Source organism: Eulemur rufifrons, chromosome 19 (genome assembly GCF_041146395.1).
Source record: "Eulemur rufifrons isolate Redbay chromosome 19, OSU_ERuf_1, whole genome shotgun sequence".
Taxonomy (NCBI): Eukaryota; Metazoa; Chordata; class Mammalia; order Primates; family Lemuridae; genus Eulemur; species Eulemur rufifrons.
This window is the reverse complement of record NC_091001.1, coordinates 47,282,777-47,426,955: the sequence shown is the minus strand read 5'-3', so window position 1 is coordinate 47,426,955 and position 144,179 is coordinate 47,282,777. Positions and strand designations below refer to the sequence as shown.

The 144,179-nt window shown below is 40.5% G+C and overlaps 2 protein-coding genes, 2 non-coding genes and 1 pseudogene across 5 annotated transcripts; 1 reads left to right on the top strand and 4 right to left on the bottom strand.

Annotated features, from left to right (window-relative positions):
• Window positions 1-28,791: 28,791 nt before the first annotated feature.
• LOC138400489 (U1 spliceosomal RNA) lies at window positions 28,792-28,955 on the bottom strand. Its single transcript, XR_011236364.1, has one exon. It is a non-coding gene; the product is annotated as a U1 spliceosomal RNA (small nuclear RNA).
• A 3,790-nt stretch (window positions 28,956-32,745) lies between these two features.
• Window positions 32,746-97,449, top strand: RMND5A (required for meiotic nuclear division 5 homolog A). Its single transcript, XM_069494039.1, has 9 exons — window positions 32,746-33,330; window positions 56,297-56,439; window positions 68,131-68,265; window positions 69,685-69,785; window positions 85,672-85,838; window positions 86,524-86,689; window positions 89,500-89,602; window positions 91,510-91,664; window positions 92,926-97,449. The coding sequence occupies exons 1-9, from the start codon at window positions 33,189-33,191 to the stop codon at window positions 92,987-92,989; spliced, it is 1,176 nt and encodes a 391-aa protein (XP_069350140.1). The 5' UTR covers window positions 32,746-33,188; the 3' UTR covers window positions 92,990-97,449.
• On the bottom strand, window positions 54,611-55,513 carry LOC138400059 (methylosome protein WDR77 pseudogene; annotated as a pseudogene).
• LOC138400358 (U6 spliceosomal RNA) lies at window positions 76,088-76,194 on the bottom strand. The gene has a single exon (XR_011236255.1). It is a non-coding gene; the product is annotated as a U6 spliceosomal RNA (small nuclear RNA).
• A 5,471-nt stretch (window positions 97,450-102,920) lies between the features above and the next one.
• On the bottom strand, window positions 102,921-107,468 carry CD8A (CD8 subunit alpha). Of its 2 annotated transcripts, XM_069494696.1 has the most exons (6): window positions 107,417-107,468; window positions 106,954-107,319; window positions 106,333-106,440; window positions 106,013-106,123; window positions 105,420-105,450; window positions 102,921-103,061 (listed from the first exon to the last, which is right to left on the bottom strand). In XM_069494696.1, the coding sequence occupies exons 1-6, from the start codon at window positions 107,463-107,465 to the stop codon at window positions 103,010-103,012; spliced, it is 717 nt and encodes a 238-aa protein (XP_069350797.1). In that variant the 5' UTR covers window positions 107,466-107,468; the 3' UTR covers window positions 102,921-103,009. The 2 variants fall into 2 exon arrangements, with proteins under 2 accessions (XP_069350797.1, XP_069350796.1); XM_069494695.1 differs by lacking the exon at window positions 106,013-106,123 and having other exon boundaries at window positions 103,010-103,061; window positions 107,417-107,465.
• Between the last annotated feature and the right edge of the window lie 36,711 nt (window positions 107,469-144,179).

Here is a 144,179-nt window from a genome sequence, read left to right as displayed (position 1 = left end):
GGATTTTAAAGATATGAAATCTTTTGAAAAATTATGTTGCAAAAGGAAATCTTGACATGTTTCCACTGTTGATTGGATTTGAAGGTGACGAAGGGGCTCTATAAGTCTCGTATGTTATTGAAAACCACCTGGGAGACTCACAGAACAAAACTGATGGTACAGTCCCTCCTTGTTAACACAAGTGAACAATTTGGTGAAGACCCTTTCAACGAATCTTCTGCTGAGCTTGAGAACATGACTTTGAAAGAACTTTGTGAGCTGTAGTCTGATCATGTACTGAAGATAAGATTTACTGATCTGTCTTGACAAGTTCTGGATTTCTGTGAAAAAATAGGCTCCTGCTATTCATAAGAAAATAATGAACATTTGGTTGAAGTTTTAAACTTCTAAAATGTGTAAATAAACTTTTTATTGTTTAAGAAACATCAGAAATTATCTTATTTCAGTTGTTGGACCAGTAAATACAAAGCAAAGGTTTCAGTTAAGTGGTAAATTCCATTCTTTAGTTTTAGTTTCAAAAAAGTATTTAAAACACTTTTAATCCTTTTATACAGACCTAGAAAAGAGATCAAGGAAATCATACATGTATATAATAATTTTGTAATTGCTAGGCCCGTATGATCATTCCAGTCAGTAAGGAAATACTTCTATCTTGTCTTAAATAAAACTATCTCAGGCCATATTTTTATTCATATTGCTTTGTTTATAGTTTTAGTAGCTTTTCGTCAACATTTTCAAAAATTTTTCATGTTGCAAATAAAATTATTAAAATAAATTTACAAGCTTTATGTAAATTCAATCTACTCCTCCTACCTTTAGAAAAATTAAATCTCATTTTGTCTTAAGCCTGTTTAACAAAAATGTATTTTTAAAAAATGTTAATTGACATATAATAATTATACATATTTATGGGGTATAATAGTGATATTGCAATACATACAACGTGCAGTGATCAGATCAGGATAATTAGCATAGCCATTACTTCATACATTTAATCATTTCTTTGTGTTGGGGACATTCAATATTCTTCTACCTATTTGAAACTATGTAATATACTATTGTTATCTATAGTTATCCTGCAGTGGTATAGAACACTAGAACTTATTCCTCCTATCTACCTGTAATTTTGTATCCTTTAACAAATCTCTCCCTATGTCCCCCTTCCTTATACTCTTCTCAGTCTCTAATATTCTCTGTTCTACTTTTTACTTCTGTGAGATCAACTTTTTTTGAGCTTCCACATATGAGCGAGAACACGCAGTGTTTAACTTTCTGTTCCTGGCTTATTTCACTTAACATAATGTCTTCCAGTTCCATCCAAGTTGCCATGAATGACAGGATTTCATTCATTTTTATGGCTGAATAGTAGTCCATTGTGTACATATACCATATTTTCTATATCCATTCATCTGCTGTTGGACATCTATCTAGCTTGAATCCATATCTTGGCTACTGTGAATAGTTTTGTAATAAACACAGGAGTGCAGATATTTCTTCCATATACTGGTTTCCTTTCCTTTGGATAAATGCCCAGTAGTGGGATTGCTGGATCAGATGGTATTATAATTTGTTTATAATTTTTTGAGGAACCTCCATACTGTTCTCCATAGTGGCTGTATTAGTTTACATTGTGTAACTATGTGTAAGAGTTTTCTTTTCTCTGCATCTTCACTAGCATTTGTTATTTTTTGTCTTTTTGATAATAGCCATCCTAGCTGGGGTGAGATATAACTTTGTAGTTTTGATTTGCATTCCCCTGATGATTAGTAATGTTGAGTCTTTTTTTTCATAAATTTGTTGGCCACTTGTATGTCTTCTTTTGAGAAATGTCTGTTCAGATTATTTGCTCATTTTTTAATTGTTTTTTTTTTCCCTGTTGAGATGTTTGAGTTCCCTGTATACTCTGGATATTAATACCCTGTTGGAAGAATAGTTTGCATATATTTCCCCCTATTCTATAGGTTATCTATTCATTCTGTTGATTGTTTCTTTTGCTCTACAGAAGCTTTGTAGTTTGACATAATCCCATTTGTTTAATTTTGATTTTGTTGCTTGTGCTTTTGAGGTCTTATTCATAAAATTTTTTTCCCCAGACCAATGTCCTGAAGTGTTTTCCCTGTTTTCTTCTAGTAGTTTTATAGTTGCAGGTCTGACATTTGGGTCTTTGATCCACTTTGAGTTGATTTTTGTCTAGGATCAGAGGTGAGAGTCTAGTTTGATTCTTCTGCATATGGATATCCAGTTTTCCCAGCACAATTTATTGAAGAGACTGTTTCTTCCCCAATGTATCTTCTTGGTGCCTTTGTTAAAAATCAGGTGACTGTAAATATGTGGACTTATTTCTGGGTTCTCTATTCTGTTTCATTGTTCTATGTGCCTATCTTTATGCCAGTACCATGCTGTTTTGGTTACTATAGCTTTGTAGTATATTTTAAAGTCTAGTAGTATGATGTCTCCAACTTCGTTCTTTTTGTTTAGGATTGCTCTGGCTATTTGGGGTCTTTAGTGGTTCCATAAAATTTTAAGATTGTTTTTCTATTTCTGTGAAGAATGTTGTTAGTATAATATTTTGATAGGTATTGCATTAAATCTGTAGGTTGCTTTGGGTAGTATAGTAATTTTAGCAATATTAATTCTTCCAATCCATTAGCATATATTTTTCCATTTGTTTGTATCTTCTTCAATCTTTTTCATCAGTATTTTGTAGCTTTCCTTGTAGAGGTCTTTCACTTTCTTGGTTAAATTTATTCCTAGGTATTTTATTTGATTTTATTTTTTGTTGCTATTGTAAATGGGATTGCCTTCTTGATTGCTTTTCCAGCTAGTTCACTGTTTGTGCAGAGAAATACTACCATTTTTTCTTTTATTTCTGAATGAGCTACTGATTTTTGTATGTTGATTTTGTACCCTGCAACTTTACTGAATTCATTTACCAGTTCTAAAAGCTTTTGGTAGAGTCTTTAGGTTTTTCCATATATAAGATCATATGATCTGCAAACAGGGAAAATTTGACTTCCTCTTTTCCAATTTGGATGCCCTTTCTTTCTTTCTTTCTTTTGCCTTATTGGTCTGGCTAGGACTTCCAGTACTATGTGGAATAAGAGTGGTGAGACTGGGCGTCCTTATCTTAAAAGTGCATATGAGTTTTAAAAATTTATGAAAATGCAGTAAGAAAATTAATTTCAAGAAAGGTAAACTAATCTTAACTATCTGATTCTTTTTAAAGAACATATGGTTAAAAATACATTTTAATTTTAAATAAGGAAAATAAGTACTTTGCACACAGCATATACTCTGTAACAACCTCATTAGACTGTCATTGAGCAGGATTTTTTTTTTTTTTTGAGACAGAGTCTCACTCTGTTGCCCAGGCTAGAGTGAGTGCCATGGCGTCAGCCTAGCTGACAGCAATCTCAAACTCCTGAGCTCAAGGGATCCTCCTGTCTCAGCCTCCCGAGTAGCTGGGACTACAGGCATGCGCCACCATGCCCGGCTAATTTTTTCATATATATTTTTAGCTGTCCATATAATTTCTTTCTATTTTTAGTAGAGATGGGGTCTCGCTCTTGCTCAGGCTGGTCTCGAACTCCTGAGCTCAAACGATCCGCCCACCTCGGCCTCCCAGAGTGCTAGGATTACAGGCGTGAGCCACCACGCCCGGCCAAGCAGGATTTTGTGATAAGAGTTTTGGATCTACTTGAATAAGTTAAAAAATTAAGTAGGGATAATGAATTGATATCTTTTGTTGAGAAGAAGAACCATACAAAAACAACAGACAACAAAGTTAGCCAAAATAAACAGATCTACAGGAAAATATATCATTTTCCACTCAAAATCTGTAAAGAAAATATTCATCAGCTTAATCTCTTTCTTAAGAATGATATATATAACTTTAGTAAATTATACATATTATATATTGAATAAATTATATATATAATTTTAATAATTTCTGTATTCCAATAGATCATGTTGCATACCCTCAGGGGTGTATATACAATTTAATGATTAACACTTTACACTACCAACCAACCTCAATTCATTGACATTTATTGACCATTCCACCCAACAATAGAATATACATACTTTTCAAGTGTCCATGGGAATATTTATCAAAATATAGCACATTTTGGTCCATAAGGCAAGTATCAATAAATTAAAAAGGGCCGGGCGCGGTGGCTCACGCCTGTAATCCTAGCACTCTGGGAGGCCGAGGCGGGTGGATCGCTGGAGGTCAGGAGTTCGAGACCAGCCTGAGCAAAAGCGAGACCCCGTCTCTACTAAAAATAGAAAGAAATTATATGGACAACTAAAAATATATATAGAAAAAATGAGCCGGGCATGGTGGCGCATGCCTGTAGTCCCAGCTACTTGGGAGACTGAGGCAGTAGGATCGCTTAAGCCCAGGAGATTGAGGTTGCTGTGAGCTAGGCTGACGCCACGGCACTCACTCTAGCCCGGGCAACAGAGCGAGACTCTGTCTCAAAAAAAAAAAATAAATAAATAAATAAATTAAAAAGAATTCAGGTCATACAAAGTATGTTCTCTGACCACAGCTGAATTAAATTAGAAATCAATGACTGCTGAAAAATTGCTGGATAGACCCCAAATATTTGGGAACTAACTAATAGACCTAAATAACCAATGGGTCAAAGAAGAAATCACAAGGGAAATTTGAAAGTATTTTTGAACTGAATGAAATTGAAAACACAATATATCAAAATATTTGGGATACCCTTGAAGTACTTAAGGAAAATTTTAAACACAAAACACATATATTAGAACAGGAAAAAAAGGTCTCAAATAAATGACTTCAGCTTCCATCTTAAGACACCATAAGGCCAGGAATAGTGGTTAATGCCTGTAATCTCACCACTTTGGAAGGCTGAGGCTGGAGGATTGCTTGAGGCCAGGAGTTCAAGACCAGCCTGGGCTACATAGTGAGACCCCATTTTTATAAAAAAAATTTTTTAAAATTAGCAGAGTATGGTGCCCTGTGCCCATACTCCCGGCTGCTTGGGAGGCTAAGGAAGAAGGATTGCTTAAACCCAGAAGTTTGAGGCTGCAGTAAACTGTGATCAGCCACTGTACCCCTGGAGGACAGAGCAAGAACCTGCCCCCCCCCCAAAAAAAAAAGAAAGAGACACTAGGAAAAGAAGATTAAATACAAAGTACACAGAAACAAGGAAATAATAAAGATCAGCGCAAAAAAAAATCAATGAAATAAAAATAAAAAAATAGAGAAAATATTTTTTTTTTTTTCTTTGATCTTTTATTTTTATTTTATTTTTATTTTTTTTTTTTATTTTACAGAATCAAAGAGTCTAACAGTATATCTTGTTAGATACAGTATGTCCTCATAATGTATACATTATTTCTTGTACAATGATATGAAATAATATGGGAAATATTCATGATAAATTATTAAGTGAACAGTGCAAGTTAAAAACAATAGTTTCATATTTTTTTCCCCCACCCCCCTTTCCCGAGTCAGCACCTTCAAGTGTTACCACTCCCCAAACGGTGCGCAATGCACTCATTGTGTAGGCATACCCCCATCCCCTCCCCCACCCCCCACCTCAGTCTGATGTCCAATTGGTGTCGTTCCCAGGTTTGTATTTAGGTGATGATCAAGGAAACCAATTTTCTGGTGAGTACATGTGATGCTTGTTTTTCCATTCTTGGGATACTTCACTTAATATAATGGGTTCCAACTCCCTCCAGGAGAACCATAGAGATGTTGTATCTTCATCATTCCTTATAGCTGAGTAGTATTCCATGGTATACATATACCACAGTTTACTAATCCAATCATGTATTGATGGGCATTTGGGTTGTTTCCACATCTTTGCTATTGTGAATTGTGCTGCTATAAACATTTGGGTACACGTGCCTTTGTTACAGAATGACCTTTTTTCCTTTGGGTATATGCCCAGTAATGGGATTGCTGGGTCAAATGGCAGGTCTACTTGAATCTGTTTAAGATACCTCCATAATGCTTTCCACAGAGGTTGCACTAGTTTGCAGTCCCACCAGCAGTGTATTAGTGTTCCTGTCTCTCCACACCCACGCCAACATGTGTTGTTTTGGGTTTTTTTGATAAAGGCCATTCTCACTGGGGTTAAGTGATATCTCATTGTGGTTTTGATTTGCATTTCCCTGATGATTAGAGATGTTGAACACTTTTTCATATGTTTGTTAGCCATTTTTATATCTTCTTTTGAAAAATTTCTATTCATGTCCTTTGCCCACTTTTTGATAGGGTTGCTTGATTTTTTCTTGCTGATTTTCCTGAGTTCTAAATAGATTCTTGTTATCAGTCCTTTATCTGATGTGTAGTATGCAAAAATTTTTTCCCATTCTGTAGGTGGTCTGTTTATTCTCTGGACTGTTTCTTTGGCTGTGCAGAAGCTTTTTAATTTAATCATGTCCCATTCATTTATTTTTGTTGCTGCTGTGATTGCCTTGGGGGTCTTCTTCATAAATTCTTTGCCTAGGCCAATGTCTGTAAGAGTCTTTCCTACATTTTCTTCTAGAATTCTGATTGTATCACGCCTAAGGTTTAAGTCTGTTATCCACCGTGATTTGATTTTTGTGAGAGGTGAAAGCTGTGGGTCCTGTTTCAGTCTTCTACAAGTGGCTAACCAATTCTCCCAGCACCATTTGTTGAATAGGGATTCTTGTCCCCAGAGTATATTCTTTCCCGCTTTGTCGAAAATTAGGTGACTATATGAGGATGGTTCTATATTTGGATTTTCTGTTGTGTTCCACTGGTCTGTGTCCCTGCACTTGTGCCAATACCAGGCTGTTTTAAGAACCACGGCCTTGTAGTATAGTTTGAGGTCTGGCAGATTAATACCTCCCATTTTGTTTTTGTTGCTTAAAATTGCTTTTGCTATACGGGGTCTTCTTTGGTTCCATACAAAGTGTATAATTATTTTCTCTATGTCTGTAAAGAATGATGTTGGTAATTTAATAGGGATTGCATTGAATCTGTAGATCACTTTGGGTAGTATAGACATTTTAACAATGTTGATTCTTCCGATCCACGAGCATGGTATATTTTTCCATCTATTTGCAAGTTCTGCTATTTCTTTTCTCAGTGTTTCATAGTTTTCCTTATAGAGGTCCTTTACCTCTTTAGTTAGATATATACCTAGATATTTTATTTTCTTTGTTGCTATTTTGAAGGGTATTGAGTCTTTAATTTGGTTTTCCGATTGACTGTTATTGGCATATATAAATGCCTCTGATTTGTGTATATTAATTTTGTAGCCTGAGACTTTGCTGTATTCGTTAATCAATTCCAGGAGTCTCTTGGTTGAATCCTGGGGGTTTTCCAGATATAACATCATATCATCAGCAAAAAGTGAGAGTTTGATCTCTTCCTTCCCTATTTGGACTCCCTTGATTCTGCTCTCTTGCCTGATAGCTCTCGCAAGGACTTCCAATACTATGTTGAAAAGTAATGGAGACAATGGGCAGCCCTGTCTGGTTCCAGTTCTAAGTGGGAGTGCTTTCAGTTTTTCCCCATTCAGTATGATGTTGGCTGTGGGTTTGTCATATATGGCTTGTATCATTTTTAGGTAGGTTCCATCAATGCCTATTTTGTTAAGCGTTTTTATCATAAAAGGGTGTTGAATTTTGTCAAATGCTTTTTCTGCATCTAATGAGAGTATCATATGGTTTTTGTTTTTGCTTCTATTTATGTGGTGAATTACATTTATAGATTTACGTATGTTGAACCACCCCTGCATCTCGGGGATGAAGCCCACTTGGTCGTGGTGGATTACTTTTTTGATAAGTACTTGGATTCGATTTGCTAGTATTTTATTGAAAATTTTTGCATCTATATTCATGAGGGAAATTGGTCTGTAGTTCTCTATTTTTGTTGTGTCCTTTCCAGGTTTTGGTATTAATGTTATATTGGCTTGGTAGAACGTGTTAGGGAGAACTCCATCCTTCTCAATATTCGAGAATAGTTTATGTAGGATGGGCACCAGTTCTTCTTTGTATGTATGGTAAAATTCAGGTGTGAACCCATCTGGACCAGGGCTTTTCTTTTTGGGAAGGTTTTTTATTGCTGTTTCGATTTCAGTTCTTGATATTGGTCTGTTCAGGTACTCTATTTCTTCCTGGTTGAGCCTGGGAAGACTATGTGTTTCTAAAAATCTGTCCATTTCCTCCACATTCTCCAGTTTGTGTGCATAAAGATTTTTGTAGAATTCATAGGTGATATCTTGTATCTCTGTAGCATCGGTTGTGATTTCTCCTTTCATGTTCCTAATGGAGGTTATTAGAGATTTTACTTTTGTGCTCTTGGTTAGTCTAGCCAGAGGTGTGTCTATTTTGTTTATCTTTTCAAAGAACCAACTTTTTGTTTTATTAATTTCCCTTATAGTTTCTTTGTTGTCCTTTTCATTTAGTTCTGATTTGATCTTAGTAATTTCTCGCCTTCTGCTGGGTTTGGGATCGTTCTGTTCTTCTTTCTCCAGCTCTTTGAGTCTATTCGTTAGGTTGTCTATTTGCATGTTTTCTGTCTTTTTGATATAGGCATTTATGGATATGAATTTTCCTCTCAGGACTGCTTTAGCTGCATCCCATAGATTTTGATAAGTTGTATCTCCATTGTCATTTAATTCAAAGAAATTTTTGATTTCCATCTTGATTTCTTCTTTTATAGAATAATTATTCAGGAGAAGGTTATTTAGCTTCCATGACTTTGAGTAAGGGTGAGGGTTTCTGTTTGTGATCATTGTTACTTTTATTCCGCTGTGATCTGAGAAGATGCATGGTATAATTTCTATTTTTTTGAATTTTTGAAGACATGATTTATGTCCTAGGACATGGTCAATCTTAGAGAATGTCCCGTGAGCTGATGAGAAGAATGTATATTCTGTGGACTTTGGGTAGAATGTCCTATAGATGTCAGCCATGCCCATTTGTTCTAGCATTCTATTGAGGTCCATTATGTCTTTGTTTATTTTCTGTTTAGAGGATCTGTCCTGTACTGTCAGTGGGGTGTTAAAGTCTCCAGCTATTACAGTATTGTTATCTATCATTTGGTTGAGATCTAGTAGGGTTTGCTTTATGAATCTAGGTGCACCTAGGTTGGGTGCATATATATTGAGTATAGTCATGGCTTCTTGATGAATTGTGCCTTTAATCAGTATGTAGTAGCCATCTTTGTCTTTTATTATTTTTGTTGGTTTGAAGGCTAAGTTATTGGAAATTAAGATTGCCACACCAGCTTTCTTTTGGTTACCATTTGCTTGAAATATCGATTTCCATCCTTTTATTTTCAGTCTAAATGCATCTTTGCAGGTTAGGTGAGTTTCTTGAAGACAGCAGATACTTGGATTGTATTTTTTTATCCATTGGGCCAGTCTATGTCTCTTGAGCGGGGAGTTCAAGCCATTCACATTTATTGAGAAAACTGATAAGTGAGACAGTTTTTTGTTCAGCTTGTTGGGTAGAACTTCATTGTGATGTTTTCTCTCCTGGGCCAGTGTGGTATCTGGAATTTGATCTTTAACTCTTGAGTAGTTTTACATTCGTGGATCTTTCTTGTGCTGATCCGTGTATAATTCTCTTTTGAGTACTTCTTGGAGGGCTGGTCTTGTCTTGGTGAATTCCCTCAACCTTTGTTTATCTGAGAATGTCTTGATTTCTCCTTCGTATAGAAAACTTAGCTTAGCTGGGTACAAGATTCTAGGCTGGGCATTATTCTGTTTCAGAAGCGTGAAAATGGGGCCCCAACCTCTTCTTGCTTGTAAGGTTTCAGCTGAGAAATCTGGCGTAATTCTGATGGGTTTTCCTTTGTAAGTTACTTGTTTCTTTCTCCTTACAGCTCGGAGAAGTGACTCTTTAGTGGATATTTTGGTCAGCCTGATGACTACATGGCGTGGTGTTTTCCTATTTGCTATGAATCTCCCAGGGGTCCTTTGAGCTTCTTGAATCTGTATGTCTAGAGTATTGGCAAGGCCTGGAAAATTTTCCTCGATTATGTCTTCAAATAGCTTGTCCAACCCTTGCTTGTTATCTTCTTCACCCTCAGGAATGCCAATAACTCTCAAGTTAGGTTTCTTCACATAATCCCACATTTCTTGAAGACTCAGATCATTTCTCTTACTTTTTCGATCTATCTCTGTGACTGACTTATTTAGTTGGAAGGAGTTATCTTCAATTTCTGAGATTCTTTCCTCTGTTTGATCTACCCTGCTCTTGAGACTTTCCACAGTGTTTTGTAGCTCTCTGAGTGAATTCTTCACTTCTAGGAGTTCAGTTTGGTTTTTCTTCAATATTTCAATTTCTTTAGTGAATTTTTCCTCCAAATCCTGTATTTTTTTTGTGTTTTCCTTGTGTTGTTTATCCATTGATTCTTGTATATTATTCAGCTTGTTTATAATCCATAATTGGAATTCTTCCTGTGACATGTTGGTGTTTTGAGTCTGGTTTGTGTCAAATGGTTGGGAGCTGGTATTTCTCTTTGGGGATGAGCTTTCCATTTGATTCTTTTTGCTCTCCGTGTTTTTTCGCTGGGCCCTTCCCATCTAGATTTGTCGTTGGATCTTTACTTATAGGTTTAGTCTGGTTAACAGGACTCTTTGTGCTCTATTCTTAGGCTGTGAAACAGTCTAGGTATGTTGCTTCTTTTGGCAAGAGGGGGAGTTGCTGTAGCTCCCACGGGCAAAAGTCTGTCTTGGCCCAATGTCCCCAGGGATCAGGTTCCACACTCTCGCTTCTGGAGAAGTATTCAGTGTTTACACTTGGGCAGGGATCCTATATAAGGTCCGTGGACCAGGGGAGAGGGCCGTCCAGGGAGCCTCTTGGTACCCTATTGCTCCGCAGTGACTTGGCTGTGGGCTCTATAGTGGCAATTGCGTGCCCGCAGATCTCCGGCCCTGGGGGTGACTACTCAGGATCCGGTATGTACCAGAGCCAGGGACCTGGCCCGTTCCGAAGCTCACCGTGGGTCCCCAGTTTGAAGGCGAGAAGAGAGGAGAAAGAGAAGAGAAAAGAAAAAAGAAAAAAAAAGAAAGAAAAAAGAAAAGGAAAGAAAGCAAAGAAAGAGGAGAAAACGAAAGAGAAAAGAAAAAAAAGAAGAAAAAGAAAGGAAAAAAAAAAAAAAAAAAAAAAAAAAAAAACGCAAAAAGCCAAACCAAAAAACACCAAAAACGCCAACAAAAATGAACAAAAACAAACTACATAGCACTTCACCACACCGCAAGGCAGAAAGGAGAAAATATTTGAAACCAAAGCTGCTTCTTTGAGAAATTAAATAAAATAGTTAGACCTCTAGCTAGAATGATTAGGAAAAAAAAGAGAGAAGATGAAAATTAACAGTATTAGTAATGTGAGATGTGACATCACTGTAAGTTGTACAGATATTAAAAGATAATAATGGAATATTGTGAATGATGTTATGCCAATAAATTCAACAACTTAGAACAAATTCCTTGAAAGGTACAAAATACCAAAGTTCACTCAAGAATAAATAAATAACCTGAATAGTCCTATACTTATATTAAAAATTCAATTTTTAGACAAAAATTTTCCAACAAAAAATTTCAGAACCAAATGGCTCGCTGCAGTGATGAAGTCTACAAAAATCACAAAAATGAAATAATACCAATTCTAGAAAACTTTCAGAAAATTGAAAAGTAGGGATTAATTCCCAACTAATTCTGTGAATCTAACATTACCTTGATACCAAAAATCAGACAAAGATATTGCAACAAAAGCAAACTACAGACCAACATCCCGCATGAACATAGATGCAAAAATTCTAAACAAAATGTTAGCAAATTTAATACAACAATATATAAAAAGGGTAATACATCATGATCAAAGTAGAGTTTATTTCAAGAATGCAAGGCTGCCTTGACACTCAAAAGTTTATCAATGCACTTTACTATATTAACAAACCAAAAAAGAAAAATCACACGATCACCTTAACAGATGAAGAAAATGCATTTAGCAAAACTCAACATCCATTTCTGATAAAAAGTCTTAGCAAATTACTATTGGAACTTTTTCAATCTGATAAAGGGGACCTAAAAAAACTACAGTTATCATCATACTTAATAGTGAAAGCCTGAATATTTTCTTCCTTACATCAGGAAGAGACAAGGAAGTGCACTTTACTGCTACTCAGCATGATGCTAGAGATTAAAGCCAGTGCAATCAGGCAAGAAAAAGAAATAAAAGGTATCTAGACTGAAAAGGAAGGAGTAAAACTGTTGTTATTTGAAGACAACATGATCATTACAGAAAATCCAAAAGAATTTGCAAAAAAGATATCAGAAGTAATAAATTATTAGAAGTGAGTTTAGTAAGGTTATAAGATATAAGGTCAAAATACAAAATTAAATTGTATTTCCATACACTGTTGAAGAACAATTGGAAACTGAAAAAAATTTAAAAACCATACACATATGATTGCATCAAAAATATGAAATACTTGCTGATAAGACTGAAAAAAACCATGTGCAAAAGCTATACTCCAAAAACTATAAAATGTGCCAGGCATGGTGGCTCACACCTGTCATCCCAGAACTTTTGAAGACTAAGACGGAAGGAATGCTTGAGTCCAGGAGTCTGAGGCTAAAGTGAGCTATGATAATGCCACTGCCATTTAGCTGGACAACATAGCTAAAGACCCTTTTCCTAAAATAAATAAATAAATAAAACTACAAAATATTGCTGAGAGAAATTAAAGAATAAATAAAGGGAGAAATATACCTTGTTGATGAGTTGGAAGACAATATTAAGATGTCAATTATCCCCAAATTGATTTTATATTCAATGTGATTCCAACAAAAATCCCAGTAGGTTTTTTGCAAAAAATGACAAATTGATTATTAAATTCATATGGAAATACAAAGTACCTAGAATAGCCAAAACAACTTTGAGAAAGAATAATAAAGTTGAAGAACTTTCACTACTTGGTTTCAAGACATGATAAAACTACAGTAACCAAGACAGTATGGGATTGGCATTGAGACAGACGAATAGATAAATGAAAAGAATAATGAGACTAGAAATAAACCCACATATATATAAATGATTAATGTTTATTTTTATAAACTTTAAGGGTAATTCCATTTTTCCAACAAATTCTGCCAGAACAATTAGATATCCACGTGCAAATAAAAAAAGAAAAGAAAAGAAAAGAAAGAAAGGAAATGAACTTTGATCCATACCTCACACTACATAGAAAAATTAATTCAAACTGGATCACAGACCTAAATATAAAACCTAAAACTATAAATATTACAGAAGAAAACACAGAAGAAAATCTTTGTGACTTGGGGTTGTTAGTCAATAATTCCTTAGAAATAATACCAAAAGCATAATCTATGTAAGAGAATACTTTGGGAAAAAAAGAATATTGTTTATCAAAATCAGGAACTTCTGCTCTTTGAAAAACACCATAAAGAGAATGAAAAGACGAGACCCAGTAGTTAGAAAATATTTGTAAATCACATACCTGATAAAGAACTTATGTACTTTAACATATAAAGGATATACAAATATTCTCAAAACTTACTAATAAAAAATTCAAAAACTAACAACCCAATATAAAAATGGGCAAAAGAAGACGCTTCTACAAACCATCATGTGTAGTAAATCATCAGGAAAAATTGGGATGGCAATTCTAGTTTTGACTCTTTTTCTTGTGAGCCATCTCTCTGAGCATCACATGTTTCCCTGATGAGCCCTGTGCTGCCAGGCACAGTAAACAGAATTGGTGTGAGATCAAATGAGAAAATGCATGTGAAAATAATTTGTTAACTAAAAAAATGCTGATTATCAATTAACTAGTATTATTGATTAATTCATTAATGTTAAACTTTAAAATAAACATAAAGGATAGTTTTATGTATATTACTGTTAAATTAAATGCTGCTTTTGTGGGGGCATATAGTGGCCCTCTATACTAGAATTCCTCTCCCAGAAATATGCAGGCCAGAACCACATTCCAGAAACAACTTTTTAAAAAAAAGATCAGAAATCAGTTGAAACTATAATAAAACATATGACACATTCTGATGAAAAATAATGTGCATATAAAATAAAATATACATACTTGTTTATAATTATATATGTATATTTATATATGCAATAAAAAGAATTATCTATTTTACAGACCCTGAGCCAGAACCACCCAGCTAAGCCAATGCTGGATTCCTGAACATCAGAAACTGTGTGAGATAAATCTTTGTTGTTCCAAGCTGCTAAATTTTGGGATAATTTGTTGTCCAGCAATAGATAACGAATACAGCAACTCTACCATGACATTTCCTCTCAACTCTTTCTGGGTCCAGGGGACTGGATAACGGGAGGGGAAGACCAGCCCAGGAAAGTGCTAGCAGAGCTTTCATCCTGGGGAGTTACTGGATCAATGCTTTATCACTTCTTTTCCAATATTATGTTGAGTCATGGATTTTAGTCACTGCTTTAATTCTAGAGAGAGAACCAAGACTTGGGTCACAGCAGGAACATGGAGTCTCTTACAGACAACATTTTTCTCTTTCTGTGTGTGTATAAGGATAATGTGTTGAGAAATTAGGCAGTATTACCATCCTGAACCCTTATCAACAGGTAATTTATTAGGTGTGATTATCAGGTGTAATTTATTAGATTGCTAATTATTCATTGGCCTTAAAATTAAAAATTTTGTTTCCAACAAGTGAAATTTATATAATTATGGTTAATATTAATGGTAAGTAATAGAAGGGGAGGAGACCTAGAACTTGTCATAATAGCCAGTGCACTGACATGTCCTAATTTTTGAATTACAGGACAGAATTTTAATTCAGTACTACTGTACTACTCAAACACTAGTGCTAAGTTGGGAGAGGTACAGGGAAGAGCAAATTGAAGAGAAACCTACAATTTAGTTATCAAATATGATGAAACCAGTTGTTTTTCTGTTCCCCTGAAAGGGCTGTCACTTTAAACTTAATATGAAGCAAACCACTGAAATAACTAAGACACACACACACACACACACACACACACTGATTTGCCAAAGGAAAATTTGCAAAAGAGTTGTTAATTGGTAACTTAAGTCAGTAAATAAAAATTGCTAAACTGGTTTTCTGCCTAAGATGGCCAAGGGAGAGGGTAAAATTAAGTTGAATTTTCCTAAATGACTGCTACCTATTTTCTATTTGGTGGAAAATATACAAGGAGTTTTGGCTTCTGACACAGTGTCTTGTATATTTTATATGGGGAAATGACTGGAGAAAAGTGAGAAAAAGTGTGGAAAATTATGTGATAAGCTGCCCAAGGAAGAGTGAAAAAAATCTGACACTGTTTTTGTCATTTCTTTCAGAAGCATCTGAAGTCTCAGCAGCAGTCAAATAAAGCTCTTGCCAGAAAAGGTAGTAAACTTGACAAACTGCCCACAAAAGGACTCAGTCTAAGTAAAAATTCATGAAATTTGTAAACTGTAGAGTTTAGGTATAATTAACAAACCATGAGGAAAGAAATTCACATGTCATCGGATATACACATACATGCATATGCACACTCATGAAGATACATATATAATATTTTTAGTAAGATGCTCTAAAGAACATAGGTTTTGGGTGACTGTTTAATTGCAAGTTGTTTTAGCTTATTTCTGTCCAGTGTTTTGGAACTCTAATTTTGATATAGGGTCAGGCAGAATCCTACCATTTAATTCAGGAAAGACATCTGCTCCTGGATCTTTTAATATCAAAAGTATGCAGCACTGTTTACTAGCCCCTGGTAACGTTGTACTGCATCTGCATGACTAGATCCCACTTCATTAAGTATTTAATCTTTAAAGGTCTGAAATTGCAAAACAATTATCATGATATGACAGCTTTGTTGTAGACATACATTCAGGAAAAGGTTATAACTAAACAGAGTATTTGGTAAAGAACCAAAATAAGCAGCGATGATTTTACCTACAAGAGAACTCTGTGGGAGGGAGAGAGCCAGGAGGCTCCCATGACATGGGAAGGTTCCAAGGAAAAAGTGTGATCGAAGCAGCGCTCTGAGGGGTAGGATCAGACTTCAGAGGATTCAGGAAGGCATTAGATTGGCAGAGGGGTGGGGGCAGAAGCAAGAACAGTGTGAACAGACAAAATCAGGAGACTGATTTGGATCAGAAGTAAATGCTGGGAAGTAGTTTCCAGAACAAATGGGTCAGTGGTGAGAGGGACAAGGAAAGTTACTGGACTTAATAAGTGGGCAGTTCATGGAGACTCCTGGAAGTTCTATTTCAGGAGATGGGCTGTCCCTGGACAGAACTATTTGTTATTTATAACATACCATTTGATTTTTTGTGAATACCTTCCTTCATAGTTTCTCATGAAACATAACACTAGTATCCTAAAGATTCCTACCTGAAGGACTTTATTACTTTTTTTGGCAGGATAGAGTGCCAGGATCTTTCTTTATCCCTGATAGATGAAGTAGCTCAAGAATGTCCTCTTATTTTGATAATTTAAATCTAAAAACTTACGTTTGTCTTAAAATCCCAAAGTTTTAAAAGAGGGAAAAATAAGAAAAATAGATTTCAATCATTGTGCCATCAAATATATACCTTGAGCAGACCTGTTGATTTCAGGTTCAATTCCTCTGGTTTGCTTCAAGGCACTGAACTCAGCTGTTCATTAAAAAGGCTGTTGCAGACTCAAACCAGAGGCTCCATGGCAAAGTGGTTGGTTCTGTGGCTTTTGTTTATGCTTCCACATGTGTCACGGAGAGGAGGGTTAGAGAACAAGGGGGCACCTGATATGACATATACCCTCTCTTCCTTTCATATCACAGGGTATAGACACTAAAGCAGAATACACCCATATCTAGAGATTGGAGAAATGCCCTGGAGATGGCTGGATGAGAAGAGTTCTATTTCAGTGTAATAATGTATTTTAGTTAATTATACCTTATTAGATAACCACGAGCAGGAGTTGATTTGGAAAGAGGAGTATAAATTATCCATATTCCTTGACATCGTGAACCCAACTGTAAACAGAATATTCGGAATTTAAGATGTAAAATTAGGTTTTACTTACCTTGACTGTGAAGATCTCTTGGGACATCTTCACACTCAAATCAAACATGGAAGTGAAATAAAATGATGAATGTTTAAAATGTAGTTATTAAATTCTCCAGAAATATCCCAGCATTCAAAATAACAGCTAAGAAAAATCTTATTCTTTGCCATATTATTTATAGAATTTTATTCTTATGGCTTAAGTTTTAGCAACATGAGATTCTGTACTTTTTTTCTTTCAAGACAACATTACCCTTTTCCTTTTGTTCAAATTAATAAGAAAGGGCAGCTGCACTTACAAATATGAATAAGATACAGTTACCTACCTATAATGAGATGAGACTCTGGGAGACTGGAGGGAGTTAAGTGTGTTTTGCATGTGGGTGGAATGTGAATCATCTGGGTCCGAAGGTGGCAGGCAGCCTCTAGATGGCTCCCAGTGATCCCTGCCTCCTCCTATTCTTGCACTTGTGTAATTCCTCACCTTGATTGGGGCCTGTAACTGGTGACTTGCTTCTGACAAATAGTATGCCAGAAAGGTGACTCATTTCTGAGATTGGGTTATAAAAATAGGGTGACTTCTGTCTTGCTCTCTTGCTTGCTTATTCTGGGGGAAGCCAGCTGCTTTGTTGTGAGCACCCTATGGAGAGGCCTATGTGGCAAAGAACTGAGGGTGGCCTCTGGCCAATAGCTAGTGAAGAACTGAGGCCAAGTCCAATAACCTATGTGGACTTGAATCCTGCCAACAATCACATGGGTAAGCTTTGAAACAGATGTAGCCTTCCGATGACTGCAGGCTCAGCCAACACCTTGATTGCAGCCTGTGAGTGACCCAGCTAAGTGTTCCCAGATTCCTGAACCACAGAAACTGTGAGATAATATTTGATAAGTCATTAAGTTTGGGAGTAATCTGAGTAATTTGGAGCAATAAATAATTTACATCACACTCAAGTAGCCTATGGTCTAATTAAGTGAAATAAGCATATAAATAAAAATAGTAGCTCATGCATAAAGTTTACTATATGCCAGGTAATTTTCTAAGCATCTTACATTTAATCAATCATTTAATCTTTACAACTCTATGAGATAAATATTATTACTATTACCATTTTATAAACAAGGAAATTAAGGCAACAAGAGGTTAAATAACCTGCTCACGATAGTGGAGCTGAGATTCACACTCAGTTTGGTGCCAGAGTTCAAGTTCTTAATTGCTATATTGTATCATCTCTTTCCATTTTATATACCACAATAGAAGTATGTATCCTTTATAGAAGTAGTACAGCATCAAGAATGATTATAACTGTAAGATAAAGGAGTCAGAAGGATTCACAGACACCTAAGCAGGATGTGAAAGATGAAATAGCATTCTGGGCAGATGCAACAGCATATGCTAAGGTATGCGGCATAGGTCAACACGGTACTTGCCAAGGACATATGCTACTATTCCTTTTAAATGTTTATAATCGGTTACTCTAGTCTTCTTCATATTTTGACCTTCATTTCTATTGCTAAACACTACCCTCTCTGAATCCTAGTAAGCCATTACTCTTTTAAAGAAAAATGCAGTACTTGATTCTGAACCAGGGCAATGACAGAGGCTCAGAACAAGCTGAGCAGAAAAATCATCTTATATGTTGTTAACACACGAGGTGCCTTAGAAGATTAGTAATGGAAGCATCTGTCTCTTGTAGCAACAGAAGTACACTGTTTACACACTGCCCACGTGCTATCCACTCGGAGTGCCCAACAACCATAGTGCTGTCCACTGCCATGGGGACTACGGGGAGGATCAGTCATAATTTTGAGAACCACAATCAAGTTTCTATATTTAAATGTAACTTTAAATAATCTTGCATCAGTTCCAAATATTCCATAGATTATGTAATAGGAAAGTTTTAGTTAAATAAAATTAAATTAAAATTAAAACAGGCAACACTAAAAACAGAGAGAAGAGGCTAGAGATACAATATTAATAATTAGAGACATAAAAGAGTGGTTGGCTTTTCCTCTCATTATCATAATTATCCTCAAAAGTCCATTAAAAATGTTTTGAGATAATTGTAGATTCACATGCAGTTGTAGGAAATAATGCAAAGAGATCCTGCATACCCTTCCTCCAGCTTCCCCCAATGATAACCTCTTGCATAACTATAGCACAATACCACACCCCAGAAATTAACATTGATATAATCCATCAAAATCAGTTTTCTTCAGTTTTATATGCACTAGTTTGTGTGTTTATTTCTATGCAATTTTATTCAGGTGGGTAGAATCATGTGACCATCACAATCAAGATACAGAATGGTTCCATCATAAGGGTGTCTCATGCCATGATTTTGTAGCCACAACCACCTCCACTCTTCCTATTGTCCCTAATCCCTGGCAACCACTAATCTGTTCTCCATCTCTATGGTTTTGTCATTTCAAGAATGCTATATAAAAAGAATCTTTAAGACTAACTTTTTTCACTTAGCATAATTCCTCTGTGATTCATTCATATTGTTGCATGTAGTAATATAATAGTTCATTCCATTTTTTTTTTTTTTTTTTTTTGAGACAGAGTCTCACTCTGTTGCCCTGGCTAGAGTGTAGTGGCACCATCACAGCACACTGCAACCTCAAACTCCTGGGTTCAAGCAATCCTCCTGCCTCAGCCTCCCGAGTAGCTGGGACTACAGATGCATGCCATCATGCCCAGCTAATTTTTTTCTATTTTTGGTAGAGACAGAGTCTTGCTCTTGCTCAGGCTGGTCTCAAACTTCTGACTTCAAGCGATCCACCTACCTTGGCCTCCCAGAGTGATAGGATTACAGGTATAAGCCACCCCACCTGGCCTGTTCATTCCTTTTTATTGCTAAGTAGTATTCCATGGTTTGGATGTACCACAGTTTGTTTAACCATTCACGTACTGAAGGACATTTGGGTTGTTTCTTGTTTGGGGCTATTATAAATAGCTTTTATAAGCATTTGTGTACAGGTTTTTGTGGGAACATAAGTTTTCATTTTTCTGGAATAAATGCCCAAGAGTGCAATTACTGGGTGCATGTTTAGAATTATAAAAAACTAACATACTTTGTTCCAGAGTGGCTGTATCATTTTATACTTCCACCAGCAATGTATGAGTGATGCCAATTTCTCTGCATCCTCAGCAACATTTGGTATATCATTATGTCTTATTTTAGCCATCTTGATAGGTGTGCAGCAATAACTAATAGGGTTTAAATTTGTATTTGGCTAATAACTAATAATTGTTGGCCATCTTTTCATGTGCTCATTTACCATCTGTATAGCCTCTTTAGTGAAATGTGTGTTCATGCCCTTTGTCTTTTTCTGACGGGATTTTTTTGTTTTACTGTTGAGTTTTGAGAGTTCTTTATTTATTGTCACATATGTTGTTGGCAAAGATATTCTCTCAGTCTGTAGCTTGTTTTTTTCCATCCTCTTCACAGAATTTTTTGCAAAGCAAAATATTTTAATTTTGATGAGGTTCAGTTAATCAATTTTTCATCTCATGGGTTGTACTTTTATGTTAAATTTAAAAATTCTTTGCCTAGCCCTAGGTCTCAAAGATTTCCAGCTATTTTTTAAATTTTTACACTTTACATTCATGTTTTACATTTAATTCATACATTTTGAGTTATAATTTTTATAAAAAGTGTGAGACTTAGGTTGAGGTTCTTTCTTTATTTTTGGTCTACGAATGTTCAATTATTCTAGCATCATTTGTTGAAAAGGCTATTCCTCCTCTAGTGAATTACTTTTGCATTTTTTTAAAAAACCACTTGGGCATATTTGTATGGGTCTATCTCTGGGTTCTCTATCTTCTGTTCCATTGATCTCTGTCTATGCTTGCGCCAAGACCACACAGTCTTGGTTATTGTAGCTATATTATATTAAATATATGAAGACTAGAGTGATTCTTCCTACTTGATTGTTCTTTTTAAAAGTTTTTTTAGCTATTCTAGGGCCTGTACCTTTCCATATAAATTTTACAAAAAGCCTATGTTATAAAACACCTTGTTACAAAACATTTTGTTGAAATTTTGATTAGAATTGAATTAAATCTAAAGTAATCACTTTGGAGAGAAGTCAAATCTTTACTCTACTGAGTCTTCCAATTCATGAACATGGTATGTTTCTCCATTTATTTAGAATGAAGTCCATTAGGTCACAGTATATAATTCTTTCGAGTATTTCTAGAATCCATTTACTATTTCATGAGTATTTTTGCAACTAAGTTCATGAGACGTACTGGTCTATAGTTTTCTTTTGGTGTACAGTCTTTGTCTGGTTTTGGTATGAGGGTAATATTAGCTTCCTAAAATGAATTGGGAAGTATTCTCTCCTCTCATATTTTCTGAAAGAGATAGTACAGAATTGGTGTTAATCCTTCTTTAAAGTTTTGGCAGAATTCTCCAGTGAAACTGTCTGAGACTGGAGGTTTTTTCTTTGAGAGTTTTAAAATTATGAATTCAATTGCCTTAATAGCTATAGGGCTATTCAAATTATCTATTTCATATTGAATGAGTTGTGGTAATTTGTGTTTTTGACTAAATGGTTCATATAACCTAAGTTGTTGAATTTATATGTGTATAGTTGTACTAGTATTCCCTTATCATTCTTTGATGTCTGCAGGGTCTATAGTCATGTCCTTTGTTTCATTTCTGATATTGGTAATTAGCGTCTTCTCTGTTGTATTTTTTGTAAGTCTTGCTAATTTTGTTTTACTGATTTTCTTATATTGTTTTTCTTTTTTCAATTTCATCAATTTCTTTATTATTTCCTTTCCTCTGCTTGCTTTGGTTTATTTTGCTCTTCTTTTTCTTGTATCTTGCAGTGAGACTTCCTCTTTGACCCATGGATTATTTAGAAATGTGTTCTTTAGTTCTCAAGTGTTTAGAGATTTTCCTCTTATCTTTCTGCTGTTTGTTTCTCATTTGATTCCATTGTGCTCAGAGAAGATACTTGGTATGATTACAAGTCTTTTAAATTTGTTGAGGTCTATGTTATGACATAGGATGTGATTTATCTTGGTATATGTTCCATGGGTACTTAAAAAGAATGTGTATTCTGCTATTATTGGGTGGAGTATTCTGTAAATGTTGATTAGATCTTGTTGGTTGGTGGTGATGTTAAGTTCTTTTACATCCCTGCTGATTTTCTGTCTACTTGTTCTATCAATTGTTGACAGACAGGTGTTGAAGTCTCCAACTATAATCTTGGATTGATCTATTTCTCCCTCCAGTTCTATCAGTTTTTTGTTTCACGTGTTTTGCAGCTTTATTGTCTAGTGCATAAATATTTTGAATTGCTATGTCTTCTTGGTGGACTGATCCTCTAATCATTATATAAATGTCCATCTCTGTCTCTGGTAATTTTCTTTGCTTTGAAGTCTTCTTTATGTGATATATTGCCACTTCTGCTAGCTATTTATTTATTTATTAATTATTTTTGAGACAGTGTCTTGCTCTGTTGCCCAGGCTAGAGTGCAGTGGCATCATAATAGTTTACTGCAGCCTCCAACTGCTGGGCTCAAGGGATCCTCCTGCCTCAGCCTCCTGAGTAGCTGGGACTACAGGCATGCACCACCATGGCCAGCCAATTTTTATATCTTTTTACATTCAACCTTGCTTGTATCATTGTATTTGAAATGAGCTTATTGTAAACATCACAGAGTTGCATCATTTCTTTTTGAGATGGGGTCTCACTATGCTGCCCAAGCTGGTTTTGAACTCCTGAGCCCAAGTGATCCTCCTGCCTTAGGCTTCTGAATAGCTAGGATTACAGGTACATGTCATGGCACCTGGCTTTTAATCCACTCTGCCAATCTTATCTTTTAATTGGTATACTTGTAAATGTACATTTACATTTAATGTAATTATATATCAGAGCTTAAGTGTGACATTTTATTTTTGTTTTTGTGTGTTCTCTTTGTTTTCACTTATTTTGTTTCTTTTTTCTTGCCATCTGGTGGGTTACTTGTGCAATCATCACCACTATCCATTTCCAAAAGCTTTTCATCATCCCAAATAGAAACACTGTACCCATTAAGCAATAACTCCCCATTTCCCTTTATCTACAGTGTTGTTTTTATTATACCTCTTTCTATAGACGTAGATATACTACAGTCTATTGGTGTCATTATTTTATCAGTTCAAGATAAGTATAGGAACCTTACCTCCCTTTACATCATCATCTTCCCTGTTTATAATTGTTTTAAATGTTTTCTCTACATACTTTTAAAACCATATCAGTGTTATAATTTTTGCTTCTCCTATCAATTTAGAAAATTTTAAAACGCAAGAGGAGAAAGGTCTGTTGTGTAAAACCATATTCTGGCTCTGTTCTTCCTTCCTGATGTTCTAAGTTTCCTTCTTTTATCATTTCCTTTTTGTTTGGAAACTTTCTTTAGATATCATTTTTGGTATGTCTGCTGGTGACAAATTCTCTTTCCTTTCCTTCATCTGAGATGGCTTGATTTCCCTTTACTTAAGGAAATTTTCCCTGGACATAGGATTCTGGCTTGATAACTATTTTCATAGATACTTGAAGATTGTCATGCCACTTCTTTCTGGTCTCCATGGTTTCTAGTGAAAAATTTCCTGTCATTCAAATTGGTTTTCCCTTATAACTAATGCATCATTTCTCTCTGGCTGTTTTCTATATATTTTTTATCTTCAGTTTTCAAAAGTTTCATTAGCATGTGTATTGGCATGGATTTCTTTGGGTTTATCCTATTTAGCTTCTTGAATCTGTCGGTTCATATATTTTGCCAAGTTAGGGAAATTTTCAGTTACTCTTTCCTTGAATACTTTTTTAAAAATCCCACAGATCCTTGAGACTCTGCTCATTTTTTCCCTTATTTTCTCTCCATTGTTTAGGTTGAGTAAGTTCTATTGGTCTGTCCCCAGATCCACTGATTCTATCCTATGTCCTCTTCACTGTACTGTTGAATCCATATAGCAAGTTTTTTATTTTCCTTATTGTACTTTTCGGTTTTTCAGTTCTATAATTTTCCTTTAGTTCTTTTGATCATTTACATTTCTTTGCTGAATTTTTTATTTTTAATTTATTTTAAGAGAATGTATAAATGTTGAAACATTTTTATGATGCTATTTTAATATCATTGTTAGATAATTCCAACATTTGCCTTATCTCATCATTTGACAGCTGTTGATTGCTGTTCTCATTTATGTTGTGATTTTCCTGGTTCTTGAATGAATGATATTTTATTGTATTCTGAACATTCTGGATAGCATATTATGAGACTCTTGATCCTATTTAATCTTCTTTTTTTAGCAGGCAGTGCCCTTGTTGAGATTTAGCACATGGGCTGTGGGGTGTGTATGCCCCACTGACACCACCTTGGCAAAATTGAAGTACTGACTCACATGGCCTTGTTGCAAATGGTGGGGTGGAAGTTCAGCTGTCCTCTTGCCCCACTGACAACTTCCCAGTGGAAGTGGGGGACCAACTCCTATCACCTCATTGCCTCTGATTAGGGGTATAGGTCCTGCTCAATCTGTTGACATTATCATCTAGGGGAACTGGAGCAGAGCACTGCTTGCTTCTACCAGGCAGGGGATGAAAGGTCAGCTCCCCAGTCAAGCCTGCCAAAACCATCCACAGGGATTTGGACAGTTGCCTCCCACTTCCATGGGTTAGGGGGTGGGGTGGAAGATCAACTTCCAAGTTGGCTCTGCTGAAACTGTGCTGGGTAGTGGGGTGGAGATTGCAGTTTTGCCATCAGTGTTCAAGCTGGACTAGGGCAGGTATTGCCAACAAAGTTTTTTGTTGTTAGGCTCCTCTTTTTTCCATTCCTTGGCTATGGAAAATAGGCTTTTTATGGATCTTTGTTTTATCTAGGCCTGTTTGTGGTGCTGGGTTGGAGACTTCTGCAGTGCTGTCTAGAATTTGGGAGAATATAAGAAAACCAGGGAATTTACCACGTCATTCCTCAAGTCCTCAGCTCCGCAGGCAGTCCAACTTCTTTTCACCTTTTCAAGTCTTTCTGTGCTTGTTTTTTGTGTTATGTCTAGGCTTATGGGGAGAAGCTGGCAGGAATAGAACTACTCCATCTTGGTGGAACCAGAAGTCTCAAAAGGCCATTTTTAAACACTTGCTTTAGTTTACTACCTGGAGTCTTCCCCAGGTTGTCAAAAGCCATGAATCCTGTATTCCAGCAATTTGCAACCTAAACCCTACCCTGCACAGATACAGAGTAAGATATACAAACAGACTGAATAAAATGCATACATGATATAAGAAGACTTCTGGTTTCCAGCCCACAAAAGGAGCTTGGAAGTCATCACTCCATCCTAATGACAAGTAAAAAAACTGAACAAACTAAAAAATCAACAACTCTTCTTAGATTTGTTAGAGAAGTGAGGTCATAGGGAAAACTACTGCCTCCAGAACTGGAAAGACAGATAGGCAGATACAGAGAGAATCACAACATACAGGAGCAGAAACCTTTGAGAGAACCAGTGCTCCATAGGAAAATCTAAACTGTAATTGCAGAATTACTGAGATTCAGTGTGGACAAGTCTAGGGGGTTAAAATTCTGGGTTGGAGGGGGCATCATAGAGGGCTCCCACACTTTTATGAGTTTTACCTCTAGGAGCTTTACCAGGTTCTCACACTCACAGAAAATAAATCCTTTTATGCTTCTGGAAGAAGGGGAAAAGTTGCCATTTTGAAATATACCAGAGCATCCAAAGATAAAAGAAAAAAATCTTGAACGAAGCCAGACAAGAAAAGCACCTTACCTAAAAGAGGAGCAAAGACTTACATTTGACTTCTCAGAAGTCATACAAGTAAGAAGAGAGTGGAGTGAAATATTTAAAGTGTTGAGAGAAAAACCCACCAACCTAGAATTCTGTATCCTGTGAAATTATCCTTTAAAAGCGAAGGAGAAATAAAGACTTTTTCAGACAAACAAAAATTGAGGGAAGGCCAGGCGCGGTGGCTCATGCCTGTAATCCTAGCACTCTGGGAGGCCGAGGCGGGTGGATCGCTCAAGGTCAGGAGTTCGAGACCAGCCTGAGCTAAGAGCGAGACCCCGTCTCTACTAAAAATAGAAAGAAATTATATGGACAACTAAAAATATATATATAAGAAATTAGCCGGGCATGGTGGCGCATGCCTGTAGTCCCAGCTACTCGGGAGGCTGAGGCAGTAGGATCGCTTAAGCCCAGGAGTTTGAGGTTGCTGTGAGCTAGGCTGATGCCATGGCACTCACTCTAGCCAGGGCAACAAAGTGACACTCTGTCTCAAAAAAAAAAAAAAAAAAATTGAGGGAATTTGCCAGTAGACTTGCCTTGTAAAGAACGTTAAAAGAAATTCCTCAGCTAGAAGGAAAATGATATAGCTCAGAAAGGAAGGAAGAGTAATAGAGAAGGAATAAGTGAAGGTAAAATGAAAACTTTTATTTTTCTTATTCTTAATTGATTTAACAGATAAGAGTTTGTTCAAAATAATAATAGCAACAATTTATTAAATGATTATAGTTTACATATAAATGAAATGAATGACAGCAATGATACAAGGGACTGGAGGGAAGAATTAGAAATATTTTGTTATAAATTACTTGCCCTACCCTTGAAGTGGTATAGTGCTATTTGAAAGTGGACTTGGTGTAGTTGTAAATGTATATTGCAAATTCTAGGACAACTACTAAAAAAAGTAAAAAGAGAAGTACAATTGATATGCTAAGAAAGGAAGAGAAAGTGGAATCACAAGAACAAGTAACATCACCCTGCATTTCTATAGGGTTTCATGGTTTACAGAGCACTTATGTGTGTGTGTGTGTGTGCGTGTGTGTGTGTGTGTGTGTATGTATATACTCTCAAAAATGTTGCAAAGTGTATATACTCTCAAAAATGTTGCAAGGTAGGTGGAGTAGGTATTATTTTTTAAAAAAATAAAGGTTCTTGCCTAAGGTTGAAAAGCTGGTAAGTGAAAGTGTTATAATTTTCGTGAATTTTAGGCCTATGCTCTTATTACCAAACCATATTATCTAGGATACATTATCCTTTATTCTACTGGAAATCTCATGTTTAACAAGAAATCATGGAGCACAATTTTGCTTTTTTTGAGGTACAGTGACTTACGAGTTTTAGAGTAGGAAAGATTTGAATTCAAATTCTAGCTCAGTCACTTATCAGCTGTATAATGTTGGATAAATTACTTATCCCCTCTGTGCCTCAGTTTCATTTGTAAAATGGGGATAATAACAAAATTACTATTGACTTTAAAAGATTGCTTTGAAGATTGAGATAATTATAGCAGAGTGCCTATCATATCGTAGGCACTCAATAAATGGTAGCTATTTATTATTATTATTATTACTTATTTTTTTTTTTTTTTTGAGACAGAGTCTCACTCTGTTGCCCAGGCTAGAGTGAGTGCCGTGGCGTCAGCCTAGCTCACAGCAACCTCAAACTCCTGAGCTCAAGGGATCCTCCTGTCTCAGCCTCCCATGTAGCTGGGACTACAGGCATGCACCATCATGCCTGGCTAATTTTTTCTATATATATTTCTAGCTGTCCATATAATTTCTATTTTTAGTAGAGATGGGGTCTCGCTCTTGCTCAGGCTGGTCTCGAACTCCTGAGCTCAAACGATCCGCCCATCTCGGCCTCCCAGAGTGCTAGGATTACAGGCGTGAGCCATCGCGCCTGGCCGGTAGCTATTTATTATTAGGGATAAATAAATAAAGCCCAAATAAAAACAAATAAAAAATACCTCACTGCATTTCCATAATGAGGAAGTAATGATTCAGACTCCAAGCTTTCAAAAACAGGAAGGATGCCTCTGTTCATTCCTGTTTGGTTGTGTAGCACCTCACATGTTACTTAATAAGCACTGGCATCTCTGTAATTTTAGAACTGAAAGGAACTTAAAGGTCATCTATTCCAAGTGTCTCATTTTGTAGATAAGGAAACTGAGGCTGGGAGGGGTTGAATGAATTACTTCATGGTTACAGCCCTAGCACCTTCCTGCTGCAGCTAGAAAGGCACACAGTGAGCAGGAAACAAAGTATAGAAAAATATCCAGGTTCCAGAAAGGAAAAGATTCAGACTAATAACACCCGAGGGAGCAGATCCAAAAGACATAAATACCCCTCCTCCCAGACAGGCTCAGCACAAAGGACTAGGGCAATGCCTGAGTACCATCCTCACAGAAGTCTATAAGGGGACAACCAGATTAGAACTGCCCTGGCCTCCAGGAGTGGTGAGGGCTACCCTGGGGAGGACTCTGCTGCTGGGAAGAGGCTATCTGCTACAAACATTAGTGGAGCTGAAAGAAGAGGGGTGATACAGACGAAAGGCATTATTGGAAGACCGCCTATCCAGTCTCTAAGATTGGGTCACAAATATCATTCATCCAGCCAGCAAACAGGCATTTAAATGGCAATGTGCCCCCAAACGACACAGGAGATACAAAAGATGTAGAAAACATTCAGATCAATAATTTTTGCTAGTAGTTGTGCTTTCACCCATTTCTTAAACTTGTCTTAGAAGCAATTCCCAGAAAGGTCTCAGATATTTTTTTTTTTACTTGAAAATGATGAAAATTGATTTTTTTTAAATAAGAAGAAATGCTATTTTTCTTAAGTCAGTATTTCTTAATAACATTTTGTCAGTTTATGCTTACTTTTATAGTGGCTGTGAGCTAGAACAAAGTCAGGAAATTAGTAAAGTCTTCTCCATGAGAACTTTGCAAACCTTGCCAATTCATTTTTCCCCCCTCAGGAGAGAGAGTGAACACAGTCCTACACTACCACAAATTATGCAGTTGAGTTTCCCACATTTGGGGAAGTCACAGGGGTCAGCACATCTGGAGTGCAATGGATAAGTCTTACCCTGAGAAAACCACTTTTTTGATCATGTTATGCCCACTGCCAGGTAGATATTGCTTATTCATTTTTATAATCATTAATTGTAAACACAGTTTTTCTTGTCCTTATTTGAAAGTGTATTTTGTATAAAAGTACATTTTTAAAGCAGTTTTTTTTTTAAAAGTAATTTTTCAAATCTGAGAGATGAAGGTTTTACTTTTTCTAACTTGCCTCTCTCTGGTTTCAGTCTGCTAAGAATAAACCAGAGTGAAAAGAATATGTATGAGATATGTTGAATAAGCTAAGCTAGAGCTATTAAACATTTCAAAAAGATGTCAAAAGCAGTTCTAAAAACATTTTTTTTTTTTTGTTGTTAGAGAAATGTTAAGTGGACAAGAAAAGCTATTTTCAAAATAGTAAATATAACCAGAACTATCTTTTGTAAAAAATGCACAGAGGCGAATATGTGTATGCCCAATGTGTATGCCCTGGAAATTCACCCCAAATGCTAAAACTGATTTTTTTTCTGGGTCTTGGGATTTCATGGGATTTTCATTTCTGTTTACTTATTTGTATTTTCTAATTTTCCCACAACGAATATGTATTTTGGTCAAAGGACAGGTTTTATTTTTTTGATTAATATTTATTTGAATTTTACAGAGTCAAATTTGGAGTGGAGGGGAAGACCAAAGTCCAGAATGATTGCAAATTAACGCTTCTCTAGATTGAACAGCACATTGGGGGAAGGCAGGAGTCCATTTGATACTGGAGTAGGTTTTTGTTTGTGTGTACGTATGTCAGTTCTTTTTTTGTTGCATGGTGAAAATGCAATTATAGAAAAATAATTTGCAGTTGCTCTGAAAACTGAATTTTTTTGCCTCTTATTTCTAGAGATCCTTCTCTGAGAATTCAAGGTTTAGTCTTAGAGCAATTATGCACTGGGTAGAAAGGGCCAATACAGAGTGAGGGGGGAACATAAAAGTCTCTGCCCTTACAAGTACTATTTTTCTCTCTCTTCTCAGCTAACTTTGAAGTCTCTTCAATTTGTTTATTCTCGAGATTTCCTTTAACAAATACATAGGGCACTTTTTTTATGCTAATAAAATTGTGGGAGAGAAAAAGCAGTCAGTCCTGATCTGGAAGCTAACAATCTAATTGAATAAATAAGGTACAAGTTGGAAAAGTTAACTAACAATTTGGGGGTGATATGCACTTGGGCATTAGATGACTTGCACAGAGAAGTCCTACAGTAGTTAAAGGTGGGGCTGGTAACTTTACTGTGATCATGGTCTAGATCAGCACTGTTTCAAACTCTCCACAGTGATGAATATGTTTATTCTGTGGTGCTTAATGAGTAGCCACCAGCCACATTTGAAATGAGGTTAGTACAACTGAGGAACAAAATTTTTAATTTATTGAGCTTACATTTTAATTTAAATAGTTACACGTGGCTGGTGGTTACTGTATTGAAGAGTGCAGGCCTAGGTTCTAGGTGTCAATAAAGACTTGTCCTGTTACTTGAAGAAAGAGAAGGTTTGAAAAACTGAGAATAAAGAAACGCATCAATGAACTATACTCAGTTCACATTGAGAGTGTAGAAGTCGTTGGCACTTGGATAGGGAATTGCAATAGGTTGCAACACTGGGCAGACTATGTAGCTGAGAGTTAGGATTTGAAGCTGTAGGTAATGAAGATTCATTGATTATTTCTCATCAGTGGTAATAATAGCTCTTACCTTGCATGGGGGATTATGTTGAGTGCCTTACATGGATTATTTCATATTATAACAAGCCTTTGAGGAAAAAAAGACTGAAAAAAGGATGACTGAGCTTATCAAGGAGATACTTGGAGTAAAGGGAGGAGCCAGCATAGATCTATCTAGGCAGTTTGGCAGTGAAAGGACTGAGGAAAAGGGAAACAGCTTGAGGAGGGTTCAATGAAGATTCCCCCACACCCTCAAGTAGTTCAGAGCCATTCCACCTGAAACAGAAAGGAAGAACTTACCGCAGAGGGACAGGAGGAAGATCTGGACAAGGGCGAGATGAAGCCTGAAGGTCCCAGAGTTGTTCTGGGAAGGGAGAAGGGACCCCTCTTCCTTTGAGTACATGAAACATTCACAAAATGGATGGTAGACAGCAATACTTTGAGCAGAGTGGCAGAGGGTTGCTGGAGCGGGATTTTTTTTTTTTATCTCAGTGAAACAGGAATCAGGGCCACCTGCCAAGAGGGAGAAAGCAAAATGGGGTAAGTAGGGAGATGAAAGGAGATCTGTAATAGCATCAATTGGGGCTACTCTTATAATAACCATCTTCTTTCGTCATGCGGCTATCATGTGCCTATTATGGGCATTTACATGTATTATTAATATCTCATTTAGTCTAACAATCTAGTGAAGTATTATTAATTCCAATTATTTCCAAATTATAAAAAAGGAAATTGAGGCTCAAAAAGGTTATCACCTTAATTAAAAAAAAAAAAGAGAAAATAAAAGATTGCCTACCACGTTTCCAGGCACTGTTCTAGGCAAAAAAACAAAAAAAAAAAAACAAAAAAACACACACAACAAAAAAACACAAAAAAACAAAACACACCAGGCAAGGGGCCTGCCTTCATGGTTTTATTGAAGTGGTGCAGACAAAACAGTAAAATAAATCAGATCATTTCGGATTTTAAATGGTGTGAAAATAATAAAACTTATATTATAATAGCTATTATGATAAATATGATACAGTGATAGAGGAGGAAGTGCGGGAAGATAGAAGCTACATTAGTGTAGTCACGGGAGGACCCTCAAAGAAGACAAGTGAACTTAAACTTTAGGATGAGGAAGGTAGGAGGAAGAGTTTTCCAGGTCAAGGAAAGGGCAAGTGGAGAGGCCCTGAAGCAAGAACTACCTGGGTTCCTTCGAGAAACGCAAAGGTTGCTACAGCGAAAGAGCAAGGGGGTATAGGCCAAGGTTGGAGGCGCCATGGCGACCCGAGGAAGAGAAACCCAATCCGATTCAATGGAATAAAGCTCCTAAGGGTCAAGGGCCGGGCTGTCCAGCTCTCCGGCGCGTGTTCTTTCCACTCCGCGAAGCTCCCCGGCACATGGCGCGGGGGGGAGGCAGCCAGGCAAGAGAGGGTACAGGCCGAAAGGCCGCGGCCGAACGGGCGCTGGGGAGTGTGACCTGGGTGTCGCAGCCGCCAGGGCAGCACTGACGCCCAGCGCCGGCCCCTCGCGACCAGCAAGCAGTTCCCCTCACCGTCCCACAGAAATGCCCCCACCTTTAATTCCCGTTAGCGCCCCCCGCCCACAGCACCACCGCCCTTGGGCGGCCTGGCTTGGTTCTTTCATCTGTGGAGGCGGATCCGTTTACAAAAGTTCGGAATGAGAGCGGTGAAGAGACAAAATAAATTATAGCTACGACAAAGTCCTATGGGAAACAGCCCTTTTTACTTTTGCCTTGTTTTCCCCACAGCTTTCCACAAACGACTGTTTTCTCGGTACGATTTCCAAGTACCCCCTCCAACAGTGATGTCCATTGGTTTGGCCCCTCAACCCGGATTGGCTGAAGGTTTACGCCTCGGCTAGGGATTGGAGGACGTTGGTTCCTTACGTACTCCCCGCGCCCATTGGTTCGTTTTCTCCGTTTCTGGGCGGAGTGGCTAGAGATGGTTTCCACCCTCTTGTTTACGGAGCGCGTAGTTGTAGCGCTCTCCGAGCGTTGTGGCTGTCTCCAAAGTTCCCTGTTTAGCTTCTCGGGCCAATTGGGTCCTCGCTCCACCCTAGCCCTTTCCCTTACACGCCTTCCGCTCGGTACGGCCCACACCTTTAGAGCTGCGGCGCGTGCCTGCGACCCTAGTGTTCCTCCGCCCGCGCTCTCCGGGCTGCTCCCCCTCGAGGGTGTGCTTGGTACGGCCCGCGCCGCCTCCTTCCCTCGCTGGGTTGGCTGTTTCCCCTCCCCCCCGCCGGCGGCGCTTGGTGCCGCCCGGGAGAACCAGGTCATCGGTCGGTTCCCGTGAAAACAAAAACAATCAGCGGCGCCGCCGCGGACACCCGAACGCTGCGAGCGGGGGCCGAGGACGTAGGGCCGGGTGGGGCGAGCGAGAGAGAGCGGCGGCGACGCGCTGGGGGGCCGGGGCGCCATGGGGCAGGCGGGCACTGGCTGCGCGGGGCTCCCCCGGCGCCGTGGCTAGCTCGCCCGCCGCCTTAGCCGCCCGCGCCGCCCGCCTGGGGGACGAGGAGCAAGACGCGGCCTCGGCGGGGCCCGGGCCGAACGGCTGCGGACACCCGGGCGCCGGGGAGCCGAGCGCCGCCGCCTCCGGCATGGATCAGTGCGTGACGGTGGAGCGAGAGCTGGAGAAGGTGCTGCACAAGTTCTCGGGCTACGGGCAGCTGTGCGAGCGCGGCCTGGAGGAGCTGATCGACTACACGGGCGGCCTCAAGCACGAGATCCTGCAGAGCCACGGTAAGGCGGCCCGGGTGGGCGCGCGGGGCTGGGCCCACCGCCCCAGCCCTAGCCCCGCGGCCGGAACCCACCCTGGCGGCTGAGGTCTGGCCCGCGTCTCCCCTGAGGCGCAGAGGCCCTCAGACCCCTGTGACTTTTCCTTCTCATCCTGCCTGGTTTACCTCGAACCTGGCGCAACCTCGCGGCTAATTCAGAATGAGCGCGAACTACCCGGAAACCCGGCCGGGAGCCGGGTTAAACGTGGGCGAGGGGCAGTCTCCCGCACCTGCAAACTGGCGCCCTCTCTGGGCGGGCGTCGCTCGCCCTGACCCGGCCCCGGGGGTCTCACGTGGTCCTCGCGGCGCGGTCCTGGGGCGGGAGGTGCGCGAATTGCGTCCAACTCAAGGCTAACAGATGAGGCTAAGTGCTGGAAGCCCCTTCCTTCTGCCTCGTCCTGCATCCTTGCCCCGGGGACTTTTTCTCCTCGTGTTTTTTATTTTGGAAAGTCGAGTGTTATTCTTAGCTGTGGGTTAACAGGACAGCCGCTCCTGCAACTTCAAATTTTGACTGCTCTGTGGAAGGAGCTCCTCTGAACTCCGCAGCAGCTCTGACGTGGTTCCTAGTGTAGCCTCTGCAGAGACTGAGAACGGGCGACTTTTGCTGAAGCAAATTGTGGCTTGTTAGTTGCTTGCCTTACCTCGTTAAGTTTTTCCTTTCAGAAAACAGATTTTTCTGTAGGTTTCGGCTAGATTATTTTATTATTGCCCCAGGCCCTGGTGACAAGTAATTTGCCAAAGTTAATTTAACTTGTGGAGGCCGACTGAGAAGGGGTTTTGGGGGTTTTCTGGTTTTTAAAATAACGTCAGATATTTGGTATCTTCACATTCATACAGTCACTATGATGATTTGTTCTGATCAGGAAGTAAAGGACTTCTTATTTCATGGGTTTATTCAAGAGGTTTCGGGGGCCCTTTCAACTTGGGGGCTGTACAGAAATTTATGTAAAAGATGGTTTGGTAGCTGGGGAAAAATGCAGATGTTTGTGGCAGATGAGATGACGGCAGTGGCATCAACCAAGCTTCTCTGTTCTCCATTTTTCCACACCTTGCCCCCCAGACTGCTTTTCAGTTGAGGGTGAGTGCTAGTCGAGGGTGAGGGAGTGTTACAGCAACTTCTCATTCTGGACACTGCTCTCACTTTTGAACTCCGGGGAAAAAAGCAAACGTGCAACCGTAGCGGACAAAATATTAATGTGGAAAAACCATGTTAGCCATTAGGAGTTACAATATTAGTATGGAAAAAATGGGCAGACCTTGGTGGCTACCTGTGAAAGGAAGTTTTACTGACTTGGTGGTGATAATACAGTGGTAGAAATGAAGTGGAGGTGGAATAGAGGGGGAATCCTGGGAAGGCTTTGATTTTGGACAGGTGAGGTAGAGTCAAGGGCTTAATATTTGCTGGTGGCTGGAGATACATAGGTCTATGAGTGTTTTCTGATGTCCTTTCTAAGAAGATGACAGTGGAGGGGATCACTTAGGATGCAAGGAGGAAACACGGTAGTATCTAACCACAACCTTGAATTTTTCTTGGAGAATAGAGAGCCAAGGCAGGGCCAGCAGAAAGGGAAAAGGGTAGGGGCTTAGAAAAAGAGAGGTTGGTCGGCTGTTGATTGGCTATTGGGAGTCTGTAACCTTCTGTGTAACTGAGGTGTAAGGAAACCCAAGGCTGCTCCTTTGGGGTGATGGAGGTGATGGAAAGTATTCTCTCCCCACCCACAAGGAAATCTTTGTCTTGTAAAAGACTAAAAGGAAGGAACCAGTGGGAAAAAAGAATGAATGAAGGGCCTGGACTTGGAGAGATGGAAGGAAGATTTCCTTTTTAGGGACCAGGTCAGAGATTGAGGGGTTGGATATGCAGGGTTTGAGAGGAAAAAGATGGAAAGTAAAGTACATTTCTTCCATAAGAGAGAGGATATTAGTTGAAGGAGGATGTGATTGTAAGCTTTGTTTTAGGGAATTTAGGGCCAATCTCAGATGAATAAAATGATTGTGAGGAGTTAGCAAAGCCGGCATTAGACCTCTTTGCTTGGTATCAGGAAACTTCTCTAGAAATTTGTTGTTTGAAGGGAATTAGCCACCAGTATGCTATGCTGTTAAAACAGTCTGACTTGGTTAGTTATGCATAGTGTTCCTTTTTCAGCTTCCTAATTTTTACCCTTTTGTCTTCCAAATTGCTGGTCTTATATTGGTATCTCTTTGATTTCCTTTAATTCTTTAATAATAGGATTAAATGACTGAAGGTAGTTATAAAATGTGAAAGAAAATAAATACTAGTGCCAGATCTAGTTTCCAAAATCAAATCTATCTTCTTTCTTTTGGTGTTCTTTTACGGGAAGTTAAACATGCTTTGGTACCTGGGTTATGATATTTTTCAAAGTAGATAATTTCTAAATTAGACTTTCTCTGTAGATGATGTGGTGGATATTACATTGAATCTTAAATATATCATTCTTAAGGTATATCTACTGAAAACCGAATTTGGAATTTCATTTTCAAGTTTAAAGGGAAATTTTCAGGGCTTCTGAATGTACTGTCTGGGCAAGTGATTTAGTGGGCTCCTGTGACCTGAGAGAGGGGCTCCAATTGGGATCCCTCTGTCAGGGCTTTGGATCTCATTCCCTAAGTTTATGTGTGGTAATATTCTTGCAAGAATGTGGTATGAATAAAGAAGAATCTTGGGGACTATACAGATCTCCCAAGGTCCTATGTAGGACACATCATTGCATCATACAGTGACTGCCTGTTTCAGAAGTGTCCTTTAGTTAGGCTCAGGTGATCAGTTTCTGAGGATGAATTACAATTTATGTTTAAATTTTTTTTTCCCTCTAAAGTTGTGAATTATACTAGATGAGCACAGTTAGGTTAGTTTGTGGTGGAAACTGATCGTATGTATATGGAATTTAAGCCCATTGTTCTCACCACACTTATTCCAGGTTGTAAACACTGCCCTAAGGGGGTTAACCTGGCAGCAGGCCTGGAAATGGTCCTATAGTGACCCCTGAAATTTCTCAGCTACTCTAAATCGTCTCTGTATAGCCTGGAATTCTTTCATATAAAATTTCTCTTACCAATCATCTCTTTAAAAATGCCAGTTTCTTAATGTACATACTTTTGGGGGAATGAAGATAGTATACGATGGATAATCCACTCAGACCTGCTGGATTACTTTGTGTTCTGCCATTTAATCCATCTCTAACCAAGTCCATCAGCCTGAGAGAAGGAACACCTTTTTCTTTTCTTTCTTTCTTTTTTGAGACAGAGTGATGTGGTGTCAGCATTTTTTCTTTTTTTTAATGGGGGTGTCAGGCCTACGGCAGAGGAATAAAGGTGGCATATGAGGAAGGCTATGAGAGGGAAGTGCAGGTGTTGACTCGGTGCCATAGCCAGTAGGGGAATTTTGGTGGTTCAGGGATAATTAATGTAAGTGTAATAGAAGTATACAGGGGCAGTAAAGAATTAGGGAGAATACTAAAGAGGAGTTCTGCTGAGGCCTGATCCATTGTTTTTCCTGGAGACTGACTCTAAGGACTTCTCTTGGGGCCCTTGAGAGTGCCTTAGAAACCTTAGGGTGATAGATAGGAGGATGGAGAACGATCCAGAGGCTGCAGTGGGGTGCTCAAGGTAAAAGGAATAGTGATAACTGTTCGTGGTAAATGGGAAGTCTGTGGTGAGGTGTTGGTGTGGGAAGGTAATACCTTTTTTTTTTTTTTGAGCCAGGGTCTCACTTTACCATCCAGGCTGGAATGCAGTGGCATTATCATAGCTCACTCAGCTTCAGACTCCTGGGCTCAAGGGATCTTCCTGCCTCAGCCTTCTGAGTAGCTAGGACTGCAGGTGTGCACCACCATGCCCAGCTAATTTTTTTTTTAATGTAAATTTTTATAGTGATGGGTTCTCACCGTGTTGCCCATGCTGGTTTCAAACTGCTGGCCTCAAGCAATAACGCCTCTGCCTTCAAAGTGCTGAGATTATAGATGTGAGTCCCGGCATCCAGCCCAGTTTTTAACCTAATTTGCCAGAAGTTCAAGAATTGTTTTGGGCGCTGATTCTCATCCTTAATTGTTTTGATTGAACTTTTGGTTCTCTTAAATTCCCCAACTCTGAGGGGAGAGGAGAGCACTCCTGTCATTTAGTTGTGCCAGCCTGTCAGTGAGAGTTTCCCTGTCAGCATGAATTTTGGTCTAATTTAGGATTCAGTATGGTTTGTGCAGACTGGTGATCATTCCCAGTGTGCCCTTGATCTAATTTGGATGATGCACTGGTACTTCTCAAACTTCACTCACATATGTGTGCTCTTAGTTTGCAGGTGAATTCATGCTTTTACTTAAAGTAGATTAATCCTCATTCTAAGCAGTAATATTTATGAAGTCATAGATTTGGTGTGTTAGGTATAAACTACATATTAAAATACATTCATAGCTTATAAAATATTAATTCATGTACCAACTAAAATTATTCATATCAGTGGTATGGGAACCACACGTTGGACAACCCTTGGTTAACAGATAAGTAGTGTGGTTAAATTTTGGTGATTTGACTTGTGATAATATGTTTTTTAGCATTTATTTTTTTATGGGCAAATATATTTTGTTTCCCATTAGCACTTCTGTGGTGGGAGAGCAGAAAAGAACTATATATCATTTATTGCTGATAGTCTAAATTCACATTTGGTGAAAGAAGATTAGGCTGAAACTATTGGAATGATTTCAGTACCTGTTAAAATATATTTGAGAAAATTATAGTATTTGTAATAGTAAAAGATGTGCGGTATTTTTTTAAATTATTTTTAGACTGTTAAATGGAATTCTGATGTAGTTTCTGAAAATGACTCTCAAGGAATTCTCTGAATTTAACTTTTTTTTTTTCTTTGAAACAGGGTCTTGCTTGCTGTCCAGGCTAGAGTGCAGTGGTGTGATCATAGCTCACTCTCACTGTAACCTTGAACTCCTGGCCTCAGGCAGTCCTCCTGCCTCAGGCCTCTTGAGTAGCTAGGACTATGGGCATGTGCCACCACTCCTAGCTAATTGTTTTTTTTTATTATTATTATTTTTATTTTTTGTAGAGAAAGGATCTCATTATGTTGCCCAGGCTGTTCTCCAACTCCTAGCCTGAAGGGATCCTCCTTCCTGGCCTCCCAGAGTGCTGGGATTGCAGATGGGAGCCACAACACCCACCCTGGATTTAAGTTTTATTTATTTATTTTGAGTAGATAGTACTTTTAAATGGTTTAAATCCAAACAATAAAAAAGAATATACAGTAAAACGTCTCTCTCCCATTCTTGTTCCTGACCACCTAATTGCCCACTTCACAAAGATGCCAGCTTATGGAAAGTTGTTTTTTAAAGAATCCAGGAAAATGATAATTTGTCATTGTTCTTTTTTTCTTTAAGACATTGGCCACTTACTGTGACTTAGGCTTAGTATCATTTCATTTTGCATGTTGGTAAAGACACTTTCATCTGTTGGCATGATCAACATGTACTATATTAGCCTAAAAGAACTTTATATGCGGGTGTGGTATGACTCCCAGTAGTAAAACTCATTTAAACCATAACTCCTACCTTTATTTATCTCTTTGTTGAATCAAAGAAACCGTTGAAAATTTGGTTACTAGTTTCAGAACTGCTCCCTTTTTTAAAATTTGAGGGTAACACACAGGAAGGTAAGTAGGCAAGTAAGCATGAAAGAAAAACAAATTATGCAGGTAACATTTTTAACTCATTTCTGTGGCATGACATTGCATCAGTAGACACAAACCAGAGGTTGAGGGCTGCATGTTAGTTATGGCCTTCCACTCTAGAATTTGGGTCGTGTGTATTATACATATATGTTGAAAAGTATGCTTATTTGTTTGTATATATAAATGCTCTGTGCTTTTCAGAGCCCACCAGCATTGAATGTATTGTGTTGAATGAAAGTAAAATGATCAGGGTAGAGTAATGGTTTGTTTACTTTTTCAGCCTTATTTGGTATACTTGGAGTAGACCACATAGCCAGGGTATTCATTTGTTACCCAAACTTTTGCTAAATACTAGCAAGACACTCTTGAGAGAATAATGACTTCAGTTTTGAATTGAATACAATTTGATATCTGCATTTACCATCTAGTCTGCAAAGTAGATGATAAATAAAAGTTTGGGTGGATGGCTACTGGGTTACCTCAGCTATTTTAGGTGGTAAGAAGAATAGGTCAGTATTGGTGTTTCCTATTGAGTTTAGAAATAGATTTAACTTTGTTAGCCATTCTTTTCCAGGCTTACTTAGGAGATAATTTTTTGTTATTTGGCACCTTATTCATTTAGACTGATATATTATTGAGTATTTTGGTTGCAGGTGACATAGTAGTTTTAATTAAAATGGAATGTGTTGACACATAATGAAATAGACAAAGTTTAGGCCTGGCTGGCTCCAGGGCTACAAAGGATGTCATCAGGACTGAGATTGTGTTCCCTTCCTCTGTCAACTGTGCTTTCTGTGGTTGGCTTCATTCTCGGGGGAGTTTTCTCTACATGGGGGTGAAGATGGCCGATGGAGCTCAAAAGACAGGAACATGGCCTTTTTTCTATTTTTCTAACAAGGTTTCCAGAGAGTATCTTTATTATCTTGTTTTGGGGCTTCTCCCTGAATCCCGTAATTGGGGCCCGGTCATGAAATCCTCTGGCCACCTTTAGTTCTGCTCACCCTGTGTCAGGAGTTGTATGGCTATGTGATCCACTATTCATCAGGTAGAGGAGAGACAGTTCTGGGAAGGAACAGTTGTACCCAGATGGTAGTAATATGTTTGTTATAGCTGAACAGCTGCATGTTACATCAATAAAATGTTCTCTATTTTCCTGACTGGCCCAACCTTTACTTCTCAGCTTTCGCTTTGCTTCCTAACTATTTAAATATAATGTTCTTATAATTCAAATACTGAATTATTAATATAACTTGATTCATAGACTAGAGAATACAACTTGGTTCATATTACTCTTGAAGACTCATTTGAAATTACTTAAATGCTTGGCACAATAAAATCATTTTCCTAAGGTTATTTTATCTCTTAAGTAGTTTCTAACTCTGGATAGTAACACTGGTGAGGATAAACTTGCCAACACTTCTGTGATACTATTAATATCTTACTAGAACTAATGGAGAAATTTCCATTGTCTTCACGTCTTAGGTCTCTTAGACGTTAGAATGGTGAAAATGGTGTTTTAGCAAACTGTGCACTTGAAATACTAAAACTGACTTATTTTTATTTGGGGCCCTGCTGCTTCATCTGTAAGTCTTTTGGGATATTTGAAAATGACCCCAAAATGCATTTTAGGGAGAATTGTGGAGGGCCCTGGCCCTGAGTCCCATGGTACTTCCAGAAGTTGATAGAGACCAGGGAGATGATGCTCTCTAACTGGACATTTCTTTGAAAGCTCCAAGAGTTTGTAGAAGAGTGGCAGAAACTTCTGGAACTTCTTAGAGTAGATGTTAGCCGAGCACTTCAAAGAGCAGAGACTGGAATATCTGGCAGAACTCTAGAGTTTCAGAAAAATATAGGAGGCTTTCACCTTGTTTGGGCTTGGTGATTGTATGGCTGAGCTCAAAACGGTTGTTTGAAAAGATTGTTTGGGGAGGTCAAAAGGCTTATATCACTAAATCTTTCTCTACTTAAGATTGAGGCCTGGGTGGTGATTTCTCCTCTTACAGGCTATGTGTTATCTCTGATGAGTTTCTATACCTGCGGAATCCATATAGATTTAATTCATCTTACGGATACATGAAGATGTTTGGGAGGAGATGAGGAGAGACTTCTTTTAAAAGAAACATTATACATGGCCCTAGTCCTCTAGGAACTTGGAGGCTAGTTGAGAAGATGAGTCTGCACTTGTTTATAACAGTGCTTCTGGTTAGTATAAACACTAGTAATTCAGAGAAATGGGCTGAGAGGGAGCCCTTAGAAAGAACTGCGTGGGAGCGGGTTTTATTTCACTGAACTTCAGATCACCTAATCAATAGTTATTAATCACCAATTATATGTGGAACTAGGCTAAATCTTGCGGGAGTTACAAAGGACAAGCATTCTCAACCTCTAAGAACTTTGTATTAAATATCTAGTTTTTAGCAAGCAAACAAAAACAATACCCAGTAATGCAAGGTTATATAAAAAGGCCAAATGCTGAATGAGTGGTACAAAAAAGAAGGGGTAGGATTTAAGACAGGGAGAGAGACTCTTCTCTCACCTTGTGGGAAGTTTTAGTACCAGATATTGAATGTGGATAGTAGACAGGATGGAGCACCTGGAGGGGAGGATGACAAAAACAAAAGTGTAGAGGAGTGAGAGGTGAAGGACCAGGTTGAGGGGAAATGGGATAAATGCGTTGAAATTAAATCGAAATCAGGTTTTATAAAGCCATGGAGATGGGGGCAGTGAGTAGTAGACTGGGAAGATACTGAATGACTTTGAGGTGGGGTAGGGATGTTTTAAATAGGAATGGGACAGGCATGATTGGTGATCAGTTGTCAGCAGTATTTAGGTTGGATTGGAGTTGGGAGTGAGGGGAATGGGGAAATCTGTGGCCTCAAGGCCACATGTGGCCCTAGCTCTCCAGATCTTCGACTGAATCCAAACTTTGTAGAACAAATCCCTCTATTAAAATGATTTGTTCTGTATAATTTGGATTCAGTCAAAAGGTCACACTCAAGCATCCAGAAGGCCACATGTGGCCTCAGGGCCACAGATTTCCCACTCTTGGAAGGGATCATCTAAGGGAAGGACTTGGTGCATAGATGGAGTCTGCCAGTGTAGGAGAGAATGGCTGGAAAAATCAAGGGTTAATCTAAGGTTTTGAGCATGAGTGACGGGCAGATAATTATGGAATCAGAAAGAAAATAGAAAGTTTAGGAGAGGGGAAGTTAGAAATCTGAGTTTGATTTTTAAATATGAAGTCAACATTAAAATGCTACAAGGAACTTTATGTGGTTCAACTACCCATTTTAAGAGATAAATATGCCTAGAGATTAAGTCTCTATATTTTGAATTTGAAGGCAGTGAGTGGGCTCTCTAAAATGGGACTGTCTAGCAGATATTTAAAAATTTTTTGTCTGTATTCCCTTTTTCTTCTCTCTCTGCAGTTCTTCCCTCATATACTTTGAGGCCTTTCCTTTCTTCCCTATGACAATCATTGATCTTGTTCTCTGCTCCAGGAGCCCTGTTAGTCTGGACCATGTAATTTAGCTCTTAAATATAAACTTTCTTGTTTTAATTTTTTCTCACGTTTGGTTTTACAGCACACTATGCCTGTGGTTTTGATGCATTGGTCTTTAATAACCTCTCTGGATCAGAACGCCTGTCTGTGAATCCACTGTTCTGTTCTGAAAGGTCAGGGGTTGAACACCAAATACCATACTTTCTTTTGCTTTGCAGATTTACCAGCTGTTAATACACTGAAAAAAGTTTTTGTTTTCTGTGTGTACCGCCTCCAGATAAAAATGAGTGTGTTCTATTTGTGCCTTTTCCTTCCTCTGAGTAAATCTCTGTTGAGCAGCTCTTGTGCCCTAGGTGCTGAGGCAGCTCACAAGAAATCCAAAGCTTCAATAGGCCACAGTTTAGTTTACTACTCAGTATGAGACAGTCATTTATTATTTTTTTAATACCAACATTTTCAAGTTTCAGGTTTTTCTTTTCTAATACTTCGCAATGATATCCATGTTCACTTTGTCAATGACTTTTCTAGAATCAGTCTTAGACCCTATTTATTATCTCTTTTTATTCCCATCCTAAATTTCTTAATCTGTCTAGAAACTGGTAATGTGGGAAAGTACCTTCAACACTACTGACTCAGCCTTTAGCACTCAAAAATGTTAATTGAATCTAAATGTAATAATTCTCCATTCCTTTTGACTTGTTTTTCCTGCTTTGTCTTGGTTTCGTTTTGTTTATTTTAAGGTACTAAGGCTTTCATAAGACTGAGATACGGAGTTTTTCCCCTCTCCAGCCACCTTAGTGATGCCTCATTTTTTTTTTTCTGGCTTTTTCGATTTTAATGTTTATTTTAAATTCTTTTAATTTCAAAATATTAAGGGGATACAAGTGTTTTTATTACATAGATGTCTTCTGTAATGTTTAAGTCAGGACTATTGAGTATTCCCATCACCAGAGTAGTGTTACTTGTACCTAATAGGTACATTTTTATACCACACCCTCCAGTCCTGCCCGCTTCCATGGTTTCTCATGTCCTTTATATTGCTTTGCACCCATGTGTACCTATCTGTTAGCTCCCACTTACTAGTGAAAACATATGGTGTTTGGTTTTCCATTCCTGAGATACTTCACTTAGGATAATGGTCTCCAGTTCCTTCTACGTTACTGCAAATGACATTTCATTCCTTTTTATGGCTGAGTAGTACTCCATGGTATACATATACACCACATTTTCTCTATCCATTCTTGAATTGAAGAGCACTTAGGTCGATTCCACATCTTTGCAATTGTGAATTGTGGTGCGATAAACATTCAAGTGCAGGTGTCTTTTTGATGAGATGGCTTTATTTCCTTTGGGTAGATACCCAGCAGTGGGATTGCTGGATCTACCACTGTTTTCTGTAGAGGTTATACTAATTTGCAGTTCTGCATCCACACCAGCATCTATTGTTTTTTGACTTTTTAGTAATAGCCATTCAGATAGGGTAAGGTGGTATCTCATTCTAGTTTTAATTTGCATTTCCCTGATGTTTAGTGATGTTGAGCATTTTTTCGTATGGTTTTTGGCCATTTGTCTATCTTTTGAGAAAGGTCTGTTCATGTCATTTGCCCAGTTTTGGATGGGATTGGTTTTTTTCTTGCTGATTTGTTTGAATTTTTTGTAGATTCTGGGCATCAGTTCTTTGTTGGATATACAGTTTGTGAATATTTTCTCCCATTCTATAGTTTGTCTGTTCACTCTGTTGATTATTTCCTTCGCTGTGCAGAAGCTTTTTAATTTAATTAAGTCCCATTTATTTATTTTTGTTGTTGCTTCATGTTTTCTTAAAGGAACTAATCTAGAATGAATTCTGGAATACGGCTCTATGAGGTCTGAGTTTTCATTTAGATACAGTTAGGATTGTTTCCTAAATGAATTTCTTTGTATTTATCTACATCAAAACTTGTGGTCCATTTTGCTTTCCACTTAATTCTGAATTTAAGTTCTCTGTTCATTTTATGAAAGTGAAGTTAACTTTTAATAATGCAGAAATGCTCAAATGCAATATATGTAATATTTATAAACTTGGATATTTAAAATTTTGTCTGCCTTCAAGATAGTTACATAAATTTTAAGTCAGGCCTTAGTGATTTCTGGGGAATCCTACTGTTTATTTCCACCAAAATAGTCTTAAGTGGTGAAGTTTACTTGTCTTTTCTTCTTTTTTTGAGACAGAATCTTACTATGTTGCCCCAGCTAGAGTGCAGTGGCATCATCAGTAGCTAGCTCACTGCAACCTTACTCCTGGGCTCAATTGATCGATCCTCCTACTTCATCCTCCCAAGTAGCTGAAACTACAGGCGCATGCGCCACCATGCCTGGCTAAGTTGTCTAGTTTTTGTAGAGATGGAGTCTCACTATGTTGTTCAGGCTTTCTCCTGGCCTCAAACAGTCCTCCCACCTTGGCTTCCTGGAGTGCTAGGATTACAGGTGTGCACCTCAGTGCCCAGCCATTTTCAGCCTTTTTAAAATAAATCTAAATAAGTATCCTCATAGCAATACCTTTTTGTGTTGTGTGTCACCATTTTTTATAGAGTACTCTGGATTATGGTGGGTCTCATCTCTCGTGTGTTTGTCTTGTGGGTAGCATGTATTTCATGGTGTAATTGACACCTTTAAACTGCCTTTTATAGGCCAAATTATAACTTTTGTCTGCTGATGAGCAGACATTTTAAGCTACAGCGTAGTGGTGCTGCCTACCAGCCAGCTGTTTAGTTTTAGCAATGCTATCTTTAACAGTGTGTGTTTGTGCAATTATTTGAGCCTTCCTCCCTCCATCATAAAAATCAGTGGCAGACAGAAAATTGAAAGTGCACATACTGAGTAGGGATGAGAAACATAGTTGTCAGTCTTAATGATAACTTTGTCTTGATTGTATTAGCTGGGCCAAAATAGTGAATCTTGTCATGTATTTGGACATATGGTTGTCTTAAGCCTTGTGATCAGTAAGGAAGAAAATAGAACAAATGTAGGTACAAAATGCTAAAACTATATTCAAGGTATAACTAGGGATTTTATTACATAATTTTTAGTTTTGTGGGAAACCAGCCACCCTTTTAATATGTAAATTTGTTCTACTTTCCTATATTCTGACTTAGGGTACATTTTTATAGGAACATATAATATAATAAACTTGAGATGTATTTCATTGCATCTTTGACAAACCTTGGGATAGTTTTCTTGTACAAAGAAACTGTCTTTAAAGTGACTTGAGTTAAAGCACAAGCCTGTGAATTCTTGGGTGGAGGGTTATTTGGAAGAGAGAAAGAATTTACAACTGAGAGGGGAAGGGTGAGGGAGACTATTATGTGAGCATGTCTTATTTGAAAATTGGCATGCACATGTGTGTATGTTTATGTTTGTGTTGGTCTTGTATCCCAGGACCTTGTTGAACTCCACTTATTAGTTCTAGGAGCGTGTGTGTGTGTGTGTGTGTCTGTGTCTGTAAATTCCTTGGGATTTTCTACTTAGACAATAATGTCATTGGCGAATAGACACACACAGAGACACACACACGTGCATGCCAATTTTCAAATAAAATATGCTCACATAATAAAGTCTCCCTCCCCTCCCAGTTGTAAGTTCTTTCTTCCAAATAACCCTCCACCCAGGTATTCACAGGCTTGTGCTTTGACTCAAGTCACTTTAAAGACATTTTCTTTGTTTGTAAAAGAAAACTATCCCAACATTTGTCAGAAATGCAATGAAATACATGTCACGTTTAGTATATAATATTTTCCTGACTTATTTGGTATTTGGAAAACTTAGGCTGCCGTGGTATGGTGTAGTAGACACTGAACATTCTGTGAGAAGAGTGGGGGATCAGTAAACTTTTAAATGTGAAACTGCTGGTAGTTTCACAGGGTGTTGGTAGCACCTGACAGTCTCCAGTGCTGGGCTTGAAATTGAAAATATGCAATACACGATTCCTCATTTTTGTATTTATTCTTTCAGTAAATAGTTACTGAATGCCTAGTATGTGCCAGTTACCATGCCAAATGTTGGGGATTAGGCAGTCATGTTTCTTACCTTCAGTTAATTTTGTGGGAGTGATAGACAAATAACTATTGATAACAGAGTGTGAAACTCTGATAGGGAAGTATGGGATGCTTTATTGTTTCTGTGGAACTAGTAGACATAAATGTACAAGTGAGATGTCCAGACAGTGAACCCCAAGGGAAGAAATTGAAGTCTTAGCTAGGCTTTATAAAAAACAGTGTAGGAGTTAACTCAGTTATGTTTAATTTAGTTTGGTGAATGTCTGATTTTGGAGGAAACCATGACTATTCTAATTTCTGAGATTATCATGCTTAAAATCTGTTTTATAAAATAAAAATTACTATTGAAAGGAAAATATTTTTAACTTAGACCAACCATGTATGTTGGTTCTTTGCTTGGATTTAACAGGCATATTCTTATATGAAAACTTTTTGAATCAAGTCGTAATAAAAAAAAGTGACTTTATAAAGTGCTTGTGGTGTACTGCCTCAGAGCTGTTTCTTTCATGCTTGTGTATGGGGCCTGAGTTTATAATACTGAAAGACACAGTTGGTGTGGGACTTTATCCTGTGTGAAAAGTGACCACCACAGTGGCCAACCTGAATGTAGTTTAGTTATGGTGAAGATGACTGTCACAGTAGTTTCCCATTTTACTTCTAGGAACAGAATCCAATTAGATTTCTTTCACAGAAAGGTTCTCCTGGAAAAAGGTTGTGTTTTCATGCAGAGAGATCAAAAGAACATTAGAACTCTCCCATTAGGACTTAGAAGTTTGGTTGAGTCCCAGTCGGTCTGGTCATTATAGTGATTTTCAAACCCATTTTTACCTTTGGCTGCTTTCCACTGAATCCATTTGAGAATGCATTGGAATCTTTCTCTTTGAACAGGGCTTTCCTAGGCTTCTCTTTCAGATTATTCCATTATACTTTTCTTGAGCTTCCAGGTACCTTGTAGAAATTATTTTTCCTTGGACCATAGTGAGAACTCTCAATGTTAATTAATTGACCATATATTTCTATTATCTATCATTTATGAAATTGAAAACCAAAAAGTAGAGGAACTTATGGATGATAAAGGAAGAAAAGGGGTAACAGCAGCACCAAACTACAGATATATCTCAGTTGCTAAGATTTGAAAATATCAATAGATTTCAGGGTTGGTGCATGGAAGTTTAGTTGGTAAATTCCAGATAACTTCTCTCCTCCAGCTTGGCTTCTGCTTTTTTATTCCTTTTTTTTTTTCTTTTCTGGAGACACGGTCTCTATCACTCGAGCTGGAGTGCTGTGGCTATTCACAGGTGTAACAGGTGCAATCATAGCTCACTGCACCCTTGAACTCCTGGACTTAGGGGATCCTCCCACCTCAGCCTCCCGAGTACCTGAGACTACAGGCACGTGCCACCACACCCAGCTATTGTTTTTTTTTGTTTGTTTGTTTTGTTTTTTAATAATTTAAAAAATTTTTTTTGTAGAGACATGGTCTCACTCTGTTGCCCACACTAGTCTTCAACTCAGCTTCAAGCAGTCCTCTGGCCTGGGCCTTTGGAAGTGCTGGGATTACAGGCATGAGCCACCACACCCAGCCTACTCTGTTGCCTGGGCTAGAGTGCTGTGGCATCACCCTAGCTCACAGCAACCTCAAACTCTTGGGCTCAAGCAACCCTTCTGCCTCAGCCTCTCGCATAGCTGGGACTACAGGCATGCGCCACCATGCCTGGCTAATTTTTTCTATATACTTTTAGTTGTCCAGATAATTTCTATTTTTAGTAGAGACGGGGTCTCGCTCTTGCTCAGGCTGGTCTCGAACTCCTGACCTCGAGTGATCCTCCCTCCTCGGCCTCCCAGAGTGCTAGGATTATAGGCGTGAGCCACCGTGCCTGGCTTCAGCTTACTTTTTTATTCTTTAGTATTTTTCCGACTTTGTTATAGAAGCAAATATGTCTGGATGGATAGAAGTTACGGCTTCCTTTTAAAAAAAGTATTATAGTTCATTGGTTTTTAGTATATTCACAGAATTGTGCACCTATAACTATTATCTAGTTCCAGAACATTAGTCCCAAAAGAAACCCAGTACTCATTAACAGTTACTCTCTATTCTACCCTCCCTCCAGCCCTTGACAAACATTAATCTACTTCTGTCATTATAGATTTGCCTATTCTGGACAATTCATATAAATGGAATGATGCAATATGTGACCTATTGTGTCTGGCTCATTGAATACTTGTTTTCAAGTTTCATCCATGTTCTAGTATGTGTCAGTACTTCATTTCTTTTTATGACTGAATTATCCATTGTTTGTCCATTTATCATTTGGACATTTGGATTGTTTATAGTTTTTGTCTGTTATGAATAGTGCTGCTGTGAACATTTGTGTGCACAAGTTTATGTGTGGTTTTTATTTTATTTTTACTTTTTTCATTGTGGAAGTATGATGGCTTTTGTGTTTTCAATTGTCTTGGATACATACCTAGGAGTGGAATTTCTGGGTCATATGGTAACTCTCTAACTTTCTGAAGAATTGCTAAAAATATATATTTGGTCTTTGTCTGTGTTTCCTAAAATTCTTGAAATCTCTAAAGTGCTCTCTTTTTATATGCTGATATTGGCTGATAGCTTCTGCATGGGGCTGGTCACCTGGAAGTCCAAGGCATGATTAAAGGATTGGGACTTTCAGCCCCCGCCCCCAACCTCCTGGGAGGGGAGAGGGGTTGAAGGTCAAGTTGATCACCAATAGCCAGTGGTTTAATTGATCATGCCTGCCTAATGAAGCCTCCATAAAAACCCAAGAGGATAGGGTTTAGAGAGCTTCTGGATAGCTGAACACATGGAGATTCCTGGAAGGTAGTGCCCCAGGAAAGGCATGGAAGCTCCACTATCCTTCCCCCATACCTTGCCCTATGCATCTCTTCATCTGTATCCTTTGTAATAAGCCGGTAGAGGTAAGTAAATGTTTCTCTGAGTTCTGCAAGCCACTCCAGCAAATTAATCAAATACAAAGAGGGGGTCATGGGAACCCCAACTTGAAGCCTGTCAATCAGAAGTTCCAGAGGCGCAGACCTGCCACTGGTGTTTGCAGGGGAGGGCAGTCTTGGGGATTGAGTCCTCAACTTATGGGATCCAATGCCATCTCCAGTAAATAGTGTGAAAATTGAATTGGAGGACACCCAGTTGGTGTATGCTGGAAACATGATTGCTTGGTGGGGATAATCTCCCTCCTCACATTTGGTCACAGAAGTCTTTTGTATTGATGATTGTTGTGGTTTGAGAGCAGAGGAAAAACGGTTTGACTTTTTCCAAACAAGTAGTATCTCATTGTAGTTTTGACTTTTGTTTCCATACTGACTAATAATATTGAGCATCTTTTTGTGTGCTTATTTGTTACTTGTATATCTTTGGAAAAATGTCTGTTCAAATTCTTTGCCCATTTTTAAATCGTTTTTCTTATTGAGTTGTAGGAGTTCTTTATATATTCTGGATACTAGACTCTTATCAGAATATGATTTGCAAATATTTTCTCCCCTTCTGTGAATTGTCTTTTCACTTTCTTGATAGTGTTTGAAGCACAAGAATGTTTAATTTTGATGAAAGCCATTTTAATTATTTTTTTTCTTTGGTTGCTTGTGCTTTTGGTGTCATATCTAAGAAACCATTGCTTAAGCCAGGGTCAAGAGTGTACCTGTTTTCTTCTAAGAATTTGATAGTTCAGCTTTTACATTTAGGTCTTTCTTCCATCTAATTTTTGTATATGATGTGATTCTTTTGCATGTAGATATCTTGTTTTCCCAGCACCATTTATTGAATATGGCTTTTTTTTTTTTTTTGAGACAGGGTCTTGCTCTGTCTCCCGGACTAGAGTACAGTGGCGTCATCATAGCTCACCGCAACCTCAAACTCCTGGGCTCAAGGGATCCTCCTGCCTAAGCCTCCAAAGTAGCTGGGATGGCAAGCATGTGCTACCATGCCCAGCTAATTTTTCTATTTTTTTGTAGGTCTCACTCTTGCTCAGGCTAGTCTCGAACTCCTGGCCTCAAGTGATCCTCCCACCTCGGCCTCCCAAACTACAAGGATTACAAGCGTGAGCCACTGTGCCTGGCCCATGGATATGGCTTTTTTTTTTTTTTTTTTTTGAGACAGAGTCTCGCTCTGTTGCCCGGGCTAGAGTGAGTGCCGTGGCGTCAGTCTAGCTCACAGCAACCTCAAACTCCTGGGCTCAAGCGATCCTACTGCCTCAACCTCCCGAGTAGCTGGGACTACAGGCATGCGCCACCATGCCCGGCTAATTTTTTGTATATATATATTTTAGTTGTCCATATAATTTCTTTCTATTTTTAGTAGAGACGGGGTGTCGCTCTTGCTCAGGCTGGTCTCGAACTCCTGACCTCGAGCGATCCACCCGCCTCGGCCTCCCAGAGTGTTAGGATTACAGGCGTAAGCCACCGCGCCCGGCCGGATATGGCTTTTTAAAAACACTGTTCTTTTCCCTCACTTTATTTGCCATCAATGCAAATACTTGTATTTCTTGCACATTTACAGGCACTATTCATATAAGACTATGGAGTGTACAGTTTACGATAAGAACATTTTTTTCCCATTGGGGCTTACGTTTAGTTGAGACTGATGATGGCAGATGTGAAATTGTTAAATGGTATGTAATTAATTGCCAGAGGAGTGGTGGAGAGAACAGAAGTTATTAGGGATTCAGAAGACGGAGGAAGTCTGTGGGCAGAGAGGTGTGTAGAGGAGATGAGGCTATTGAGGTTAGGTAATAGGTAAGGTTTAGGTATAGTACAGAAAGATCAAAATTGGCCAGAACAGACTTAGATTCTTTTGGTTCAAAGTATGTATGGTGGGCCGGGTGCGGTGGCTCACGCCTGTAATCCTAGCACTCTGGGAGGCCGAGGCGGGTGGATCGCTCGAGGTCAGGAGTTCGAGACCAGCCTGAGCAAGAGCGACACCCCGTCTCTACTAAAAATAGAAAGAAATTATATGGACAACTAAAATATATATATATACAAAAAATTAGCCAGGCATGGTGGTGCATGCCTGTAGTCCCAGCTACTCGGGAGGCTGAGGCAGTAGGATCGCTTGAGCCCAGGAGTTTGAGGTTGCTGTGAGCTAGGCTGACGCCAGGGCACTCACTGTAGCCCGGGCAACAAAGCGAGACTCTGTCTCAAAAAAAAAAAAAAACAAAGTATGTATGGAATACCTCTTAAACAGATGTTGAAAATTTCCTGAAGTACCACATCTTCCCTTAGTCTAAATTATGTTGTTAGAAGTTGAAAGTACCTGATATAAACTCTGTGCAGTTATGTTTAGAGATGAGGGCAGTTTCTGTTTTGGCCACCCCATATTGGATTTGGGTACCTTATGGGCATTATGTTCTGTTGGCTTATTTCTTTATTTCTTTCAGTGGTCATTGAACCACACTTACTATATTCCCTTTTTCACAGTCCCTCCAACCTTCTAGGATTTCTTTTCTTGAAACTTTAGAGAAACTATTCTTGTAATGGTCACTGACTTCCACATTCTAAATCTACTGGCCAATTCTCAGTTTATATCTTACTTGACCTAGTAGCGGATTTAACACGGTTGGTTATTCCCCCCACATATTGGTATGTTTTCTTCTTTTTTTCTTTTTGGATTGACACCTTTTTTTTTTTTTAATTGGTTTCACCAACACCATACTTTCTTGATTTTTGCTTTTTTATCATAGTTAGTGCTTCAGTAGTCTTTGTTAGTTTCCTTTTCTAGTTTTATTTCATCTCAGCCTCATAAACTTGGAGTTCCAGGACTCAGTCCTGCCACAGCCTCTCTTAACTTACTTTCCTGCGTCTGTTCTTGCACTCCTGTTGTCAGAGTGACTCTATTAAAACGTTATGACAGTTATTGTACCTTCTCTGCTCAGAACCTTGCAGTGGATTTCCCTTTTATTCAAAGTAAACCAGGACCCCTATTATCTCTTGGACCTCCTCTCCTACTATTTTCTTTTGCCAGAAATCCAAGTTCAGCACTTTACTATTCTTTGAATAGTCAATAGGGTTTTTGTCGCCTCAGCTGGAATACTTTCTCCCAAGGTGCCACATGGTTAATTCCTTCACTTCTTTCAAGTCTTTGCTCATATATCACCTACTCAGCAAGGCCTACCATTTCCATACTGTTGTCGTTTTTTTTTTGGTTTTTTTTTTTGTACATAATTGATTATATTTAGTTTCAATATAATCAGTAATTGATCCATGACTTTGAACTGGCAGGAGCCACCCCACCAACCCAAAGAGTAAGTAAATGTTTACCTTAAGTTCTAATATTTTTTTTTTTTTTTTTTGAGACAGAGTCTCGCTTTGTTGCCCGGGCTAGAGTGAGTGCCGTGGCGTCAGTCTAGCTCACAGCAACCTCAAACTCCTGGGCTTAAGCAATCCTACTGCCTCAGCCTCCCGAGTAGCTGGGACTACAGGCATGCGCCACTATGCCCGGCTAATTTTTTGTATATATATATATTTTAGTTGTCCATATAATTTCTTTCTATTTTTAGTAGAGACGGGGTGTCGCTCTTGCTCAGGCTGGCCTCGAACTCCTGACCTTGAGCGATCCACCCGCCTCGGCCTCCCAGAGTGCTAGGATTACAGGCGTGAGCCACCACGCCCGGCCCTTAAGTTCTAATTGTACATAACACACATGCTGCAAAAAAGACAGGCCAACAAAGCCTAAACTCTTTATTTTACCAACCAGTATTTACTTTGTTTTGGGGTTTGTTTTTTGTTTTTTTCTTTTTTTTTGGAGACAGGGTCTTGCTGGAATACAGTGGCACCATCATAGCTCGCTGTAACCTTGAATTCCTGGGCTCAAGGGATCCTCCTGCCTCAGCCTCCCAAACAGCTAGGACTACAGGCACATGCCACCATACCTGGCTTATTTTTTTTTTTTTTTTTTTTTTTTTTTTTTTTTTACTTTTTGTAGAGACAGGGTCTCCCTTTTACCCAGGCTGGTCTTTGAACTCCTGGCCTCAGGCGATCCTTCCGCTTTGGTCTGCCAAAGTGCTGGGAGTACAGGCATGAGCCACCCTGCTAACCCAGCCAGTATTTCTGATTATCTTCCTGATGCTGAATTTAAAAACCTTAGGAGTGTACCAGTATAGCTTTCAGACTTTCTATATCCAGATAAAGGGGCCCAGAGGCAGAGGTCAGGCCCCAGGCTGTTCAGGGGTGGGAAAAGTGGCAAAGATATCTCTGTAATAAATAGTCTGTGTCAGTTTTCTAATTTTAGTGAAATGCTTTGTCTCTCATCACCCCCAAACTTTCATCCATTGCATCTATGACAGAAAAACACTCCTCTCCCATATACACAAAGCCATTGGGGAGTAGGGGGGATGGAGTGGGTATTACACAGGCACCAACCAAACTTTTTATCGAGCCAGAAAATGGATTTTTGATTCAGTTTAATGACAAGAAGTTGTGTAAAATTGGTGTCTTGCCTATTCCTCAAAGTGAGCTGGGCTGGATTTTTATAATTAGAAGTATTCCCCATGATAATAGTTAAATGCTATAAAAAAAATAAAATTGATCCTGTCTCTATGAGTAGCAAAAGAGCTGCTTCCAAAAATCTAGGGGTGCCCATGTCCCATGTCCCACCCGCACATGGCTACATGAGAAGCATATAATCTGTCACTTCTGTCAACTTTTTTGGGGGGTGGAGAGGAGGGTGGAACAGTGCTTAGGGATGAATTTTTTGTTATTCTCCCCTACCACCAAAACCTATAGATCTACACACAACACCGATACGTATGCGTATCCATTTTTAAGAAAGGTTTTCCTTCCTGGATCCCAAAATCCATCCTGCCTCAGGCTGAAAGACAGTGCTTATTAACTGCACAGATCTAGTGTGTAAACATCCTATAGAAGGTGAAGGCTCCTGTGTTGTCTCATAAGCTGTGAGGGGGCAGGGGCAAAGAAGTGAATATTCAAGCTGTGAGGGGGCAGGGGCAAAGAAGTGAATATTCATGGATCATTTGCATTTTGTCTTAAACCCAATCTACTCAGCAACACTTTCAGGTCCAGGGACTGGGAGAGGTTCTGTGGGTACAATATGGCAGATGACCTGATGGTCCTAGACCACGGGGTAAGTAGTGAGTGATTGAGCAGGGACCAAGTAACATCTGTCATAAAGTCTCTGTGTGCTTCGGTTCTAAACACCTTGGAAAGGCTTGAGTCCAGCACAGCAAGTGGGCAGTCTACACTGAGAGAGGCCAGGAAGGGAACGCTGTAGGGAGAACACCAGCCCAGTGACACACTGGGAGTGTACAGCTGAACTGAGGGCACAGCTTGCACTCTTGGTGTCCACAGGGGAAGCAGTCCCATTTTCATCACCAAAGACAAAGACTTGACTTTGCTGAGGATGTCAAGCCAGTGAGGTAGGAAGATAGCCAGAGACATTGCAGCCCATCTGTGATGCTAGCTTGGGACAGCGGGTATCCCAGAGTAAAATTCTATTGTGCTCACTGAATGAAAAAAACACAAGAGTCCTTGTGAGGAGAGGCAGCAACACAGATGACCTGCCCAGTAGAAGCTCAGTATGAATTTTGTACCATCTGCTGAGCTAGGTCCCAAACCTTGATGCAGAAGTCTTTGCTACCACTGACAGCTTATGTGCCAGAGCTCAGGACACTGACTGTAAACAGTGACATCATGCTCATACTTACAGAACTTGCTGATAGTGTCTCATTCTCATCTAGTTCCCACAATTCAACAGCATGTGAATTGGGAGCCACTGGGTTACCTCTGTCTCCCAAGTGAGCTCAGCCACTCTGACATCTCTCTGGACTCTGGCAGAGCAGAAGCCTTCGTCGGGGGCAGCACAAAGGTCCTTAAAACGCCAGAGTGGCCAGGTAGCTTCCAAGAGTCCTCTCCCATTGGAATCACGGGGGACACACTTCATTTCTCTAGCAATGGGTTGTGATGAATGTGAAGTGTTGTCTACCAGGGAAGCTCATGAGAAGCTCAGTGCCCAGGGTTTTTATTGGGGGCTAGTCATGCGGGCACCCTCTGCCTAGCATGTACCCAAATTCTAGCTTTCTAGAAGGAAAGCAGGTGTTAACCATAAACCACATTGTAAAACAGTTTTGGCACAATGAGCGATTCTTGTTAGGGAATGGTGGGAACTCTCCGGAACTCCAAGTTGTTATATGCTTGCCATGGACCAATATTGCAGGCAGGACTTTCTAAGGATAGCAGTCTCTGGCCTCTTGTATTCACTCTTTTCTGCACATGATGGCATCCAAAGAAGTTTGTTTTTTCTTCTTTCTATAGAGTATAAAACATTTAGACTAAATCATCTCTCTTTAGGAAATTCTGTAACAACCAAAATGTTTTGAGAATGACTTGAACAGTTTAACTGGGTTGAATAAATGAGTTTATTCACTTAAACATATTCTTTGCAATAATAATAATGCCTTGATACTATTATCCACAGTCTGTGCTGATTTTTATAATTATAAAAGTGGTTTATTTCATAGTAAAATTTTATTTCCAAAAATAAAAAATTAAGATATCTTAGTATTCACTTGAAAAATAACACCTGTGAATATGACTGTCAGCTTCAAAGCAGATACTGATTTTTCTTCACTTTTCTTCCATCTTCCATCTTTCGTGGTCCAGAGGGCCTATTTGAAACTTGCCATCTTTGGGTTTGCTTTAGTAACCACCTTTCTTTTTTTTATAGGCCAAGATGCTGAATTATCAGGGACACTTTCACTTGTTTTGACACAGTGCTGTAAAAGAATAAAGGATACTGTTCAAAAATTGGCCTCAGACCACAAAGACATCCACAGCAGTGTTTCTCGTGTTGGAAAAGCCATTGATAAGGTATGGTATTGAAGAAAGTGTTTTGTAATTTTGAGCATCATCCTTTTTCTTCTGTCATTATTTTGGTGACACTGGCTTTCCCAAATTATTTTATGCTATTCTTTTCAACTTTGCTTTTGATAATTTTTGCAGGTCTAGTTTTACTATGCTAGTCTTATTAATGTTCCCTGTTGCTAGTATTTTAAAAAATAAAAACAAAACAAAAAACCCTCTCCTTTTATAGCTTTGTTGTTTATCCATTTTCTTATATGACTAGAACTCCTAGGGTCATGATGAATAAAGTTCCAAAGAAATTTAAACCCAGTATGTGGAAGGTTGTTTGTAAGAGTAACCCTAAGTAATTCCCTGGCTGTGACTCTGTCTCTGTTAATAGGATGATTAGAATAATACCCTTGCATCTGTCTCCTCTGCATCATCCTACCTCTTTTCTTCCTGTGGGCACATTAGTTGCTTTTCTTCAGTGATGTCTTCTGTGTGAGTGAGTGAGTGAATGGGTTAGTTGCTAGCCAGTGAGGCCAGTCACTTTTGTTGGATGATTTTTTTCTTGTGACATTTCTTAAATAAGCAATCTTTGACTTAGTGGTTGGCTTATAAGCAGTTACCATTTTAAACACTGGAGACGTTGTGATTGGTCAGGAGTATGTCTGTTCACGTATTGTAAACTTCTGGGAAGATAGGAAGGACTTTTGAGGAGACCTCTTTGTAACAAAGGCATCTCCCAAACAGTCTTAGGAGGTAGTCTGTATGCACAAGAGTGATAGCTGTAATATAGACAGTAGCAGCTCACTGAATCCAGAGAGTGGTTCCATCTAACTCATGGGTAGGCCCAACTATTAGAAATTATCCTATAGAAAACTAGTATTGAAAGGCTAGGCTTGAGGCTGCCTGAGTCAGAATTGTTTGCTTCTAAGGTGGTGGCATTCACTGGTAGTTACAACAGGACTGTGAGTGGCAGGGGTTCTGGGGATGTGTTTTGGAAGTCATGGCTTACAGAAATGTTAGTGGCCTTTCAGAGAGCTGTCACCACTCCCATGGTGGTGTGAGGGCTTTGACTCAGCAAAAGAGTCAGATGTTGGCAGCAGCAGGGTTCCAGCCACATTGTTGAATCAGTGATGGTAGTCACCACCAAAGGCTGGAGGGCAGTGAGTATTCTCTGAAATAGCTTTGAGGTTGTGAGGCCTGTTAGGTAACTCCAAGGGAGTGAACACAGTGGAAATGGATTTGGCGTCAGACCTGTTTGGGACAATGGCATTGGAAATCTTCAGTTGGTACCTGCTGTGGTTGTTGGTGGGTATTAGCTTAAGGACTATGGGAACGGTGGTGGGGCACTTTAGAGATGGTCTTAAATCACAGTGGTTGAGGAACCCTTAGTTTCTCTAGGATACAGTAACTACTGGTGGTGTTTAAGAAGCTTCTGATTTTGGTGGTTGACAGTGACCAAGGCATCCTGGTGAATTCTGATGGCTCCTGAGGACATCTGCTTGACCATTAGGCTGCCTGAAATAATGACAGAGGGTCAGCATCTGACAGCAGAACTAGATGGAGCCATGACAATGAGAAGAACTAAAACTTCCAAGGCAGCTAATCAGAGAAAGTATCTGGAAAGAGATCCCAGGTTCTCAGAATAAGTGGATATGGTCTCAACAGCCATAGCTCAAGAGTGTGGATTACCAACCACCAGGATCTTGAGCTGTTGGGCAAATCCCCAATTTTGCATTCTGCCACTGGTAGGGTGACCATATATATCCCCGCTTCTAGTTTATGTCTGTTGTCCTGTCATAATTACCAGAACCCTCTTTTGCTCTAGTCCCCTTTGCTGTTGGTGACTTGCTGAGCATGTCTTCTTCCAGATCCAGCCGGTCTTTCCAGATATTCATAAGGGCTGTCAGATGTTTTGACCTATCTTTGAGGCAAAACATGTACATGTACTTGGTGTAAAAAATTGAAGTATCTCTTTGAGAATGGATATCAAGGGCACACATTTATAGTGAATAATCAACATTCTGGCTTTTGGTGGGGGGATGTGTTTGAGGTGAATGTTCTTGATTGTGTATTTTAATTTACTCATTACTCTTTTGAGGACCTTTTTTTCATGTACTTGGAAATTATAAGAGCTTTTTCAGGTAATTCTTTCATAGTTTCTTTCAAAAAATTGTTTCATGTTCCTATGGTAAAAGTAGTTTAGGTTCTAGGTGACCTGGATTCTAGATTCTTATCTATTATATAAAACTGCATTATTTAGTTGATACTGATAAGTATTTGTTGTATTATAGTCCACAGTCACAGAGGAAATCCTGGATCTTTTAGGCCAGTTCTTTAACATCTTTCAGTGTACTTTTTCCTGATATTTTTGGCATCTACTTGGCCTCAGTGGAAGCGGAAGCTGTTTCCCTACTAGAACTACCTGGATGTTGTGAATGGGCTTTTTGCGTACATGAGGAATTCTGTGCAGGCTGTTGTCACATTCATTGACTTGTTAAGTCCTCCAACTCTTTTAATTTGAACCTGGTAAAATTGTGTAAGCTCTGGGCTGCCTGTTGTAAAGGCTGGGTGGACTCATATGAATTGGTAATGAACAAACAGGATAAAACTGAATCCATTGTGGTACAAGGCTTTTAAGTGCCACATCAAACAGACCTGAGTAATAAACTGGAATGCTGTCCATCAGCCTGTGAGCACCATTTTATGGACCTAAGCTCCCACCCTCACAAGATGAGGACAGTCAAAGAAGCCAGTGGCTCCTTTGCCAGCAAACTGATTTTGAGTGAGAAACTTTAGTAAATTTTTGACATGCTAAATGGTTATTTTCTTTTTCCTTTTGTGTTTTAATATTTCTTGTGTTTTAAAGTTTTCTAATTATCACTTCTCTGAAAATGTAAGCAGAAAAGAAGTTTCTAGTGGTGTTAGCCAAGGCGTTGTCTGGCTTTTAATTATTATGAGCATAAAAAATTGTTGAAGATTTCTGCTTTAATGTGTTGACTATTTTCAGATGCCCACAGTATGATCACTAAAATAAATAATATCAGTTGGGTTCTGTGACAAAAATTTTTTTTTTTTTTTGTTGAGACAGTCTCACTTTGTTGCCCAGGCTAGAGTGAGTGCCGTGGCGTCAGCTTAGCTCACAGCAACCTCAAACTCCTGGGCTTAAGCGATCCTACAGCCTCAGCCTCCCGAGTAGCTGGGACTACAGGCATGCGCCACTATGCCCGGCTAATTTTTTCTGTATAGATTTTTAGTTGTCCGTATAATTTCTTTCTATTTTTAGTAGAGACGGGGTCTCGCTCTTGCTCAGGCTGGTCTCGAACTCCTGACCTCGAGCGATCCACCCGCCTCGGCCTCCCAGAGTGCTAGGATTACAGGCGTGAGCCACCGCGCCCGGCCAAAAATTTTTGTTAGTAAAAAGAAATAATGTATTGGCTGTTCTTAATTTCCTCCCCTATTTTTAGAATATTTAGAATTCTGTCCTGTTTAGAGTATTGTATTTAGTGTTTTACTAAGTTATTTGACTTTTTGAAATTTACTGCCTGAGTCAATAAAAATGATTATTGCTTTAGACTTTCAGGCATATGTGTATGTGTTAAAATAAATAGAACTAAAGACTTGAAAGTGTCTAAAGTCTGCTATGGTATAGTTAAAAGCTAAACACACAGTACATGTCTTTCATAAGATTGCAGTCTGATTTGGTCTGCAATGTAAAAGTGCTTTTTGTACACATAAAATAACTGGAAAAATTCTGAAGCACCAGAAAATAAGTTTGCACAGGGTGGACACTGCTTATTATAAAGTAAAGGAAAAGATTATTTTGTTTTTAATTAATCTAAGGTTTGTGGAGTTGTCCTAAATTTGACTTGGGAGAATGGGTAAGACAGAGAGCAGCAGAGCAATGAGGTATGATTGTGGGGCTGGGACGCGGCAAAACAGCAACTGAGAATATACTTGACTCATGTTAAAGACTCTTAAGGATTGACTTGATAGAGTGGCTGTCACTGTTGGGAATAGGGAAAGATCAGGTTGGGGGAAGGCAAATGATGGAGGAAGACGCAAGGGATGTGGATTTGATCCGAGTAGGAGAGTAGGCGCAAAGGGAGTAAGTGACGAAAGCAGTTGAAGATTTGCTTGATCTCATTAACTAGGATGAAAAGAGACTACGTCAGTGGTAGGGAGATAATAGCTGTCACTTACTGAGTGTTGACCATGTTCCAGAAACTGAGCTTGAGTGCTTTTTATACATTTATATCCCATAATGCAAGTACATTATTTCCATTTTACAGATGAGGAAAGAAACTAAGATTCCAAGATATTAAATAACATACCCCAGGTAGCTTGGAGGTGGTAGATCAAGGTATGGAGAAAATTTTCAGTCAAGAAAGAATCTGTTCTTAAACACTATGCTAAACTAGAAAATCAGTGAGGCCATTTCAAGGCTGGTAATGTTGCAGGGGGAAAATATAACAATAGTGAAAAAATTTTTTAAACTGCATTGTCTAAACTGATCTTCTACCACTAGATGGAGTATCTATATTGGTGAGGCAAAGTGCCGACTGTATTGAAGAGTGAGGGGAGTAATGGTGTAAGTAAAATATGGAATACTTTAAGACTGTTCTGGGTGAGCAGTCTAGAACTGCCTTTTATGTATGTATGACTGGGATATAAGGGGAGAAAACAATAACAGTGGTAAGATCTTGTGTTTAGCCTTAAACAGTAGCTTAAAGTGATTGAATTAGATATGTGCTAGCTCTAAAATTCTGTTATGTAATGAATACTTATATAGTAGAGCAATGTTAGTGTTAAGGAAAAAAAAGGAAATTAAAAAGACTAGTAATAGTAAATTCGCTCTGATTAAGAAGAAAAAATTAAGTTGAATTCTGAAATACTTAATTTTTGATATATATTTTGGGAGGAACTTTTAGAATTAGCAAAAAGAAATAGTTGACAAGTTTATAAGAAGAAAATGGTGATAAAAAACCTGGAATGTGTTCCCTATAAAGAAGATAAAACATCAAACTCTTCCCCTGCCCCCTGCTCCCTGAATTACTAGAGAATAATCCAAGAAAATGTAGTAGACAGTATATCTAAACTTTTACAAGGCATTTAATAACATATCTCATATCTTTGTGGTCAGGATGGAAGATGGTGCTTTTAAAATTATGTAGTTTGAATAGGAGCTGCCATATTCTTAATTCACTGTCCACTTTGGCCACAGTGCTTGGTGTGAGGATGGGCCTGACCCACTTGTCCCAACCAGGCTTGGCCATAGTTGTTTCCTGCAGGGTGGGTTTCCCAATGTCCTTTCCTAGGATCTTTCTCGTTAGAACTCTTAAGAAAGGAGAAGGGCTGGGTATATGTGAACTTGGGAGTGATTGGTAGCCCGTGAAAGAATCTGATCTGTCGTGGGAAACAAAGTTCAGGTGCCAAGAGAAGTGGGTGGGGGAAGTATCTTTAAAGCCCAATTACCCTCCTGCTTAGCCCTTTCTCTAAATCCAACTTGCTTGGGCAAAAAGGATTTCTGTTTCAACCAAGAATCCTGGCTCATACAATAGCAAGATGTTTTCTATGACTCTTCACTCATATTGGGCTTTAGCTTCTGTGAAACAATACTGGTTCTGCCTTTTTTAGTCTGAAGATCATTCTCAAAAGAGAAGATGAATTGAGTTCTGCTTTCTGTGCCATCCATCAGACAGATTACATCATTCAGTAGCTCTAAGCTATAGGCTTGTATTTTTCTTGTTACTCCTTTTCTAAACAGAATGAAGCTACGTTATTTAATTGATGTTGATAATCATTTGAATTTAGTCCAGGCCGGTGAGGAAAGCCTGGACCTTTGCTATCAGGTCTCATTAGGTTTCAGGATCAGAAAATCCCACTTGACCTGGAGGTGGTCCAGACCACTTTTGCTTGAGGCTAGAAGATGACATTATGCTTGGTCTAGCATCCAAGTCAGGCTCTGTTGAGAAGGACAAAAGGATGTTATACCCATTGGACTGTCTCAAATAATCCAGTCTGTAATTGTATTTAAGTGATTTTAAAATAATGAATTTGTTATTAATACCTTCATTAATATGCTTTTGAAAATTCTCTTAAATACAGAATCAGAAGGTTTGATGGCAAGGCCTGGCTCTCAGATTCAGCTACTGTGTATTAAAGGTTTACTGTTGGATGAGTACTGGTAGAGATTCGTGTATGTTATTTAACTTAATCCTCACCGACACTTTCAAAGGTAGGGATTATTGTTTCCCGATGCAAATAGGAAAACTGAGGTTTACCTGTCTGAGGTCACAGAACCAGAAAGCAAATGAAAGAGCTGGGATTAAAACCCAGATTTTAAGATTTCAAGGAAACTTTCTCAACTGGAGTTCCTTTAGAGAATTAATCCCTAGTGCCTGGGGGTACCCACTGTATGTATAAATTTCTCTCCTTTGCATTTAGAATGGTAAGAGAGATATATCATATTTGGAAGAATTATAAAATAGCCACAGAAAGGTATGTAAAATAATAGTGAGGGATAGGGATGCAAATGTGACAGATGGTTAGATTACTGAGCATTTCTAAGGATCTTAAAAGCCTGCAGAGTGATTTGGCACAATACTCCCTTTGTTTATAAAGTGTGAATTTACCAGCGTGAATCTACCTTTCTCTTAATTTTGAAAACCAAAGAAGTATGATTATCATACAGAGGAAAATATGTAATGTCTAAAAAGTCAGCATCTATATCTAAAAATGCATCTACAAAATGCTGATTATGACACACTACTAAATTTATTTCCTAGCGCATAGTTTATAAAGCACTGCTGTCTGGTACATGCCTAAATATGGATTATTTCATCATAGAACATGTGCCTCATCATCAGCTTTACTAAATATTGCCAAATTTTTCCCTAAAGGTTTTGTACCAATTTATAGTCTTATCAAACATGTAAAACAGTTGCTGTTTCTTCATTTTTCTTTTTTTTTTTTGTTCATTTTTCATCTATACTTGGTATTATCGGATGTTAACATTTTTAAAATTAATTAGATTGGTGTGAAATAGTCTCTAGTTTTACTGATTTTGCCTTTCTTTGATCATCTTGAACATCTTTTCATGATTAACATTAAAATTTTCCCCTTTTGTGAATTTCATGTTCCTCTTCTGTCCATTTTTTCTGTTAGGTTGTCTTTCTTATTGGTAAGCGTTTGTTTCAAACTCTTGAATACTGATCTTTTGTGGGTTGTATGTGTGAAGTGGTATCTTCTCCCAGTCTGAGGGGAACCAGAATCCAGGTCTTCTCATTCTGTTACATGTCCTTTGTAGTCTACTTCTTATGCTTAACCAGATTAACTGGATGCTTCCAAGGGAAGGTGATTCCTGGTAGATGCAGCCATAGCACGTTGTTAAGTTCATACACCAGTTTTTCTTCAAAGTAGATTGGGAAATTTTAAGAAATGTATTAACACTATTAGAGAAATGGCACTTAGGAATTAAAACAAATGTTAAATTTTACTGTATATTTTAAAGTCTGACTGATCTGTAAGAATATTGATGATATGTGGCCAGAAAGGCAGGGTGGACTATTTAGATTTCGCAGTTTCATAATGGTGTTCTATTAAAGTTATTTACTTCTCCTCTGCCTCAGCTTCCAGATTTAGAGTGTCCTGGATTTCTTTTTCCAAGTCATAACATCCTCTCCAGGCAGACACACCCTTGAATGTGTGCTTTTTTTGTTTTTAGTTCTTGTTTGGATCTTTTCTTCCCATTTAAGAACAGCATGCCAAGGCTTTCCTTTGCTTTAAAAATATGAAAGGAAAAAGTATAGTAAAACAGAAGTGCTAATAATAGACAGGTAGTTCTCTTCATTAGCCGCCACTTGGCTGGTTTGCTATGCTGCTGATTTTCTGGGCAGTCATGCAAATGAGTTTGGTCACCTAGCAACGGAAGCTGGGCCTGAGTCCAGCTCTGATGCACCAGTGAGAAAGAACCTGCAGTTATAACAAAAGGAGTTTGACACTGTATTATATTCCTTCAACCTCTTTTTATAATCTTAGCTTTAATTTTTAATACATGTGACCAGAAAATAAGCTGTTAAAGAAGTTTTCTTATCTACCTCAGTGGTTTAAACTGGAAAATCAGAATGGTTAGGGAGCTCAGAAAATTTCAGGAAATCATCTAATACATTGCTCATTCATGCTTGTTTTCCGAGCATAGTAAATAAGTTATAGAGCTTGAATATAGAGATATTTTGAATGTAAAGGTGTTCGATTTTTCTTACCTGTGTAGTGGAGACCATAGTAAGCCTTAAGGAAATACAGTTATGCAGAGGGGATCATTGTAAAACTTTGTAAGAAACCCAAAGGAAATTGTTTAAATATCAGTCTCTTCTTAAAATTTTCTAGGTGATGAACATTTATTTTTGGTATGTATGTTAAGGAAAGAATTCAAGGAATTCTTTTATTTGATCTGAGCAGATACTGTCTTGGTGGTAGCTATTAAAATACTGACTTGGTATATACTGCCAAATAAAATTGTCTGTTTTAACATGGTCTGTACTTTGAACTGACCAGTGTGTCTTTCAAAGTTGTTTTATTTTCTTTTTCTAAGGAACAGATACCTGATAAATTTGTTGAGAGTTGATGTGATTGGGGAATAATCATTAAATGAATAAGTAGAAACCTGAAGGTTGTATTTGGATTTAATGAATTTGATAAATTAGGGAGAGACCTTTCTTAACTAGTCTCAGTGATTCTTTGCTTATAGCATCCAGTTAGATACTTAGAGAGTTACAGGCAGATTCCCGAGTTTGTAATAAATTCTATCATCTTCAGAGACCCACTCCTTTTATTAATTTGCATGGCCCTTCGGGGAGTAGAATATGGGAGAGTATAACATCAAACACTCCCTGGGCCTCTGCTCTAGTCCAGAAGGAGATCTAGTTTCACTTCCAGTGTTCTAGTGGTCATAGCATAAAGATATAATAATTTGCCTAAAAGTATTGATGAACTGATAAAGTTAACTCTCAACAGGCAGCATCTGATAAGCAGAAATGAAACACAAGACCTTATATAGGCCGGGCGCGGTGGCTCACGCCTGTAATCCTAGCACTCTGGGAGGCCGAGGCGGGTGGATCGCTCAAGGTCAGGAGTTCGAGGCCAGCCTGAGCAAGAGCGAGACCCCGTCTCTACTAAAAATAGAAACAAATTATATGGACAACTAAAAATATATATAGAAAAAATTAGCCGGGCATGGTGGCGCGTGCCTGTAGTCCCAGCTACTCGGAAGGCTGAGGCAGTAGGATCGCTTGAGCCCAGGAGTTTGAGGTTGCTGTGAGCTAGGCTGACGCCATGGCACTCACTCTAGCCCGGGCAACAAAGTGAGACTCTGTCTCAAAAAAAAAAAAAAAAAAAAAAAAGACCTTATATAAACAACTGTGGTTCTTCTGTGCTAGCGAACAGTCTATTCAGTATGTGTGTGGATGCTATTGCTTCAGCGTCCAGATACTTTGTATTATTTCCATTCTTCAGGTTAAGTACTTGCCCAAAAAAAAGGTCTATAAAAAGAAAATGAATAAAAATTAAGAGTGATAGTAGTCTTGGTTTTTTGTTTATGTTTTGTCTAAGTGATTCAAATCTTTATGTATTCAGTTTTAGGCTATTGGCTTAACATCTAAAACTAAGGTAGATAGCTCTTTCTAAGGAAGAAAGATGTGTTTAATTTTGGGAGAGGAGCATTCCTGTATTGTGATTATAAATAGTAGGCTATTTGCAGTTGCTATTGCAGGTTACTTACTACCTGTTGTTGTATGTCCTATCAAATAATCCCATATTGGTTGAACTGTATTTAAGCATTGGTTGAGTAGGATTCCAATTTTAGTTAAATCTAAATGATCTTGTCTAATTAAGTTTATATGCTTTTAAAAAGGAGTGCAAGACATGTATTAGAGAGTAATGCCTGTGAAAGATAAAGGGGGCGGAAGTGGAATTGGGCAGGGAAAGCTTTCAGACCATGATGTAGATGTGCTCTTCCTTCACCTTTGATGTTTCAGGTTTCTTTCTGATACTGTTTTCTTCTTTCTGAAGGACTTGTTGTAGCAATTCTTTTAGAGCAAGTCTGCCAGCAGCAAATTTAGTTTTCTTCCATCTGAAAATGTCTTTATTTCATCTTCATTCCTGAAGGATATTTTCAATGAATATAGAATTCTAGGATAATAGTTCTTTTCTTTCAATACTTGAAAGATGTCATGCCACTTCCTTCGGCCTCCACGGTTTTTGCTGAGAAATCTGCATTCAAATCCTGGCACCCCTATAAATAACAAATCACTTTTCCCTGGCTGGGGCAAGATTTTTTCTTTATTATTCATTTTTAGCAGTTTGATTGTGAGGTGTCTGGGTAGGATGGATTTCTTTTGAGATTATTCATTTTGGAGTTCTCTAAATCTTAGGTTTATGTCTTTTGCCAAACTCAAGAAATACTCTTAAAATATTTTTTTTCTATACCACACTGTTTCTCTTTTCCTCTGTTATTCTGATGACACAAATGTGAGATCTTTTGTTATTTTCCCACTGTAACCCCAAACTCCTGGGCTCAAGTGATCCTCCTGCCTCAGCCCCCGAGAATAGCTGGAACTACAGGCACGCCACCACGCCCAGCTAATTTTTTCTATTTTTAGTAGAGATGGGGTCCCACTCTTCCTCAGGCCGGTCTTGAACTCCTGAGCTCAAGCAATCCTCCTACCTCAGCCTCCCAGAGTGCTAGAATTGCAATAATTGCCCTGAAGTCTTTAATGATTCCAGTATCAGTCATCTTGGCATTTGTATCTATTGATCATCTTTCCCACTGGAGTTGAGATTTCCTTGGTTCTTTGTATGTCAAATAATTTTGCAGTGTATCCTGGACATTTTAAATATTATGCTACAGTACTCTGGGTTTTATTTAAATTCTGTGGAGAGTGTTGATATTTTTGTTTTAGCAGTCAGTCAGTCTGATTGGGTTTAGGTCATAGATTCTAACCAGACTTCTCTGGGTTGTAGTTTCAAGGTCAGCTTTGCTTCTAAAGCCATTGCAGCTATTCAGATTTGTCCTATGTGTGTACCACCCAATAGTCAATTTGGGGCCTGGGAACTAGGTTTATCCTCTAGTTCAGTTTTCAAAGTCTGTCGTATGCCATTTAGAGTCAAGTCCTCTGTGCATGCCATAGTTCAAGGCCAAGCTCAGGAGTACATAAACTGCTTGGCCATTCCCCCATCAACTCCGACCTCAATACTGCAATTCTTGGGATTTACCATGGATTATTTAGCTGATCAATCCTATGTTAATGGCATATGTGTTTTTTCGTCTCTTCCCAACCTTGCCACCACCATTATAGACGAGGCTGCATTGAGCATGCCTTCACAGGTCATCACTGCATACCTGTGAAAATATTGCTATAGTATAATGCTTGGAAATCAATGTATTCACTTGATTTCAATTTATTCACAGAAATCATTGTTAAATCTATATATCTCTAAAAATATATCTATTTACTCTTTGAGCAATAATTATGAGAATGACAAGTTTTATTATAGAAAGGAACAATGGAAAAATTCCTTTCTATGATAGACTATAGATAAATTGGAATTGGGTACTTATAGGAAATATCTCAGATTGAAAAGAAGACCATTTTTCCTCTTAGGTGATGTGAAAATCATCTAGTCCTGATTTCGTTCCTTTTTTTTTCCCCTCAGAATTTTGATTCTGACATCAGCAGTGTGGGAATAGATGGCTGCTGGCAAGCAGACAGCCAAAGACTTCTCAATGAGGTGATGGTGGAACACTTCTTCCGACAAGGAATGCTGGATGTAGCTGAGGAGCTCTGCCAGGTAACAGTGTGCCAACTGGGAGGGTATGTATGAAAAAAAACAAGGGAACTCCTTGGACTTTGCATTATTTGCAGAGTGAGGTTTTGAGTCTTCTGCTAGCTATACATTGATTTTAAATCTTTTAATTATTAGGGATGGCTGCATTTTATTAGGAATTTTTTTTTAAGTGGTGAAAATTATAGCCCTAGAACTTACCTGAATTGTTCTTTCCTTGTTCGTGGTGCAGAAGGTTGGTCCCAGATCATTGAATCAAGGGGATCAGAAGAGATAGTACTTTTCTTCGTTTCCCCTTTTGATAGGGAAGGTTAGTATAGCAGAGAGAAGAGGAAAGGGACAAAACATTAATGTTTGTTCTTCTGATCTAGAATTTTATCAGTGAATTTCAGAATAAAATTTACTTCAGGTGAACAGCATTTGTCTTTTATTTCTATTAGACATGAGCTTAGGGATCTTAGAACAGTTTGCTAATACCATGAAGTCATTATGGTACCAGCTGTTATGTAGTCAGTGTTTACTGCAAGCCAAGGCCCTGCCTTTATTCCTTGTTGCAACCCCGTGAAGTAAAAATTATTGTTCCCATTCCACAGATGAGAAATCTGAGATCTGGAAAAGTAAGTAACTTGCTCAAGGCCATACAGGTTCTGCATGAAAGAACTGGGATTCAGTCCCCAGTTTTTAATCTCCATATTCTTTTCTAAGCCACTATGTGCAATTGCATTTTTTGTTTGGAAAAATGAAAGACTAAAAGAATTAAATAATTCAAAACCAGTCTCTAAGCCTTTCTATTTTTAACAGATCAAATAAATGATAACTCAGATCTTTCTCTGTATCTTACAGGGATTTTATGTGTGTGTCCATACAAATTTCCTAAATTGTGTCATTAAGGATTAAGTTTGTTTTTAAGTAACAAAGACCCCAAGTAACAGTGGTTTAAACAAAAATGAAGTTTACTTTTTCTCACACAGAAATAGATAGTGAGACATCCGCAGCATGTATGGTTCGGTTCCATTAAGCTCTCAGAGACCTACACTCCTTCTAGCTCTACTGTCCTGGACCACAAGCATGGCAGCCAAAGTTGCAGCCACACTTTTGTATCCTAGGAAGGAACAAAGAGTGCATGCTTTTATTTCACTGGGCAGAACTTACGTCTCGCAAAGCTATACCCAGCTTTATTTTCCATATGGTCGTCATGTACCCTGCTGAAATTTGGAGGTTCTACTGTGGAAAAGGGGGAAGAATGATATTAAGGACAATCATTAATCTCTGCCATAGAAATAACATGTTAAAAGGAAATTATCTTTAACGGTTTGCCCTATATTTTATAATCTAGCAGATACTTTTACCACGATCTCTTTATCTTGATTACTACTAACAAAAATTCTTTCTGTTTTGTTTGTTTGTTTGTTTGTTTTTTTCCAGGAATCTGGTCTTTCTGTAGACCCAAGTCAGAAAGAACCATTTGTGGAGTTAAATCGAATATTAGAAGCACTAAAAGTCAGAGTTCTGAGACCCGCTCTGGAGTGAGTTACTGAGTTTGTTTTCTTTTGAATACTTGGAGAGAACTCTGTAAGAAAACTTAATTAGAACACACATTAGAGGCCAGATGTGATGGCTCATGCCTGTAATCCTGGCACTCTGGGAGGCCAAGGTGGGCGGATCGTTCGAGCTCAGGAGTTCAAGACCAGCCTGAGAAAGAGTGAGACCCCCGTCTCTACTAAAAAAATAGAAAGAAATTAGCTGGACAACTGAAAAAATATATATATATAAAAAATTAGCCGGGCATGGTGGCGCATGCCTGTAGTTCCAGCTACTCGTGAGGCTGAGGCAGTAGGATCGCTTGAGCTCAGAAGTTTGAGGTTACTGTGAGCTAGGCTGACACCACGGCACTTTAGCCCGGACAACAGAATGAGACTCTGTCTCAAAAAAAAAAAAAAAAAAAAGCACATTAGAGATTTTTCTTTTCTTTTTTTGGGGGGGAGACAGTCTCTCTCTGTCACCCAAGCTAGAGTGCAGTGGCATCATCGTAGCTCACTGCAACCTGTAATTCCTGGGCTCAAGGGATGCTCCTGTCTCAGCCTCATGAGTAGCTGGACTACAGGTGCATGCCACCATGCCGACCTGATTTTTTATTTTTTGTAGAGGCGGGGCCTCACTCTTGCTCAGGCTTATCTTGAACTCCTGAGCTCAAGCAATCCTCCCACTTCCACCTCCACCTCCCGGAGTGCTAGGATTACAGGCGTGAGTGGAGATTCTAGATATATTTATCTCACCTTGGGCAGACTTCAGAGAAATTAAAGAATTATTATTTCTTTTAGCCAAGTGAAATACGGGAGGTGCAATATGAGAAAATGGTTACAGCTTGTTTCACTAACCAGTTGGTCTGAATTCCCATGAGAGAAAAGGGTTTCCTGTATCCAGGCTATATCAGCACTTTGTGTGGACTAGCATTATAACTGAAGCACTATTGTTCAGGTAGTGCTGTTGATATTTGAGCTTCCATAATGTGCTGCGTTCTGTGCTAGCATTCTAAGAAATGATTTAATTGGTTATTGGAACTAAATGGTATGCTGCGTGAAGAAAGCAAATCTTTTTATAAAGCCATTCTATTCTTAATTACTGTGGATTTTGGTGATTCACTGTGAACTTCTCATTGATAGGAATTATCTGAAGTGACTAAGTAAGCTATAATATCCTAGAGCAGAGTCAGCAAGCTTTTTCATAAAGGGCAGGACAATAAATATTTTAGGCTTCACAAGCCTCATAAGATCTCTGTCACATAATCTTTGTTTCATTTTACAAGCCTTAAAAAAATGTAAAAAGCCATTCTTGGCTATTCGCTGTACAAAAACATGCAGCAAGCTATATTTGGCGTGTGCTATAGTTTGCTGAATCCTGTCCTAAAATTTTTTAATCTGAGGATTACCAGATATTTGTAATAAATAGCTCATAAAATAAAGGGAAGAAACAAGATGATAGAAGCAATGATATTGTGCAGTTATACCCTTAGAATCCTGATACTTTAAAACTGGAAAGAGTTGAGATTAGTGTTAACCAGAAAAAAATAGTTGAGAAGTTGACTTTTAAAAAAATGTACAATTTTTTCTTAACTTTTCTTCCACTAACCCATTTAATTCTTCATAGCATAGTTTTCTGTTTATGATCATTTCTCAGTCTTAGAAGATTTTGCATAGTTCCAAAACAGCCCAGATGACCAGGCGGGGGGAGATTCGTATGTAAACTTATAAGTCATAAAATTCCTGTATAAATTATAAATATGAGGTGTAGGTACTGTATGTTTAAAAATGGATCTCACTTAAGAACTGTGGGAACCTGCGGCCTTCTGATTTCAAGATTGTTCTTTTTTAAGCACCAAAGGAGGCAAGAAAAGTGTCTTCTTTCTTTGCTATACCACTTTTTTTTTTTTATTGGTGTCATCCTTGACTTTTATTTTCACATAATACATTCAGCACATGAAAAAAATTCTTCCAAATGTACTTTCAAAATACATGCCAAATTCTACTACTTTTCAGCTCCATCCCCACCATCCCAGTTCAAACCACCATCCCAGTGCACCAGAACTATCAAAACAACCTTCTAATTGTCCCTGTATACCACTTTTAATAAAAGGATTTGTTCCGTAAAATTTATTCAGTCGAAAGGCCACCCTTAAGGACCTCTAGAAGGCCACATGTGGCCTTAAGGCCGCAGGTTCCCCACCCCTGGGAGCAGATTTTAAATTTTGACACACCTGGGAAATAAATTCAACCAAGTACATCTAACACCTCTTAAAATCTGTCAACCACTCTTCTATAAAGAGAGTAAGGGGATACCTTCTGAACCTGGTTCATAAAAACAAACAAATAAATAAATAAATGATTTTTGAAAAAAGAAGAAAATAAGGGAGCCCAAATATAAAAATGTAGTGGTTTCCCCCGTTTTGTAGTGATTAGTAAATAATATTTGGGTTGTTATTCAAGGTAAATATTCATTTATCCATTCATTTCTTAGGCTTTTCATCAGACTTTTATTAAGTACTTACAGTGGTACTTAATATTTGCTGCTGCAGCTTTCATACTACTCAAGACTTTTCCTTTTGGAATTAAGAAAATTCTTAAGACCCTTTTAACTTTGTGCTTTTTCTGTAAGGGATAAGTTTCTTAATAATAACCATATCATATGTATCAATTATTTCTGTAAATGTTTCCTATTACTTGTAACCTTAGGACAGTCTCTGTCAGGCAAAGGGGAGGACTCCGTTCTGTGCAGCTGATGGTAACAGTGGGGATTACTATACAGTAAAAATTTTCTCGTTTGCCATATTAAGTATCAGGGTGGAGGAATGAAGTGGTAATTATACGTAAGTTGTCTTGAGTGCTTATTATGTGCCTGGCATCATTCTAAACATTTTATGTGTCTTAACCTTGTTCAGGCCTCATAATAACCCCGTGAGGTAGGATACTCATTTTTCTGGGGAGGATTTGAAGCCTAGCTGATGTGCTGTGAAAAAAGAATGCTGAGTCAAAATATTATATGAAAAATGCTTCCCATAATACTTCCCTAATATTCTCATGTAAGAAATTAACTTATTAAATGTGCCATCAGTAATACTACAGTAAAGAAACTCATTGAACTTTGTATAACCCAGTGTTTCCTGTGTATATTTGACCAAAGAATCTTTGTTGTCCCTCCAAATAACACCTATTAAAACCCACAAAATTGGAATTCTACAAAACGTAAGTTTGGAAAGTGATAGTTTTATAGAAATCGCCATTGTAACAACTCAAACTTTTCTAATTCTTGCCTGTTATTGGTAGATGCAGTGCAAATATTTACTGAGCATCTTTTAGGAGCTAGGTTCAGAAAATTAAGTTTATTCAACTTATAGCAAAATTTGAAAGATACGGGACACCAGTTTGGGGGGATTCTGGCTCAGATATTAGGGGAAAATACCTGCCAGTTGTATAGCATCTCGTTTTTCTCTGCTGGGAAGAAGCATCATGGAGCCACGCACCAGGGAAAAGAGGAAGGTGAAGGATTGCAGCAATTCCTCCAGGCTACCTAGGCAAGTAAGGAGGCAGAGGCCAACCAAAAACATTGAGAATGGATAGAGGCACCATGGAAGACCTACATGAGAAGGAAGCTTGGAGAATATTAGCTATTTAATTGTGACAACGGAAAGAAGGCGGAAAAGAATGATGATATGGCAGAGAGAAGTGGCAGAACAGCAACTGATTATGTGCACAGACCTGCTCAGAACCCTGCCTACTCCTGTATTCATGCTCTTGTATTTCTGAGTTTGTACAGATTTTCCTCCGTACTCAGATTGCTTTATCTGCTTTTTGAGTTCCTCCTGGCACCTAGAATAGCATTTACTTCATAGTAGACATTCAATAAATAATGGAATAATATGAAGGAGAATTTTGAACAAACATGGCACCCTCCTTCACGTGTTGGAATGAAGGAAAGCCAAAAATAATTAGCATCAACAAGAGAATAACAGTAACTTAATACAAAGAGATGGAGAAATACTAGAAAGAGAGAAACTGTCCTTGTAGCTATGTCATTTATTGACATTTTGAAAGAAAAGTGCTGTCTTTAGGGGAAGCCAGTTGGTTGCCTTCCTAAAGGTATCTCGAAGAGTAATATTAACCTTGGTGGATTTGCCACAGTCTAGGATCTGACTTCAGGCATGCAGACTTGGAAACCTGTTTTTGTTTGTTTTTAACACTAAGAACAGGCCTGGGCTTTTAAAAACTATAAAAACCTGAATTGCTAAATTACATGTACAGCTTGGATTACTAGTGGCTCTGAAACTAGATCATGCTAGGCAGATCCATGTGAAAGGCACATGAACTTGCTAAGCATAGAGTTAGAACAAGAGGAGATTGTTCTAGAAAATATTGGCTGGGTGCATTGGCTCACGCCTGTAATCCTAGCACTCTGGGAGGCCGAGGTGGGCGGATCGTTTGAGCTCAGGAGTTCGAGACCAGCCTGAGCAAGAGCGAGACCCCATCTCTACTAAAAATAGAAAGAAATTATATGGACAGCTAAAAATATATATAGAAAAAATTAGCCGGGCATGGTGGCTCATGCCTGTAGTCCCAGCTACTCGGGAGGCTGAGGCAGTAGGATTGCTTAAGCCCAGGAGTTTGAGGTTGCTGTGAGCTAGGCTGACGCCACGGCACTCACTCTAGCCTGGGCAACAGAGTGAGACTCTGTCTCAAAAAAAAAAAAAAAAAAAAAAATAGAAAGAAATTATATGGACAACTAAAAATATATACAGAAAAAATTAGCTGGACATGATGGCGCGTGCCTGTGGTCCCAGCTACTCAGGAGGCTGAGGCAGGAGGATTGCTTGAGCCCAGAAGTTTGAGGTTGCTGTGAGCTAGGCTGACACCACGGCACTCTAGCCCAGGCAACAGAGTGAGAGTCTGTCTCCAAAAAAAAAAAAAAAGTAAAAAAAAGAAAATAATGTTCTCAGGCTGAAATATCACAATTCCATTGTCTCTCCACTAGAGATAGTGTTGCAAAGCTGTTGGGTGTTCAAAGTTCATTGGCTGACTCCTTTTCTCTAAATAGTCTTTGGATTGCTTTGGTCAGTCCTTTGTTAGGTTTCCATTACTGGCCAAACTGCTTAAAAAAGAAAAAATTTAACACTGTTAAAACATTATTTTATATGAAACCTTCACATTTGAGTTTTGAATCAGCATTAATTATCCTAATAGGTAATACACGGACAAAGTAAGAAATCAAAAGTTAAAACAAGATCAAACTGCAGTGAAAAATAAATCTTCTCCCCACCCTTGCCCCTTAATCACTCAGTTTCTCTTCATACAAACAGTTACTATTCACCTTTTTATACATCCTTCCAGAGATATTCCATATGTTTACAAGTTGATGTGTACAGTAGTCCCCCCTTATCTGGAGATATGTTTCAAGACCTCCAGTGGATGCCTGAAACCACATATAATACAAACCCTATATATACTGTTTTTTCTTATATATACATACCTGTGGTGTGCCTAATTTATAAATTAGGCATAGTAAAAGATTCACAATAATGGAACAATTATAACAATATACTGTAATAAAAGTTAAGTGAATGTAGTCATTCTCTCTCAGAGTATCTTATTGTACTGTACTCACCTATTTTTGGACCATGGTTGACAAAACAGGTAACTGAAACTGGAAAGTGAATCCGCAGATAAGGGAGACTACTATGTTATGTATATGTTCATTTTTGTGTCCAAATGATTGCACACTATACACAGTGTTCTGCATCTTACTTTTTTTCACTTGAAAAATTTTGAAGTATTCATCTGTATACAGAACTATTTCATTGTTGTTTAGTGGCTGCTGAGTGTTCTGTTTTAGGGATTAGACCTTAATTTTATTGAACCATTTCCTTTTGGTAGTTTCTAATCTTTTACTTTATAAGCCATACAGCAGTGAATATTCATTAAACATTATTTTAAGCATGCCCAACTATATCTGGAGGGTATATTCCTACAATGTTGTGCCAAGGTGCATTTAAAATTTGGATTGATCTTACCAAAGTTTTCTCTGTAAAGATTGTCCCAAAATACAGTCCTACCACAGATAGCAAGGGTCATTACGTTGCTGCTGATTCTTCTCTCCATCTTTTTTTTTTTTTTTTTTTAAATCTTTGCAAGTCTGATAGGTGTGGGGGGGGGGGTGGGGAGAAAGAATGGCATCTCATATTTTAGTTTGTGTTTATCCTCTGAGCTGAGCCACGTCTTCATTCTGGTAAAGGCTAACTAACAGTCTTTGTGAGGGCGATCTTTTTTTTTTTTTTTTTTTTTAAAATATGGAGCGCTTCACGAATTTGCGTGTCGTCCTTGCGCAGGGGCCATGCTAATCTTCTCTGTATCATTCCAATTTTAGTATATGTGCTGCCAAAGCGAGCACTGTGAGGGCAATCTTAAAGCGGAAGGGATCACTACTGAGATAAGTGACCATCTTATATCACAAAATCATTTCCACAAGCTGTGAGAGCATTTCATTCACCATTGCCTGTGGGAAACCTCATAACACTTTTTTCAAAGAATTTGTAGTTCTCTTTGCAAAAGCCTCAGTACAATACCATAAGGAAACAGAAAACAATTGAATGGTTATAAGAAAGGAGAGAGGGGTTACAGAATTTTTCACAGAAGAGAGGAAAAAGGTATTCTCTTGGTTTAGACCACAGAAGTTTTAGATTGGACGGGATGTGAACAGTATTAGGTGGGCTGCTGAAATATGGGAAGACTACATCTCCAAGGTCAGCAATTAGATGGGGATAAAAGAAACCACAAAGGTTTCTTGGTGGCGTGTGTTGCCAGTGGTCCTAAAAATAAGAAAATGCTTGCCAGACTTAAGAGAACTTACACTATCAACGAATAAAATAAGCAGGAAATGATTCTAGAAAATAAGATTGGAGGAAGCAAGCCAGAGATGACTGATCATGGAGCCTTGACTGTCACTGGAAATGAAGGTGACAATGAGTCAGCAGTTTCTGGTGTCTGTTTTCATGTCCTTAGTTGTAGCTTCCTTTAGGTGGACAGTTTTCCTGATTCAGGCACTTTTTGATAGCCACATAGAACCACAGAGGAAACAAGGCTCTGATAGATGTGCCAGTGCAGAAGAGCAATGAAGGCTTGAACAAGTTGGATTATTTTTCAGAGTTTGATTTTTTTTTTTCCCCTCTCTCTCTCCCATCCTTTTGGGCTTAATTATGAAAAGGCAGAAGAAAAAAGAGTTGATGGATACATTTTTAACTCACTCTGCTGATGCACTAGTAGAAAAAGTGGTACCTCTATTAAAGAGAAGCTAATTGAAAAATGTAAAGACGTGCCCATTGGGAAGGATACAGAAAAGGAGGTGGCAAATAGAATAGGAAGGCCAAAAGAGAAAAAATATTTGGGTTGATAACACTATTTTCCATTGTCTACTTTACATTTGTTGCTGGTGAAAGTTTATAGGAAGCTCCAAGACCATGTATTCCTTGGGAGAATAGACGTTACCTGACTATATCCTCACGGGGAATCTGAGCAGTATTGGAAATGAGCCGGCAAACTATGACTAGAGAAATTTCTATGAGTAGAGAAATCTTTTTTAAAAAAGGGAAAATTTAAATAAACTATCCCTGAGATTCAGTATGTAAAAGCATAAGGAGCTAATCTAGCCAGGAGGCTGAACATACATGATGGAAAAGAGGAGGGAAACCTAAGAGGAAAGACTTGGGAGTTTGTGCTTTTACAATGCAGATCCGTTATTGATTAGGTTTATAAAATCTCTTGGTTTTGTTGTAGGAAACCACTTGTCATGTGTAGCTTCTGGGCACTCCTGCTAATCTCTGCATTATGGAGAACCTCATGTAAAGTTGTGTGTTTGTGTTCTGAGTAGATTCAGATATGTAATACTATAGTTTGTGTGGTTTCTTACATAGCATGTGAGAAGGACAAAGACCGACTCTGAGATTTTATTAGTAGTTCCAGTGATGGATTCAACCCATAGCTGAGAAATGACTGTTTGAAAATATCTCAGAAATGAAATGTTAGCTATTCTTTTCAGTCTCTAAAGCAAAGTTACAGGGTTCTTAACTTTTTTGACCAAACTTTGATTTTTGTCATGTTTGCTATTAAGCATTTGACTCATTTTTTTTTTTAGTAATGTCCTTCCAGGTCCACACCTGTGGAGTAAATAAATGTCATCCATTCCCCTGAACTTCGGCTTTTACCCCCAAGAGCATAGCCTCAAAGGAGACTAGAAAAAGAAGGTACTTGTAAGCCTTTTAAAAATGCTGTGAAAGGTTGTAGTGGAGTGTGCTGTGGAACTTGGCAAGAAACATTTTTTCAGTATTACCAAAAATAGACACCCACCTAGGTTGGCAAAATTGTAAGAAGAGAGAGAATGAACAGGTGAATGCTGTCAGTTAGGTTCCTGAGGGAGAACAGCTAACTATGAAGATGAAATCTTGTACCAATTATTTTTGGAATGATAGGGAAATTCTAAATGTGGAGCTAACAATGTGCCAAGACTTTTCAGAGGCCTGACAATTAGGATAATGAATGCTAATGTTTCTGTTGGAATTATGTAGATATAGGTTGCTTCTAATTTATTCACCTCAGTAGGTAGTATTGCTTTGGGGTCTCTTTATGCAGTGGTCCCCAACTGTTTTGGCACCAGGGACCGGTTTCGTGAAAGACAATTTTTCCACAGACTGGGGAGGGCGTGGAGGTGGGGTGCCATGGGATGGGTGATACAAGGACCGTTTCTTCACAGGCCGTAGACCTTCTTAAGGAAGAGGCCGAAAATATCTCTTCATTAGGAGAATGTGGTGATGGCGAACAGAGATCATTGTGACACTGGTGACCTCACTGAGTGTCACTTTTGGGTCTGCAGTGTTTCTCTCAACAGGAAATAGTTCCAAAAGTGACAGTGTTCTCATGGTCTTCATTGGAGATTTGGAGAGCAGAATTTTTAAAGAAATCATAGAGTTAATAATTTAACTGAATTTTTAGTTAGCATGGTGGTGGTTCTTTTAAAAGTTAAAAATTAGACGTTTTCTGCTGGAAATGTCATTATACAGAACACAGCACCTATTCGCTAATATTCCATTATCTGTTTTTTTGACTTACTTCTGGTCATATGGTTTCTAGTGCTTTGCAAGCAGTGGGTTAAGTTTTTGGTGCCAGTATTAATAGTTTTGTGCTTTTATAGTTCATGTGCTTTGTAGTCTTTGGATTTGGCTGTTGTCATGTTAATTAAGGTTGTGACTATCTTCTCCTTATTCCTGCTCAGTGGATCAAATACTTAAATATTCAATGTGAACTTCTAGCTAAGAAAATGTCAAAATTTTTTGAAGGGGATTAACTACTATATGCATGTTTGCTGTAAAAATCAAAATAGCTCTGAGTATCATGTGGAAGTACCGAAGTAATTCTTATCTTTTAAATATATTAGGTCATTAAATATGAAATGTCTGATTTTGAATCAACAGTGTAGTTTATTATATCTCAAACAAGAAGCAGTACAATGAATCAAAGTATGTGCCTAAACTATCCACACAGTTTTGCCATCTTAATGGTAGGTTGCTTATACCAGCAGCAAAAAAGCCTGGAGAGCAAGTGATGATGAAATCACGAAAGATGTTTTCCACAGCTTGTTGAGAATTGAATATTTTTCCTTGCAAGAAGTGGTCCAAACCTGGGAAGAAGTGATAGTCAGTTGCTGCAAGGTCTGGTGAATAAGGTGGATGACAGTGTTTCCAAGTGCAGCCTCTGTAGTTTGACCAGTGTTGTTTGTGCGACATGTGGTCAAACGTTGTCTTGCAAGAGGATTGCCCTGTCTTTATTGACCAATCTAGGCGGCTTAATTGCAAGCATCCTCATCATTTTGTCCAACTGGTTGCAGCAGACATCCATTGTAACCAGTTGACTAGGTTTCATGAAGCTGTAATGGATAATACCAATGCTGGACCACCAAACAGACACCATTAGCTTTTTTTTGATGAATATTCAGTTTTGACTGTGTTTCAGCTCTTCATCTTTATCCAATCATTGTGCCAAATGCTTGCAGTTGTCAAAAAGAATCCATTTTTCATCACATGTAACAATGCAGTGTAGAAATGGTTGGCCTTTATGTCATCACAACAAGGAAAGGCAAGCTTTGAGGCGATTTGTCTTCTGATGCTCGTTTAATTTATGCGGTACCCATCTATCCAGCTTCTTTACCTTGCCCATTTGTTTCAAATGGTCCAATATTGTTGGAATAGTAATGTCAAACCTTGCTGCTAATTCACACCTAGGTTGAGATGGATTTGCTTCCACTACAGCTTTCAGCTCATCATTACCCACCTTGGTCTCAGGTCACCCACATGGGTCATTTTCAAGATTAAAATCACTAGAATGAAACTTCTCAAACCATCAACATACTGTGCATTTATTAACCACATGCTTCCCAAACACTTTGTTGATGTTTTGAACTCTCTGTGCAGCATGGGTTCCGTGATGGAACTCATATTCGAAAATAACATGAATTTTTGACTTATCCATGGTTTCACAAAAATCGCTCTTAAAAAAATTTGAAAGATAATCATAAGCCAAACCTGTGTTTGAGAGAATGAGGATGTACCTTCACAATAAAAACAAAACAAAACAAGAAGTATCAAAGTGAAATGTCAGAGATATCATGTCAACTATCAAACTTAGTACTTAAGTAAATCGGACATTTCATACTTAAAACCTAATAATTTTTCTTACTAAAAATGATTTGAAGAACTGTCAGTTCATCATTCAGTAAACTACATTGAGTAACTTATTTTTGAATGTCTATTTGCATCAGTCTCTGTGCTCAGTGATTCAGCTAGCTCTCTCATTTAATGACCACCAACCCTTTGAGGTGCCCCCACATTTTAGTAAAGAAACAGATTTTATAGAATTAGTTAACAGCCCAGATCCACACTGCAGAGCCAGGATTTAAGTTCATACATATTTGGCTCTACGAACCTGTGCTCTTTATCACTTTACCCCATTCAAAGTAGTGCCAGGATAGGTGAGTAAGACAGCCCCTTCTTTAGGAGACCAGAGGCTGTATGCTGTTGAATAGATTGTGATGTGTGCCATATGAGAGGTTAAAATAAAGAACATCTAGAGTTCTGTGGATGGGCAGATTATTAGGAAATTATAATTGAGCCTGGACCTTGAATTTTTCAGCCATATTTGCACCTACTCAATTTGTGTTTGATTGTACTTGTACAACAATTAGCTAGCACTTACAGTGGGAGATAGTATCACAGCTTCTAATTTCACAGAGGGAACAAGTCTTCTACCTGGACCAGCTTTAAATCACCAGAACGTGTCGTTGTTGCTGTCATTTGCCAGTTGCTAGATTTAATTATCCGAATATGTTTGCTCTCTTTTTGGCCTACATCTCTCTCCACCTCCATTCTATTCTCAGCAGGCCTGTTATTTTCCTCCTTTATCTCTTTATACCACTTGACAAATGCTTCTGATTTATGCTACTGACTAACCACTGCTTTCTTATCCCTGTGTTGCATAATTTCTCCTCCTGGCACAAACCCTTTAGTTTTCCAGCCCAGCCCGCCTTCTTCTTAAAAAAGAAAGTGGAAGGGGCAGGAATCTTGGTAAGAAAAAGAAAACTAATCTTATTTTCTTCTTGATTCTTTAAGATTTATGATAATGGACCATAGACACCCTGACTTGCTCAGTTCCTTGAACTTTACATTTTTCTTCATTGTACCACTCTGGGCATTCCTTGTCTTTATAAAGTAACCTCCTGTCTCTGAAATCCCTGTGTTCTTTCTTCTGTTTGTCTTTGCTAGTGAACCCATCCATGGGCAGTCCTCTCCACGTGGTTCCAATATGCCTAAATTTAATTTACCATAGTTTAGTTAAATAACACCAGGCCTCCAACACCATGGTTCAAATTTCAGTCATGGAGATATATTAGCTGTAATTGCATAAAATACAAACTTTTCTGCTGGCTCTTCAGTCCACAGTCACCACGTAAGTAACAGATGTGCATCATGGTCACGACTAGTCAAGTCACTTCTTTCTGAATGTCAGTGATTGGTCACTGCTAGTCAGTTCACCCTCAGATCAGCAAGTTGTGTAGTTGTGTTGCCTCTTTATCTCCCAGCAATAAACTGAGGTGACATTTTATTAATACAAAAATGGAACAAAGATAAGTTGCTGAAAGTGAAACAGGATGCAGTTAGAAAGATTTGAAAATGATGACAGCAAAGGAAAGCTAGGACAAGACCTGAGCCTACAGGAAACTTTGTTACAAAGTATGCTGAAAAAGTTCTGTGACTATAAAATCCAGGGTAAAGTTGCTTCAACATTTTTTTGCTTAAATTGCACTAGAACAGAAAGATGCTTATGGTGTAAATGGAACATTTACTTCTGCTGCTCTGGATTGAAGACCGTGTATGTGTATGTACATATATAGTATGTGTGTGTGTGTGTGTGTGTGTGTGTATACACATACACATAAAAATGCCAGTGAGTTTGGCTAACATCCAGGCCAAAGTGTTGAAGTTAGTTGCCTCATTGAAAGAAAATGGTTATTGTTAATAAGGATATTGAAGAAGAACTTTACTGCCAGTTAAAGATGTTTTCATTGTTTTTAGTTGTCACAGATTCACTAATGGTAAGCTATCTGAAGAAACTGCTAGCATGAATAAGAATGCTGCTGTGAAATTTGTACCTGGATTCCAAGCGTTAGTTAAGGCAGCTATTATGATGATCATCAGGAAGGCAACTCCATCAAGAACTTGGTGAAAGGCATAGGATTGTGAAGTGGTCATAGAGTTAAAGATAGACTGACTCTCTTGTCAGGAGGCAACTGCAGAGAGTGACTTTAAAAATCTGTGCTTATCTGGTCAATTAACTGTGGCCAATGAATTGAGGTCAAGAAAATAGAAATGTGGGTTCCTGCAAAAGGGTGTGAAAAAGAGGTCCTATCAGGCAAGAGATTCACCTTAATGTGTAAATGTTTGTAGGAGTAAAAATGGGGTGTATCATCCTTAGTTTAGAAAATGACATTTTCCCAGGGAGGAAGAAGCTTAGAAATCCCTTGCCTTGTGAGATTAATTCTTAATGAAATGTAAAAACTTGTATTCTGTGAATTTGTGTTTCATGATATCCTCCTTGCCCTCCCAGTTCCTTTTTTAAGAGTATCTATTTACTTTTCTAAACATTTCTTGGCAGGGAGTTGGAAGGAATTAAGCAATGCTAGTTTTTTCCTGATTACTTTGTAGCCTTGTTTATAGCAAAATTTGAAAATGTATAAAAATAAATGCAAGTACTAAATTAAAAATTACATCGTCTAAAATGCCTCTCCAAGTTAAATGGAGTATACAGGTATTCATAGCTTGAAAAGCTTGAATCCATAATTCATAACTTGGATTACTTTTAGGAAAAGTAATTTGGAGTTACTCTGTTGACCCTTTCATGAAAAAAGGAAGTTAAGAAATTTTGTTTCCTTTAGCAATAGCTTAAAAGGTTATTACCTTTTTTTTTCTCTCTTTTTTTTTTTTTTTTTTTTTTTAATTCTTTTTTCTTTTTTTTTTGGACACAGAGTCTCACTGTGTTGCCCTGGCTAGAGTGCTGTGGCGTCAGCCTAGCTCACAGCAACCTCAAACTCCTGGGCTCAAGCAATCCTCCTGCCTCAGCCTCCCGAGTAGCTGGGACTACAAGCACGCGCCACCATGCCTGGCTAACTTTTTCTGTATATATTTTTAGTTGTGCATATAATTTCTTGCTATTTTTAGTAGAGACAGGGTCTTGCTCGCTCTTGCTCAGGCTGGTCTCAAACTCCTGAGCTCAAACGATCCACCCACCTCGGCCTCTCAGAGTGCTGGGATTACAGGTGTGAGCCACCATGCCCGACCAGTTATTACCTTTTTAAGTACAAAAGTAATATATGTTCATTATAGAAAAATTGGAAAATATACGATAGCATAGACTATTGTAAAAATCACTGTAATGTGGACTGCTATTCAGCTGATATTGATTGGTGTATCTTTCTGGGGTTTCAGCCCCTTGGTGCTGGTCTAATAGTTGGTGCCCATAGCTCATGCTATAGCAGTTGATAAATAACGCTTGAAATCCAGCTTTCCTGGAGTCATTACTATTAAAAATTCTGATGACTAAAAGTTATTTTTCTGTATATCACACTTCCCCCCCTTTTAATACTATGATATGAACATTTTCTTATGAAAATGAGATAGAATGTTTTCTTCTTTCGTGGATCTCCTTGTGGTCTTTGCCTTTTTTCTGTAGCCTTTTATCTTTCATTAAAATTTGTAGTTTCTCTGTTTTGCTGCCTTCTTTGCCTTTACACACTCTTGCACATATACCTCTTACCAGAAACAGAAAAAAGAAAAAGCTTGTTGCCTATCCTTACTTGTTGTTAGTAGGAAAGCATACTCATGCTTTTATGAATGAGAAGGTTGGGATAAACCTTTAGAAAGTGACCTGATGTAAATACACTCCTTGGAACTGGAGGTCCATAAGATGCCTGATAGACTAGAGGTGGCAAAAACACAGTACTGTTGATACTGTGGGTTGGTGTGGGCCATTCTTTTGATGCTGCCAGAAGTACCTTGGTGGTGTCAGCAAGTTTTCCAGACTTAGTGTTGCAACATGACTGCACTCATCTTATTGCCAAGCAAGAATCCAAGGCTTACTTAAATTTAAGTAAATATTTCTAAGTTCCAGATGATTAATATTTAAGAAATCACTTTGAGGTCAGAGAAGCTTCATGAATTGACAATCTTAAGATGTAAATGCATCAGCAAGTTAATCAGAATGTTTGTATGCATTTGCAGCCCTTTTGGGGAAGGGTAGGATTCAAGTAAAGGTCCATCTATGTGAAGTTCAATCCCCAGTCAACCAATTCATTATGAGTAGACTGAAAGATTTTACTTATGTGGTTTATGGAATTACTCATATTTTCTACTTATACCCAGTTCAGACTCCATTTGTCTTTAGTGAATTGAGTTAGGTGGAGAATATCTGTCCAACTGAGGGTCAAATTCATAGAATATGATATTAACAGCTCCTATATTTTAATATATTTAGAGAAATAAAGTAATGCTTCCTTATCACCTTATTGCAAAATTTGATTTTAACACTTGGCTGTATACTTTTCTGCTTTAGTCCTCATCTGATCTTGTGGTCGCAGTTCAAGATTGGTTATTCCAACTGTTTGTACCATAGAAACTTGAATATAGAGATGCCATACTTCAGATCATTCAAAACTGAATCTTCCACCCCCCCTTATTAGCACTAGGTTTGTACAAATCATTTTGTCACAGTGAGATACACTGTGTGATATTTGTCTAGCTTTATCTTCCTGATTAGACCGAAAGCACCTGCAGGGGAAAACACCTATGTTTACTGTTTTTAATCTCAAAGTGAGTATCACAAAATCTTGCAGTTAATGAAAGTTTGAATGGTTCCCCTTCAAAATCTTTGATTCACATATAAACAGGCCAGTTTAACATTGAAAAGAGCAGTGGGTCTAGGCAGTCTGGGCTGACATGTGCTTCAAAGTGTGGCCTTGTACAAGGTCAGATGCATCATATTGATATGTCAAAGTCATTCTTGTCTAGGTTTAAAACCTTAATAAATATGTAATTGTCGTCTAACTTAATATTTTTTCTTTCTTTCGCTGACTGAAAGGGCCTGTTTGTATATAGTTGGTGTTATTGCCTACTTTCTTTACAAGTCAGGGCCTAGAGATTGATGTTGTGACAGACATCCACAAGAGGGCAGACAAATCCCCTTTTTTGTGTTATTAGGTTTCAAACAATTTTTAACACACCTTGCTTATGCTTTTGATTATTGTTAAAATCCTTTTTGCTTTTTCTTCAAGGTGGGCAGTATCAAACCGAGAAATGCTTATAGCCCAAAACAGCTCCTTGGAATTTAAGCTACACAGACTGTATTTCATTAGCTTGTTAATGGGAGGAACTACAAATCAGCGAGAGGCATTACAGTATGCTAAAAATTTTCAGCCGTTTGCTCTAAATCATCAAAAAGGTGAGTCTGTAGTCATATGATTTTAATGTTTAGAACAGGGCTGTAGCCACTACTGTAATTTGTTTATCTTAACTAGATCCACTACATGTTTGCTAATAAACGAAAACAATTGTAGATGATAACCATTTGCAGAAAAAGCTCTGACTGGTGCTAGAACAAAAGTGAAACATTAGGGCCTCTTAAATGAGAAATCAAAAAGAGACATTGCAGATTTTGGAATTCTGTATTAAACTAAGAGGAGATGTGAGGAAGATCAAGGTGTGTACTTGCTCTTTTCCCATTCCTGTCTCACCTTATGTTGCTATTATTGCCATGACAAAGTGTCTCAGGGCCAGGGTGGCAGCTGTTAACCCCACCTGTCAGTGTGGGAGTACTGGCTAGCTCTGCAGCCAAAGATGTGGGGTGACATAATTGTTATTCTTCTAAATAATGATAATTGTACTGTGTGTGCTGTGGATAAGAAAAATATTTTCCATGGTTTTTTTTTCTTCCTCTTTTCTTCCCATGGTCTTTCTTCAATTTGGGGTGAGGGAAGAAGCCAAGCTTAAGGACCAGAATTATAAAAGACATTGTTAATATATTATTTTAGGCTATATCAGTTTGCGTGGGAATATTCTTGCCTTTCTTGGCCTATTACCAGCAAGCAAACTCTAATGCTTTTTTTTGCTGATGCTTTTTTATTTAGATATTCAGGTTTTGATGGGAAGCCTCGTGTATCTGAGACAAGGGATTGAGAACTCACCGTATGTTCACCTGCTTGATGCAAACCAGTGGGCTGATATCTGTGACATCTTTACACGGGATGCTTGTGCCCTCCTGGGGCTCTCTGTGGAGTCCCCTCTCAGTGTCAGGTATGGATATTGGCCCTGTTTGCTATTGAAATATGCACTGCATTAGCCACCTCCCTTTAACTTGTCTAGTTCTTCATATTTAAAGTCAAGAAAACTTTTGTCTTTCTGAAGAAAAATGCAATTGGTATTTCAAGGGATGGTCACAGTTGACAGCTGACATAGTTTTAGGGCGGGGTTCTCAAAGTAGGGCCTGAATCTCGGGATCTCTAGAGCCTTTTCTGCAGTGTTGATGTTTATACAGATGGTATGAAAACAATGGTGGGTTAAGCTACTAGAGCCTTAGCACAAGTTGAGGCGGTGGTATCAAACTCCACAAGTACTTGCTATATTCCTCACCACCACACTTTGAATTTAAGAAATGCTAGTTTTGGCCTGGCGCAATAGCTCACGCCTGTAATCCTAACACTCTGGGAGGCCAGAGTGGGAGGATTACTTGAGGCCAGGTGTGGTGACAGGTGCCTATAATAGTCTCAGCTACTTGGGAGGCTGAGACAGGAGGATGGCTGAAGTCCAAGAGTGTGAAGTTGCAGTGAGCTATGATGATGCCACTGCACTCTAGCTTGGGAGACAGAGCAAGACCGTGTCTCCAAAAGTAAAAGAAAGAAATGCTAGTTTTGATTGGGTGTGGTGGTACACACCTGTAGTCCCAGCTACTCTTGGCCTCAAGCAGTCCTTCTGCCTCAGCCTCCCAGAATGCTAGGATTATAGGTGTGAGCCACCATGCCCGGCCCAACAAATGTTTTTTTTTTGTTTTGGAAAGTATAGTTACTTTCTATAAGAATGTTACTTATGATAACATAGTATGTTTTTTTAAATGAATTAGTACCTTTTAAGTTTCTCAGTTTTATTTTCTAATATGTTAAATAATGATAGCTATAACCCACAAAAACAAAAGCTCTTTGAGATCCTTAATATTTAAGCATGTAAAGGGGTCCTGAAGCCAAAAAGTTTAAGAACCTGTTTTAAGAAAATAACCGTTTGCTCTTTTATTCATTTAATTCCATAAGTGTTTTGAATCTCTGCTATGTACCAGGCACTGGGTGGGATACAAAGATGAATAAGGTGCAGTCTGCATTCCACAGGGTGTTCCACCTAGAGTAGGAGACAGACTCATGCCATTAACTGTAATGTGAGGCAGTATTGCCATCAGGTTTTTGGGGGAAAGACTCTGAAATGGGGATGGACATGCAGGAAGTTTTTTGGGATCAGCACCTGTGGGGGAATAAAAGCAACAGGATTGGGCAAAGAGAAAAACAGTCACAACAAAGGTCTCCACCCATCCCCGAGGAGCTCTAGAACGCGATTGGCCTGTAGAGTTGTTTCACGTTGGGTCTACATGGGCTTTTGTATCCTTACATGGAGCAGTCACTTGATGTGATCCTAGTTTGATGGCTTTCTTCAACTGAGGACAGTCCTGAAGAGGACTCAGCTGAGAGTTGGCTGCCAGCACTTCCAGATCTGAGAGGAATGCTTCCACCCTGAACAGGGGTGATTCGGATATAGGAGGAACCATGCAAGAAAATGTTTAAGAGGCAAGAATGTCATCAGTGACTAATAAGCAGAGCCCATTAAATGTGGTCATTTTGTAAAATATAAGGACTCCCCCCACCCCCATCCACACTAGTGTCAGATTGTTTTGAAATCCTCTAAAAGCTTATTCTCAGTTTCCTTTGGACCAAAAATGGTGTTCCAGCATCAGTCTACAGACCACATTTTGGGTATCACTGCTCTAGTAAGCATATACATTGGAGCAAATTTTGTAAGGAAAATAAACTTAAGTATGCTGATATATGTTCTGTAAGGAAGAGAATACAAAAGTGTGTAACATCTTATATATTGTTGGGTGAAGAATTCTGTGTAAGAACATCTCTTTCCTTTTCAAACTCAGATGCTAAAACCACCATATTTTGAAGAGCAGTTCTTAATTCCTATTCTTCATTTGAATTGGTGTGTTTCATGCTTCTTTCTTTTAATGATGGATTCTCCTTTTCAACACTGGATGCTTTTGTATATATATATTTTTTTTTTTTTTTTTTTTGAGACAGAGTCTCACTCTGTTGCCCAGGCTAGAGTGAGTGCCGTGGCGTTAGCCTAGCTCACAGCAACCTCAAACTCCTGAGCTCAAGCGATCCTCCTGTCTCAGCCTCCCGAGTAGCTGGGACTACAGGCATGCACCACCGTGCCCGGCTAATTTTTTCAATATATATTTTTAGCTGTCCATATAATTTCTTTCTATTTTTTAGTAGAGATGGGGTCTCGCTCTTGCTCAGGCTGGTCTCGAACTCCTGAGCTCAAACGATCCGCCCACCTCGGCCTCCCAGAGTGCTAGGATTACAGGCGTGAGCCACCGCGCCCGGCCACTTTTGTATATTTTTGTATACATTTAAAATGTATATTTTGAAACTTTACTGTTCTAATTATGGAGAAATTAAGCTAAAATTAAGTACCCTACCAGATAATGGCAGTTTTAGGTAGTATTTTTTTAATGCTTGCTTTTTTTTTTTTTTTAACTGCATTTTCCCCATATTAGTAAGATTTATTTAGTAAACATATGATTTTATTTTTGTTTTTTCCCAAACTGGGATTGTTTTTTAGTAACTTCAAATATACCAGTGGGCCTGGGGAATAGAGGAGGGAAAACAAGTTATTTTTCTGCTAGAAGAAATGTTGCTTTTAGCAGAGGAGAAGGCTCTGTGCCATTTCCAGTGGCCAGGGCCCTGGGCACACGAATCTGGAGGAATTGATGTCTCCTTGGACCAAGTGGCCTGACATCTAGCCTGGCACTGACATTTCCTCTTCTGCTCTCCCAGTTTCTCAGCAGGTTGTGTGGCACTGCCAGCTTTAATTAACATCAAAGCAGTGATTGAACAGAGGCAGTGCACTGGAGTTTGGAACCAGAAAGATGAATTACCTGTGAGTACCATTTTCTATTGGCTATTTACCCTTCCTGCCTTTAGAAAAATGTGGATGTTAAGGGTTTAAAATATCTGCCATCTTGCCTTTATTGTAGGAAACATTATTATAGCCATTTGACAGCTTTTTTGATGGATATGTAGACATGATTAAACAATAAAAATGAGGAACCTGGTACATTTGGGGGGCTTTAGGAGTATTCTTAGAATTTTGACTTAAAGTGGCACTGAAAGCTGGTGAAGGAAAACATCAGAAGTGGGGAGGGTTATATATACTGTAGCATGCAGTGTGTTCTGCAATGCAGTTCACAACCATTCCTACTATGATTTTTTAAAATATAAAAAGCAATTTTCGGTGTAATTGGATTTAGTTTTGTCTTAAGCATTGGTGTTGATGAGATCATAGGTTTGTGTTGGTTATATTTTTCTAATACCAATTAAAATAAGTATAGATATATTAAAACAAAGGTCCCTGTAACACCTGCAGTCATCAGTGGACTTCCATGGCTGTGTGTCCACAAGGGCCTCGGTTTTAAACATTAGCACCAATCACTTGCCAACTCTAACTTCTCTAAGCAGTAGTTTGTTCATCTCTAAAATAGGGACCAGCCTTCTCTTTATGGGGCTGGTGAAGGCTAGAGAGAAGATAATCATACTTAGAATAATTTGGGACACACATTAATTACTCGAATTGTGGCTGCCATGGTACAGTTAAGACATGGAGTGGAAAGATATGTGCTGCCAAGCCTCTGACAGTAGTCACTAAGATTCTTGCCTGGAATTATTATTCTTGTCATGGTTGTGTCATAGACCCTGAATGGCTGAAATACACTTTTGGCTTTTTGCTTCTTTTCTGCCACATCTATGCATGGGTTTATCTGCAGTTACCACCTTGTTCTTCCAGCTGGTAACCCTGTCAGTTGGTTGCCCCAGTTTCTTCTCAAAGATCTTTTCTGGTCAAAGGCACAGGTGTATTCCCAGTCCTGAGTGTGGTCAGGACACAACGCAGCACCCCTTCTCCACTGCTGCTCGTTTGATCAAGTGAAAAGAAACTTGAGCCTTCACTTGCTTTGCTAAAGCAGGTGCCCAGCATCTGTCAGTTTCCCAGTTATGTTGTAAGAATCTCTGATGCTTGCACATTAGAACAGAGAAGACTGAAATCTGAATTTGCCTAAAGCCTGTGGGTCAAGCTAGTAAAGCAGTTGGAGGTGGTGATCTGGCCATTGTTTGTCAGGATTGTTCTGTTACACTTTGTCAACTTTGTTGAAAGAGCCTGGGTAATGGGCTTTTCATATTGGTAGCCATTTTAGATTTAGAAGGAAAAAAACCCAGAACTAACATTTGTGGAGCCTCTGCATATGCCACCCACTCTTAGCTTTCGTATGATTTGTTTTGTCTGCAGCAGCAAAGAGAAACAAGTGCCCTGGGCTTTGATGTACAGATGACAAAAGGTCCTGTTAAAACTTGGCTTAAAGCCCTGTTACAGGTGGTTTCTCTGGACCATTACACACAAAACATGGGAAACTGAGATCTGAAGCACACACAGGAATAACCTGTGTTTAGTCTGCCTTTAAAGGAGTCACTAAACTGACTTTTATCACCCAGCTAAGTGTGCTACAAAATAGCCTAGTTGCAGAAGTCAAGTTTTTGACTTCTAGAATATCACGTCGCTTTTCACTCTAACTCTAGACTTAAGAATTTGGTTTGAAATGTAGTGTTAAAAATAATTTTGAAGGCTAATTACCTTTTGAATTCTTAAAACGGTCCATCTTTGAGTTAGTTAGAAGAGTGCTGTAGAAAGTTGAATTCAGATGTGTAAATCTGATAAATGTTCTTTGCTGCACAGTGTGTATGTGGATGGCTTTCTGAAATATAACTTTTAGCCTTTTTACTTTTTTTTTTTAACAGATTGAGGTGGACCTTGGTAAAAAGTGTTGGTATCACTCTATATTTGCCTGTCCCATTCTTCGTCAGCAAACAACAGATAACAATCCACCCATGAAATTGGTCTGTGGTCATATTATATCAAGAGATGCCCTGAATAAAATGTTTAATGGTAGCAAGTAAGTTTCTGACTTTTTATATATTAGTAAATAAAGTTGATTTTAGTATTTAGTGGGAAGATAAGAAATAATGAGGTTAAATAAATGTTTCTAGATTTAGAAATAGATTTCTTAACTATTCATTTGGCAAAATAGGTGATACCTGATCTTTTGTCAATCCTTTTAATTTGTTCATGGATTTGGTGATTGGATTTATAAACATGATCTTTCACTCTTGAATTTTTGGGTAGATGATACATTCCCCCCCTTTATACATATGGTAGCATACTATAAATTGTTCTGTACTTCGCTGTGTTTTCACTTAGTGATATATCTTGGAAATCTTTTTATATACTGCAAAAAGAGCCCTCCTTCTTTTTGTGTTAATACTGCAGAGTATTTTGCCTTATGGAAATATGATTATTTAGCCAGTTTCCTATTAATATAATAACATTTAAGTTGTTACTCCAGTGCTAAAGTAAATTCCTTTCTACGTGATAAATAAATTCCTAGAATTGGAATTGCTGATTAAAAGGTATATACATTTCTAATTTTTTCTACATAATGAGCTCAACTTACAAAAAAAAAAAAAAAAAGTCTCAGAAGCCTATTTCTAGCTTAGGCAGCTAGAAATTTTTTCACTGGTGTTCATTTCAGATCCTTTGTGGTAAGATCCTTCTTTTAAAGGGAAGGCCCTGGCTTGTAAAGAAGCGGTTTGTGCCCTTCCTAGGCCACCATGCAGCACCCACCCTGGTAGTGCAGATCAGTGGTGACTAGGATAGATTGTTGATCTTAGTGCAGACTCTGCTGGTATCGTGTGCCACTGTGAGGAAAATGGGCCATTCTTGATATGGGCTTGCAGCTGGCATCAGATTTGCTGCCCATGAATGGATTATGTGATTGGTACATTTGAAATTCATTTAGAGACCAGTGCAGCCTAAACCTTTGGAGAAAAGAAATTGGATTTACTTCTGAAACCCCAAAAGCAGTTTGCAGAAAAGTTGTCTTTGTTTTGCTTACAAAATAATTCTCACTGATTTCCACTGAAGAAGAGGCTTTCAGTTAGGCTCTGGTATGGGTGGTATTCATTTGTGACTCTTTAAAGCTTGGTTAATATTAAGAGAAAGCATGGTTAATCCTCAAAGCAAAATGCAGACACGTATGTTGTGCTTATGTGTTTATTATGTGTGTATAATTGTTAAAGATATAGGAACTAGATGAAAACTGAATGCTCAGTACTGATCCTGTTTCCTTGATGCAATGTTTTCTTTCTTGTCTTTAGATTAAAATGTCCATATTGTCCAATGGAACAAAGTCCAGGAGATGCCAAACAGATATTTTTCTGAAGTAACTTTAGTTTGCAATTTGTAAGTGAAACTGAATTGTGGGCACATTTCAGAAGAGAACGTTCCATTTAATGCAGCTAACCAAGGACTCCCGTGTTTATATAAGCTAATGCTCCAGAAACTTTGCCAACATGTTAGTGTACACACACTGAGGGGAGTGCTCCAGATGAATATTATCATAGGGCTTTATTATATTCTTGGTCTTCATTTCTGATCAAGTAAATACACCAGCAGTTGTCATTCAATGCAGGTTTTTGTACTTAATTATATGGTGATTTTTTTACTTTTTAAGAGCAGAAACAGAAATTGACCTCCTCGCCATGTGTTTAATATTTCTCCTGCTTTTACTTTTGTCATTTTCTTGATAATTGTAAGCCTTGAGAGTGTTTGTGAAAAAGTTTTATTTCCTGTTATGTATACATAATTAAATGAAAATTCTTCAGAAAAAGTTTGATAAATTGAATTGTGGTTATAAAACTAATTTACTTTTTTTTTTGCTTAAGGAAGAAAGCTGTGATAGATTCCAAATTTGCTTTTTGATGTTTCCCTCTGCTCCTCCTCCAAGAAGTCAGCACACCTGCATTTGAGCTCTGCTTGTAGCCCCAGCAGGCTGCCTGTTTAAAATTTCATCATTTAGCAGGCTGGTGTGAGAAGTCTTCCATTAGAATAGAGTGGAAAGGAGTACTATTGGTTTTTTTGCTTTTATTGCCAAGAGGTGCTTGTTTTAAAAAGTTTGTTCAATAAAATGAAATTCTGAAGTTAGAAGTATTCTTAAGTTGATATTTGCTCTCTTGGTCTTGGTAGCCCTATTCTCTGAAATCTGCCTTCAGGACTTGGCTATCTATTGCATTTGTATATCATTGCAGACACAGTGTTGTGCGTGTGTGTATATATATGTGCACCAGCATCGAACATTGTGTATCTAGAAGGGAAGAAGCATGTTTCAGTCCTAAAATGCAGTTACCAGACCCATCATTTTAAATCCTTAAAGTTAGAAGCTAGCATATTTTCTGTAGTACGGACTATGTTTATTGCTGTTTTTGTGTTTGAATAGTATACTGTTCAATGCCTCTCTTCTGCAACGTGTATCATCTCATTGACTGTGAATCTGTATATTATTCTAATGGAACAGATAATGCTCTTTTCTCTTGTGAGGTAGCTTCATTTAATGCACTGTCCAGAAATAGCCATGTGTAAGAGTCTTTCTCTATATGATGAACTACATGGAAAAGACTTCTGTGGACATAATTCTGACTTAAACTCATGAAGTTACTTCATTATGAGAAGAATGTCATATGGAAATCACCAAATATTTTGCAACTTTATTGCATCTGACATGGAACTGAACATCAATATAGGAATACTTTCATGAGAAAAATGAAAAAAGAAGAAAACAGAAGCAAAGAGAAATGTGGCACTTCACATTTTCTTATGGACTTAGTTTGAGGGAGGGGGGACAGATTTGGTGCTAATTGGAAGCTGGCAGCATTTGCAGTAGTACATCAGCCTGGATGGCTTATTCTGAAATGTTTACTTGGGAGAGCTAGGATTTGTTTGTGAAGGAAAAGCGTACTGCAGAAAAGCCCTGCTTAATTAATTACCACGTGGTCAGGCTTGTGTAGATGGCTACTGTGTGCCGTGTGGGTTAGCTAGAAATTGTGATTGGCCTGGCTCAGTGCTTGCCTTGTCCAACCTCAGTCTGGCCCTACAGCGAATTTTGCCCCATGATTCTGTTTCACTGTTGGAATCCTCTATAAAGTTCCCCCTCTTTCCACTAAAGCAGTGAAGGAAGAGAGCAGAGACAAGCTCCTTGGACTGCAAAAGAGAAGGTAGAAAATCCAGGCGACACTCTGGTCAAGGGTGTAAACTGGTTTATTATATATATATTTTTTCCTTTGAATTAAAACTAGAGTGTCTTTTTTTTTTTTTTTTAACCTTTTTCTCCCTAGGCCAAGTTTAGCTTTATTCAGAACTTATTCTCACCTTTCCACCCCAAACACCTGTACAACATTTAGGCTTCACCTAGGTCTGAATGATACAGACATGCTCTAGAGGTTGGTGATAAATATTTTTCGTAGCCAGACACTTCACACAGTTGGCTTGGGCCACTTTTAAGGACAAAGGACAGAGCTCTATTTCGTCCCTCTCCCAGTATTGGGAGTCCCACTGATAGTTTTCTGTGCAACTCATGAAAACTTTACAAAGATCATGCTTTAACCGAAGCATTTGACTTTACAGCTTCCTGTGTAAGGTCCTTGTAGTCCCACTGGGCAGAGTGAGGGTCAAAAATTTTGAAATTCTATTGATCTGACAATTTAATATGAAAATTTTTATCTTGTGACCTTCTTTAAGTGCATGGACTTAAAATTCATTGGAGACTAAATGTGAAGGAGAGGTGGATTTGAAGAAGCCAGATCTTAACCAAAGATGCTAAAATACAGCGTTCTGTCCTTCCTACTTTAGAAACACCTTCACAAATGGTGTTTTGACCACATCATCTCTCGTGCTATCTGCATTTCAGCAGCGCGGGAGGATGCTATTTTTCTTTCTCTGCCTCCACTTGCAAAAGGTAATGGTAGAGGCAAGGTTTTTTATAGCCAGACTAGTTATAATAATGTACATTGAAAACAATTCAGAATGGTTTCTTAAATTTCTTTGGGAACCATTTCCATTTATCAGTTGTGGACAGAGGCCATGGAACTATGCTAAACCAATAAAACCTTATTATCAAATCTTTAGCCAGAGCATCTGTGTTTTCAAGTACAGTCTTTACAATGGCTAAGGTTGTCTTTTGATCTTTTTTCTCCCTTGTGTAATCATTGCAGATGCCATTCCTGTTGTTTTATTGGTGATTATATGAGACTTCTAATGCATAAATGAACGGGTATTGGTGCCTCTTTGTTTTAAAATTTTTGAAGAAAAGAGCCACCTCATATTCATAGGGTGTGTATTTTGTGAGTGTGTAGCATTTAATTGAAAATAAGAAAGTTATGAAATAAATCTTTTGTTTTAACTTTTCTGTAGCAGCTAATGTATACAGAGACACTAAAACCCACACCACATTTTGTGGGGAATGAGGATCCTTTTTTATCTCTCCAGGTGGTCCCACAGGTTATGCAGTTTAAATTCAGTATTCTTTATGCTGTGAGTTATTTCAGCCTCAGTGGTTTCAGCCTTTGGGACAGTGGATATTGCAAAAACCAAGAGCTCTTGGTTATCCGCACAAGACAAGCTGCTGGTAGACTACATTAGCCCTCTGGTTTTCCAGCTCAACCTCTGATCAAGTGGACTGACAGCCAAGCTGGCCAGTCTGTTTAGTCAGCTGACTCAGGTTATTTTCAGGGAAGGCATGGAGGCATGGTTTGGTTAATTTCATCACTAGGATGTGTAAGGTGACAACACAAACCAAATACCTTTCATTACTTAACTCTACATACATTATCTTCGGTAACACTAGAATGCTATGGTCTTGAGGGAATGTTAGTAAGGAACACATAGAGAAGGTTGGTGTTTCATAAGCCTGTCCAGCTGTGGCAGGCTTTATGTGGTACAATAGTGTTTACTATAAGCAGGTACAAGCTTCATGAACTATTCTTAATGAACTATAATTGAATAATTCAATACCAAATGTAGAATGACAAATGTATTTTAATAACAGATGAGACAATTAGTTTTAGGGTGAATTTTCCGGTGTTTGATTTTACTTCAAGACATAGCGAGAGAAACAAAGTTTTGTTTTCAAGACATTTCCGCTACAGTTTTAAACTGTACGGGGCATATGCTTCATTTACTTCCAAAGAGGCAAAAGCAGCTGGGATTGGCTTACAGCACATGCTTTCTTTCATGTTAGGGGTGAGGACCTACACTCTTATTTAGCAGTCACTTAATCTTCTCCGGTAAGGCAGATGTGGGGTTCACTAGGATTTAGTGCCTGATATTTTCTTTTGGGAAGGGGTGGGAGTGAATGTATTAGGGCTGGGAGGGAAGCAGGAGAAGAAAATGGGAGTGTGAGTGAGTGTGCATGTGTCTGAAATTCACTATTTGCCCCACCTGTACCTAACAAGGAGCAGGTGTTTGATGTATTTTGCTCATGACTGCAGTGTGCATGTATTTTTTTCCTCCTCTGTGTTTTCTAAACTTACACTAAAAGGATTCATCAAATCATCTTGTTCAGATGTCTCAGGATTGTATTTCTTTTGCTTACCCTGTGCTCTTGGGTTCTATAGTATTTCTATAATTATGTAACAAGAATAGTGTTGCACTGTAATCTATCATATAGAGCTATATGTATGGAAAATTTTGATCAGTTTTTTAAGAAATGTATCCTGTTTGCAAAGGCACAATAAAGTTGCATCTTATAGACTATAGGCAATAAAGCTAACAATAAACCTTATTTAACACAAACCCTATTCATATTCTCTGTTCATTTGACTTTTGAAAAAAATCTAGCATATCCAGTAGTTTCAGGGATTTCATTTTAACTTTAAAAATTCTGATATATTTAATTTATAAATTTCAGACTGATATAATAGAGTTTTGGAAAACTATAAGAAATGCTTTGTTAATATGTGTATTCCTATGTAAAACACATGGCTTCTCCTGTGTATATTTTTAAAGATTAAAGAAATGCACATTGTAAAAGTGTTTTGTGGAACCGGTCTGTATAAATGTGCCAGGTGACAAAGGTATGAGGGAGGGAGTATGGCTGGAGGTGCCAATTGTGAAAAGAGAAAATTGCTGTTTGTATTTGCTAAGGATATGCCTGTAAAGAATTGTAAGAAAATGCTTCTGTCACCATTTTATTCTGCTGTACTGTGCCACCAACAGTGTGAGAAGAGGAAGTGGCTGAGCACCATCCCAGGTTTCTATGTCAGGGATTGAGTTAGTGTTTCTGGGCGGCTGCCCCCTCGTGCCCATCCTATGCTCTGACCAGATTGGTAGTGAGTCTATGACTGGCAAGAAGAGCTGCAAATCAGGCTGCTGGTGGGGTGGGACATGTGCACTCACCATTTCCAGGGAGGGACAGAGGCCGAATTGCCTATCCTACTTAATGACAAGCTAAGGTGGTAAGGACCAAGAATTTGTTTGTGCTCCTTTTGTACATAGTTTTAGAGAAAAACTTGGTCTTATCTGAGATTTTAGAATGTTTCCTGCCTGTGGAAACCTAGCAGAGGCCTGGCACCACCTTTTCCTGCAGCATTTGGGCTCTCCAGGACTCAAAGTGTGGTCCATGAGTCGGCAGCATCAGTACCACGTGGGGGTTTGTGAGAAATGCAGAACCTCTCACAAACCCAGCACAGACCTACTGAATCAAAGTCTGTATGGTCACGAGAGACCTGGCTTCCCGTACGAGGAGCCTCATGGAGGCTCGCTATTTTATGAGGTATCCTCCCTCTTAAATGTGGTAGGTAGAGATCACACATACTGAGCAGAATTTATCCTTTTCTTGATGACTAAGTCCTGAGTCATCAAGAAAAGTTAAATTTAGCGTGCTTTGTACTGTTATAGTTATTTTTAAAAATCAGTGTATTTCTTTAAGTATCCAGCTAATTGAGAGAATGTTGTATTCGCAGTATGTTAAAATGCATTTCCATCCCCTCCACAGCTAAACAGGGGAAGGTGAACACCAACAACGTAAAATAATGGATTTTTGTAATGGCAAAATAAGGAATAAAAGTGCACCTTTAAACAAAACTGTAGCTTGATGCCTCTCCTCCCCCACTCCCAATAGAGAAACTTGATAATATCCCAGCAAGCAGAAGACAGGCTTTCCTAACTTTCTCTTTCCCCTTCAGCACCCAGTAAGAATATGTTTAATGTCATAACCTTGTATACATGAAGTTTATAGTACTGAAACAAGTTTTTAAAAAATCATATTTTATGCTTACAAATGTGTGATATACTCTTTTTTTTTTTGTTTTTAATTCTCATCAAGACAGTAATGGGCCAGTTTTATAAACCTTGCATGAAGAGACAGTAATGCAATAATTCAACGAAACCACTTTGAAATCTCAATGCACGTATGATGCATGTGTGATGGAAAGTACTTCCCCCCCCAACACACACAAAAACTTTCCTTGTAGCAGAGGAATTTCATACACTCGTGAGTCTTCTATGCTAGTCAGTGTTGCAATAGATCTAAATGTTAGAAGTCTTGTATAATCAAGAGCTACTAATTACTGCATTACCTATACTTCCAGCTTAGAAAAGTGCAAAGTGTTTCTTGAAAAATATTGGCTAGTTTAATAAACAGACGTGTGTAAGTTAAATGCAGAAAATATTTAACGTGTCGTGGTATGGCATCTTCAGTCAGTCATGCCATTTTTTAAAGTACCTACTATGTGCCCAGAACTGAGATGAAACTGCTTACAGACTGCTGCAAGGTATAGAAAAATAGAGACGAGGTCCTATGGTGAGGTTGATAACACCAGGGGTGATGGAAGGGAAGTAGAGCTGCCCTGGTGTATTTTAAGGCCCACTCTGGCTACAGTGGGATGAAGAGTGGTGGGAAGGAGACAAGGCTTAGAGCCAAGGGGGCCAGTACTGTAGGTGATGAAGGTCAGCATAAGTATTTGTTTAGCATTGATCTCGTGTACGTTTGGAGGTCCTGGATGGAGAGGTGACCAAGGCTGACTTGGTCTCTACTTTCAGTGAGGATCAAGGTAACGTCTGAGAGTGAGAAATGTCGTGAAGAAAGGCAATGTGCTCGTCACACAGTCAGCTTCCCAAACCCTCTTGCTATTCAGAGAGAAGCATTAAGGTGTGTTCTTGTCTCTCAAGTGATAACAGGCTGCCTTGCTCTAGTGCTTTAAAATATGTTCCTATTGTCTACATTTTCCGGGAAAGTGAATTTGTAGCTTTACCATAAGTCTCACTTATATTGGTCTTGTGCACTATGTGGATTGTCACATGGCTGCATTGGGAGTGTAGTCAATATGACCCAGTTTTGAAAAATGCAGTCCAAGTTCATTTTTTCAACATACATTTATTGTTTGCTTGCCATGTTCCAGGAACTGCTCTAAGCAATTAAAAAAATATGTATAAACTCATTGCAGTGGTCTCTTTGAGATAGGGACTGTTAATACTACCTCCATTTTACAAGTGGGGAAACTGAGTTATCAAGACATTAAGTCACTTGCCAGAGAACACACAGTTAATGAGTCGCAGAGCCAGGAGACTGGTTTAGAGCCTCTGCTTTTAACCACTATGCTTCTGTGGCCTCCTTTCGTTCTCTCTGGTGGAGAAACACTGCTCGAGCCTGCTTTTAGGAGCAGAGTAGGTGGTGCCTGCCCCAGGTAGTCATAAAACTGTGTGCAGAGAGGATTTGCACACTGGCCCAGGGAGGAGGGAGGGGAAGCTTCAGCTGGAAGAAAAGGGAGACTTCTTGGCCCACTGGTGAAGATTCACAGGGGATTTGCAAGTGGGCTCTCTTAAAAGCAGATTAACAGCAGGAGAAGGAAATGACAAATTTCTCTCCCTGGCTTTTTTCTTATACAAATAGGATATGTTTTTGTTAAGTAAATGAATGTTTGTTAAATGGACCACGTCGAGGCTAGATTCCAACCAGCCAATACCACGTTTATGGTATAATAAAGGAATCATTTCTCTACTTCCTGTTTTTCAGGGTGAAAAAATATGTGTCGTGGACATCTTCCACATAGTGAGAAAATTTGTAGAACCAATGCTGCAGGCTAGCCGATTGGCAAATGAAATATTGTTGGGCCTGAGGGTGGCAGATTCGGATTGTGGGGTGCTCCTGCATGTGCAGTACACACCGGTTGGATGCTGTGGTTGCCAGTGACCCCTGGGCAAAGGAAATTTCTCAGATTTCTCTTCTGCTTTCCCACACACAGGTTAGTTGTCCTTCTTGCTTTCTGTTCTCTAAAAGTATCTTGATTTTATAGATTAAAGTAGTAGAAGGCAGGCTTCTGGAGGGCTGACAAAATTCTGTTTTTCACATGCTGGTTATATGGGAGTGTTTACTCTCTGAAGCCATCGAGCTGTACACTTAGTGACTTGTGCATTTTTCAGTATGTGTATTTTACCTCAACAAGATGAAGAGTTTGTGATTTATTATGAGAGTAGTATAACCTCATCTGTTACCAAGCAGGAACAAAAGCAAGGAAGGTGATGCCGGTCCTCCTAATCTGTGTTGGTTAATGTGAAAATGGGGGGTCCAGGGCGAAGGTGAGGACTGGCCCAATAATTTCACTTTTTGGTATTTATCCTAAAGAAACAAAGACGTGTGCAAAATTTTAGTAGTGTTATTAGAGTAGTGAAAAATTGGAAGCAAATGCCAGGTAATAGTTAAATAAATGATGGCACAACCAAAAATGGAATGCGATTTAGCCATGGAAAAGGATGCTATAAATGTTTATTCATTAAAGCCACTTATAAAAGCATTGTACAATCCCATTTTAAAAAAACAAGGCATGTATTTTATATATATATGCATAGAAAATACCCAGGAAGAATGGACACCATAATATTAATAGTGGATTATACCTGAGGTGAAGAATTATAGGCAATTCTTATTTCCTTATCTACGTGAGTTTTTTCTCTCAACAAGCAGGCATCTCTTTCACAACACTGTAAGAGAGGAAATGTGCACGGGGAGCAGCACTTGTGGCTTTTGGCCTCCTCACGACAGTCTGTTCTGCCTCGTTCCCACATCTGGTTGAGCAGAGGCCACAGCTGTGCCGGCAGCTCCCCAAGAATTCTATCTTTACAAAATGTAAAAAGTCATCAGTGATCCCAGGAGCATGTTCAAATCTGGCATCTCAAATTTAGAGATCCAAGAGGACCTCTGTTCACCTTTACTGATGCTCAAGTTATATTTGTAAAAGGGTGGCCTCTCCTCTTTCACAGGTCCCTCTGCAACGCAGGGGCTGGGAGAGCAATCTTGCCTGCATGGAGGGGTTTCACAGAGCTTTTCTTTAGAGATGGAGGGATTCATTTTCCAGGATTCGGTTCACTCCTACAGTTTATTTTAGGAATTCGTACTTTCTATACAATTTCACGCTTGATTATAAAAAGGTCTGATGATGTTCATCTACATTATAGAACTCTGGAAAGGCAGAAGTTCTCTTATTTCATTACCTCAAGGCTCTGGGTACAGTAATGGGTATATCATAGGTGCTCAAGAAATACTTGTTCCTTTGCAGTTTGAGACCCCTCCCCACATATCCCCCCGGCCTCTCAACAGAGGCCTGGGAAGAAAGACCCGAATGGTGTGGAGGAAAGAGCCCTGAGCTGGGAGGTAAGGTTCCTCTGGCTCCAACCTTGACTTGCCGAGTGACTCTGATCAAGCTGCTTCCATCGCTGGGCTTTAGCCTCCTCCTCTATGAAATGGGTGGGGAAGAGGTTCCTCCAGCGCTGTCAGCACGAGTCTGAGAACGCAGCTTTCCACCCTTTACCCCAATATGTGTGCACAACGGTATTGTGACTTTTGCGGTGCACCGTAGATGTTACATGGTTTTGTTTTGCATCAGACACATAAAGAAAAAGCAACCCTTCTCATCCTACTGCTACTATAATAATAATAATCATGAGAATGAATACATAAGGAAAACTAGAAAAAATTTTTTTTTTTTTTTTTTTTTTTTTTTTTTTGTTGAGACAGAGTCTCACTTTGTTGCCCAGGCTAGAGTGAGTGCCGTGGCGTCAGCTTAGCTCACAGCAACCTCAGATACTCCTCGGCTTAAGCGATCCTACTGCCTCAGCCTCCCGAGTAGCTGGGACTACAGGCATGCGCCACTATGCCCGGCTAATTTTTTCTATATAGATTTTTAGTTGTCCATATAATGTCTTTCTATTTTTAGTAGAGACGGGGTCTCGCTCAGGCTGGTCTCGAACTCCTGACCTTGAGCAATCCACCCGCCTCGGCCTCCCAGAGTGCTAGGATTACAGGCGTGAGCCACCGCGCCCGGCCGGAAAACTAGAAAAAATTAAAAGGAAAGACGTGCTCCCCTTATAAGGCGAGATCTCAGTTTGAAGTCATGTAGTGGCTGTCGCACAGAGTTAGATGTATCTCTCCGCAGGGCTTGGCTTGCCTCCCGGCCTCACCACGGGCCTGAAAGAGAAGCAGGCAACCGTAGATGCAGTGAGGGCCCCTTCCGTCCCCGCTGTGCAGCATCCATCCCTGTGTGTCCCCCAACCCCCAGCCTTTGAAGGGTCTGAGAACCTGTCCCTGGGGCACCAGCATGGGACTGGGTGAATGACCTCAGCAACCCTGCTGAGGGTCTTCCTGGCACTATCTGGTTTAATCGTCACAGCAACCTTAGCGGGTAGGCACTGGGCTTGAGAGGTTAGAGAACTTGCCCAAGGTCACACAACTAGGTGGCTGAGCCAGGATCTGAACAGAGTCAGTCTAGCTTCTTGGAGCCTTTATCGAAAGGTCTCACCCCCTAGAGGTGAGAGAATGAGACTGATAAGTCATTGGCTGACCTGATTCTCAGCCCTGGAGGATGGCAGGGAGAGAGGAGGATGAGAGCAAATCACCACTGTCAGCCAAATAGAGCTGCTTTGTCTACGTCCCTTCGAAAACACAAACTTGATGCTATGCTAAAAATGTGTGGGTTAATTCAATATTGGGCTAACACCTCCTAAACAGCCTAATTTATCACGAGTGCCATGTCTACACTCAGTCCTCCAAAACCTCTTTGTTAAGCTAAGCTGCCCGCCATCGTCACTGAGTATATCAGCTCCCGGGGGTGTGAATTCCTCAAATGTGTTTAACCTGCAAAGCCTTGTATTTTAAGGCAAGGTTTTATTCTCAGTTATTCATCTCAAAATGAGAGTTTTCAGAAAACATAGAGATAAGAGATGATTCGCTTGCAAAAACTCCCAGCTGCATCCCAGGTAATGAAAATGCTAAAAATATTCTCTATTAATTATCTATTTATTATTTTTGAGACAGTCTCACTCTATGGCCCTGGGTAGAGTGCAGTGGCATCATCATAGCTCACTGGAAACTCCAACTCATGGACTCAAGTAACCTTCCTGACTCAGCCTTTCAAGTAGCTGGAACTATAGGCACACACCACCACACCCAGCTAATTTTTCTATTTTTTGTAGAGATAGGGTCTTGCTCTTGCTCAGGCTGGTGTCAAACTCCTAAGCTCAAGCGATTCTCCCACCTCAGCCTCCCAGAGTACTAGGATTACAGGCATGAGCCACCGCACCCGGCCCTTCTCTATTTTTAAAGAGTCTTTGTCCCCTTGGTATAGCAACTATAATGCAAACTCCAGATATAAAATTTGAAATATTTTCATGTACTGAAAGAGACTGGTGTGTACACTTGGTTATCCTTAACACCCTCACCCCAGCCCCTGTCCACAGGAAGGAACCCGAGCTTTGGAAGGAAGTTGCAGCTCTCTACTTGCTAGCAGTATGGCCCTGGACAAATAGCTGAGTGTCCTAAGCCTCGGTTTGCTTATCGGTAAAATGGAGATCATAGTAATTACTTTAAAGGTTGTTATGAAACTTGAAATAAAAAAATATATGTGTATATAAAGCAAGTAACTGGTACACTATAGGCTTTCACCAGACGGTTATTTATTATTGATAATCTGAGTGTAATTGTGCCTTTGCCACCTTAGGTAGGTTTCCTAATTTCTGAGCCTGTTATCTGTGAAAAGGGACAGTATTATCTACCACACAAGGTTGCTGTGAGGATTAAGAGAGATCCCGGGTATAACCGTTATCATGGTGCCTGCCCTAAGGCAGGAGCTTGTTAGATGTACCACTGAGCTGCCTCGGCCTAACGGTGCAGGAGAGAGGAGGTGGAGGCTTCTCTTCACAGACAGTGTGGGTCTTTTTCCTGATCATTTCAGAATGATCATGGGCTGCAATTGGATGGGGCAGTCGCTTGAGCTACCAGATAGCTAATTGCCCCTGCCTCTGCTTCCCCTTTTTCCTACTCCAGTCCTTGGCAGAAAATCAAGGCTCTACATGGAGACAGGAAATTAGGAACCCACGTCACTATCTATGTGGTTCAGGTGATAAAAGATTGGCTCTCCCTCAAAAAACTAGAGTAGCCAAGTAGGCAAAAGAATGGTTTTCTTAAGACAACAAAACCCACGTGGAACCATCCAAATAAAGAGGACCTCAGGTCCTTTGAGGAGATAGGATGAGTTGGGGGAATGCTCAGATGGGGTTTTCGTTGCTAGACCAAAAAAGACTGAGATTTACTGAAGTCACACTGCTCTCCCCTCTAGCACAGCCTGGGCCTCCATTTTCTCAAGAATGCAGGTGGCCTTGCCAGCGCTCTGCCTCTCTTTGTCCCGGGACTAGCTGACTCCCTGCCCCCAGGACTCCACTGCCAACACCTCTTTCTGGGAAAAGTTCCCACCCTCTGCTGCTGGGGAAGCCAGGACCCCGGCCCAGGGCTGCCCAGGGTGGGCAGGCCCAGAGTTTAAAAGAGACTCACCTGGGACATTTGCAAACACGTCTTCTGGTCCCTGGATAATGAAAAAGAAGGGGAAAAATGAGTGTCCCCCCACACCAATAGTCCCCAAATACGGTTTCTCCCTTTTCCTATCTCTTTGAGGATTATTAACTCTTGAGAGCCCCAGTGAGGGTTTCTTTTCCATCCCTCTTCTCAGGCGTCAATTTAAAAAACATTGCAACTACAGATGCGGCTGAACGTGGAGAACCTGCAGACCTGAGCTGGCACTGCAGGGGACCCAAAGCGGGGTGGGCGGTCCGCGGGGAAAGGGCCCAGGGCAAAGCTCAAACCCGTCGGGGTTTTGACCTCCCTTTCGGTTCCAGGACCACAGCGGCCCCCTATGGGCGGGAGTTTGTGTGTCCAGACCTGTGCGCTCGCTGCCGCCGCTCGGGGTAGGACTCTGGCGGAAAGGGGCTCCCCCACGTTCCATCCCCAGGGAAGAAATGGGCTGTGCCTGTACCTGCAGTGTGGCTCCGGAGTCCCAGAAATCTCAACCCCATCTCCCCGCAAGGTCTGCCAAGGCGAGCAGCCGGATTGGGGCGAACTCCTCCCTGCTGTGATTTCTCAGGACTTACTGTGGTTGCAGATAACGGTGATGACCAGTGACAGGAGAAGGACCCCGCAGGCCCCGGCCAAGGGCGCCCAGATGTAGATCTCACAGGCGAAGTCCAGCCCCCTAGTGTCCACTGACGACACCGAAGACGCCGACATTTAGGAGCAGGCCGATGACCCCTACCCCACCCCACCATCCCAGGCACGTCTCTCCGCCCCGGGTCTCGGTTTCCACACCGCTTAGCCCTTGGCTCTACCTCCAGTATCAGGGCTGCCCTTGGCAGGGGCTCTCCTCGCGGTCCGAGCGGCCCCTGGCCCGGCCCGGCCCCGCCGCCCGCCTTACCTGAGCCTCCCGGCGCGGGCCGGCACGGTTCCGGGCGCAGGGACCTGGGCTGCGACGTGGTGGGCGCCGGCGTCGGTGGTCGCGGCGCTGGCGTTGTGGTGGGCTTCGCTGCAGGGGCAACAGAGCGTGGTCGGGGGCCAGACGGGGGTTGTGAATGCGTCCCTCCCCTAGCCCCAAGCGCCTTTACCCGAGGGGTGGGGACCCCGGGTACGCGCGGACTCCTTCACGTCGGGCGCCGTGGCCTGCGTTCCCAGCCCAGCCCCGCGCACGCGGCGCTCCGGACCCGAGCGCAGGAGCCCGCTGCCCCCCACCCGGCCTCGCTCCAGGGCTGAACCAGCAACCCTGTGAACTCGGCTTGACATCCGCATTTTACTGACGAGCAAACCGGAGGCGCAGAGAATTTAAGTAATTTGTCCACAACCACACAAGCACCTGAACTCAAGTCCAGATTGGCCGGACATAAAAAGCCATCTTCAGTCCCTACTCAGCCGCACCTTAGCCTCAGTTTGCCCGTCTGTGAAATGGGAACAGGCGCGCTAAGAGGCTTGAAAGTGGGGCGTCGGTGCACGTTGAGGTGACCCCAAGCCCCACGCGGCAAGGTGCCGCGCCCCGCGCCCAGACCTGGCAGGAAGACCGGCACGAAGGTGCTGAAGTACAGTATGGAGTTGCTCAAGACGGAGCAGAAATAGTAGCCTTCGTCCTTCTCGCGGAAGCGGTTCAGGGTAAGGCTGAAATAGCCGTCCCGGATCCTCTTGGCCGAGAACTGCTGGGTGTCCAGCCCCTCGGCCGACTTGACCCGGTTCTGGGTAACGTACAGGAGGAAGGTGGGGCTCGCGGCGGGGCCGCGCGGCTGGTAGAGCCACGAGCAGCCCGTCACCGAGCTGGACAGCAGCACCTCGCACTTCAGCTCCACTGACTCGCCCAGACTCCAGGTCCTACCCAGCGGCGACACCCGGAACTGGCTCGGCTGGACAGCCGCGACGGCATCTGCAGGCGGCAGGCAGCGAGGCTGAGCCGGGGTCCCGCGCCCCGCTCCCGCCCCCACCCCCGCCCCACCCTCTGCCTCCCCGGGCCGCGAACTCACGGAGCAGCAAGGCCAGCGGCAGGAGCAAGGCGGTCACCGGCGCGGCCATGGCGCGCTCAGCTCGGACGCCAGGGGAGGCGCGCAGGAGCCGGAGGGCGGGGGTGGTGGGGGGAGTTGAGTCCTTCGGCCGGCCTCAGAGGCTGATTTCGCATCTGAAGGATGTGATGTCACCTGAAGCCCCCGCTGAGAAGGATCTGGAAGAGTCACCCTCCTTTTCGCGGTTGTCACCTTCCAGCCCTGTGAGGGTGCTGAGGTCTAGGCAGCCTTGCCGAGCAGTGGGGGGCAGTTGCAAACTTTAGGTCTGGGGATGAGGCAAAGGGCTTGGCAATGGCCCTTGGAAAGGGCTGTCTTGTGGGAATGACAGAGACTCTGAGAGGATAAAGGGAAATTAAAGATTTCAAGAAGCGAGAGTGAGAGAGGCAGGAAAGGAGAGGCGTGTCCCTTCCTTTGCCCTCACCCAAAGTGTCTCTTGCACTGTCACCTTGGAGGTTTTTGTCTGCAAAACGGGCATTGAGGGCTGAAAAGGAAGAGAGGAGTTGGTGACCTGCTCACTTCTTGGGAACTCGGGCAGGGCCGTCCCAGTGTTCACCGACCAAGGGCTTTCTCCCTTCCCCCAGGAGATTCCCTAGCGGTTGGCAGCAGCCACGCCTTGGGTAGCGCTGGCGGTGACCTGCTGACCACACCCTTTGGGGCTTTCATCCGGTGGCTAAACTCACCGCACAGACTCATCACTTCTTTGGGTCATTGCAACATCCTCCACAGCAGTCTCTCTTCTGACCAGTCCTCCAGCCATCTTGCTATGAAAATCTTTCTCATAAAGGGCATTGACTGTGTCACTCCTGCAGCCTCCCATGGCCTGCATTGCTGGATGGAAACTCAATCCTCTGGCTTAGTTTACCAGACTTTGGGTGCTGGCTCCTCCCAGCCTCTGCCCCAGCCTCCTGCTTCTGCCTTTCCCATGCACCTGCAGCTGCATCCTCACAGGCTTGAAGTTATCTAAACCCTGTGCTTTCAAGCCTTTGCATTGGCTGTCCCTTTGCCTGGAATGCCAGTCTGTTTAAGCCCTAGGGCCAGCGTCTGTGCTGTCTGACTTGGATCCCAGTTCTCTCATCCCCAGATTTCTGGGTGTTATGCAGGGATGTGTGTGTGACCTGGGTGAATACTTGGGTGGAGGCAGTTTTTCCTCTTCTATCCCTGGTGCAACACATATGTCCATATGTCCCTTCACTTTTTTTTTTTTAAGAGATGAGGTCTTGATATGTTGATCAAGCTGGCCTTGAACTCTGGACCTCAAGCAGTCCTCCTGCCTCAGCCTCCTGAGTAGCTGGAGGTACAGGGGCGCCCTTCTATTTTGTCTGTCGCTGTCTTGAAACCTTCCAGCCCCAGTGGTGTGACTTCCTCCCATTTCTTCAGGGAAAAAAGGGGAGGAAAAATTTTTCTCCTTCCTATTCATTAAAAGTCTTTTCACTTTGAATCCCACGGTGGGTGTACCTCACACTACTGCTTAATTCCACAAGCCACCTGGCATTCTCTGTTCCACATGTCTGCCCCACATGTGAATTCTTCCGGGCAAGGACTGTGCCCCGGACTTCGTGATGTGTCCCTCATCCCCAGATGTCACATCACTGCATGGGCTGAGCTGTGTTTGCTGAACTGCACTCCCTTCATGGGGTCCAAACTTAAGTGCTGGATGGGCTTTTTAAAAAAATTACTTTGATTTCTATGCCCCTCCTTCTTAAAATACCCAAGGTGCATATTCTAACATTGAGCATGTAACATTTTATGTTTAGAAATGTTTTTAAAAGTGTCTTTAAATGACAAGAGAACGATATATTCTCACAAAACTTCAGACAGTACAAAAGTGAATGCATAGAAAGTCTCCTGTTTCAATTCTCACCGTCATCTACTCTCCAGAGAAAACCACCGTTACAGTTGAGTGTGTTCTGAGATATCATCTGTGCACAAACAGATGTTTATACATTGTTTTAGACACATGAGATTGCATTATGCCTATATTTTTTGCAACCTACCTTTCTTATTTAACAGTAGACGAAGAAAAGCTTCATGTGTAGATCCACTCCATTCTTATAAATGAGTGCATTTTATATGGATGTTCCATAATTTAGTTCTCCTACTTATGGACATTTAGGCAGTTTCTCATTATTGCAGTTATTAGCACGGCTGCGGTAGATACACTGTACTTGTACCACTGAGGACTTGTGCCAATACACGTGGCATTTTCAAATGGAAGATGAGTGAGTTGGGTAAGGAGAAACTTTTACAGTGATGGTTATGCATATAAATGTATGCGTGTGTGTGTTTGCATGCATGTGCATGTGTGTATGTATGTGTGTCCCTGGCTGTATGGACACAGTGCTGTCCCTTAACTCACATAAATGAGGGGGACGAGGAAACGGCCAAGTCCAGACAGGCCACCGACACGACAATCCTTGCTTTATATGGCAGTTTCCCATTCTGCTCAGTTGCCACTCACACTGCAGGAGGAGTGTCGCATGGCCCTGCGAGCCAAAGGCTACAATCAGGAGGGTGGTAAAAAGGATGGCTAGACACGAAGGTGTACCTTGCCAGGTGGAGGAAGCATTAGAGGGGACCACAGTCAACCTCCCGATATTTAGATCTTGGGAACTAAGCCCCTAGATATGATGACAGCTGGATTTTGGGGTGCACTGCTTGAAAACAGAGTAGTTCCATCTCAGTCTCCCGGAAGTGAGCTGTAGCTGGCTTGGGGGCCTTCCAGTCTTGCAGCGAAGAAAAGCATCACCCCTAGGGGTGGCAGCCCCTTTGAACAGAGCACCATGGGGGGAGAGGGGGAGGACAAGGCAGCATGTCAAACCCACCAAGGAGGCTTTGTGACCCCAATGATATTTTTCACAGAAGTGGTGGATTCTCGATGTAACCACAACGACATCCGCCCTGCCGCAGGGAAAAGAGCAGATGCAATTGCACGAATCTGGAGGTGCTCGCTTTTTGTAGACCAGGTGTGCAGAGGGCTGGGTCGGGCCTACCCATCACTAACAGGTGAGCTCCCACACCCCACATTGCGGCACTCACGCAGGATGGCGTGAAGAAATGGGAATGACTGCACTCCGTTAGGCAAGCCCCTTATTTTAAAAAATGTCCACAGAGAGATAGGGTAAGATCGTAATTGGTTTGCATGCTGAATTTAAACAGGTCTTTGTTTTTCTCAAGGTGTTTGTTCTTAAAGCACAGAAGTGAAATAATTCTGATTTACATTAACTAAAGACATTTAAAATGCATAACTGGGCAGGGCAATGTTCTCAGGGTTCTGTACCACAGCTCCTAAGACACATACTACAAGGACAGCCTGGAATCATGGCTGTGGAGTTGCCTGAACGCTTTGCCAGTTCAGTCAATGGAGACGTTACTAGTCTCCTTGGAAGGAGTGGAAGGAGTTAGCTTGTTTGGGGCTAGAAAGGCCATCGAATCTCTAGCGTTGTCAGGGCTTTGCTTTACCTCAATCGCAGATACCTGTCAAGTCTACCTCACTTCTGCCATTCTTACTTTCCTCCCCTCCCAGGATGCCCAAGTTCATCTAGGCTGCTGTCATCTCTTGCCTGGACTTTTGCAGTGGTCTCCTAACTGATCACCCTACTTCGGTTCTGGTCCCTTCCAGTGAAAATCTTGCTGTGCCAACCCCCTGCTTCAACCCTCAAGGGCTTACCTGGTCACTAGGAGCTCACCTTCTCCACTGCTCCTGGGCTCGGTGCCTCTCTTGTTCTCAAACGGGCCCTACTCCTTTACATCTCGAGGCCACTGAACGTGCTATCTCTGAGCCCAGAATGTTCCCAGCACTGCTCTCTGCTTAGCAAACTCCTCTTCCTTGAGAGCTCAAGCATCTCTTTCCTGTGGGGCTCAGCCCCTGCCCACATCTCACTCCAAGGCAGTAAGGACTATGTCTTTCTCTGTGTCACCTGGACCTTGGGTATCGCTGGACTGGAGCACAGTGGTTTGTTTGCTTGTCCAGCCTGACTACCAGACCTTTGGTCCCTTGTGGAAAAAAACTTTGTTTCACTCATGTTTACACCAGGTGTCAAACAGAGCTTGGCACACATTTGGTCTTCAACAAACACTTGTTTAGTAAAAGCTAAATGAAGGCAGAAGTGGGGTATAGCAGACCAGAGGAGGCAGAGATGAGGTAAGCGTGATCAGGAAAGGCTTTACATGTAGTTGAGTTTGAAGATAAGGGAGGAATTAGGAGAGAGGTTGGTTAGAAGGAGGCATTTGATTTCTGGTCAAGATTGTGCCGATACCATGCTTTAACACGTGGTCATGCTATAGTTCAAAATAGAAGAAAGAGGAAGGGGAGAAGGCAGGTGCACTCAAAAGCAATGTAAACATCTTCAAGGATGTAGTGGTGGGGGCCAGGGCTCGAGTCAGAGGCTGGCTTACCGGGTCTGTTCTTGAGCAGCCCGTTCTTGGGTCTGGGTCTTGAGAGTCTGTTCCCAGTGCAGAGACACCCAGAGACACCAAGAATTTGACTCCTTCAGCTAGCAGGGTCCCAATGTGCTTCACCTATGGAAGGAGGCTGGAGCTAGGCTCTGTTTGAAACAGGGATTGGATCTGGATTTCTCTTGGTTGAAAGGCTGGAGCCCAGAGCCACTAGGGTAAGGTCTGGTTCTGATTAGGGACCCTGGAAAGTCAGTAGCTACAAAAAAAAAAAAAAAAAAAAAAAAGAACCCAAGACAAGAAAGAGTAAAGAGAGGAAGAGATTTTTAAAAATTCCTATTAAAGACAACCCTTTGCACACACTCAAAATTCAAAGTGTATATAAGACAGACTCAACAATTAGAATATGAATTCACTCCTGAAGAGATGTAAATTATTGCACAATCTGAAAAGAGTTTAAAATAAAGAGAACAAGAAAGTGTAGAAAATTCAGAAATCAAATATGAACAGTTGAAGATGATAAGTACCAAGCATACTGGAAATGAATACTCTTCTAGATATAAACTAGGATATACTCTAGGTTAGACATAGTTGAGGGGATAATTAGTGAATTGGAAGCTAGCATTGAGGAATTCACAAAGAATGCAATATATGAAGATGAAGACAGGTGCAGTTTGAAAAAGCTCTTGAGATGTGGATTAGCACTGTGAAATGTTTAATAGGATTTCAGAAACGGGGGGAAAAGGGGAATGCAGAGAATGAATATTGGGAGAGATCATGGCTGAAAGTTTTTCATAATTAAAGACACAAGTCCTCAGATGAAAAATGTTCTCAGAGTGCCAAACAGGATAAATAAAACTATATCCATCTCTGCACATATCAAAGTGAACCACAAGACATCAAGAGCAAAGAGAGGAAGATATCCCACAAAGCCAGGACAATGTTTGAAATACGTTTGGGGGATCCTTAGTTGCAGCTTGGATGGGGCAGAGAGGGTAAGAAGCTGAACTATAATGGGGGGAAAAGTACACATTTTGGTGATACCTTGTATTGGCAGTGTCATCCCCAGCCCTCAGTGCTGACACATGCTTGTTATAAAGTTGGTTTGGGTCAAATTGTTGCAGCTTTTTCATCTCAAGAGCATTGAAACAGAGTGTCCTAAATACAACTGGAGAGATAGGATTTGAGTTCAGGAAAGGGGGCTGGGGATGCAGCCCTGGGAAGGAGTGATAATATAAATTGTGAGAGTGGATGTCATTGCAAAGGAAGATGGAGCAGAAAGAGAGGAGCAGAAGAAGATATGGAAGCTTCAGGGAAAGCTCACTTGGAAGGGGAGGGAAGAAAACATTGGCAAAGGATCAAGTAGTGCAGGAAATACAGATTGAGTCTTGAGAAGGTGGAGAAACTTCATGGGGGAGGTGGGTGCTGCAGGTTTGGGCCATAAGGGAGGCATGGACAGGGCATTCAGGCCCGTGGAAGAAAGAGATTGTACACTGCTGTCTGCTGCTGGCCCACATGAGGACATCCACTCCTACATGTCTGTCATCAGTGATGATAAGATGAGGAAGACTCTCAGGTGAGGAGGAAGGCAAAGGAGAGAGGGTGGGGTGGATGGGGTGGGGAGTTGTGGAGGGTGATGTTGATGAAGGGATGTTGCCTTCTGGGCTTCATTCACTGTTCATTTAAATGATTCTGCTATTCATTCTTTTTTTTAAGTTTTGAGAACATTTGAACACAGAAAAATATACTCAGAACTGTTTTGTCATATTTCCTTCAGATGAACGTTATGGATACAATTGTACCCTCCCAAGTCCCATCCCTGCCTCCTTGCCAAAAGCAAAATTTGGAATTTTGTCCATTAAATATGAGAGAAGAATGTTAAATTTCCAACTATGAATGTGGATTTGTCTGTCCCTCCCTTTGATTCCATCCATTTTTTGTCCCTTATATTTTGAAAGCTTGTCATTAGATGAACATACATTTAAAATTGTTCTGTCTTCTGGATGAACTGACCCTTTTATTGTCATGAAATGTCCTTCTTTATCTCTGATAATACTTTGTTTTGAAGTCTACTTTTTATTCACGTGGTCATCCCAGACTTCTTATGCTTTCTGTTTACATGATGTATCTTTTTCTATCCTTTTACTTTCAATTTGCCCCTCTCTGTTTTAAGACCTTTGCTGTATATGTATGTATGGGTATACATATGTATGTATTAACTGTATATAATATTATTTTGTGAGAATGTTTCAAAATACAGAAACACTATCCTATGTCTTTGAGCTATGTTGATACATATAGATTTATTTTAAATGCTGTGTGGTAGTATTATCTTGTGAATATACTACAGTTCAGTGATTCTCAAACCAGAGTGTTCATACCCCGGGAGGGACATGGATACTGTCCTTGGGGGATACATGTAATTTAAGGAGATTGTTCTCCAAATTCTCAGCTCCCATTGGTTCTCTTTCCTAAGATGGATCTGCCCAAGAACAAGTGCCGGTGTTTATTGTGTGCTCGTTCTCCTTCCTGTCTCTCTTTTCATGACTGTTCTTTTCCCACATTAAAATGGAAAGGCCAACTTCCCCCCCCTCCTGCACCTTACTGTGCCCCAAAGGTACAAAACCCTCTAGGACACCAACCAAAGGGACAAATCCAAATATTTGTCATTTAATGTCCATCCTTTAGAATTTGCCAAAGAATGCATTTCTCCTGAGCAGAGTCCCCGTGATGCGATCCAGGCAAAGAAGCATCTGGAAGAAATATAGGAGGCAGAGTGCCCCAAGGCCGACTCCTGGGCCCCATCACTCACTCTGCCCACCTCTGTCATAGAGAGAGAATTCAGAGATGAGACAGGCATTATGGGGGATGCACACTAACACGTTCATTAGGATTGCAAAAGGAATCAGACTTCCTTTTAAACAGAAAGTAAGTCTGATTTGCTGATTGGTTTGACGTTGAAGACTGGCTTTGTCAATGAAGTTAATGGCAGTATTTTTATTTTCTAGCAATCAAATGAGCTAAATCTTTAGCTCCAAGGTTTTGATGAAAGTGAAGTTTAAAACCTATAATAATATAAAAAATCTTATCAAAGTATTTTTGTATTGGAATTAAATTAAAAATATTTCTAATTCTCCAACCTTTTCCAAGTTCACCAATTTAGGCAATTGCTTTTAGGAAAAAGAACAGTGTAGTTGGTAGCTACTTGGTAGGCTTTGGTAAAGCCTAGTTTAGTGGGCTTCCAGAAACCGAGAAAGTGAATAACTAAAACTGGTAACAAATCCGTATGCAGGTCAGGGGTTCCCAAGTCTTTGCCTTTAACAAAATTGAAAGAAGACCTCCTAGAATTGGCAACTGTTATGGGTTGAATTGTGTCCTCTCAAATTCATTTGTTGAAGTACTATACTCCAGCACCTCAGAATATGACCTTATTTGGAGATGAGGTCTTTACGGAGGTAATCAAGTTCAAATTAGGTCATTAAGGTGGGTGCTAATCCAACATAACAGGTGTTCTTATGGAAAGGGGAAATGAGGACACAGACACATACAGGGAGAATACCCTCTGAAAATCCGAGGCAGAGATCAGGGTGATGTTTCTACAAAGCCAAAGATTGCTGGCAACCAATCAGCAGCTAGGTGAGAGGCACAGAACAAATTCTTTCTCTTAGCCCTCAGAAGCAACTGACCCAGCTGACATCTTGATCTCAGACTTGTAGCTTTCACAACTGCAAGGCAATACATTTCTATTGTTTAAGCCACCTAGTCTGTGATACTTTGTTACAACAGCCCTGGCAAACTAATATAGCAACTAATAGGTCATTAAAATAATTTTTTTTTTTTTTTTTTGAGACAGAGTCTCACTCTGTTGCCCAGGCTAGAGTGAGTGCCGTGGCGTCAGCCTAGCTCACAGCAACCTCAAACTCCTGAGCTCAAGCGATCCTCCTGTCTCAGCCTCCCGAGAAGCTGGGACTACAGGCATGTGCCACCATGCCCGGCTAATTTTTTCTATATATATTTTTAGCTGTCCATATAATTTCTTTCTATTTTTAGTAGAGGTGGGGTCTCGCTCTTGCTCAGGCTGGTCTCGAACTCCTGAGCTCAAACGATCCGCCCACCTCGGCCTCCCAGAGTGCTAGGATTACAGGCGTGAGCCACCGCGCCCGGCCTTAAAATAATTTTTGTTGATACATCACTATGGTGTTTGTTGCTTTTTTTCTTTTTGCCAAAAACATTTTGAAAAAGTTAAAAAGATTGAGAGATTCTGCTGTAAAAAAAACCAACTATTTATTTATGGGAGCAGGATTTTTCAGTACTTGAATTGTATGACAAACAAAACAAAACAAAATTAATGCTGAACTCTGTCTCATTCTATTAATAGCTAGCAATGAATACTATTCTCCTATAGGTTCATTAATTCATTGGACCCTATTGTTAGGTAGGGATAAGGAGGAAAGAGAACAGATGCTTTGTCTAGGGGGTTTCCATAGAGGAGCAGATGGCAGGAGGAGATGCTTTGTCTATCATAGGAAGAACAAATTGACCAGAGGGGGCTTCCAAGAAGAAACAGATGATATGTCAAGAAGGCTTCCAAGGACTGAACAGATGTTTGGTTCTACGATAGGGGGTCTGACCAACCGAAAGAGTAGAGAGGCCACAAAGTGGATATATGATCAAGGCCACAAATGGGGGTCTTTGGAGCATGCATACAAGTAAGGTGACAGCATCCTCACATGACCTACCCTCATTAGCACAGTAAAAATCACACCTACCGGTGCCATGACAGTTTACAAATGCCACAGCAACTTCCAGAAATTGCCTTACAAAGATAGAAAAGGGGAGGATTAAAAATTTCCAGGAACTCTCCACCCCTTTCCAAGAAAGACCATGAATATTTCACCCCCCCTTAACATAAAATTAGGGAATTAGCATAAAAGGGAAAATCTTGTTAAACTCAGGGTCTTCTCCACTCACGGGGGTTGACTCATTCCTTCTTCAGAATGAACTATGCTTTAATAAAGTTTGGCACTTTGCCTACTTGTACCTGCTCGGTCTGCTCATTTGCTCGGTCGACTCGGTACGAGTAACCATTCTTCAGTACTGGGAACCAAGAACCAGGGAACGTGGGGACCTGACATCTGGTCCCCACCTCTGTCACTATTCATTTTATTAAGAGCTGAATTTCCCCCAAAAGTTACATTTTAAAAAAACTTATTGTGAGATAATTGTAGATTGACATGGAGATAAAGAAATAATAGAGATCCCACGCCCGTCACCCAGTTTCCCTCAAAGATAACATTTTGTATAACTGTAATACAATATTGCCAAAGGTTACTTTTTATGTTTAATAATTATTTTTCAAAATTTATAATTTATTTATGTTATTTTAGACAATTGTGCACTACTAATAGTTGCAATGATGACATAATCTAAATAAATTTTTAATATTTAGAAATTTATGGTTATAAGGAAATTAAAAATTCAATTTATATGCATTTTTGGCAAAGAATTATGATATATTGATCAATAAAAGATCCTCAAGAATAAGCACATATTATATTAAAATAAACTTCTATGGAGAAAGTGCAATAGAAATCACAAATTCAAGGAGAAAAAGGAGTGATTAAAAATTTCCAAAAGTTAAGAAGAACTTGTTCTTCTATTTGAAAAATGGGTCTTGGTTGAAATAAAATCAATATTTATAAGCTAGTCATATAAATAGTCATTTATATGCTATTAGACACAATTAAAAAAGAGTAATTTAAAGGTTTTATTTTAAAATATCAATATTTACATTGGAAATTATATCCTTTACAGGATAAGGAAATAAGTAAAGGAGTCTGAGTGTGGTGGCTCATGCCTGTAATTCTAGCACTTTGGGAGGCTAAGGCAGGAGGATTGCTTGAGGCTGACAGTTCTAGACCAGCCTGTGCAACAAAGTGAGACCTCGACTATACAAAAAAAAAAAAAAAAGAAAAGAAAAGAAAGAAAGAAAAAAAAAGCCAAAGATGGTGGCATGTACCTGTACTTCCCAGCTACTAGGGAGGCTGAGGGAGGAGGATTGCTTGAGTTGGAGGCTGCAGTGAGCTATGATCATGCCACTGCACTCCAGCCTGGGTGACAGAGTGAGCCTTATCTCAAAAAAAAAAAAAAAAAAAAAAAAAGTGAAGGAGTATACCTATTTTACAGCAGCATATTTACAATAGCTAAAATGTGGAAGCACCCAAGTGTCCATTAATGGATGCATGGATAAGCAAAATGTGGACCTAGCAATCCCTCTTCTGGGAATAAACTCAAAGGAAATGAAATCACCACCTCGTAAAGATATCTGTACTCCTATGTTTATTGCAGCATTATTCACAATAGCCAAGATATGGAGACAACCTAGGTGTCCATCAATGGAGGAATGGATAAAGGAACTGTGGTATATATATACAATGAAATATTATTCAGCTTTTAAAAAGGAGGTCTTGACGTTTGCCACGACATGGATGGACCTGGAGGACATTATGCTAAGTGCAATAAGCCAGCCACAGGAAGAAAAATAGTGCGTGATCTCACTTATTTGTGGAATCTTAAAACAAAAAGGTCAAATATATAGAGATAGAGAATAAAACAGTGGTTACCAGGGTTGGGATAGTAGAGGGAAGGAGGAAATGGGGAGATCTAGATCAGAGGATGCAAAGTAGCAAGTATGTAGGATGAAGTCCAAAGAGCAAATGTACAACATGAAGACTATAGTTGATAAGAGTACATTGTATTCAAAATTTTTGCTAAATGAGTAGATTATAGCTGCTCTTGCCACATGAGGAAAAAATGAGTAACTAAGTGAGATGATGGATATGTTAATTCGTTCTACTATAATAACCATTTTACTAAATATATGTCTTATGCCATTATGTTGTATACCTTAAATATGTGCAATAAAAATTATTTTAAAAAACAAGCAAATAAAGAAAATGTGGTATATACATACACTGGAATATTATTCAGCCTTAAAAAGGAAGGAAATTCTGACACATGCTACAATATAGATGAACGTTGAGAGCAATATGCTACACGAATTAAGCCCAGTCACAAAAAGACAAATACTATATGATTCTACTCATTTGGTGTACTTAGAGTAGTCAAAATCATAGAGACAAAAAGTAGAATGGTGCTTGGCAGGGGCTGGGAAGAGGGAGGAACGGCAGTTATTTTTTAACGGGTACAGAGTTTCAGTTTTGCAAGATGAAGACGGATGGTGGTGATGATTGCACAAAATGAATGTAGTTGATACCACTGAACTGTACACTTAAAAATGTTAAGATGGTAAATATTGTTAGGTGTACTTTACCATAATAAAAAATTAAAAAAAAAATAAGTGAAGGAGTACATGTTTGATGTTTTGGGGGGATACAAGAGCAATAAGGTTTAATGACAACTGCCACTCTTTGTTCCTCTGTTGATGAACCTGTAGGCTGTTTCTGGTTTTTGCCGTTATAAACAACACCACAGTGAACATCCTTGTAAATATTCCCTAGAGTCCAAGTACAAGATTTTCTCTACGGTATTGTCCTAGCAAAGGAGTGATTTGAGGAGTATGATGACCTTGTGAGGAATGACTGATTTGAAGGCTATGCCCCATAGCTTTTGACACATTTTTATCCAAAGTGGTGGTCCCAGTTTATGCTCACACCAGCAGTGGAGAAGTTTCCATTTACCCACGTGCTCTGTAATTCTCGGTTTTTGTCAGTCTTTTCAATTCTGCCAGTCTGATGGGTGTGAGTTAGTATCTCATTTTTGTTTAAACCTGCATCTTCCTTATTAAGGTGTTAAGTAACTTCCATATACCAGGTATGGCCCCTGCCTTCCAGAACTCACATCACTTAAAATGGGATTTTTGTTGGTGCTTAGAGAACCTGATTTCTTGTCAACCATTTATACACTACTAATTCCACAACCAAATGAGCCTTTGACTCTTCTTTTTGTCCAGAGGCAGTCCTGAGTGTCGTTGCACTCACAGTGAAAGCTCTGGCAGAAAACATCACCTGGCAAAATAAACTGCATCCAAAAAGGCTCGTCTATCTATCTTTCTTTCTTTTTTTCTTTCGTGTGTGTGTGTGTGTGTGTGTGTGTGTGAGAGAGAGAGAGAGAGAGAGAGAGAAAGAATTTATCTTGAAACAATTTACCCAAAATGGAAACTTTAAAAAGAGTGGAAATTTTTCTTTTTACACAAGATGGTTAATTCTTCATTTGGACGCTGGCCAAGGATCCATGAAGCAACCTCAACTCAGCCATAAAGCTTTTCACTCCCACGTTTTACAAACCGTGACCTTGCTGGTGGCAAGCCCCCCATGCGACTTTTCAGGGGTCTGAGAGTTGTCTTTGGTTAGCTGTGGAAGCTGCGCGTGCAGCGATGGAAACACTGCGAGACAGCAGGGGAGGGCGACTGTTTCCACCCACTAACCACCAGCCCCCAGGGCTGGCAAAGGCTTTAACTCCTTCTGCAACCAGGTGACCCATTTATAGGACTTTCCTCTTCTGGGAAGAAGGGGAGGAGGAGGGAGAGGTGCAGACCGGGAAAGAGGAAGGCAGAAAAGAGTTTAGCGAGGAAAGTTAAGAAGTGGGAGAAGCCAAGGGCTTTCCCCTCCCTTCCTCCTGGTTCTTGGCTGGCGGCGCCTCCTCCCTCTTTCTCTCTTGGCGAGGGCAGTGTGGAGGATTTCTCAGGATGGTTCGCACCGCCACACCTCAGACACTAAGGTCAACTGTCCCTCAGAAATGTTTCTGCGCGTGCCCAGAAGCAGAACCACGATGTAGGACACCTCCCTGTGCCCCACAGTCAGCTTCTTACTTGGAGGGTAGAGAATGGTGTTCCCCACGCGGGCGAGGAGCTCGGTGAAGATGGGGTGTGGGTGGGGTTCGCAGTCATCGACCTGCTTCATCGCCTGCTGCCCACCCAGCACCAGTTCCTGTTCTGCGGGTCCCAGCGCTGAGGGGCACCCAAGCAATGGGGGCAGACAAGGAAACACGTGATCCCACGACGAGGGTGCCAGGATGTGGTGGGTGCGGCCGTGGACAGGCGCACGAGGAGCCCAGCGGAGGGTGTCATCCGGAGGTGGGAGGAGGACTGGGGATGGCGACCAGGGCGACTAGGGCCAGCTGTGCCTGAATCAGTCTTAGAGGAAGCGAGCCAGGGGGAGGCAGGAGCAAAGGCACACGGCCAGCAGCAGCAGTCGTGTGTTTGGGGAACCGGGCACAGCCAGACCCGCGGAGGCAGGGGCTGCTGGAGAGGCGGTGGGGCCGCTTCACAACAGCGGGCCCGGAGCTTGCACGCCCTTCTGTTCTCGATCTCGGTCACTCATTCGGCACAAGGTTCCGGGCCAGCCGTGGCAGAGCTGTCACGTGTCCACCTGGTAGATCCAGGGCCTGGGCTGCCCTGCCCGTTCCCCATCCCCGCCACTTCTCACACGAATCCATTTTTCTGTGCACAGCAAGCCCCGGAGCAGAGGCAGCCAACACATCTCCCACTGTTACCCCAGGAGACAGTGGCCCCGAGGGCGGTCAGGTCCCGGGCATGGGTAGCGCGCAGAGCTCAGCGTGCCACACTGAGTCAGTGGCTGAGGGTCCAGCGTGGGCAGCGGGAGGATCGAGGAGGGATCTAGAACCCGGACGTGGAGTCGAACTCAGAAAAGATCCGGTCCAACACGTTTATTTTACAGAGCAAGAAAAACAGGCCCAAGGACGGTGAGCATCGTACTCACGGTAACTCAGGGGGCCTGACTGAGCTGCGACGAGCGGCGGGGACACTCCCTTCCACGGCCGCCGCCCGACTCCAATAAAATCAAACGCCCGTCTGTCCGGCAGGGGGCGATGTTGCCTTGGGGAGGAGGGAGCATCTCGGAATTCAGTCTGCACGTGACCGCACGCAGATCTGGAGCAGGTGCACGCTCCCGCCTAGCAGCCCTGGGCCCCGCCGCCTTCCTCCGCACCCCAGCCCTCCACAGCCCCGCGCCGGGGCTCGGGCCTCGCCTTTCTCACGATCCCCGTCCATGTCCCATTATAGGCCTCTTAGAATCCCACTTTTCTTTGGCGACCGAGAGTATTACTTCATTTTCCAAGAGATCAAATGACTGGTCAATGATAGAATTTTTGGCCCAAGGTAGATAGAGGGGAGATGCTGTGGTCAGGCCCCCCAACCTCTCCCCATCTCTCAATATCTACCAGTTGGTGCTGAGCCCCCGATGCAATGCATCGGTCTGTAGAAATGACCAGAATGTCAACGTTTAACTTGCATAGAAATTCCCAAGCTGTAAAGTCTCTGTACTCTGGGCCAGGCTAGGAGTTCTCCCAACTCTCCTTTCACTTGTCAAAAACTGAAAAGGAGTTTGGAGAAAGAAAAGAAGAGAAGAGAAGAGGAGGGGAGGGGAGGGGAGGGGAGGGGAGGGGAGGGGAAGGAAGGGAAGGAAGGGAAGGGAAGGAAAGGAAAAAGGGAAAAGGGGGAAGGGAAAGGAAGGGAAGGGGAAAAAAAAAAAAATGAAAAGAGACTGGAGTGGAGAGCTGGGCGGTCCCGCGTGCCGGCCCCTCCCGGGGCTGACCTGGCTGCTGTCTGCAGGGCCCCGACCGGGACAGCGGGACTTGCTCGCTCATTTTCATCCGCACCTGCAGCCCCGCGAGGGGGCCGTGGGCGGAGGAGGAGGAGGAGGAGGAGGAGGAGGAGGAGGAGGCGGAGGAGGAGGGGGAGGAGGGGGAGGAGGGGGAGGGGGAGGAGGGGGAGGGGGAGGAGGGGGAGGAGGAGGAGAGCACCCGGCAGGAAGCAGACGGGCTCGGAGGCCCCGGGCCTGCCGCGGGGCAGGGGGAGCCTGCGGCCCGTGGGGTCCCGCGCAGGCCGCAGAGAAAGGTCGGGCCGCGGGGCTGACCACGGGGATGCTGGGACAGGGGAAAGCCTCGGAGAACCAAGGTGGAGGTTACGCAAGCCAGGGTCCCTCTGAGGTTCTTTTGGTTTATTCATCGATTTCAGTCCACTCTCACGCTGCCTCCGGCGGTGCTCGGAACCAGAGCCCCTTGGTCAGATCAGTGGCTGCTGTCAGTCACTAACAAGGCCTTAGGCCCAGCCTGTTTCTTTTCCTGGTGACGTGAATCCTCGTTTTTTGTTCTCAGCAGTCCCGAGCTGATTAGGGGGTGGCCAGGCTCTGCATTGAATTAATGACTTTAGCAAATTCTTAAATCCCTCTCTGCTCCAGATGTATACAATTAATTTTTAACCTGAAAGGAAGTTTTGCCACATTATTTAGGTCAAAAATATTTTGGAAAATATAAAACGAAAAGAAAAAAACAATTGCGCATCATGTCAGTATGGGACTATGATCACTCTTAACATTTTGGTATATTTCTTTTCTTCTTCTTCTTCTTTTTTTTTTTTTTTTGGGTCTTTTTTGGTTCTTATCCTATACTTACATATTTTTATTTTTTTCCATTATTGTCAGCATATTTCCTATTCAGATTTCCAACCTGCTTTTAAAATTTTTTTCAAATTTTAAAATTCTATAAATTATATTTCAGCTAATTTCTTTTATATTATAACGTGTTCTTCACGAATCTCACTTGATATCTGCATAATATTCCACTTGTATTTTGCCCAATTAGTTGGACATTTATGTCATGTCTCCTTTTTCATTATGATAGTGATTTCTAAATAGTATGTAATTTCAATTTTTATTCTTAGTTATTGTGAGAGTGCATAGAAAGTGATTACAATTTTTCAAGTGGTTAGATTTTTTTCCCTCTCCCTTTGTTTATAATTTTATTGCTCTGTGATCTAGGAATGTGACTATATTTATGCTTTTTGGAACTTGAGTTTTTGATTGGTGGTTGATTTTGTAAATAACTTTAGGCGCAGTTTTGTGTGAGTGATTGGGCACAAAATTCTGTATATTGGATCAAGCTTTGTAAAATATATTACCCCATATCTGCTATGTTCTTATTTCTTTTTATCTACTTGATCTGTTAATTTCCAAAATAAGCTATAAATTTTTCAAATATGTTTGTGGATTTACCATTTCCTCTTTATATTTCCAACAGTTTGTGTTTTATATATTTAAAGTGACATAATAAAGTGTTAAAACCACATGGCTGTTAAAATGATAAATACAGAAACATATTGGCATGTATATCTTTTTATGCATTTTGAATTATTTTCTTGGTTGGATTTTCAGAAGGAAATGGCCTTTAAAGCCAAGTTGGCCTTTCAAAGATTTGACAAATGTATACTGTTGGCTGCTACATGAGAGTTCTTTTTTTAAACCCTGATCACAACAGGAATTTAAAAAAAAATAATATATATATGTATGTATATATATGCACACACATATGCACACACAGTAAGTCTGCACTTAACATTGACGATAGGTTCTTGTATACTGTGGCTATAAGCAAAACCAGGTATGATAAAATCAATTTTTTTATCAACATTATAATTAAATGATCTCGAATGAAGATTATTTGAGGATTTCTGTACATTGTTTTGTTTAAAGTTGTAGTTTCCAAGAACCTATCCACAATGTTGAGTGAGGACTTACTGTGTGGTGTGTATGTGTGGGTGAGTATGTATCAGTATTATTTTGAGTGAGGCAAGGAATGGAATAATTTTAAAAATTTTCTTTGATTTTTATTGTGGTTGACCTTTTATTTTTTTCTGTAGATCTGATAACCAGTTGAAATTTTTTTTTATGTGGATTGTCTGTCCTTGTCCTTTTGTGCTTTTGTTTTTTAACTTATAACTTTATGAGGTTAATCTTGTTCAGCCCATCAAACCAGATGCCTCAAATTCACTTTGACTGACTCCCTTTCCTGCTCTCCCTGGACCTGAGCAGACCAGTATGGCACATAGAGCAGATAGGGGTCCGATGAGGCCTAAAGCTTATATCATTTGCTTCTTTATCTTTTTTTCTTTTGAGTGATGAGATTTTAGGATATTTTGGCTGAAATCTGGGGAAAAGTGATGCCCAGTAAGGTTACACAGTTTTCCTGGAATTTTGATAGACTCATGATTTCAATGTCCTTCAGATAAAGGGAGCGGCGTGGAGAGGAAGGGAAGGAGATTTGGGGACCTGGACCTTTGCCTTTTTTCGGGACTGAGAGGAGGAATGGCCCAGGCTGCCATAGAAAAGTGGCCTATCTATTTATATTCCTTTAGTATCCTTTTATTGTCAGTGGGATTTGTAGTGATGACCTTTCTTTTATTCTAATATTAATAATTTGTGTCTTCTTTCTTTTTTCTTGGTTAGGTTGGCTAGAGGTTTATCAGTTTTATTGATCTTTTCAAAGAGGCAGCTTTTGTTTTCATTGATTTTTCTCTGCTTCCTGCTTTCAATTTCATTGATTTCTGCTATAATTTTTATTATTCATCTTCTTCTGCTTGCTTTAGGATTAAATTTCTCTTCTTTCTCTTATTTCCTAAGGTGGGTGTTTAGATTATTGATTTTAGATCTTCTCTTTTAAAATATATGTACTTAGTGCTATAAATTTCCCTCTAAGTACTGCTTTCGTTTCATCCCACAAATTTTGATAAGTTGCATTTTCATTTAGTTCAAATGTTCTAAAATTTCTCTTGAGATTTGACCCATGTGTTATTTAGAAGTATGTTATTTGATCTTCAAATATTTGGAGATTTTCTGGCTATCTTTTTGTTATTATTTTCTAGTTTAATTCCTCTGTGGTCTGAGAGCTTATTTGGTATGATTTCTATTCATTTAAACTTGTTGAGATGTGTTTTACGGGGTAGAATGTGGTCTCTTTTGGTGAATGTTCCACGGGAGTTTGGGAAGTATATGTATTCTGCTGTTGTTAGATAGAGTAGTTTATAAATATCAATAGATCAAGTTGGTTGATAGTGCTATTTAAGACAATTAAATTATTAATGATTTTCTGCCTGTTGGATTTATCAATTACTGAGAGAGGAGTATTAAAATATTCAGCAATAGTGGTGGATTTGTCTATTTCTCCTTACATTTCTATAATTTTTGTGTGTCATGTAATTTGATGTTCTGATGATAGGTGCATGTATGTTAAGGATTGTTTTGTCTTCTTGAATAGAAGTGACCCCTTTATCTTTAACCCTGATTTTTTTTTTCTGAAGTTTGCTTTGTCTGAAATCAGTGTAGCTATTCAGCTTTCTTTTGATAGTGTTAGCATGATATATCTCTCTATGTCCATTTACAATGCATCTGAGTCTTTCATACTTAAAGTTGATTTCTTATAGACAACATATGGTTATGTCTTGTTTTTTTATGCCCTGATAATCTCTGTCTTTTAGTTGGTGTCTTTAGACAATTTACATTTAAAGGTATTATTGATATAGTTAGATGGAAACATGTCCACTATGTTTGTTCTTTGTTTCTTTTTTCACCTTCCCCATTCATTTAATGTCTGTTAATTAATGTTTTCCCAGTGATTGCCTGAGCCTACAACTAATATCATAAACAGCTCTGTGTGCAGCAAAACATGTTTTCTCATATCTGTACATAATGAGGCAGATACAAAGGTATTCATGCAGCACTGCCTGTAAAGAAAATATTGAGAGAAAACCCAATGTTCATCAATGAGGCAGTAGTAATTTAAATTATGGTTCCCTGATCTAAGGGAATACCATGAGGGACTTAAAAGTAAGCCAATACATCTGCATGTCCTGGAATAAAACAATTTCTGACATATATTGTTAAGTAAAAGAAGTATGTTGCAGACCAATATATATATGATGATTCTTTTAGGTAAAAAGTGTGTGTGTGTGCGTGTGTGTATGTATAGGAAATTATCTGGTATTATACAAACTGATGTGTTGATGGTGGATTTAGGAAAGCAAAGAACTATTAGTTACATTTTTATGACAAAAATTATATGCATGTGTTCATAAGATTTTTTAAAAAAACTTTCAAAAAAATGAAAGAAGCTTAAAAGTGCTTTTCCTGAGAAGGAGAGAACATCTCCCTGACTTAAACAATGTTCTCTAACCTCAGCACTGGGTGGCTCATTTGAAATGGGTGCTTCATGCCCATGGTGATCTGGTGTCAGAGATGCAGAAAGTAAAGATGTTCCCAAGTGCTTGCCAATCTCAATGGTACCCTTTCCCCGTTCTCCAGGACTTTGAGTAAATTTATGCAAGGTGGACAACCTTGGTTCCACAAGGTAGACACTTTGTGGTTTGCAAGGATGGGGGCCACGGCTCACCAGGGCAGAGCTTGGGCCCCAGGACTCGGGGGATGGCAGCAGCAGAGAAGGCTCTGCTGAGGTGTTCTGGGGGGCCCCTAAGGAGGAAGGAATCTGGTGAAAGTGAGAAAGATCCATTCCTCTGGACTCATGCTTCTTGCCCGTGATTTTCAGGGACTCCTGGACTGAGCAGCTTTTGTGAGGTTATAGCACTGCTGCAGTTTCCAGGCAGGCATCCAGGGACAGGGATTATTGAAATACCTGCCTCTCAAAGCCTTGCAAAAAAAACCCCAACAGAGTCTCAATACATGCGCCAAGTCAATCTGTTGGTTACGTGCTAAGAAATGACTGATTTTTCTGTGACTCAGTTGACCAGTCAGATGTTGTTGTCAAGTTAAACATAGAAAGAACCAGGATTATAGCACTCAATGGGCCTGGGTTTATAATGGGATCCAACCTCATTTGATTCAGGACTTCCAAGCCAGAAAACTCTTTCTGTTTCTTCTGAATTCTCCTCAAAAAGTGGAAGCCACATGCACAGAATCGCCTATTACAATTACGCCCCAAAGGTAAGCAAGTTAATCTCATTTGGGAAAGTAGGGTGAAGGTCTTACCCTTCCCTTTTGGGCATTACCCTTGATTTTATTGCGCTGGTTGATCAACGTAAATTTCAGTAGCATGTGACCCTCAAATTAGTTCCCTGCCATTTGGAATCAAGGTCTATAGCTGCAAGAGACTTTAGAGACATCCCCGTGCTTTTAAAATATCTCCCAGCAGAGTGGTAAGGTAGGGCTGATAGTGTCATCTCAGGTTGGAAGACAAGCCAGTCTGTTCCAAGCGTCAGCAAGTTTGTTCAGATGGAAACTTCCCCTCAGAGGTACGTTATAATGGACATGAAGACTCAACTTCAGGAAGATGTCAGTTTCACAAGTTAATCTACAGATTAAGCATGTTCACGATGTCAATCAGATTTTCTTGACAAGCTGATTCTAAACGTCATATGGAAGTATAAAGGACCAAAAATTGCCAAGATAATTTTGCCCAGGGGTAAGGGGTGCCCACTTTTCTAAACATCATGATTTATAACAGTAGTAATTTAAAGAGTAATAGACCAATGAAAGAAAGTAGGAGGCCCAGAAAAGATAAATATGAAAATGTTGGAGGTAGGCAAAGGATTCAGTCATTGGTGCTGTGACCATTGTCTCTCCATGTGGGAAAAATGTAAACCTTGAGCTCAAAACTTTCACATAACTGTATTCCAGATAGAATAAACACTAAATGTGAAAAGCAAAGTTTTAAAACTTTTTTTAAAAGATATTTTAAAGACATAGGATAAGGGTAGAATTTCTTAATCAAGACATAAAAGCAGGAACCATAAAAGTATGATAACATACTATCATATTAAAAAAATTCTTAAGTACTATTTGTAAGACAAATACCAATACAAAGTTAAAGCACAAGTCTCAAATTAGTAGAAGATATTTGCAATGCATAAAAGCAATAAAAGATCATTATCCATAATTTATTTATAAGATTCTTACAAATTAATAAGTTAAAGACAAATAACTCAACTAAAAATGGGCAAAGTACATAACCAGGCCAATATCCAAATAAAAAGACACTAAACTTTAGTGAAATGCAAATTAAAACAATGGATATCACTTCATACCCAGATTAGCAAAAAATTAACAAGTCTAATAATGTCAAGCATGAGTGAGGATTTGGCCAAAGGAGAACTTTTATGTGATATTGATGGGAATGTAAATTGGTACAACCACTTTGCAGACAGTTTGGCCATATCTAGTACAAATATCTCATAAAAATGAAGATGCTCTGGCCCTAGCACTTTCACTTCTAGGTTCATCGCTCAGAGAAACTTTGATGTATGAGAATGTTTGTGGGAGTACAAACAACAGAAATTGGAAATTTACAATAACAAAAATTGAAAACAATCTAATATCCAATAGTAGGAGGATGGATGAATGGTGATAAATTAACAAAACATGACACAATGACTGAACTAGATCCACAGACATCAACACAAATACATCTCAAAAATGTAATTTTGAATGAAAAAAGCAAATTTCAAAGGTATACATATAATCTGAAATCATTTATATAAAATAAAATCACATGGAAACAATGCTATGTATTTCATAGCTACATGTATATAATAAAAAGATCATAAATATAAAAATTTAAAGCCTGAAAGCAGAAGACATAAACTTGAGGATAGGGTGGGTGCTATGGAGGATGGAATGGGGGTGAAGGAAGGGTCATAGCACTAACATTTTATTGCTCTTAGCAAATTTGATACAACATTAAATTCGCTAAATCTGACAGTGGGTGCCTGGGCATCTATTATATTACTTTCATATTACTTTCAGTATTTTCTTTATATTTGACATATTTCATAATTTACAACAAAAATTTCAAAATCCTATCCTCACTATGTTAATAGAGTAAATAAATGTAATGAGTACCTGCTGCGTTTCAGATGCTGTTTCAAGTATTATATTAGAATTTCAAGGTTAATAAAACATCCTTTTCCCAGCCTTGAGTGATGGTAAGATTTAGACTACTCAAAAATAACTAGAATACAATGTAATAACAGTGATAATTAAAATAATAATGCTAGTAGCTACCATCGATTGAGTACTATGGGCCACATACTTTGCAAGCACTATTTTTTAATGCTTATGTGCCAGATAGGTATTAGTGTTATCCTTGCTTTATATTTTGAGGTTCAGAGAGGTTAATTCACTTGCCCAGGGGCACACAGGCAGCCCAGGTCTCCCAGACGCCAGCCCTAACTGCTGAGTCGTCCTGTCTGTCCCACCCGCTCTGACCCCCTTCCCCTGTAGCTTCCCCTCTTGTCCTGAACCACTCACCATGTAGCTGGGTTTGCCCGCTTTGAGTTACAGATGCTCTTGAAAGAATCAACTTTACTTTTTTGTTTTTTCCCAAATAATCCAATAATTCTGACTTTTTATCCAGTTATGCTGGTCTTCTCCCAAGTTTTCTCCAAACACGTGAAGCTTGCTGCTCCCCAAAGTCTCAAAGAACAGCTGGACTCTTTCAGGCAAGGTTTTGGAGTCAGGATGCTAGAGGTTGAATCGTAGCTCTCCAGTTTATCCAGTGCTGTGTGATTTGGGGCCTGCTGCTGAGCCTCTCTGAGCCTGTTTCCTCACCTGTTAAAGGGGTTACTAATATCTGCCTCATTCGGCTGTTAGGAAAGTACACAAGAAAAGGGACACGCAGCTCTCAGCACAATGCTGGCTCCTGGGAAGTGCCCTGCAGATGGGAACTTTATTATTCTCAGTCAAGATGGTGTCTTGTCCTGTGGGCACCCTGGAGTTAAGATCACAATGGGGCTCCTTCAGGCCCTGGCCCAGGTTGAAACGCAGAATGAGCCAGGGCCCTGTTGCAGCCTCCAAACAATCCAGAATTGACAGCAGACACTAAGAGGCCTCCATAACTGAAAGCAGGCAGGGGCATTGTTTTTAAGCCAGTGTGGACCCCCACGTGGAACATCTTCCCTCCCAGGGCAAACACCTTCAGAACCCTCTGAAAATCACAGTTTCACTTTTAGCAAGACCCTGCTGCAGCGGGGAAAGCCCCCACAAACTCAGTCTTCTCCAAAGGGAGTGTTCTCTTGGCCAGATTGTACCTGTTCTGAGTCCCCTGACTTCTGAGCCCTTCCCTCTCCACTGGTTAATTCTTTAGTTGTTGTCTTAATTTTTTTTTTTTTTTTTTTTTTTGCCTTTTTTAGCCCCACTCCTCTCTCATTTTGGAGAGCTGGTGCAGACTTGGGCACTTCTTTCAGGTTCTGGCTTGTCCGCCTGCCCTGCAGCCTGGATGAGAGCCTCTCTTGCAGCCTCCCTCAGCAAATCCACACAACTCTGTGCTTGGATTGGGGCTCCCAATAGTCCTGCCCTGACTTGTCCCCAGGCGTACAGTACAGTGGCCGGGATGAGCCAGGTTCTCTGCCTAGGGTTTTGAGTTCCAGCCCTGTGTGTAGCATAAACTCTCTGCTTTAACTCGATAATCATCTCAAGCAGGTCTGTGCACCAAAAGGAATGACAGTCCACTTCGGAAACAGAGTTTTAAAGTGTTGCAATCCTCTAACTCAAAATTGTATAAATGCTGAAAGAGTATTTTTCACTCATAACCCAGCAGAAGAAAAAAGATGATATCTATTTAAGGGGAGAGTGGTTGATGACCTCAGAAAGCAATTTGATACCAGATATTAAAAGCTATCAAAATGTTTATATCCCATGTACTCAGTAATTCCAATCTGGAAAATTTCTCCAGTGGATATAATCTCTTAGACTTGGCACAATAGAATATGAACAGAGATGTTCATGTTGAAAATGATTGAAAAGGTCATAAATAAAGAAATATTTAAGTAAACGATTATAATCCACTCAATATAATTTTAGGCATTAACATTAGTATTAGAATTACAAAACTGGTGTTGGAACAAGAAAAATGCAGATATTATACTATATAAAAGCATACATTCAGCATGATTACAACTATGTAAAATGTAAAAAGTGTTTTAAAAATATTAGAAGAAAATACATCAAGATGCATTCCCCTTATTCTTGTTTCTAGTTTCTAAATTTTTGCAGTGTATATCACTGCAATTTCATCACCGTTACAAATGGAAAACTTAAAAATAACTCACTTCCTTTCACAGAGAGCAATGCTCAGTGCAAAGCCACACTCGACCCTAGAGATAGCCTTTAAAGCTGGACTTTTAGGGGGCTGGAATCAAGCAGTGTATGTCACTTCTTATCCCATAAAGTCTGTGCCATTTTTTCATATGTTGTCTCATAGTTCTGCAGTTGTTTAGTGTGTTTATATCTTTTTCCACAACCATTTATTAAAACGCTTTTTAAAATCGTGGTAAAACATATAGATAACATTAAATTTGCCATTTTAACCATTTTAAAGTGTACACATCAGTGGCATTAAGTAAATTCACATTGTTAGATGACCATCACCACCATCCATCCGCTGAACTTTCTCATCTTCCTAAACTGAAACTCTGCACCCATTAAACAGGAACTCCCATTCCTCCTCCTCCTCTCCCCTGGTAACCTCTGTCCTATTTTCTGTTTCTATGAATTTGATCACTCTAGTTAGTTACCTCCTATAAGTAGAATCATACCATATTTGTCCTTTTTGAACTACCATTTTTTAAAGCTCTCTGAGGATAAGGGCCAAGACCCCGATTTGTTTTCATTTTAAACAGAATATTCATTTGCTCATTGATTTAATATTTATTGTGCACTCACGGCATGTTTGCCAGACACTGTGCTAGGCAGGGATTAAGCAACACTCAAGAAACACCTCTGAAGGGGACAGTGTAGAGATAACAAGAAAAAACACAGAAGAAAGAATTTCGGATAGTGAGAAGTGCTCTAAGTGCTGCGAGGTGACAGAGACTACCATGGGGCCTTCTGGACGGCTAAATGTTTGCAGGATGAATGGAGAGTGGCCCTGGAGAAGGCTGGGGAGGGGATGGGGTGTCCAGGCAGAGGGAGCAGGGACACAGAGCCTGAGGAGAAAAGGGCCTTTGTACTGTGTGTTATGTGTATGTGTGTCTTGTGCGAAGGGGACCGAGGGGAGATGCAGGCCTCGGCGCTGGGGAGAGAGCTGGTGTGCATTCTAGATGCAGTGAGGAGCTGTAGCCGGGAGCCTCTTCTGTCTGTTCATATTGTGAGCAGGGAAGGCCAGCCCTGGGCTGTGGCCCATGGCACAATCAGGACTGAGGAACAAGTGCCAATTCTTCATGCTGGTCACTAACTCCATCACACTCTACCTGCGTGACCTCCTGGGCCAGGTACTGTGAGGAGCCCATTTCTCGGGTAACAAGGCTGAGGCGCTGTAGACCTGTGCAGCCTCTCTCACAGCCGGAATCAGCTAAAGCAGGCTGAATCAGCCCGGAACCACCACTTTGTTCTGTGTCTTTGTGCACGCTGGGCTGGGCGGCTGTGGGCACAGTGTCTGTCATACAGGGCACAGGTAGGGGGCAATTTGTAGGCGGCTCAGGACCAGAAGCCACCTGAAGAGCAAGTAAGTGAATGAAGAGTGAATGAATGAGCAGAGGAAAAGGGCCGCCCAACCCCCCAGTCCCTCCCCAGGGTCCTAGGGGAGGGGGCTTTTCATCGCTCTCCTGGGGCAGGGAAGAGAGAGGGAGGGGGTGGAGCAGCGGAGAGGAGGGGCGAGGAGGCCCCGGTGGAAAGTGACAAGAAGATGCTATCTCTAGAGCACACTCAGGGTGCTTTCTCATGCTTCTTTCCCGAGGCCTGGTGTTGACCTTCCTGTAAATGGTTTTCCTTTACTGAACTGCGTAAACATTCTCTGAATCACTTAGAAAATCTTTATAACCGCTATTTTGAGGTTTGAATAATTGTCCACCATGTGAGTAGAGCACAGTTTATTGAAAATCTCTCATACTCGTTGAGGTTGGTTCTGATATTTCTAAAATGCGCATTAAATAATGATAATAACACCGAGAGTAGCATTTCCTGCGGATTGATCTCCAGGCTGATTTTCAAAGGCCGGAGCAATGTCTTCGGCCGTAGTTCCCTCCACAGCTCCCAAGGCGGCTGCGGGCACACGGGGAGGAGGCCGAGGGAACAGAACGGGGGTGACGGTCGCATCTGCGTTTCTAAGGGAACTCGCTGGTTCTGTCCCCAGCAGCACGGGGTGGGGGAGGGCCGCCCTACATAGCAACCCCACATGAAAGGGGCAGGTGCACAGGTGGGACCCCGGGGTGGCAGCAGCTCTGCCTGACTCCCCACTGCTGGGGGGGGGCGATTGCCCCCCTCAAGGGCCTCCCCCCAGCCCCTTCTTGGGCCTTTTTCCTAACTTTCTTGAGAAGAGTCCAGGGTACAGGGGAATCATTGTCCATTTTAGCCGACCCCATTTGAATTCCTAACTGTTGCAGCAAACCCCAGGCATGCAACGCACAGACCGAGGCTTGTGGCTGGCTTGCGTCGCTGTGACCGCGCTGGAGTCAGACAACCGCTGCCCTGGCAGGCGGCACCCCGGCACGTCTCAGACGGGAAAAGACCAGGCCAGGTGGATGTCCCCGGGCTCTGGGAGAGACCCGGGCACTGGAGCCTGGGCTCCAGCCGTCTCAGCTCCTATTGGTTGATGACAGTGCGGCTGACACCTCTCGGAAGAAACCGGTGGAAAATGTGTGTAGCAGTAACGCCAGCAAAGAAAAATACAGCGACCCATCGTTTGCTGTCACCCCAAGTCTGAATGTTCCTCAGGCCAGAGGCAGGAGGTGTGGGAGCCTCCCAGGAAGGGCCGCTGCCTGCGCGCTCCCCTCCGGCGGGTCCCCGGAGCTTCCATGCCCTTCCCTGCCTGTGCCAGGCTGCGCCGCTCAGCACATGTGCCAGCCACCCCAAAGACACACCCGAGGAGCGGCCGTAGTCCCTGTCCTCCGGGAAGGGACGTGGAGAGGAGTTCCTACCTGAATGTGTGTAGCTCCTCCACTGGAGCTCTTGGAGAACATCCAAGACAGCTTCCCTGCGCTTTGATAAATTAGACCAAGCAGGTTGAGGTACCCGCGTTTTTAGGTGGTTTTTTTAGAAAGTGTCATTTATCTTAAACTGATGTACCCTTGAAAACCTGGGAGGAAGTGTGGCATCTTAGGGGAGCTCTGTGCAGGCGACACAAGCGTCGGTGTTGTCTTCCTAGTTCTACCCGGCTGTTAGAGTCCATGTGGGCGGCAGGAGTGAGGAGGAGGTCGTCCCCGCTGCCCACTGTTTAGCCAGTGGTACCCCCCACCGGCTGTGTGGCAGATGATGGAGCGATAGAGCCCAGGTGCTCCTCCCAGCAATCAAAACAAAACAGAGACCAACTTGAAAACGATGACTTTCTTGAAAATAATGGAATATTCTGAGAATCTATGACATGTGCAAGTTGGTAAGTGAGAAGGAAACAGGAACCACTGATCAATTTAGAGTGACAACATGGAAAGCAGCAGAGGTTTGGGGCCAGGGGAGCAGCAACAGATCTGCTGTGAAAGCAGGTGACCCAGCAAGGGTCTCCCAGCTGGGAGAATCACCTGGGCCCTGCCACAGGGAGAGAACCCCAGCCACCATCTTAATTCTCTCTGCACAGATACCTTACTGTCCCGCTGCCGGGCGTGAAGTGTGGCGATTAAAAACACCCACTTCCTTTAAAAAAGCAGAGCAAGTTCAAGATCATTCCTCTAAAAGATAGGCCACCCCTGCTCACATGCACTGTGGCAGGCTTCCCTAGTAGGATAGAAAGGGGTGGAATTATAGCTGGCACACTGAGAATTAGCCGTGGAAATGTTCACATGTGGACATGACTGTGGATTTCGTGGTAGCAAAAAGTTCATCCTGAAACATTAGTCAAAACTGCAGTCAAGTGTAAGCCATTGAGGTGATTTGTTTATAAGCAATTCCTGGAAGCTTGCAGGGACTTCTTTTGAGGAAAAAAAATTTCTGATAGAGTTAAACATGAAATGGGTTGCCCAGAGAATGTGAGTTCTGTGTTACGGAAGGTATTTAAATGTTAGGTGTCCAAGTACTAGGCAGGATTGTTGCAAAGGGTGTTCAAGTATTATTTTTGAAGCTGAATTAGTTCAGCTTTAAGTTCTTTTTCCAACATAGATATCTGCAACTCTGGACTAAAAGATCAAATTTTACCAGTTGCAAGGATTTTTTTAATTTTAGTTGCAGTTTGTTGCTGCTTCAGCCATGGCAGAAGTAGAGAAAGAGCACACAGGTGCCTTATATGGGGCGATCATGCACTCTGGGCCTTTATGGAGTGATGAGACTAGGTGAACTTGTGCAGCACCTGAAGGTAAACTGTCCTGGCTCTTGCCCCCATGGGTTGGGGTTAGGGAAAGGAAGGACATCTCACCAGGTATCACTGGGTGGTGGACGGTATTTGGGCAAAGTCCTATCCTCACAGTGTTGCTTTCCTGCCTGGTGACTTGACTGATCTCAGGCTTAGTGACCTGCTCGTAAAATGGCAAGAGTGCCTTTGTGCACAAGTGGTTAATTGAGGGAATGCAGGTAAATAGTACAGTACCAAGCACAAAACGGGGCTGAATACATGGAGTTAGTGGCTAGCAAGTGAGGGTGAATATCAATAAATAGCTTATGAAAATATGAGTCATCTGGTCACAATAAGCTTTTAGTGAGATTGGATATGGGCAACACATCTCTGAAAATAAGTAGAATTGTGTGTGTATGTGTGTGGTTGGACCAGTGGACAAGATTTTAACACAGATGTATAAAGTAGTCTCATTTATATTTTGGAAATTTTTATTTATTGTTATTTGATGATTATTTTTTCCTCTCAGAGGAGATCTTCCAACTGCAGGAGATGCTGTTGTTGATCTCACTTCTGAAGTTAAGCTGCCTTTCAAATGGCTCTGGACACAGAGAAGTGAAACCCTCAGTGCAGCTGGAGATGGTGAGTCTGATATTCGGAGCCAACATGTAAGTGTGAAGTTTTGTTCAGGTATGCTTTAAATAGGTACAACCTTAAAAACGTTATTTTATTACTGTCAAAATTGTGTATCTTTTTAAAGAAAATTTAGGAAACACACAAAAGCAAAGAGAAGAAGATAAGAAGGTATTCATAGAGTTCTACCTTCAAAGATACAACCAGCAACCTCTGCTGTACCATCTCCTGGAGTCCCTCACTCTCTTAAAAACGGGGCCATATTGTAGCTGCTCTAATAATATTTCATAACTTTTTAAATACAGTAATTTTTTTCTTGTCGTTATACATTGCTATACACTCACACACACTTTTTTTCAAAATTGAGATTGCTTTCTTGTTCTGTCTGGCTAGAAATGTAATACACAGATGGAAGTAACGCACATATATAAACAAGAAGGTAAAAATTACTTGTAATCTGCCCCCTCCAACCCCTGTGACAATCAGAGTTAACATTTTGGCATATACTGTTTCTGAATATTTCATTTAATGAGTGTTTCTCACACGTAGATAATACCCCTTTCCCTCTGCCCAGGATTGGGTTCATATAATATCTGTTTTATAACTTGCTTTTAAAATATCTTTCCAGTTATTAAACATTCTTGTACAACATTATTTTAATGGTTCTCATTACATCATATGGATGTATTCTCATTTATTTCACTGGTGGATGCTTAGGTTTTTAGCATGTTTTCAATTTGCACACAGTACTGTGATACATATCTTTGCTGTTAATAATTCTTATGCATAAGCATAATAACCTTTTCATGATAAAGGGGGAATTGCTGTGTCAAAAACATATACATAAGTTTGAGGCTTGTGTTACATGTTGCCAAATTGCCCATTAGAATGGTGGCACCAGTCTGAACTCTCAGCAATAGACTATGAATGGGCTCACCAGCACTCTCTTCGACCTGAAATGTTATATTCTGGTTCAGTCTGTACAATGCATTTTAAAAATGCACTCATTTTTCCTTTTGTTTGTTGTTTAACAACTCTATAGTATATCAGAAATAAGTTTGTATTTAATTTTTATTAGATTTCATTATTGATTACTGACTTTCTAGTTTCTTTCTATATTTTTAAAAACATTTATTTATTTAAATCATCTGGAATTTCTTTTTTCTTTCTTTCTTTTTTTTTTTTGAGACACAGTCGCACTCTGTCACCCTGGTTAGAGTGCAGTGGCATCATCATATCTCACTGCCTCAAACTCCTGGGTCCAAGCGATCCTCCTGCCTTGGCCTCCTGAGTAGCTGGGACTACAGGTGCGTGCCACCATGCCCAATTGTTTTTTATTTTTTTCTCTTTGAGACAGAGTCTCACTCTGTCACCCTGGGTAGAGTGTAGTGGTATCATCTTAGCTCACTGCAACCTCAAACTTATAAGCTCAAGTGATCCTTTTGCCTCAGCCTTCCAAGTAGCTGGGACTACAGACACTGCCACAATGCCTGGCTAATTTTTCTATTTTTATTAATAGTAGAGACAGGGTCTCGCTCTTGTTCAGGCTGGTCTCGCACTCCAGAGCTCAAGTGATCCTCCTGCCTCGGCCTCCCAGAGTGCTAGGATTACAGGTGTGAGCCACCGTGCCCTCCCTGCCTGGAATTTCTTTTGATGTAAGATGTGAAGGACTAAAACTTAATTTTTTTCAAATGGTTAACCAGTTGTCTCAGCACCCTTTATTATATAATCGATTCTTCCCCCATGTGTGTGAATGCCACATGTATCATGTAATCCATTTATTCTAATGGGGTCTATTCGCGCATCCCTTTATTTTAATTATTGAAATGAGTAATTTTAAATTGATCACTAAATCTCTAGTAGCTATTAATCCCATGGCGAAGGAAGAGGCATTTGCTTTAGAGAAAGAAAACCTTTTCTTTTTGATGCTAAAAAAATGAATAAGTTGCATTCCTCCATCTCTGCAAATTTTCCCTTTGCTAGGATCCACGGACGGGGGAAAAGAAGACATCACGCTGAGGAAGCAGGAATCCAGATCCCGAAACATGGCCAACCAGTAACGAAGCCTGTGGGAACACTTGGGCTCCCCCTGCCCGGGCAGTCAAAGCAGAAACTAAACATTGGCCTCAGGGACCCCGAGACTTTAAGAAGTTAGCCAAGTCCTGGGGCCCCAGAACTCTTGAGCTCTCCTGATAAGAAGTTAAAAACTAGGGGATGGGGATGTGACAGAAGTATTGTTCTCAAACTTTTAGAAAAAACAAAACAAAACACAGAACAGTGAGAGAAATGATCCATAGAGTCAAGCCTCAGTAAGTCAATATCCTCATATGACTTATGAGGATAGCTCTGCTTGAAATGCCTTCTAATTAGTAATCTGTTCAGCTATTATTATAACAAATTCTACTTCTGTTTTAAAAAAGTATAATGAATGGGAAAGGATTTTAATTGTGCTCTCTCATCTAACCAGACTTCTCAGCAGCCTGGGCGTTCACACCATGAAACCACAGCCAGAGCAGCACGCTGTGTCTGGGGCAGTGAATTGTAATTTTAGGCAAATATAGAGAAGAAAATAAATTACCTTGAGTTTTTATAAAACTAAAAATAGTAAGAGATGTTATATCAAATAAGATGAAGGGCACAGTCACATGAGGTTTTTGCCTAGTACCAAGTAACCTGCTTGAGTGGTGACTAACTGTGGAATGCTATTAGGTTATGGGCCACTGCGATGCCCACCCTCCGTTCTGTTGCTGGTTTGCCCTATTTCACTGCTCCCTTTGTGTGTCTAGCTTTGTAAGCTGCCTCCAAATCCTTTTTGGAATAGGTAGTGCAAGTATAAACAAATAAAAACATTGATTCTTAGGAGCTTTTCAGAGTATTGTAAAAATGAATTTTACCAGTCAAGTTAGTTAATAAAAGGAGGACTATTTTTATTTTACTCTCTTGTTACTTAAATGAAATTAATGCCTTTTCCAGGGGAAATTCTATGTTTAACATTCCTGCCCAGCGTTGGCAGACAGGTGGGTGTCTTCCTGCCGCCGGCGTTTGCCCCCAACGTGGTCATAGGCACGTAGTTACAGACACGAAGACGCTTTTCCAGAGGTGATTATTTGCTTTATAAAAAGAGGGTCATATTTTAAATACTTCCATCCCACTTTTCCTCCCAAATAGGACACCCTGGCAATGTTGCCAAATCATTCTTTTTAAGTCATTCTTTTGACGGCTTCATGATAATTTTGGGTGTGGATAGACCACAAATGATTCAGTGATTCCCTATGAATGAACTTGGGGTTATTTCCCATTTTTATTTTGCCCAAAAGATATTGAAATAATCATCTTTGTATATTTATTCTTATGTAATGATGCTTTTACTAAGGAAACATGTTCCCAGGAGTGCGGGCGAGAGTATGGGATTCATGTTAAATGCTGCTTGGTGCCGCCTGGCTGTCTCGTGCCTCATGCCAGCAGCAACACCTGACTGCCCTTGGCCATGGGCTGTCCCACAGCGAGTGGCATCACTCTTTTACATTTTCACCCACTCAGTGACATTTGGATGCAACTGACAGGTTTCCATTGTTCTGGAAAATGTATTCTTAACCAAGCCTGGGTCACAACTCATGCTATGAAGATGAGATTTTGGTGTAAATGTCATGGCAGGAGAACTGAGAACATGTGGATCAGCCTTCCTCTCTTAGACACACAGACACACACAAAGGTCTTAATTTCATTTGGATACTAAAAGCTGGGCTGAGGAGATGGGGAGGTCTGGAGTTAATATCAGCAGGGTCTGACCAGGCTCAGTGTGGGCCAGCTGTCCGTTGGAAGGCCCTGTTCTCCACGATAGTTAGGAGTAGTTCACGAAGCAGCCACTCCCCTCCACCTGCCGCACACAGACCTGTCAGGGAGCCTGGGCTCCTTCTAAGCCGCAGCGAGCCTCTCTTCTGGCCTCCTTCAGCACCCTGCACCACAAGCTGGGCCACCAGACGTGGCTTCTGCGTTTCTGGGGAGTGAGGCTTTACGCAGGGTCCACAAGAGGACTTCCGCAGAGGCCTGCTTGTCTTGTGGAAGTCGCCCTACCTCCCTGCTCCCAAACCAGAGGCATCCGTGTGGCTGCAGGGTAGGTGCTGGGGCAGAAAGAGGGGACAACTCAAACTCTGTCCCCTCCTGCCCTGGCCAGCCAGAGCTTTCGTGGTCTGAAGCGGGCCCACCTTTTGTGCTGGCTGGGTTTACCGTTGCTCTCCCCTCCCCGTCTGCCAAGCTTGGTTGAGGAGGGTGGAGGGGCCGTGGGAGCCACGGTTCTGCCCAGCCGGCAGGCCAAGCCCGGCAGGCAGCTTCAGGCCCACGGGCTGCTGAAGGGGCGCTGGGGAGGGGTGTGTTGGGGAAGGTGGGCCTCCACCCCCAGCCAGCACCGCCTCACATCTTCCCCTCGCAGCTGTGCCCCCACCCAGCCGCAGAGCCCTCCACAAATCTACCGTGAGAGCTGCTGACTCTTCTCAGCCGAACACAACTTTCACAACATGAATCCAGCCTCTGCCTTGTGTCAGCATCACCCAGGTCGTGCTCTGTCCACTTGCTTACTGTCTGTCCACACCTGGCGCCAGGGTGGAGCCAGTGAAGCACCGAGGCCACCCACTCTCTGAGTCACGCAGGTGCCTGCCTTGGGACTGTGTCCCCTCACGATGCAAGCCTTGCCCGGAACGCCTGTGCACAGCTGGCATCTGAGTTGTTGAGCTTGTGTGCTCTAAGAGGCTTGTCCACAGTGTGTGGCAGAGCAAACATTCTGAGGAGTCTTCACGGCCTTGAGGAGCACAGAAAGGAGGGGGAGAGGGGAGCCAGCAGGAGAGACATGGGAGGGGGCCCAGGGCAGGGCTGTGCTTCAGGCTCCCCAGTGTCAGAAGTAGAGCTTGCCTTTGGGGGTCTGAGGATCTCCCAGCTGAGCCTTTCTCTCTGTGCATTCATTCATTTAGGTTCTGGTCTCAAGGCTCAGGAATGCTGATCATTGTACAGGCTGCAGGAAAGACCCAGAGGGCTCCCACAGGCCGTGGCCCCTAGCTGGCAGGGAGGGAATTGAGGCCTATAGGCTGTAAGCAAGACCGAGTCTTGGGGACCTGGCTATATCTGACCTGGCCATGCCATACTCCCAGTCGCAGCACAGGGCCAGCTGGGCACACAGAAGTTGCCCCACATAGATATATTAATATTTGAACTGGCATCAAGAAGCCTAAGGTCTGGGTGTGGTGGCTCATGCCTGTAATCCCAGCACTTTGAGAGGCAGAGGCAGGAGGATTGCTTGAGGCCAGGAGTTCGAGACAAGCCTGAGCAACATAGTGATACCACACCTCTACAAAAAAATAAAAAATAGAAAAATTAACCAGGTGTGGGCATGTGCCTGTTGTCCCACCTGTTAGGTTTGTTCCAGGTGGGAACCCGAAAAGTATGTATAGGACAGAATGCAGTTAATTGAAAACTTAGGCTTGTAAAATAATAGCAGCAAGAGTCTGGAGAGTCCCTGGAGGAGGTTGTAAATCTAACAGATAACTGCAGACACCTGCCGCATTCCTACACCTGCCTCTGGCATTCGTATCCCCCCTGATAAGGACAAAACTACCCCCCTCCCTTATCTCTGCAGGATGAGACCAGAGGGATGCAGGGGTCCCAGAAATTGGTTGTTTAAAAAAATTTTATTACAGCGGCTGTTCCGGCCCAGGTACTCCTCTCCTGCCCTCCCCCTAGAAACCCTCCATAAAACCTACGGGTTTCCCCTCCCTCAGGGTGGGTGCTTTTTTTGGCCTCCACGCATCTACACCCAGATGCTGAAAAAAATGGCATTTTGCTACACCTGAGGCTTCATCTCTCTCCCTCTCTCTCTCTCTGCCCTCTGGACCTAACACCACCCACTTGGGAGGCTGACCTCTAGCCTGGGGAACAGAGCGAGACCCTGTCTCACACACACACACACACACACACACACACACAAAAGCCTCAAGAAGAGAACTAGGTGCAGAAGAGAGACAGGTGGGGAGATTCATTCAGTCATAAATGAGGGAAGGGATGGAGATGATGTACTATTAAAAATGTATGAAAAGAAATGGAGATGGTTTTCTTTCAAATTTAAAAGTTAAGCTAAGCTCTAAAACAGGTACTAGAATGTGAAAGGCAGTAAATTAAAGGGAAAAAGTACTATCCAGAGAGCCAACAACACTGTGCAGGCATTGAGGTCCCTCTGGTTTCAGCTTGACAGGAATCACATGTGTCATGCATATTTCTGTGACTCTCAAACCGACGCAGAGCTGGGGAACATGGTTACACAGCCGTGAGGACTCCAGGAACCAGTGACTCACAGTCCCGAGGAGTGTCAGTGACGCATCGAAGGAGGTTTCCCAAGAAGTGACAGAGGAAATCTCTTTTGTCCTCCACAACCTGGGAAGACCTCTGAAGACGGGCTCTTTCTGTCTTTCCCTTTGACTGGGTGGTAGATTCGGATCAGCTTTGCAGCCCGTGTGGGCTGGGGATCACTTTCTGAAAACAAGTTGCCCACTTCCTACAGGTAGAGACACAAGCTGTGGGGCGGGGGCGGGGATGAGTAAGGATGAAAGGGACGGGTGGTGTGGGAGCCCCCTCCCTGCTTTGAACAGGGCTGGTGGGCGCCACACCTGCAGAGGAAGGGGGGGGACACCAGCGCTGCTCCCAGACCCTTCTACCCAGGGTCATTTAAGGCTCATGCAAGACAGAGAGGGAGAGGTGACAGATGCTTCCCTTTCGGAGGCGAGAACCCAGGCTCACAGAGTTTCTGTAGCTCGCCCGAGGTTGTACAGCCGGTGGAGAGTTGGACATGCTGTCTGGCCACAGCAGGCAGGCCCCACGATGATTTCCATGGTACGGATTTTTAAAATCATAATTTATGAGCAAATCTCTCATTTATGGATATTTTTGTTGATTTCGATTTTTTTACTATAACAATGACCAGAGCCCTTTTGAAAAGAAGTTCCTTTTTTTGTTTTTACAAATTTTTGGTTTTTTCCCCTGACTATGAAAGTAATACATAATTATTGTAAAACTTCCTACAGCACAGAACTGTGCAAAGCAGAAATGGAAATTCCCCAAAGTAACTGCCATTAACAGCTTGGAGTATATCCTTACAGACCTTTTTCTATACACATACAAACAAATATACTCAGAGGCCTTGATATATTATTAGAGAAAAAAGATTAAATTTGCAGAACACTATTAGGAGATTCAATTTTTATATTCTCTATTTTATGTATTATATTCTAAAGATTTCAATTTTATGTTTTAAAAAATATATGCAGAAAAAAGAAAAAGAAACTTTCAAATACCAGTTTTACACATTTCTGCAATGTTCTGTACTTGGATTTTTAAAATATCTCTTTATTGAAGTATAATCTATACATTCGTAACTATATATTAAAGGCGACACCTCATGAGTGTGCAGCTTGATGACTTTTTACAAATGAAACACACCCATATGACCAGCTCCCAGGCTGAGAGGCAGGACATGCCCACCCTCAAGCCTCATGGTCCCTTTTAATGATCACCCCTGCACCAAGGGTAACTGTATCCTGACTTCTAACAACATATATTTGTTTGCCTGTTTTCATCTGTGCTTGAATTTTAACAGTGACCATGTATTGCGCCACGTTGTATATTAAAATGAGAATAATCAACACAG

What these genes read in the sequence shown, in the direction of transcription:
- RMND5A (XM_069494039.1), top strand. Translation starts at nt 33,189, where the DNA reads ATGGATCAGTGCGTGACGGTGGAGCGAGAGCTGGAGAAGGTGCTGCAC. An exon ending in TTGGAAAAGCCATTGATAAG is followed by an intron (nt 56,440 to 68,130) that starts GTATGGTATTGA and finishes TTTTCCCCTCAG; the next exon opens with AATTTTGATTCTGACATCAG. An exon ending in TGCTCTAAATCATCAAAAAG is followed by an intron (nt 85,839 to 86,523) that starts GTGAGTCTGTAG and finishes TTTTTTATTTAG; the next exon opens with ATATTCAGGTTTTGATGGGA.
- CD8A (XM_069494696.1), bottom strand. Translation starts at nt 107,465, where the DNA reads ATGGCCGCGCCGGTGACCGCCTTGCTCCTGCCGCTGGCCTTGCTGCTC. An exon ending in CGTGCCGGTCTTCCTGCCAG is followed by an intron (nt 106,441 to 106,953) that starts GTCTGGGCGCGG and finishes TTGCCCCTGCAG; the next exon opens with CGAAGCCCACCACAACGCCA. An exon ending in GCCCGCGCCGGGAGGCTCAG is followed by an intron (nt 106,124 to 106,332) that starts GTAAGGCGGGCG and finishes CGGTGTCGTCAG; the next exon opens with TGGACACTAGGGGGCTGGAC.